This window comes from Antechinus flavipes, chromosome 2 (assembly GCF_016432865.1).
Source record: "Antechinus flavipes isolate AdamAnt ecotype Samford, QLD, Australia chromosome 2, AdamAnt_v2, whole genome shotgun sequence".
NCBI lineage: Eukaryota > Metazoa > Chordata > Mammalia > Dasyuromorphia > Dasyuridae > Antechinus > Antechinus flavipes.
This window is the reverse complement of record NC_067399.1, coordinates 514933989-515055884: the sequence shown is the minus strand read 5'-3', so window position 1 is coordinate 515055884 and position 121896 is coordinate 514933989. Positions and strand designations below refer to the sequence as shown.

Here is a 121896-nt window from a genome sequence, read left to right as displayed (position 1 = left end):
TTTGTCCCTGGGGAAGCTCAGCTGGGTTTCCCCCCTGGAGATAGCTCAGTGAAGAGATCAACCAACCCCTCTGACAGCCTCTCATTACCCTTTCTCTCCTCAAGTTAACCTCCATAGTTAACACTCCTCCTCTCCAACACTGCCTGCTTCCCCTACCCCACAATGAATCCTTAGGACTAGGAGGCAAGAGCAAAGTGAGAGGTAGTAATTTCTCCACAGGTATAGGGTTGGAATAAGAATTGGAAAAGAATCAATTTAGGTGCTAGAGATATAAGGAGGCCCTGAATAGAGCCCACAAGACTAAGAATAAATATATATGGGTTCCTCTCTGATCTTGAGGGATTTTGATCTCTTTTGTCTTATAAATTGCTTCTCTCTTATCCATTCCTGCCCTGCTTCCTACCCTAACATTCTCTCCTCCAGCTTCTAGAAGATGAAATAGTAAGGAGAGGCAGAATGGATAGTAATGGATCACTTTATTAACAGAGACTTGGGAACCTGGGGGACACACAAAAAAGGACTGAGAAGCAATAAAGTAGAGAATTGGAGGATAGAGACCTGAATCTGAGTGGGATGCAGAGCCCCACATCTCACTTGCAGGTCTCCTCGGGCACAGCTGATCCAAAAGGCAGAGGCACTGGTCACTCTAGTCACAGGGGACAGAACAGGCACCTGGAAGGAAATAGGGACAATCACAAACCTCCTTCCTTTTCTATCCTGCATAGCCCATTCTTGGCCCTGGCCTTCCACCCAAGGTCTGATTATTTTGCTCCATTCCCAAGTTCTCTCTTTCAACATCTTGTTTGTAACTCACTGAGAGGTTGAAGGGGGTGTCCAGATTCTCTGGCTTCAGGGTCATGGACTTGGGGTGGTGGCAGGGGTGCAGGACCTTGGTGCCCCAGGAGCAATGCCTTGGCTGGCATAGTATTCAACCACCTGCTTGGGTACCTCAGCCAGGACACATTTAGCTAGAGCTGATGGGGGTGCCTGAGTAGATGGGGTCAAGGAGAAGGAAGAGAAAAGCAAAGTATGGAAAGGTGGTCAGTGGAGGTAAGGTAAAAAAGTGAGGAGGTTAGATACTCTGCACCTAATAATTGATGAATACATGTTGAATCTAAAGAAGAGAGGGGGATATGAGATAGCATAGGGGACTAGGGTGATATCCCATACAATCCCAGTAGGCATTGGAATCCTATGCTAGGAGTAGAATAATCCAGGACAATTCAAGGGTGTTGGGGAGGGGGAAACTGTAGTCTAAGGATTAGAACTGAAATTGTAGGAAAAGAGATCTAGTTCAGAGTGGAATTGGTCCTGGAGAATTTAAGAGGTATTTGGATTGGGATGATAGAATTAGAGCTAAAGCTAGATTTTCTTTTCCAGGAAAGGGCTGTTTTGGAGAAGGTAGGATTCAGGGAGGACAGGGGAAAAGATGATGTTCTTACATCTTTGAAGTCACGGAAGGGCACAAACTGAACAATGTCCCGAGCAGCAGGGACCCCACGAGGGCAGCGGAGAGGTCCATCATCACCATCCAGCATCCTCATATCAGAAAAATCAGCATTGCCCACACCCACAATGATAATGGACATGGGTAGACGGGAGGCTCGGACAATGGCTGTCCTGGTCTCTGCCATGTCAGTGACTACTCCATCTGTCAGCACTAGCAGCACTGAATATTTCTGGGTAGAGAAGGAGTAATGATTTTCAGAACTATTCAGATGATATTCAGAAATACCTTCTTCTTCTATATTAGCTCCTAATGTTTCCTCCCCCAAACCTCCCAGTTCCATAACCTGCAGGATCTATGTCTTATACTTTCCTGACCTTCCCTAAGGGGAAGAGGAGAATAGTTTATCTAACTATTGTCCCCTCCCCAGATATCCATTCCCCTCCTTCTCACAGTGGCCTTTCCGCTGCTTTGCTCCTTTTGGGCTGGACCAGCCACGCGATTAATGATGGGAGCCACATTGGTAGGGCCATACAGCTGGATCTGGGGTAGACATCGGCGGTAGGAAGCAATGACCCCAGAGATTTCTGTGAGTCACATGGACAGGGGAGGGGGAAAAGGGAGAAATAGGATAGAGAAAGAAAGAAGAGTTTTTCGAGAGCAAGGTTTAAGAGGTTGTATTAGAGTCAGAAATTATTAAGTAGTGATAGCAGAGAATGTTTTTCCAGATAGCCAGATAGTATAGGGTTTCCCTTGCCTCAGGTTGGAGCTCTGACATATGGACTGATATTCTTCCATATGGTAAAATAGATTGGAAGTAGGGGAAATTTGGGGCCATTCAGATGTGTAAGCTGAGTGTACTGTGGTATGTGTGAATGTGTGTATGTATGCTAGATTGGGAAGTTCTCAACGACAAACTCAGTCTTACCTTCACACTCAGCATTTTCAGGATCAAAGTTGATGGCAAAATCATGGGATACCTGTTGAAATGGTAGGCAATTAGGATGATGACAGTAATAATAATTATTATTAATAATAGTAATTGATATTTACATAGTAGTTTAACTTTTACAATGTATTTTTTCCCCCAAAATAACCCATTGATTTAGGTGATAAAAATCCCCATTTTATAAGTTTAGATACTGGGACTTGGAAAAGTTAAATAATTTTCTTAAGGTCACAAAGCTGGAGCTGGAATTTGGATCTCTGTCTCCCACTCCAAGCACAGTACTATTTTTCACATGCCATGCCATGCTTTTCTCTAATATCTCCCCCACCTTTCCTCTTTTTTGTGTACTGACCTCAAAGTTTGGGGGGATCCTAGCCCCAAAACCAAATGCTGGGAACCTCTTGTCACTGGAAGATGAGAAGGAGAGAATAGGTGGGGAGAAGTTTCAGTCATCAAGTACTGATCTCCCCCACCTTCCTTGCCCATTCCCTATCCCTATCTTACCTATCATAGTCTTGGCAGATCCCTCCAACAGCCCGAAGGGCCTGAAGGTAGTGGTTGGGCTGTCGAGGGCTAAGGCAATGTAGAGACTGGCTGCTCCTTGGATCTCCATTGGAGGCTGTGAAATCAATAGCCACCTGGGGGAAATCAAGGGAGGGGTAAGTGTTCCTTTTACATTTACCCAATATGCAAGTTTGTATTATACATCTAGATCCTGAAGATGGTTAAGATGTTCCTACCCTCAGGGGACTTACTGTTTAGTTGATCAAGAAGCCAGTCTTGGAATTTCAGAGTCATTTAGTCCAATCCACTACAAAAATTTCCTATATAACATCCCCAAGTTTATCTTAAAGATGTCCAGTAAAGGGTAATTCAAGACTTCTAGAAGTGACCCATTCCACTTTGGCACAACTTTGTTAGGAATTTTTCTCATCTATCTAATAAGAATTTGCTTATCTGCAATTTTTGCCTCATTCAGCTTTCTTTACTGTATCCCAGTAGATGGCTTTAGATTTACAACAGTGGTAGGGGACATTTTTTTTTCTGCCAAGGGCCTTTTGGATATTTATAATATTGTTAGTGAGTTATACAACTTTATCAACTTACAGAATTCAAGCAGTGGGAGGTTGTTCTACCTAACTTTCAGCTAATCATGCAGATGATTTCGTGGACTGGCTATTACCTATCCCTGATTTATAAACTCTCAAGATTTGGAAGAGACCCCAGAGATTATCTAGTCTTATTCTCACCTGAGCATGAGTACTCCTAGTCAGAGGAGAGATATCCCTCTCCCTAGAGCCTATCTCCAGCGGAGACTCTTCCAGGTGATTTTGACTCATTTATTCAGGGATTTTGCATCTTTTGTTATATACTTTTTACTTTACAGCAATTCTAATGCACTCTTTTTTCATTGTTCCTACCTCCTGACATGTTGTCCAAGGTAAGACTCTGAGTGTGCTCAGCCTTCACTACCCTTCCCCAGAATCCTGAACAGTTGACCACTTATTTAGTGTCCCTTAGCTTTGCTTCTTCTAAAATTCCTAAACCCATCTAGTCCCACAATTCCCCTGTCTGGGTCCCCTCACCGTGAAGCTGATTTGGCAGCCACCCATAATGTAGTCCAGGAAAGTGTGCACCTTCTCCACCTAATAGGGCAGAATTAGAGACAACCTCATCAGGAAGGACAGACAGGACTGGTTTGGGCTCATATAGGGTGTGGGGAGAAGGTCTCAGGACAAGAGAAGGGCAGTTGATGCTGGGGCTCAGGGCTTACCGTGCATTGAATCAGTGTCACTGTCCCAGAGTTCTTGTAATTCTTCTTCTTGTCTCTGTACTTGGGATTGATGCACTCCCACTGCATCTGGGATCCCCAAATATCCCAAAGGCAATGTCACAGCCCACTGAAGTTACTAGCCTCCCTCCAGGTAGAATCTCATGGGGTGAGCATGTCCCCTGAGAACGGGACAGCTCACCCCATGAAATTCTAGGATGAGCTGTCCCATTCTTAGTCCAGATCCCAGGGTGAAACCCTTTGGAATGCCCACCCCCTTCTTCCAAATCCTCTTTATGCATAAACCAGTGACCTGTCAATTATAGGGGAGGTTCTCAAGGAGGGTAAATGGAAGGACCTTCGGAGACCTGTGAGGGGATCTCTAGGAAGGGTTGCTGGGGAATGGATTTTCTCACATCACCTCCTGCCCTGGCCCAGCAGTGCCCTCCTGCATCTCATGGAAGGTACTAGTGAATTCTCCGATGAAGTCATGCTTCCCATTTGAATCATAGTCGTAAATCATGAACTGGTGGGAGAGGGACATGAAGGATTAGAGGTCAGTTAGAGCTGATCTTACTTCAGTGTTTGTGTGATAAGATTTCAGGCATTGGGCTGTGAAAAACCTTCCTGAGTGAAAAATATCACCATCCACCTCCCAGCTCAGTAATTCCTGATGGGACTAGACCTATGATTTCATTGGTAGACAGAACTCCCAGGTGAGGAAATTCCCTCTACTGATTCAGGACAGCATCTTCTCTGCCAATTACGATCTCAGGGAGCTGCTTAGAGCACAGAAAGGTTAAATAGCTTGTTTGGAACTACTGATGGTCCTGAGGCAGTATTTGAACCTAGGTGATCCTGGCTCAGAGGCTCCATTTATTGCTCCAACTTGCCAGAAATCCTACAAAAAGAATTTCACACCACAGCACTCCCTCCCCATTAAAATGCAATTGCATGCAACCCTGAAAGCTGTTATTCAAATTTTATCTTGAAAATATTAGTCAATAAGCTTTTTCAGGAGAACTTTGATAAAGGAGAGGGAGAGAGACCATAAAAACTCCAGAGGTCTGTGATCAAGGTCAAAGAAAATGTTCCGATAAGGAAGAGAGGGTATCCAAAGGCATACTTCACCTAATTCACCATTTTGCCTGTGAAAAGCCCTTCTCTTAGGCGTGCACTCTCTGTCTCTCTCTCTCTTTCTTTCTCTCTCTCTCACATTGTCTCTCTTTCTCATTCTCTCTCTCCCCTCCCTCTACACATACGTGCGTGCACACACACACACACACACACACACACACACACACACACACTCTGACAGTGATGGTGGTGGAGGAGGGGTTGCTCTACCCTCTCTACCTGCCCTTACTTTGAGAGGTCGGTGAATATCACAGCTGCACAAAGAATGAAGGGACAGACGGAAGGGTTCCCAACTTGGACTCAGGTTATTCTTCACCACCTGTGGAGTCCAGGCCAGGGAAGTCAGGGTCAGTTTTTGTCTAGACCCCTTTCACCTCCCATCCTTCCCTGTTCTCTCTACAACCTCAGTTCTCCAGACGAGCTGATCACTCTGATCTCCATTGGTTTTGTAGATCTCCATGAAGGGATCTGATTTGCTGAACAAATCCTGGGGAAGCAGAAAAACAAGCTGATTTCCAGAACCCCCATAAGAGCTAATATGGAGGTGGGCAGGAGATTAGTTACAAAAAAAAAAAAAAAAAAAGAGAGAGAGAGAGAGAGAGAGAGAGGGAGAGAATTAGGTGCAGGGTGGGAATCTTGCCTGGGTCTTTGCAAGGAGAAATAAAGATTGGGAGTTAGGCTACCAGTGTCCCGTGGGGCTGGAAGTACTGGGAGTTCTGACCTTGTTGTCCAGTTTCTGGGCTCGGAAGGTGAGTTGCACATAGTCATTGGTGCCAGATACCTCTTCAGCCACAATCTGAGTGTGTGATGATAGAGCTCATCAGAGCATTTCAACCCCTGTGATGGGGCCCTTAACCCCACCACTCCCCATCATGCTTTATCTCTTCCCATCCTTTTTTTGGACATATTCTTGCCCGGTTGTAGAAGCCCCTCCTCTGCTCTGCCCTGGGAAGGTTGCTACAGTTTGGAGCCCTTGTTGGTTTGGAAAGGCACTTTATGGGGTAGGGGATGATGCCTACCGTAATGGTGGATTTTCCAGCATTCTTTCCATTCTTCAACAGTAGTGGCTTGGTGACCTTGGTCTGAGAAACAATCTAGGGAGAGGAGCAAAGACCTTACCTGGGAACTGTTCCCCCTGGGCCCTACTCACTCAAGGTCATGGTCTTAAGGGGATGGAGAGAAGAGCGATCCCAGGAAGAATGAAAGACAGGGAGATGGGAAGGAAGGCACAGGTATGGAGAGAGGATGGGATGAGTAAGAAGGTGGCTGGGGCTCAGAAAATCATGGGTTTTGTGTGTTGGGATTAGAGCTACAGTTGGAGAATTTAGAGCTCATAATAGGTGGGCTGGGACGCGGTAAGGGCTATTTCTTGGGTTAGTGGTGATGGCTCTGACCTGGCCCAGGGTACACTCAGCCGAGCCCAGGAAGGTGTCGTTTGTAGGGCTGGTGGCACCATCTTCAGCATCAAACACATGGAATTGTAGTGGCTGCTTCTCCTCAAAGAAATATTCTAGGGCCAGCACTCGGGAGAAGACTGGGTTGGAGCAAGATCGGATTACTTCTGTGTGTTCCATCTGGAGGTGGGGAAAGGTCAAAGGGACATAGTAGGGAAAAGGACATAGCCCTCTGGCAAATGGCCCCTACACACTGGGGTTGCCCTATCAGAACCTATCCCAGTGTTAGAGATCCTGCCCCACTCTTTATGTTTCCTCCCATTCCTAAAAGGTTTTCTTTTTTCAAGTCTCTCCTCTATCTCTAGCCTATATCTCAAAGTTTAAGGACCACATAGATCTCCCTACCTTTCTCCCCAGCTCTAGAAAGATCATTTGTGTTTATTACATATCTTTATGAATATATTACACATCTTTCCTACTTCCCATATGGTCTCATAGTCCTCCCAGACTTTTAGGGTTATCATATCATCCTGTGGGGTTATCACAAAATTCCTGGGATTATATATAACACAAAATTTCTAGGGGGTGGGGGGAAGTAGGGATTACAATAAAATCCTTTTTAAAAAGATACAACATTTTCTGATGTTATCATATCAGGGTTCTAGAACATTCTGCATAATGTAAATTTTTTTTTAAAAGCCAGTTGGGGCTATTACAAATCTTTCTGAGCTTTCACCAACTTCCCCCAATCCTCAGCTTCTTTAGGGCACACAATGGTTTCTTTTTTTTAAAAAATCATACATTCTCTCAAATCCCAAAGCTCTCTTGGATTAAGGTTCTAAAGAACCCACCTGGATTTCTCACACAGTCCTTTGGGATTGGCATAGAGTTCTAAAAAAATTTCATATGGGTTTACTGAGGTCATCATGTCTACTTCCCCATCCCCAGCCCCTACCTCCCTCTAACCCTTCTGGGTCATCACAAAAGCTTCCATGGTTATTATAGTTTACTTGGGATTATCATGCATATTCTAGAATTCCAGAAAAGCCAAATTATTCAGGGTTATTATATAATTTTTTTGACTATTCCAGTCAGTCTCTCTGAGATTATCATCAATCCTAGCCTTGTATACCTGATTCCTTACCTCCACCCATTGTTCATCAGAGTAGAGCTTGAGCAAAACACAGGGATGTGGCTTGCTGAGGGTGTCACGGTCCAAAAGCCCATGGCAGGACACACGAAGCTCCACTCTGGATGCCCCTAGGGTCATAGCTGGGGGCTCAGGTATCCATTCCAGCTCAGATTCCGACATGGTCCTATGGGGAATGTGATCCAGTCAAATAGACAGGGACAGATATTGGATGGGTCCATCCTTATTTCTTAACAATCCCCTCAAGGGGGGGCTTGAACATTAGTGTATGGTCCTAATATTGCCTGGTACATAAAATCCGTTTGTGTGTCTAGAGTGTATCCCTCATGTTTCCTCTCCCCACTCTCCCCACATAACTCCGAAGTAGCTTGGCTGGTTGCATGTCTGACTGGGAGAAGAGGCACGCTCATCTTCAGGAGAATGGAGTATAGATATCCTGGTTCTCAGCCATGACTGTCCCTCCCTTTTCTGATCTAGGAGAAGGGACATCTCTGCAAAATTCTCGAACCCAATCTCCCACTCTTCCTCACCACCGCTTTCCTAGTATTAAGGAGACATGGAAAACTATCTCCTCATCCCTCCTGCTCCCCAAATTCTTACTCAAGTCAAGTAGCTGAGCCTCTTGCAAAATTGAGGTGCTGACCACAAGCGAGAGAGAGAGAGAGAGAGAGAGAGAGAGTGAGAGAGAGAGAGAGAGAGAGAGAGAGAGAGAGAGAGAGAGGTGGGGGGAGGGAAGGGAGGAGGGAGGGAGGGAGGGAGGGAGGAAAGGAGAGAGAGAAATAAAGAGAGAGAGGGAGGAAAGGAGAGAGGGAGGGAGGGAGGGAGGGGAAGGAAGAGAGAGGGGGGGGGGACAACAGAGGATTTGATAAAAAAACCAAAAAACCAAAAACCCAACCCTTGTTCCCAGTTATCTCCAAGAGCTGAAACCATTTGGGTTTGTCTTCCTCTGGGTCTGGGTTCCCTTGTTGGGGGGAGGGGAATCCTGGCAGCTGTGGTGGATAGTGGGGTCATCGATTTCTCCTTTTTGCTGCCTCAGCACCTTCTGATCATTTCCCGACTTTGAGCCAGTGGCTGCACTCAGCCTTGGCAGGAGTGAACTGGGGTGGGGTGTTCTGGGCTGGAGGCAGTGAATGGGCCACTGAGACTTCTAGAGCTGGGAAAGAAGGGAGGCAGGGGCATCAGGAGAGCTAGAGTCAGATAGCTAGAAAAAGAAGGAAGCTCAGTCTTTGGGTGAAGTTTGGGAAAGTGTCTGGTCAGTGTATGAGTTGGGGAGCTTTTCTCTACCCTTGTACCCCTGGACCTATTTCATCTCATATGGGCTCTTTGAAGGGAATAGGGAGTAGTGAGTTGGGGTCATATCCCCTCCCTATCACACACATTGGGAAAGCTCTCTCTGTATCTTTGGCAGGAGTTCCTACTATGACAAACTCTCTTTCTCCCCCCCCCCCAAGATGTTCTCACACTTCCCAGCAGCCTTGGCACTGTCTCTTAGCGACAAGGTTTTGGGGGAGCCATGGTTCCTCTCCTCCCTGCCCACCAGGATCTGTCTAGCTAGGCTTGGTTATCCAGCACTAATAGATGCCCAGTCTCGGACTCCAGCTCTCTCCCACCTCCCCAGTTCTGGTGCCAAGCCCTTGGGTGGCTGTGGGTAGGTGAATGCTAGGGTCTGAGGAGGGGTGGGATTGGGGACTTAAGAAGTGCATGTTTTTTTGTGTCTGTGTATGTTTGTGCTCAGGATAATGATGTCTGTGACACCCCCACTCCTTTGTGAGTCTCTACTAGAGTATCAGAGTGAGTGTTTTCAAGCTTCTTCTTGTGGGTGCACATGGCTTTGTGACTGCAGGACTATCTGTCCTTTTGGCTGTATGTCTGTCTTCCCTTAGGCATAAATGGTTGTGTACCCCTTTTCTGTTAGCCCTTTCTTCTAGCCCTGTGCCCATCTCCTTGACTGTGTTTCCTTCCCTGGGTGTGTGTGGGAGTGTCTGGGTGTGTTTCTGGGCTAAAGCACAGGGTGACCTGCACTCCCCACCTTCCCTTAGATCTTTGTTCCCCAATCTGTGATTTCTTCTTTCTGAGGGGTCCCCAGACCCAACCTCCAGGTAGGGGACAAGGTGGGGGAGGAATGAGCAAGAGGAAATCAGGGATGGGCAACCTTCCTTTTAAAGGTTGGAAAGTGTTGCCATGGAGACTGGGTTAGGAATAGGGGGGTTTATGGGGGTAGTGCTCACCTGTAGGGGTCTTGGATAATGGGGGGCCTCCCTTTCTCTCTTGCTTTGCTGCTCAGCTCGGCCAGCTCCCTCGCCGCTCCAGCCGCTGGCGCCGGCTGAAGCTCTAGCTCTGGCTCTGCTGCTATTTATGGGGCCTGGATGGGGACGGGTGGGGGGGGCCGCATCACAGACTCCCCCCGCACAGACAGGGAGGGGAGGGGCAGGGCCGCCGCCCAGGGAGCTGCAGTACTTAGGAAGGAGGGTGGGCTGGGGGTTGATGAGAGACCCAGGCTCCCATCGGTACGTTGACATGCATACTCCCCCTTGCAAAAACACACACACACACACACACACACACACACACACACACACACACAGAATCTCAGCTAAACATCTCATCACAGTGACATTTGCAGGGTACACACAGTGACACATACATAAAATGATAGTGAGATAAACACAGTGGCACTCAAGCTTACATATACCCTGACATACACAGTTACCCTCACTTAAACACAATGTAGCACAATGACAGTTATAGTTAAACCTATGGGAAAAGTACATATATACAGTGATATATAGACAAACACGGGAAAAGATGATGACAGATATATTGTTACACAAGGAATCTCACATGTTCACATGGGACCATTTAAATTAATAATAAAGGAGAGATGCTCCAAAACATGAAATGTCTCCAAAATGTTTCTTATGAATCTGTCCATACACAAAAGACAGTAATAATGACTGACATTTATAGAATATTTGAAGGTTTACAAACTGTTTTCCATATTTTATTCCAGTGGCCTACATGTAATTTTGATCGATCACATGCTTTCCCTCAGATGACACATCTGTTCACTTTTATGGATGAATTATGTTCCCCTGATCATTTTTATATGGGGTAACTAACATATACAATTGCTCAAGGACTCATAATGATACAATCTGGAAACCCAGAAAACCAAGGGCCAGGGTCACCCTATGGGAATGAATGAACATCAGAGAACCTGTGAACTAATCTGATATTTTTTTCCATTTCTCTCTTACTTCCACCAAATGGACTATATAGAATATAATTGCAGACATGGGGAAGACTGTAGTCCTAGGAGGTCCACTACTACCTCCATTTCTCAAAGAAACTGTGGAAACATCAATGGACCCTGACACTCAAGAGAACATAGTCAAACCCTTGGTGAATGGAGTCACTTGTTATACTCCATGCAGGATAAAGAAAGCCTTTGGCATATGGAAAAAAAGAATTTGATAAGTTTGGGTTGATTGATTGATAAAGGACAAGCCTTTGCCAGATAAGCCCAACAGCTTTCAATAACAGCGCAGTGTTTGACATATCGAAGTTATCATAATAAATGATTTTCTTTCATTCAGTTACACACAGCCCAGCACACTATACAGAAGAAAATAGCCTTTCCGGGGCCTTCTATACCATTTAGTATCAGAAAAACCTAGGATTAGAACCTAAAGGGATCCTAAAGATTATCAAATCTAACCTACCATTTAACCAAAATGTAAACTGATATATACCCTCCATCAGAACTTATGCCCCAAATTATTGTCTTTTCTGTGGCACAGTGGAAAAGAACCATAGCTTTGGTGTTATAAGATAGAGGTTTAAAATTTAATGATCATCTACTCCCTATGAGACATTGGGGAAGTCTTCATATTTCTGTAAGTCTGTTTCCTCATCAAATGAAGGATGAGATTGGACTAAGAGGGTTCAGTTACTGGCCAAATCTACCACCTTCCCAAAACTTTATTTAAAAATATAAAACGCCTTCTTAGCTCAGGACAAAAACAGGTGGCAGTTGGGAGTGCGATAATAGGTTTGCCAATCCCTGGAGCAGATTACTCTGAATGTCCCATCTAACTCTAAATATATATTCCTCCAATGTTAAATGGTGTGGAGGGCCCCAGGATAGGTCAGCTTTCAACATGGCAACCAATGGATAATATACAGAGCATGAGTGGCCCACTTGAGTGATCCATATCACCCAGGCAAATGCACAAACACAGAGGGTCATGAAAGCACAATTTCCTCCTACCCAGCCCCTCTCTTCCATGCATAGTCACGCCCCGCATCCTTTCCCCACAAAGATGCCACAACTGTGTGCCCAAGACCATACATTAGGCACAGCTTCTGCCCATCTGTCTTCCTTTGAATATGTCACATGCTTCACGGTTCTGGTTGTCATTGAATAGTCCTGCTCCTTCCATTCTACCCCACCTCCATTTTGGGGAGGGCATAGATGCTGCATGATTCCTGCCTCTGTGGCTGGGGTATCACATAATGATACTGATTCTTTTCCATTATCTCAAATTTCCTTCCCATTCTCTCCCTCCCCACCAGAAATTTTCCTCCTCATTTGAGAGGGGCTGTCTGATTTGCCATTTCTATTCCCAGCAGGGAGGTGGGTGATTAGACCTGGGCAGCTGCAGAGCTGGGGGAACTGCTGGGGACTGGAGTGAGTGTGTCTGTGGGGTAGGGGGTAAGACAGCAGGGTAATGGGGGCAGTGGGTGGTAGAGAGATTCAGAGGCAGTTAGTCATTTTGGTTTCTTTATTCTGTACAACTTAAGAGAGATTCCCCTGGGGGGTAGAGGGACAAAGATCCACTCCCCCAACCCCTCCTAAGAGGAGGGAGAAAAAAATTCTCCTGCCCCCCCACCACCAGAGGAGGAGAGACAGAGACAATCCTCCTTACCACTAAGGAGATCTCTTCCCAACTCTCCCCTTTCCTCCCCTGCCCCTAAGGGGTCAGGCAGGAGGAACCAGGAGATGAAGGGGGGAAGGGAGCATCTGAGTCTCTGTTAGGCACATGGCTAGGGGGAGTATGGGGGTGGGGTGGGGAGAAGGTTCACTGAGGGTAGTATCAGTCTGTTCCAAGTTCACTGGTTCCTGCAAGAGAAAAACCACAGACAGGAAAGGTCATTATCTGGGGTGGAAGGAATAGCAAGAAGGAGAAGAAGCTAGTTCAGCTGGCTGAAGAATAGGACCAGATCAGGGTAGAGGGCTAAGGGGCTTGTGAAGTAATGGTGTATTCACATCTCCCACTCACCCCCTCCCCCTGAGCCTGCAGGGTCTGGGGGTCTGCTCCGGTCAGGTTCCAGTTTGTCACAGGACTGTGCTCTTCGAGTCCGCTTAGGCTTCAAGGGGGCTGCTCTTCGCCCCACAGTGGGGAGTCCTGAAATAAAAGTTCAAATCTGAGGGGTACTGGGCTCATTCCCTATACTATTCAAGGCCCATTTGGTCTGATGTCTCCTGCTAGAATCCAGCTGCTTCACAAGATGCTTGTAGATTTGTGGTGTCTGGAGCAAATGGAAAGGACCCTCTGAATCCCCCAAATTGGAGTCAGCTCCCCAGATTTTTAAGATATCCCCTATTCTATCTTATAAACTCTCAATTGTCCCATTTACCTTGGGTCTCAGGTTCCTCTTGGTCTCGGTGAGAACCCAGCCTCTGCCGAGGCTTTGTGGCAGCTGGAATCTCAGCTTCCTCCCTGCCTCCTGCCTCCAGTGGAGGCCTCCGGCCCCGGGGCCCAGCTACTGGCTTAGGGGGCCGAGGAGCTACAAGGAGATCCTGAAAAGATAGAAATACCAGATCATATTAGCCCCATTCATGCCCAGGATCTCCCCACAGGCTTTTGTCCCCCTCTAACCCTGTCCCCCTGCTCTTACCTTGGTGCTTCTAGTTGGAATCTCCCTCTCGGAGAGCAAGACTGCTTCTTGTCCCTCTCTTTCAGCAGGAGCTGGGCTGGGACTCTGTCTGCTGTTGTTGGGGGCACTTTCCTCAGCTGGGGTGTGTGTGGGGGAATAGGAAGCCGGTAGAATCTGTCAGTTCTCCCTCCTCCTTAGCCATCCATTTACTCCTGCTGCTTCCTCAAAGCCCACACTTGTTCCTTCCTATCAGACATTACTCTCCAAACAGAGATGGTCTAAGGAGTTCAGCTTGCCAGCCCCCAGCCCCCAATTCCTTATGTTTCCTCTTAGCATCATCTTGCTACTTGCCCTGCCTCCTAAGTCCCCCAATCCTGGATTTCATCCTGCTTAAGAGTTGTGTGGAATACACCGACTCGGGATGCAGAGGGAAGGAGGAGGCTTGGCCACACGCACACCTTCTCACTAAAGCCACAGACTCTGGAACCTACCAGCATCCAGCCAGGAACCCCGATCCCTAACAGGACAGAGCTAGGGATCCCAGAACCTACCAGGAAAGAATCATGGACCCCAGAACTGCCAAGGAAGAGTCAGATCTAGAAACAACTGGAAGTCCCTTTCAAGACTGGAGAGTACGTGGCTCACGTTAATTCCATAGGGCACTCACCAGGCTGCTGGTTCTAGAACCATGTGAGCCAACCAGTTTAGTTCATTCCTGCTTCTGTGGAATTTATAGCCTTGCTGGCTATAACTGCTCTCCTCTCCCTCCCTTCTCCTCCCCTCCCTTTGTGGTTTTATGCTCCGTGGTAGAGTGGCTTTGGAGGCTGGCTGTAATGGTGGTGGTAGATGCCAGCTTGAAGACAGACAGCCTGTTGTTGTCTGCATCCCCTCCTCTTCAGGCTGGGGAGGGGGGCAGTTTCCTAGAGAGACCTGCCAGCTCTCTCTCAGAGGGTGTTTTCATCCTAAGATTATGTTTAGCTGGCTCCCAGTCTTAAGACAGATGATGTGGGTCAGGGAAGGAAAACAGACTCGGGGGCTTTCAAGAAATATGTTCAGGGGTTTTATTCTAGATGCTTAACTGGAAATGCTTTCAAAGGATCCGAGCCCTGGGATAGAGGCTATTACTCTAGGTGGAGTGCTGGGAATACAGCCCTACCACAGATTTAGAAATAGTTTGGCCTCCTGATCTTGGTCTCTTGTGTTTGTGGGAGAGAAAGAAAAGTAGCTAATAATAGTAATAACAATGATGATGATGATAACTCGATTTTTATAGCTTTATATAGCTTCCAAAGCACTTTTCTTACAACTACTATACATAGGTAGATAAGGCAAAAATTATTATCCTCATTCTACCAATGACATAATTGAGATTTAATAAGATGAAGTCACTTGCCCAGTAACAGAAATACAATATAAAACAAACATGTTCAATGTCCACTGTACTAGGCTCTGGGAAACACAATTTATATTAAGAGTAGCTCTGCCTTCAGGGGATCTCCAGTCTAGCAGAGGAATTGATAATCTCTGTCAGAGATAGGGCTTGAGCACATTTTGATTCAAAGTACATTATTTTTTAGGTCTAGTCTAGGTGATTTCTAGTTTCCAAATCTATATATATGATTCTCTGAGCATCCAGCTCCCAGTATTTAGCCTCTCTGTGTGTCCCTGATAGTGGTACAGTTCATGGGAGGTAGTAATGGTGTAATGGGAAACTCCAGAGAATATTTTGCTGCAATAGATATAAAGCAAATATCTGGTAGTGGTCAGTGGTTTAACCTCCATTGACACTGTCTTCAGGAAGCCTTCGCTGATCTCCTGGAATTGTTTTGACTTTTCCCCTCAAATGGCACATAGCATTTAGTCTTGTCTCATTCTAATGTAACTATCATATACTATTGTGTATTTATTTAGTTTGTATTTGCTCATTTTACTAGATTGTAAGCTCTTTGAGGATAAGCACCATATTTTCCCTAAGCTTTGTATCTCCCTTATATCTAGCACACTATCCTATACACAGTAAGCACTTAATAAATATATGCCATATTGTTTTGGAGTCTCATAGACTTTGTTGCCTCACACATAATAAGCCCTTAAATGTTTGTTGGGTTGGACTGATCCTTCTTTTACTTTGTCTTCCTTCATCATATTCACATATATGATGAAGGAAGACAAAGTAAATATATGTATGATTTAAGAATGTAAAGTAAAAAAAGGATCAATATAAGGAGATATATATATATTTATATCTCTATACACATAAATACTCAATGTATACTATAGGAAAAAAGCTCATTTAGCAAATTTCCTGGGATAGGTGCATCATTTTCTTAGAGTGGAATTCTGTTAAAATGAATATATTTTTGGCAATCATATACTCTAACACATAAGAGCTGAAGGTGAAATATGTTCAATGAAGTTATTAGTTAAATAGATAATAAAAAGAAGCACTTTGAACCTTGAAGGGGAAAGACAGAAGATGCCACCCACCATTCCCTCTTCTCTGACCTTCCTAATTGCTAATGTCCCACCTGCCCTTTTCTTCCCCAAACAGCATAGAATCATTAAACTTTGGAACTGGAAAGCTCATGAGATATCTTCTGTCTCCTCAGATGAGAAACCTAAGGACCAGAGAAGTGGTCAACTGCCAAAGGTTTCACTGTGAGGATCAGGGCCGGCCCTAGGACTACATGTGGACTCCTGATCCAGCCTTCTCTCAGTGTATGTTACCTCTCTTACTGTGCCTACTCTCAGCTCTTGTGAGGTTTGGGGAAAGTGGGCTAATGAAATGTTCTGAAGACAGATCAATGGTGTGTGGGCATTTCTTCACAGGAAGACCAAAGGCTGGACTTTGGCTTTCCTTTCTCCAATTACAACACAAAAATCATCCAATCAGGTGTTTTCTTCATAGAGTGATTATTGCATGGATAAGTATGGAAGAAAATACTTGCTTTATGGGATTGCTTGTTGTACTGAATGCATCATAATATGATTTCCAAAAGCATTATTAGTTTAAGTTACTCACAGGGCAACAGGTTTGTTCTACAAAATAAAGCAATGACTGTTCTACAAAATTCCCCTGGGAAAAAAGATCTTGATATCTTTGTGCATATAGTGTTTTGTATATGATCTAGTCTTTTTAATATGTTTATGCCTCGTCTCTCCAACTGGACTGCAAACTCTTTAAAGACGTGTTTTTTGTTGCCTTCTATATCTGTCCTCCATTCACTCCCCAATCCAGCACAACCAGCGGTGCTGACTGATTTAAGGAAGGTGCTCATACCTATGTGCCATGTAGCCTCTGCCCGACGCATGGCGCTGAAACTCGGCTTGGTGCTCTGGGCAGGTGGAGGGGGCTTCCAGGACCCAGGCCCTGCAGGGGAAGGGGGTGGGGTCAGAAGAGGCTGGTTGGAGTGGAAGAGGAGAAGAAGGGCTGGGAACTGTTCTTTCACCTGCATCGTCAGAAGAGCGCCGTCTCTGCCAAGGTTGGACGCCGGTGTCTAGGTCGGTGTCTGTGCCCTGAAATGAGAGCTGGGAGTCGGAGTAGTAACACGTAGTGGGAGAGCTTGAGGGTGAGCCCTCAGACTCTGTAGGGGGAAGAAAACGGATGACTCCTTCCTCCCAGCTCCTTATACCCCTCAGATTTTCTTACCTCTTGCTTTCCATCAAAACTCCAGCCCTTGGCTCGCCCCATCCCAGGAAGGGCAATTCCATGAACCCTTGTTGACTGCATCACTCCAGATACGGGGACTCCCTCCCCTGGCTCTGCTCCCTCCATGCCCTAGAATAAGACCCCAGCTTCATTACACACAGCTCTGGGTGAGGAAGTTAGACCCTGCTGCCAAAACTAGTTCTGGAGTCAACAACTCCAACTTTCTCTAGAAAAGCTGTCCACGAACTCACTCAAGATCTCTCTCCTCACTTGCCCTTTGCTCAGCCCTCTTTTAGCCAGTACTTGCATCGGGTCCTTAATTTTTACCCTTAAAGAGAGTTATTCATTTGTCCCCTTCCCACTTTTACCCCAGGAATTCTTCCATTATTAACTTCTCAAATGGGCATATGGGGCAGGGGCAGGTTGGACTTTCTATCTTACCTGCTTTCTTCGGAAGGAGGGTCCCCGGCTCCCCCCCAACCCTGGGAGGGGGCCGCTTTCCTCCTCGGGACTCCAGCAGGGGGTAGAATTATCGCCAAGGCTTGGGGGATCTGGGGTGGGAGGGCTCTCCTCAGTTGGGGGTGGGGGAGGAGGTGGGGGCAGAAGGAGCCCAGGAGAGGGGGATCCTGGACCCCGCTCCCCCTTGAAGCTCCGGGGGCGACGGAAATGAAACAGGCCTCGTCGTCTCTTCTTCTGGAGTGGGGGCAGTGGGGCCTCTGCAGGACCTGGGCCTGGGCGAACTGTTCTCAAGGTCCGGGGATAGCTGGAGAGAGTGGACGGGCTATGAGTGGGGAGACTGAATGCCCAAACTCTCCACTATCTACACACCAGGAGCCTTATCTCACAGATGCAACATTCACATGGTACAATTTTTTTTTAAAGTCTGGCTTCTGTCTCCCTGAAAATCCTCATTGTTGGGAAGTTCTTCCTTATATCAACCTCTTTTTAGGTAGTTTAGATCTCTTGTTTCTAGTCACTTAATAGAGATGAACGTCTCTGGATAATAACCTCTTAGAGAACTGAAACCCCCAGAGAAATCTTTGCTTATCTTTAAGTTGATTCTTCTTCATAGGTTTGATTTCCCTCCATTCTAATCTCTAAGATTTTCTTCTCAACTTTCTCCAAGTTTTTAGGCCTTGTCCATGAAGCTGGCCTAGGCCTCTGCTAACGATCTAACCAGTGCTGAAGATAATGGCTGGATGACAGCTTAGCTGGTGATCAAATATCACTGCCCTGCTCAGAAGCCCAGTGCCCCCCGACCCAAACACACGCAAATGTGTTGTTAGAATTATTATTAGGTGCCTGTTGGTACGCTTCACTGTCACACGCATGAGCTTTGGATCTGACTGACTTCCTCATTCTCCCTGTGTCTGGCCAGTCACTGTTAAATGGAATCTTTGTAGAGACTTTTTCTTTTAAGGTTATGAAAGTTTTCTAGGGAATGTGAATAGGGCTCCAGGGAATAAATAATGAAAGTAGGGAGAGGAGGAGAATAGGGCTGAAATATCCCAGAGTTGTGGGCTCTGATGGGGAATAATTCTGAGGGAATTGTATGGAATTGGTCCCCCAAGAACCTAAGGAGGACTTTCTGAGACTCGGTTCCATAGCATTTTTTTTAAAACCAATCCTTAAAACTTCTACTTCCAAAGATCTTTTATTTCTAACCTATACATTTTTAAAATGGCTTCACCCTCCCTGACTCCTTTTCCCATATATCTGTTTCCTTCCTTCTTCTCGGCCCTAGCCCCTGCCAATGAACTTCTGAGAGCTTCTGTGTAGGAGCTGCAGAGAATTCGAATACTTCATTTCTGTATACATAATGAGTTTTGCTTGAGACTATAATTGCTGGAATTCACAGAAAGGTTTTAGAACTTTTAGAAGTCAATCCCAAATGTCCTGGTTACATATGGTAGGGTTTGGATTGTGGGAAGACCCTTAAATGGGGTGAATACGGGGGTCACCTCTGAGGAAGCGGGCAGAGCGGCTGGGGGTGTGAGTCTGGCAGCTTAACCCTTCCCACATGAGTGGCACACCTGGAACTTTCATCCATGACCCTTCGACTAAAGAAATCCTCCAGCCCCTCGTCCAGCCGAGTGGCTGTCCCATTCTCTTGTCGAGTCCCGGGTCCTGGTGCCTGCTGGAAAAGTGACCATCATATTAGCTTGAACCAGAGTTCCTGCCTTCCGGCGCACAAGGGGACTTCCTGATTAGACTCAGGCCATTGTCCTTTCTTGGGCACCTAAAACACCAGGAAGCTTGATCTATGCTCCCCCACCCCCGCCCCCTCTGTGGGACTTAGGACACTAGCACTAAAGCCGTGACCCCGGAGATCACACAGCAGGAAGTAGCTAAGCCAGGATTTGAAGTCAGGGAACCCTGATTCCAAACCCATTGCTCTTTCTACTGTATCAGGTTGCTTGTTGCCTTTTGCCTCAAGTGAGGGAAGCTGCTTTCCTCACTAATTGCTTGCAATAGTTTTCCATCTTTGGGTCTTTCTGACTCATCTCTATCTCTGTTAGGTACAATTAGGATTTTCTGCTCTGGTTATTCACAGGCCTCAAATAAGGAGGCTGGGGGCTTCGGAATTTGGGGCCTTAAAACCAGAACACTTAGGTCTGGAGTTACTGAGTTACTAAAGACTGCCATGTTCCCCTGAAAGGCCCCCAGGGACTCACGCTGGGCCTGCCAGGCCCTGGGGGGGTGGTCCTGGGGGGCCTGGGCCGTCCTTGTGTCTGATGCCTCAGTTTGTAGCCATGGGTGGGCAGTTCTGACAGGCCCTCCCAGGAGCCACTGGGGGTGGGTTGATTGCCCCCTAGGGCTGAGAACCAGCCTGGGGGTACCCCCAGCCCCCCAAGCTGGCCCTCCATGTCCTGCGGACTCCCACCTGTGGGAATAGCTGTGTTAGAAAGGCTAGGGGCTAGGGAGTCGGGTTGGATGGTTAGGTTGAAAGGAAGAAATTGGGACATAATAGAAGAAGGAGATTCAAAGAAAAGGAGGCAGGGAAAGAGGTAATATTGAGAAGAGGGGATGGGTGATGGAAGTGGGAAGGGAAGTAAATCAGGGGTGAGAGTGACTCACTGATGAAGGCAGACACAGGCCGGATCTTGCGGCAACGTTTCTGTTTTTTGATAGCCATGGTATCCTGAGGGGAAGGGCAGGGTTAGAGCACTAAGGTCCTTCAGAATCCTCGTCCAGAGCCCCCCACTCTACCCAGGAACAAAAGCGTGGCCTCATCATTGCTCCTCCCATTATCCCACTCCCTACAGAGCTGAAGAACAGGGGGCAGAAGGATGGGAAATCAGGGGAGGCTTTAGGTAGAAGGCTGGATAAGACAAGGACATGAGATGAAGTTAGAACTGGTGGGATGGAATGGAGAGCAGAATCCAGGGAAGGAGGGGCAGCTACTGAAATGAAATGAGACAAAACTGGTGGGGCTTTAGAGGCTGGGAGAGACAAGTCCACGTCAGGGATACAGAGGGTTCTGTGGGAGCCTCACGATGTTGGTCCCGAGCTCATCATCTGTATTCTCATCATGGTCATGGCCCCGGCCTCGGCCCCGGGCTTGGGAGGACAGCTCTTGCCCTGGGCCTCCTCCACCTGGCTGCTCTGAGAGGGTCCTTAACTGGGCTAGGTGACGGGCCTGAGAAGGATAAAGATAGGGGGCAGAGGGCTGACCCCCTTGTCCAGGGGAAGCTCCTTAGATCCCATTCTTTTCTGAATGTCAATCTCAAGGAACTGGTCCCTAGCCAAGATCCTTGAGGAGAAAATGCTGCCAGGCAGCGAGAAGAGGGGGCCGTAGTCAATGGGACATTGTGAGGGGAGGGACACGGCCAGGGCCAGGCCAGGGCTAGGTTTCAGTCTAGGTCGGCATGCCGAGGTGTCTCCCAGGACACCGATCCTCACCAGACTCTTATGGGAATGGTACAGCTCCTGCAGGATCTCATCCACAATCGAGTTGGTCAAGTAGGTGACGACTGAGAGCTTCACCTCACTGTGGACACACTTGGGGAGATCAGCACAGCCACCCACACCCCCTCCCTTGGGGCCTCACTCCCCCCAGATCCCATGCAGACAAAGGTGGTTGCAGACACCAAGACAGAAATAGGTCCCTGGCTCAACAAACCCGGCACACAAATTTCTAGGCCTGTTTTATTAGAATATATGTTCAGCTCTATGTAGGAACATTAAAATTAGTTAATGATTTATTATTTTAATGGAGATTTTGCTCATTCATTATTCATTGTTGAGAACAGTCCAGGGTCCCCTCTCTCCTAAGTACTCTAGTTTGATTATTCAAGCTGGCCAAGTTTGTCTCTCTTACTCAGCCACCCGTCCTCTCCCCAAGCCCCCAGTGCTGAAGAAGCTTACTCCAGTTTATTCTGAATGTCCTGCCCAGCCTGCTCTAGCAGGGCCCCACGGATGAAGTTCCTGGGCACAGTGACCCGCTCAGCCACGCTGCTCAGCATCTTGTTGTGGCCTTCAGCCACTCGCATTGCCACCGGGCACAGCTCCTGGGTCAGGCTGACCATTGATTCCAGGATCACCTGGGTGGAGACAGCAGGGCCGGAGTCCACACAGTGGAAATGGAGGCTCAGATAGATTACACCTCGTCTATGGGTACACATCTAGTATCTCCAGCAGAGGTGGTCCTTGGTCTTAGAGCTCAGTATTTTCTTTATTACACAATACTGTGATACTAGGCTAGAGAGAAAGTGGGGGATAGAAGGAAGAGAGAGGGAGAGAAAGGGAGTGAAAAGAAAGGGAAAGAGGGAGGGAGGGAGAGGGAGAGGGAGAGAAAGACAGAGAGACAGAACAGATGGAGAAAGAAAGAGGGAGGGAGAAAGGAAGAAGGAGGGGAAGGAAGTGATGAAGACAGAGACAGAGAGATAGAGAGGAAGAATACATTGGAAAAATACATTTGGAATCAAAGTACTCGGATTCAAATCTTGGCTCTATTATTTATTACCCAAGTGACCACAGGCAAATCACTCAATCTCTCTTGGTCTCAGCAACTTTTCTGAGAGATGGGGTGGGACTTCTGAGCTCCCTCCTGACTCTAAATCTATGAACTTACTGTTATCCTCTTTTTTTCCTCCCCTTCACCCACATTAGAAAAGCATGTGAAACTGAAACCCAAAATGGTGTTGGGAGCCTGAGATGCCCAGAAAGAGTCTCAAGTGCTGGGGTACCACATTGTCATTGTTGCTATTGTTATCCCGGTCCTTCTAGTTCAATGATTGTGTCCTCCTGGACCATCTCTCTGTCTCCTTCTCTCTCCCTTTTCTCTCTTTCTCCCTTTTCTCTCTCCCTCCCTTTCCTTCTCTTTCTCTCCCTCCCTTTCCTTCTCTTTCTCTCCCTCCCTTTCTCTCTAGTATGAGTGAGGTGAGCATGACAGTTTGCTCTGAACCAGATTCTTATCTCCTAGGGTTTTGGTCCCTCAATACTTACCTGCAGCTCCTTGTCCACAGCCTTGGACACCTCACTGGCCACTGACTCCAGTCTTTGCCGGACAGGCCCATCGCTGGCTAGCACATGGCCCAACTCGTAAAGGCTTGGGAAGAGCTAGGGTGAGGGGAGTGTGGTTGAGAGGCCCAGCCTGGCTTTGTTCACTCAGCAGAGCTGGGGGCTCGGAGGGGAGCAATATCGATAGGTGCTGTTGGGGGCTGGGTGGAGGGAAGGCCTAGAGCTCCCGGCTGCAGGTGTTTCCCTGGGGTTTGCTTTGTCTCTCCACCTCTGGTAACTGGGCCAGAGGAGTGCTGGTGGGTTGGGAGTCAGGGCTGTGGGGAAGGGGTGCTATCACTTGGGGTTTGCTGGTAGTTGGCGAAGGCCCCATGCGCTGCTCACCGCTCGGGAGTTCTTGGCGTCTTTGATGAGGTCTCTGGCGTAGAGAAGCTCATCTTGTACTGGCTCCAGGGGGCACAAACGCAGGGCCCGGACCTCCTCCTGGACTCGCCCACAGAGCCGCTGTAGCATCTGGGCAGGAGGAGGCAGTGAGCCACGAGTTCCCCCCCGCCCCAGCCCTATGGGAGCTGACCCCCATTTGGGGAGATGACTCAAGAGACTGGAAGCTCCCTTTGTCCTTCCACTTGTAGGACTGTGATATAACTTGAGGGGATTTTTAAATGACTACTCCACAGAGCTCAGGAGAGCCGGAAGGTCTCTGTGTATTTTAACGTAGGCTCCCCTTTTCCTGCCCACTCCCACGTGTGTTTCCCCTCACACTCTGGGCCCCAAATCCTAGAGAGAAGCATTTACTTGCTCAGCGCTGCTGGTGACAAGGCCCTGCTGCAGTCTGAAAGCCTGCTCCTGCGGACAGGTCTGCGAATGGTTATTCCGGACAAGGCACCATTGGATCTAGAGATGCCGGGGTGGGAGGAGGGCCCGAGGGTCAGGGGTGGGCCCCTGGCCCCCCTGCCCCTGCCTCTCCCTGCTCCAGCTCCACCCTCTCGGGCCCTGCCCTGACTTCCACCTGCCCCGGAATCCCGCCCTCCCAGGCCCCACCTTCTGCCAGACATCCTCGGTGCGCTCTGGGGCATTACGGTACGCCTGGGAGATGTCGCTCACAGGGAAGGACATGAAGCGCAGGGTGTGGTTGCTGTGGGAAGAGCCAGGAGGGAAACACTGTATGAGATGTGACTTAGAACCCAATCCTGCTCCAAGTTTCACACTCTGGACCATTTTTCTCTCTGCTCACCTGGTGGGAGGCCTTACTTTTTCCCCATCAAAGTGTCCTGCCTTTATTCCCACCCCCAAACACCCAAGGAGCCGTGCAGAAGGGAGCAGGAAAAAGATGGCTGGAGGAGGGGGCTTGGACCTGGCCAACGTGTGGATCGGGACATGCTCACCTCTCCAGGGCCCTTGCAATGTCAAGAAAGCCCAGGGCTGAAGTATTATTCCGGTCCCATAAGATAGTCCTGGGGTAGGAAATAGGGGGAGGAGGAAGTGGTAAACCAGGTTTGTCATTCCTATTTCTGGGGACCCTGCTTCTGGAGGGTGGTGAGAGATAAGCTGTAGATATTAGAGAATTCACCATTCCTGACTAATAGATTTTCTAAGGGTTGTGGAAAAGGGTTCTTTTGGCTGCCCCAGACATGAGGTCTCTCAGAATTTGGGGTCCTTGGGCTATAAGTTTGTGTGAGGACCGAGCCTTGAAAAGAAGGGTGGCTAAGGTATCAGGGGAATCAAGGAGGAGGGAACTCGGGCCTTCACCGGAGGGAAGAGTTGATCTGCAGGGCCTTGGACAGCATCTTCGCTCCAATGTCCTCCATGCCGTTGCCACTCAGATCCACCTTGGCCAGACAGGTGTTGCTGCCCAGGGCATTGATGAGAATGCTGGTCCGAAGCTTCAGCCTTGAGTCAGCCACTGACAATGACTGCAGGGACTGGGTTTTTTTGGGGAGGGGAGGAGGGAGATTTGGCATCAGATTATTCATTTCTCCCATCTCATTCCACTTCAGTCCTCTCTGCATCAATAGTTTAGGCCCCTGTTACTCACACAATCCTCTTCCTGAATCAGCTGCACAAGTTTGTGAAGGATTTCCTCCAAGGTCCTGGGGAGCAATGAGGGCTCAAATGGTAAAAAGTGGAAGGAGAAAATGCAAAAGGGACAGAAAGGGAAGACATCATGCCCTTTGGGGTGGGATAGAAAGGCAGCAAATCTATAAACATGGGTCGTTACCTCCCCTATCCATATCACAAGGTTGTTGAGAGGAATAAATGAGATTTTATATGTTAATACTTTGCACACTACAAAACACTATGCAAATATATAGCATTATTCTTGTAATACGGTGGCTAAAAGAAGATGAGAAAGTGAAAAGCAGCTTTGGAGATCAAACTGGAATGGGGTAGATCTTTGGGGGAGATGTCTGGGTCTCAGGCTAGAAGCAGGCAGGGGTTTTTGGAGAAATGAAGGGAAGAGAGGAGTTACTTACTTAGCCTTGACATTAAAATTCTTGCCCAAGAATAGGTGCTTGAGGGACTTGTTCTTGCCAAGTGCGGGCACTAACGTTAGGAGATCAGAGTCGAACCCTGGGCCAGAATACAAGGGAAGGTCTGGCTTGCCAGTTCCTGTGGAACTACGGCAGTCTGCCCCCTCTCAGACTTCCCTGTGCCTCTGCCACCTGGCCAGGGCGGGCTCCTGCCCTTTCTCACCGTTGTCAGACAAGTCCAAACTCCCCACAGCGCTGACCGCCCCGAGCTGCTCCTGGAGGACCTGGGCTCCCGCTGACCGAAGCTGCAGGGGAACAAGCAGGGGGATGGAGAAGGCACAGGGACCTGGGCCATGGGACCCTGACTTGCCAGGGGGCTCAGTCCAGCCCTGCTTCACCTGGCACAAGCACCAAGGGCTGCCGGGGAAAGACGGGCCTAAAGCACTCCTACCCCCCAGCCCCCTCCCCAAGGCCTTCTCCTTCCTTCGCCAGGCTCTGAGCTAACACTGGCCTTAGAGTCCCACAGCTGAACACCCCAGACCACGGCCACCTGCCCCCTGGTGGGGAACCTGACACTTCCAGACCTTCAGCTTGAGAGAGAAGAGAAGAGTTAGTAAAGGGTGTAGGAGAAGCCGACAGGTAATGGGTGCAGGCGCGGAAGGCTGTAGTGGGTACAGGGCTAGCCAGGCGGCCATGGACAGGCCAAGTGAAGATGGGGGAAATGGAGCTGAGCACGTGCCTGGATCAATAAATGTGCGCTGCCTGCCTGATAGAAAGTGAGACAGAAGCGGGGCAGGGAGGTGGGCAGTGGAGAGAGCCGCAGCCCTGAAGTCAGCAGGACCCGAGTTCAAATCCTGCCTCAGACACTTAACACTTCCTGGCTGTCTGACCCTGGGCAAGTCCCTTAACTCCCAACTGCCTCAGGGAAAAAAAGAATGAGACAGAAGGAGGGGAATGAAGTCTCCTAAATCACAACATGGGGTCAGACATTTAGAGCTGGAAGAGACCTTAAAATTCAGTCAGTCCCCAGAACCTTTTTTTTTTTTTAAACAGATGGGGAAACTGAGGGACAGAGAAGTCTAGTATTTGTCTGACGTCGCAGAGTAAGTAAGCAATGGAGCCTGTAGGTGAGTCTAGTTGTTCTGGCTTTAAATCCCCAACTGGGATAGATGGGGGTTCTGGGCCAGAGGAAAGGGGGAGGCCAGAGCGGGATTTGGGTCTCTCACCTCACAGCTGCTCAGGTCGAGATGAAGATCACTGAGGTGGCTGTTGAGAGAAAGGCCCTGGAGGAGTGCCCTGTGAGCAAGGAAAGGACTGTCAGGGCGGGCGGGGGTGCAGCTGCCAGCACCCTATTCCCTCCTGCTCCCAGCCACCTGACAACCATCCCCCACCTGAGTGCCTCCAGGGGCAGGCGTGTAGCTGACAGGTTGACGTGGCTCAGTGTGTAAGCGCTGCTGAAAAACTGCTTGAAGGCTGGTGGAGCCTCTCGGCCCTTCCTGCTGGGGAAGGAAAGGAACAAGCATTTATTAAGCCCCTACTACATGCCACGTGCTGCTCTAAGCTCTTTACAAATATCATCTAGTTGGAGCTTCATAATTATCATAAGGTAAGTGCTATTTTGAGGAAACTGAGGCAAGCAGAGGGGATGACAAGAGGACAGACTTAGGAACTGAGGCACAAATGGGGATGTGATCTGGGGTACTTCTCCCCTAAACCCGCATTCTTCCTAGTTTGCTCCCCAAAGAACCATTTCCCTCTATTAGACCCCCGCAACTTGACCCTGCCTTGTTCCCTATGACACCTGTGGGAGCAGCTGTTTCGAGCCAGGTTGAGGTAGGTTAAGTGAGAGCAGCAGCCGTGGAGAAGGGCACCCAGCAGCTATGAGAGAGAGAGAGAGACCCAGAAGCGGGCACAGTATAGAATGGTCCTGGTTTTTGCTTTGAATTTCCCCAACACACCCTCGCCTCTTTTCCCTCAAATCACCATGCCCCTTGACTTCTCCGTTTATCTTGGGAGCACTTGTACCCACTGAAATGAACCTAGCTTTAAACCACTCATTTCACCCTGTTCCCCATTGAATCTACCGGCATCTACACTGCGGGTCCCACTTCAGACGGAAGACAACAGACTTAGACATGGAAAGGACCTTCCAGATCACCTAGTCCCAGTTCCTCAATTTACAGATAAGGAGACTGAGGGTTAGAGAGGTCAAAATGACTTGTCTAAAGTCAGACGGACAGCAGAGCTGGGATCGGGCATCTATATGATAATTTCCACTGCCTTAGTCTTCCAATTGGGCTCTTACAAATTCCAGCCTTCTCCTGCATTTCATTATGACCTGTGCCCCTTTCCCTGCTCCCCAATCCCCTCATTCCAGAAGTAGGGAGGATGAAGACAACACGTCCTGGCCCTGGTCCCTCCTCGGACTGTGTCCCCTTCCCTGACCCATCTTCAGGCTTGGCTCCCCGTCTTTCCCCTGTTCCTTCTTGGCTTGTCCTTCTCACCAAGTCAATGGCGCAGTCAGTCCCAGACAGATCCACGTGGACCAGGGCATTAGGCTGAGCCAGGAAACTGTACAGGACCTGGGGCAAGAGCAGAGGAGAAAAGGTGGCAGAAGTGGGGAACACAGGGTCCCCGTTTCCGAGGGACCGCAGCACGGAGGAGAGTGAGCCTCTGCAGTCTGACCAGATCTCTGGTGGGGATGGAGACATGTTCCTAGAGGGGTCTGGGTCTGGTGAAAAGGCCAGGATTCAGGTTCTAGCTCTGACACTTACTAGTTCTGGGACGCTGAGCAAACTAATTAATTAACCTTGCTGGGCCTGTGTCCTCATCTGTAAAATGGGTGTAATAACTACTTGTACTACCCACCTGACAGGATTGCTGTGAAGTAGGTACTTTCGTAAACCTAAAAAGTGTCATGTCAGTGTGAGTAACTATTGTGAAAATGGAGAAGGCTGTGGGGAGTGCGGCTGGACCTTCACTCACATTGGCTTCGTCAGTGGCGAGCAGCCCTGGGTTCTTGCTCAGGTCCAGGTGGCGCAGGGAACTGGCAAAGGCCGGGTTGGCACCAAAGGTCTGGCCCAGCGCTAGGAGCCCTGGGCACGTGGGACAGTACGCCGGGTCAGTGCCACAGTAGCCCTGAGCTGTCCTCCTTCCCTCCCCGTCCCCTCCCCATTCCTCTCTACGCTTCCCGAGCAGGCATTATCTTCATGCCGTCTCTCTGGCCCTGGCATGGCGATGTGGCCAGGTTTCCCTAACCTTTAAGCAAAGAGCAGGAGTTTAGCACTCCCTAAGGGTGGTTTTGGGGGAGCTGGACTGCCCCCCTTCCCCCTCAGCCCTGTGGAACTCAGGGTCGTACCTCGAGGGGAGATGGCAGTCTTGGACAGGCACAATTTGGTGAGGCCTGTGGGGAAGCAGAGGAGCTGCTGGCTTAGACTGAGAAGACCTAGGAGAGCAGACAAAGGACCATAGAGAAACAGAATGCAGGGTGGAGCTGGGCTCAGCTGGAGTCAGAACTGCAATCTGGGCCAGGCCCGTCCGACTTGGTGATTCTGAAGGAGACCCAGCTGGGGAACTCTCACCTTTGTCCTCAATGGGGTTGTGGGATAGAGTCAGGGCATGTAGCACACAGCTCCCGTTCTCCCCAAACACCCCAGCCAGTTTCTGGGCAAAGTCCCTGTGGGGAAAAAGGGGCGAAGGTTTTGTCCGTGCTGGGACCTCTCGGGGCCCTGCCCGCTCCGTCCCCTTTATGGTCCTGGCTCCTAACCTTCCTGATGACCCTGCTGCCTCTGGGGGCAAACTCAAGCCCTGCTCTTACCCCCTGAGGATGAGGGGTTCCCAGGAGGACCCTGTCTTAGAGAGTCCTGGGAAGGAGCAGGGAGAGCGGAGGCCCCGAAGGCTGCGCTCCAAACCTCACGGACCAATAGAAAACCCAACCAGGAGGTTTTGAGGCTAGGACAGAGCAATCTGGCACAAAGGAACTCTGCTGGGACACAGCCACTCAGCTAGGCATTAATTACATGCAAATCACACGCAAGCAAGCGGCCGGCTGCCAAAGTGTGGGAGGGATAACACTGGATCACAGTCGGATCTGAGTTCCAGGTTAGCTCTGCGGCCACACGTCAGCCTTTTGGGGCTAAGTTTGCTCATCTATTAAATGGGGGCAGGGTAGGGGCACCGCGGCCCCAGGTGAGCTCTAGGACCTTCCAGCTCTAGGGCCTTCCAGCTCTAGGACTTTCCAGCTCTAGGACCTTCCAGCTCTAGGACTATCCAGCTCTAGGACCTTCCAGCTCTAGGGCCTTCCAGCTCTAGGACTTTCCAGCTCTAGGACCTTCCAGCTCTAGGACCTCCCAGCTCTAGGACCTTCCAGCTCTAAGGCCTTCCAGCTCTAGCACTTTCCAGCTCTAGGACCTCCCAGCTCTAGGACCTTCCAGCTCTAGGACTTTCTAGCTCTAGGACCTTCCAGCTCTAAGGCCTTCCAGCTCTAGGACTTTCCAGCTCTAGGACCTTCCAGCTCTAGGGCCTTCCAGCTCTAGGACCTTCCAGCTCTAGGACTTTCTAGCTCTAGGACTTTCCAGCTCTAGGACCTTCCAGCTCTAGGACTTTCCAGCTCTAGGGCCTTCCAGCTCTAGGACTTTCCAGCTCTAGGACCTCCCAGCTCTAGGTCCCGTGATTTCCCAGCAAGAGCTCCAGGACTCACGTCTTGAGGCCAGCATTGTCCAGCACCAGCTCTTCTAGGCTCCCCGACTTGCTCAGGGTGTGTAGCACCTGTTCCAGAACCTCTGAGCCCTGGAAGAGGGAGAAGGGGATGAGGGCCTGTGAATGACCCTGCTTCCCCTTCCTGCCCCACGGGCCGGCCCTCCTGGTGCCTACCAGGCGTAGATCCTTGCAGTGGAGTTTGGTAAACCACTGGTTGTAAGCTAGGGCTGCCACCATCAATGCCAGGTCCCTAGAGGGGAGACGGACAGACAGGCTGGGGAAGGGGGCAGGGGGCTGGCTAGGGAAGGCAGGAGATGCGGAAAGCCCGGATGAGGTGGCAGGCAGGAGGCGGAAATGTTGAGGTCAAGCTGGAATAGGACTCTGAGTTTCTAGGAAGGGGACACATGGGAGAAGTAGCCAAGCTCAAGGAGGAAGGCGGCTGCTGGATGTAGAGATGGGGGCTGGCCATTCTCGCCCCCTGCTGCCCCACCTGCTTACCGGCTCTCCAGGTGGCTGAAGTCCAAAAGATTGAACTCACGGTTGTCCTCTGCATGGTAGATCGTGTCCACATCCTAAGGAAACAAATCCTGACTTTCTCTGGACCCCTATCTCAGCCTCCCTGGCAGGGAACCCCCGATCCCATAGATACCCCAGCCCTCCTTGCATCTGGAAACCAGCACAGTCCCTTACCCACTGCACTTCCTCCCGGCAGTGCAGTCCGTTGTAGTCACACAGAGCGGCGTAGGTCTCAGAGAAGCCCCCTTCATGGAGTGGGGAGGTTTGTTGGATCCAGGAGAGAAGTGAGTGCGGGGATCAGGGTTGAGGAAGGAAGCAATGGGAAGGACAATGAATTTGAAATACCCAGTTCTGAAAACAGACAGCTAGTCTCAAAGTTAGAAAACTCCAGCTGTCAGTTCTGCCTCTGACACATGCTGCTGTAGGGGTTCTGGGTAACCGATGGACTCTAAAGGGGTCAGGTGAGTTCCAATACTCAGCCTACTATCTAGGCAGGAAAATGACTAATCTATTCTACATGTGGGGGTCTCAGTCCTCTCATCTCTAAAATGAGATCATTTCATTAGGTAACTTCTAAGATCCCCTTCAGTTCTAAAATTCTATAAAAGACCGGGACTTTTAGTTCATCGCCTCATATCTCTATGATGACTTGAGCAACTTGTAAATTTTGATAAGCCTCAGTTTGTCATTAATATAATATTTACATCATGTTAAATATCATTATTAAATATTTAAGCATCCCTCACAGGATTCTTGATAATGACAACAGCTGATACTGATGGTTTGCCAAGCACTCTACATATATTATATTATTCTCATGGCAACAAGTTTGCTTTTGTGTAGAACTATGGTTTAATTGGTATAGTTAGTTCTTAGCAGTGATTATTCTGCAACCCCTTTGGGAAGACTGTCTACAATAGGTATGTTTACATTCTTTCTTCCCACTCTCTTCTTAATTCTCTGCTGTCTGGCTTCCGACCTCATCATTCAACCAAAACAACTCTTTCCAAAGTTATCAATAATCTCCTAATTGCCAAAGATTGCATTCTGAGCTATTGCCAATTGTCCTGACATGTCTTGCTATGGATTCTATATGATTCTGGAGGAGAGAGTGAGGCTGATGATGCTCTGCCTCCCTGAAATTCATTTTACTCCTAAGTCAAGACATCCCTCTTATGATGTTACTGGTGCGCTCTGAAAACAAAGAATGGACAACAGCAACAATTGACAAACCAATGGCCTTTTCTCCATCCTCATTCTTCTTGATCTTTGGGTAGCCTCTGACACAGTGACCACCCTTTTCTCCTTAGTACTCTTCTCTCTAGGTTTTCGGGACAACACTCCCTTCTTGGTTCTCCTGCTACCCTTTTGACTACTTCTCAATTTCTCTGCTGGATCCTCAACCAAGTCATGCCCATTAACTGTGAATGTCCCACAGAGCTCTGTACTGAGCCTTCTCTTCTTCCTCTATGCTATTTCAGTTGGTGATCTCATTAGCTCATTCAGATTTATTATCAGTTCTATGTGATCATTTTCAAATCTATCTATCTAGCCCAAACCTCTCTGCTGAACTGTAATCTCTCATTTCCACCCACATATTAAAAATCTGCATGTCCAGCAGAGATCTTAAACTCAACATGTCCAAAACTGAACTAGTTCTCTTTATTTACCTTAATCCCTCCCCTCTTTCCAACTTTACTTGTTACTATTGAAAGCACCATCATCCTCTCAGGTCTCGAGACTGACCTCAATTCCTCACTATTTCTCCCTTTTCCCTCTCCTTTCATATTCAATCTGTTGTCAAGGTCTGCCAATTTTACCTTTGCATCATCTCTCAAATACAGCTCATTCTTTCTTTTGATACTGCATCCATCCTGGTACAGGCTCTTATCACCTCATACCTGAAATAGTGCAATAACCTACTAGTGGGTCATCCTGCCTCAAGCCTCTCCCCATTTCAGTCTACCTTCTATTCAGCTGTCAAAGTGATTTTCCTAAAGAACAGGTCTGCATGTTACTCCAATCTCCCCCAACTGAATAAACTCCAGTGGCTCCCTATCACTTCCAGGATCAAATACAAAATACTGTTTAGCATTCATAACCTGCCCCCATTTCCAGTCTTTCTAGACCTTACACTCCACAATGTACTCTTCAATACAGTGACATTGACCTCCTTGACATTCCTAAAGCAAGAAAGTCCTTCCTTGAGGCATTTTCACTAACTGTCCCCTGTATTCCAAAAGCCTGTTACTCTCTCCCTCTCCATCTCCACTTCCTGGCCTCCCTGATTTCTTTCAAATCCAAATTTCCAAAATCCCACCTTCTATAGAAAACCTTACCAGATCTCTCTTAATTCTAGTACCTTCCTTGTTAATTATTGTCTATTTGTCCTGAATAAAACTTTTTATATGTATTTTTCTCCCTTATAAGACTATGAGCTCCTTGAGGCCAGAAACTGTCTTTTGCCTTTTTTGTGTGTTCCCAATACTTAGTACAGTACTTGGTGCTTAAAAAATGCTTATTAACTGAATGACATATGGTCTTGGAGGCATGTCGTAATATGAGAGACCAGGAGACTTATCCATGATTATATATCCAGTATTTCTCAGAAGCAAGACTTAAACCTAGGTCTTCTTAAAACTAAGAATGACTCTATCCATTTTGTCACAATATCTTTCAAGAAATAGGTACGATACTTATTATGATTCTAATAGTTTAGATGAGAAAATTGAAGTTTATATAGGATGAGTAATTTGCCTAGAGTCTCAAAGCTAATACATGTCAGAGTCAGGAATCTTACCTCCTAAGTCTCATAAGTCCATTACTCTTTTCCATTACATCCATAGAATGTAAGCTCCTTGAGGACAGATACTAACTGATTTTTTGTCTTTCTATCTCCAGTATTTAGAGTAGTGCAAGCATTTAACAAATGTTTGTTAAGTGAGTGGTATAAAAGCCACTTGTAAGAAAATCATTTTGTAAAATCCTCTATAATAATAAGATAAAATTATCAACTGTCAAGCCCTCAAGAGTAGTGATCAGGTCTCCATCTTTTTATGTCTCACATGTAGCAGACTGCATGCTGATGGTGGTATCACCTTGCTGCTTAGGACACGCTGATATGGGTGAGATCAGGGACAAAGTTGGGTTTAGGGTCAGTATTTACTTGTTTAGGGATGGGTGGGAAGGGAAAGTGTGTGTCATTCTCACCACAGACACTGTGGGTGGTAGATGTGGAGGTCTCAGAGTTGGGGGAGGTGTCCCGGGGCCCCTCAGGGGTCTCAGGGTTTCCACGTCGGATCAAACACCTGGAGAAATAATGCGCCCTACTGAATGGGGTGAAGTGAGGTTTCGTTAGTTCTTTACAAACCCCAGCTCCAGAATCCCTATTAGAAAATAGATAGAAACAGTGTCCTAGAAAGGACGAAATTCCCCATTTCCCCCTTCTCCCTGTGATACAAATTCCCCAGCTTTGTCACAAGAGCATGGGGGCCTACTTAAACCTGTGACTCACCCCGGGCCAGGGCAGACCTTGGCTAGTGCTGTGCTCACATGCCTGGTCACCTGCTCCACACTCTCTGGTGAAGGTAATCGCATGCTCACAGTGCCACGTTCTGTCTCCACCAGGATCTGAGGAGGGAGATATGGCCCTCAAATACTACTCCAAACTTGGTCACTCCACTTGTTACCCCAGTATCTTTCAAATCAAACTTAAACTCCAGTTTGGATTTTAAAGCCCTTCATAACCTGGCCAGTCTTTTTCTATCATACTCCCTTTCATATACTATATAAACCTAACATCCCATCTTTTGATTCCTTTTCACCAGCTGATTCCCCACACATGTAATGCTTTCCCTCTTCCCTGGCTGCCTTCAAAGTTCAGTAAGAACTTTCTGTAAGATGATGCTCCCAGTCTGACAGGGCTTTCCCTCTGAGATTACATGCACTTTGTATGCCTATGGTGATTTGTATGTTGTCTCCCCTCCATTAAATTGTGGATTCTTCAAAGAAAGGAACTACATTTTTGCCTTTCTTTGTATTCCCAGTACTTAGTACAGTGCCTGGTACATAAGAGATGTTTAATAAGTGCTTGTTGTCTTTCAGAATACTGAAGATAACCAATACACCCTTATACTTTCACAGCCCCAGGGAGCTTAGTTCTCTGCTTTTACCTGGTTCTGGTTGAGAGTGCTAAAGGTTCGGATCTCAAGGACATTGAAAGAGCTTTCCACCTGGGACAAAGGGGAAGGCCAGATGAAGTTCAGTTCAGTCTAGTCTAGGAGAGCTTTGGAGTTTGACCCTATTCCCCCCAGCTCACTGAACTCACCTTAGCTGGGACTTTTAGAGGGAAGAGATGGAGTCGCCAAGCAGTTAGAGCCTAGGGTGGAGAGAAGAGAGGGTTAATTTATATCTATGTTCTTCCCTGGGTTCTGGTCTCCCTCACTCCTCATGAATTCCCCTCACTTCCATCATTACTATTATTTAAATTAATTTTTTCTTTTAATCTTTGCCCATGAAGTTCAGATAGAAATACTTCTGGGCAAGTTGATATCATGTTGCTATTATTTAATATTTAATGTTCTGTGGAATATTGCACAAATGGATAAAATAACTACTTTTTTGTTACTGAATAAAAGTACTGGAATATAAATTAATCTTCAGTAGGCTTACAGAAAGCATCCTCGAGACAAGTCCTGTAGCAGAGAGGATGATGGAGATTGTTAAATGTAAGTTTAGTTTTCCTGCTCTTAGCCCCTCTTCCTTTCCACCCTGGCCCCTCTTCTGCCAGTCATGTTCTCTCACCAACACCCGGTCTTCATACTTCTTGGGCTTAGTCTCCAGTTTCACCCGATGCTGTTGATGCACGGCCCCTCGGCTCAGGCACCGCCGGATGCTTTCTGTGGTAGTGAGGAGACACAGTCAAATGCTGCTTGGAGTAGCACATCCCTTATCCTATGGAAGCCCCCCCTCTCAGAAAAGAGAAAACCAAGATATCCCAGAGATGTGTATGTGCGTAAGAGAGAGGGAGATAGTGAGGCTATGTCACTGTGTGTGGGTGTGTGTGTCTGTGCACTTCTGAGGGTGTGAAGCTTTTTTCAACCTGTGTTAAACAGCATTCATTGCATACAACAATGAGTCAATGTTACTCTGTGTGTATGAGGGCGTAGTGTGTCCCTCGGACTGGTTTAGTATGAGGATATAGGCATTGCTTCACATTTGTGTTAACACCAGTGTATGTTAACTGAAGGTGTCAGCGTGACTGCCTGACAGTAGGTGGTGGGTATGAATATGTGCTAGGGAAATATTGTGGAGAGATAAAAACCAGGAAATCAGTTTGAGTTATTCCATATAAGAAGACATTGAGTAAGGTAGTGCCCATGTGAGTGTGCATTCAAGTCCCATATCTTTCAATTCTCAAAAATATACAGTGTGTGTGTGTGTGTGTGTGTGTGTGTGTGTTCCTTCGTCTTCCTGTTTGGGTTATTCTTCAATGTTTTGCCAACAGTTATATGTGACCCTGGTTAGATCTCCTAGGATATGTCTTATCCTTGGGCTAGTGATCCAGAGGATTGAAGGATGGGTTTAAAGATTGCTCTTCACTCTGGGTGCAATCTAGGAACGCATATTAACAAGGAAGGGCTTCAGGTTGGGGGAAGGGCCGGGGAACAGGAAATTGGTAGTGGGCACTGTGGGTGCCTAGGAAGTAGAATTTAACTCCAGAACCTCGTTTCTTCTCCGCTTTCCCGTCTACGACCCACTCCACGCCGACATTGCCCCCACCCATCAGGTCCCATGGGCTCTAGCAGAGTCCGGGGTGGGGCAGGAGAAAGGATGCAGAAGCAGACGCAGCAGTCAGGACCAGGGGCAGCTCCCTGAGACTTGTTTGGGCTGACCAGGCCCGGGGCAGCTGAGAAGGGGGAATCGAAAAGCTAGAAAATCCCGGGGATGGACCAAGGGATCGGTCAACAACCAGGAGCTTTGGTTGGGCCCAATAAGGGAACGAAAGGAGCTGCACCTGTCACGGAGGGGCGGGGCGGGGCTGGGCGACCCGGGGACAGGGAGGTACAGACTGGGGTGAAACACCGGTCGGTCGGTCGGGTTGGAGCGAAGATGGGGGGAAGAGCTGGGATGCACTAGACACAGCAATGCACTGGGATTGCAATGCATGGAGTAGCGCGATGCATGAAGCAGTGGGCTGCACCAGAACTGAGATGCATGGAAGAGAGGGATGCACGCGGGAGGGGATGCACCCAGGGATATACTGGGGAGAGAAATGCACCGGAACGGGGATGCTCCAGGACGGGGCTTTTCCTGAGCCCGCAGCGCCCGCCCTCGTACCTTGCAGCTCGCGGGTGAGCTCCGCGCTGGGCTTGGCCATGGCGGCTGCTGCTGCTGCAGAGGAGCCGCCGCTGCCGCTGCCGCTGCCGCCGCCGCCGCCGCCGCCGCCGCCGCCGCCGCCGCTGCCCGGGAGCCGCGGCACATGCTAGACTCGGCTCCGGCAGGGCCCGGCAGCTAGCGCTGCAGCAGCGGCTGAGCCTCGCTCCCAGTCAGGGGCGGCTGCGCGAGCAGAACGATCCTCCTCTCTCCTCCCCGCCTCCCCCGATGCCGGGTCTCCCTCCCAGCCCCACGAGGAGCCGGATGGAGCATGCGCACAGGGTCTTCTCTCAGCTAGCTGCCCCGAGTCCCCGCGCGTGCCTCGCTTCCGCCGGGCTCTTTGATACAATGCCTAGAGCTCGCAGTGCTCGAGGTCGGCTGCAGACCTCCGACCTTGTACAGCCCACCGTCTGCTGCTAGCCTTCAGTCCCTACCCCTCCCTCTTCTGGGCTGCAAGCTCCACACTCTTTTTCTTTTGTTCTTCGGGCCTGGACTGTCTCTATTTCTTCTCAGGTCATTCTCCTTCCTGTGCCCCTCCCCCCAGACTGACGCCACGGGTGGGCCACCCCTCCATCTCAGCCCACGGTGACCCACGTGGGTGCCTTGAGGCCGGGCTAGACTCAGGTTTCTCCTGGAACCTGCAGAGCTCTCTCTTCGCCGAAATTGGGGTGGGGAGTGGAATCTGTGGGAGGGGGTTTGTCTTCCCTTCTTCCTCTCACGTAGGCACATCAGACAGACATATCCTCACCTTTGTGTGCCTGCTAAGAGTAGCGCCCCAGGAAATCCCCGTGGCACCCTCGTTTTCCCTGGCTCTCAGCCTAGCACCTCCACCACCTTAGCATCACACTTGCCTGGGAGGGAGCCCAGAGTACGGAGGTGTAACATACTGCTGGTGGGAGGCTCTCTTGAGTCTCGTATAGCCTTACACTCTGTCCAGGGAGAAAAAAAAGCTGCCATTCTTTCCCTTTATTCTCCAAATGACAAATCAAGCAGATAAAAACTCAACAGTATCATTTGCATATTATTTGCAAGTTAATTTTATTTTTAATGGCACAGAAATCAGAGATTTGTCCCTTCCCCCAATTATCTCCCCAGGCATTTCCCTCCTATAGCCAGTGTTTCTAAATCTCTTTTCACTTCTCTGGCCTGGTCCTACTCTCAATACTCAATCCTCCTTCCTTCTAACTGGATTTAGTTTTGTAAAAAGCCTGGTCCTACTCTCAATACTCAATCCTCCTTCCTTCTAACTGGAATTAGTTTTGTAAAAAGCAGATTTGACGAAGAAAAGTGAATAATTCAGTTCCATCTTCGATGTTAACGTCTGTCCCAGGACAGATTTTCTTAGGGATGGGGTTTATTGCCATACGTGGCAAACAGAAAAATTATTTGCTGCTTATTTATGAGTCGATTTTGTTTTCAAATCCAGGGAAATCAGTGATGGACGAGATTGGAGGAGATGAGTGTCCAATCTTCAGCCTTCTCTTCATTATAGATAGCTGCTAGGGTATTTTTCGTCTGATCAAAGATGGGAAGGGGCTCCTCCAGCCACTACTATTGTTTCTCCCGTGATGTAGCTAGCATCCGGTGAACACAGGAAAGATACGATGCCTGCACATTCATGAGGCTCCCCCAGCCTGGGAAATAATAATGATCATCATCAGAAGAAGAATCATTACAGTTCACATATTAGCATATTTTACAAAATCTTACTGGATCCTCATAATAATCCTTAGAAGAGAATAGGTGAAATGGATACAATCAATTGGCTTGAGTGCCTTGACCCAAATATTTCTAGTCAACTACCCAAAGCAAGTAATATTTGTTTGTTAACAGGTGGCAAATACACTTTTAGGTACCAGCTTCCCCGTCTTCTTTCCCTAATCTGTATCTGAAGGGTTTTGTAACTAAATTGCTTTAAGAGATACAATGTTTCTACTATTTATTGAAGGCAATGTGATATGTATAGACATGTAGTTTGGAAGTTTATGTTCAAAACCAACCTCTGACCTTTAACACTGACTAAAAGATAATCTGTGTTTGCTTCTAGCAACTCCTAGGATTTATATACTAAATTATATGGACAGGTGGCCATCTTCTTTGGTGGAAAGAGGAATATTGATGAAATAACATATATCTTTCATATGTTTATGAAATAATAATAGTTCTACTAAAGTATATTCCTCATCCTGATGACCCTGAGTTCTTTAAAAGGAATACAAACTCCAGGAGGTCTTAACAAACTGGAATAGGATTCAAGTACAGATTAGGTGACAGACGGTACATCTGTCCTCTGAGAACCAGTCTAGCTAAATTCAGACTCATTAACAGATTGGCCCCAAAGTGATGAATATTTTGGTTACAAGAACCCTCAAAGACCACTTCCTATGTCACAAAGGAATTGCAAAAGGCATTACAGGAAGGTAAACCCAGACTGGTAAAATCATAAGCTGTTGAGGAATTATAGGAATAATAACATAAAATGATGTGGATTTTGTTAAGACTCTTAAGGATGGAAATCCCCTCTACTAATGAAGACTAGCATTCTTCATTATAACTCTGTAACTTATAAACACATGGAAAATTGCTTAGCTAATTGAAAGGTTACAGTTCTTGCTCAGAGGCAAGCCAGTCAATATGGTATAGAGATGGCATCTGAACCCATACTTTCGTGACTCTAAGGCTGACATTTTATTTTTATATATCACTGCCTTGCTGTTATAAAATGATGGTGAGGAATTACAAGTATGCCCTGCTTTAAGGAAACAATATTAAAAAAGGCTAAATATTTGTTGTTTAGTCTTTTCTAAGTAATTTCTGACTCATGACCCTATTTGGGATTTTTTTTTAACTTGTCCAGCTCATTTTTACAGATGAGGAAACTGAGGTAAAAAGGGTTAAGTGATTTGCTCAGGGTCACACAGCTAGTAAGCATCTGAGGCCAAATTTGAACTCACTGAAGATGAATCTTCCTGACTCCAAACCCAGCACTCTATCCACTGTGCCACCTACCTGCCCCTGTAAATAAGGGGTGGGGGGTGGTGATAATTATTTTTATAACAAAGACTACTTCCCTTCACTAAAGATCACACCGAAAGCTTCCTTTAAATGATCTCAAAATGTATTTTGATTTACCTCAATTAGTTTATAGGCAGTTTTTTTCAGAAACCCAATTATTGTTTAGAGTCTGACACACCAATAAGCATCATCATTAATGTTTACTCCCCAAATGTTTCATTCCATATTCATTCAACAAACATTTCTTAACTGCTTATTATGCATCAAGTTTTGTAGAAGGCAAGAAAAAAAGCCAAGATACATGAGATATGATTCCTATTTCAAGGATTTTACAATCTAGTGAGAGAGAGAAAGAATAAGCTATACATATGTGTGTGTGTATACACACACAGAACATAGCTAAATATAATAAAATTGGAATAAATCATAACATAATGGAAATAATCATTACAAAGTATGTGTTCAAGATTTACTAAAACACCTACCTACTCTATGTCTGTTTGTAATGGCCTAAAACCTTTTAAATGTTTGTGTATGAGTGACACATTAATGATGTGTTCTGCTGTAGGGGGATGGTATCACCACTTTCTTGATAGGTTGTGATACATCTGGATTATCTGGGTAAATAGCCCCTTGCAATACTTCTCCTTCCTCACCCATCTACTCCCTTACCTGGTTATATTCAGGACATTCTTCGTTTGGGCCTCAGCATCTTTATCTTTCCAGAACTGTTGGGAAAAGGGAGACAGTGACATGACATCGAGGAAAAGGAGTGGTTTTGGTTTTTACCAAACTGATTTAGAATTAGAAACCAGGTGTAATATCATCTCATCCTTTTTCTCTCCTTTCCTACTTATTCCCCTAGGCTTCTTCTGCTTTTTTATTTTACATTCCTCTCTTTTGATCAGTTTCTAGCTGGTCATTCCATTGGAGACAAGAAGAGTTATATGTGTCATCCCTGAAGGGGACATAAAAGAGATGGGACTGGAGACTTTGATCTCTGTTTTCATTATCACAAAAGAGAGGTGGAGGAGGGATGATATAGCAAGGGTGTATCAGGAAGTCCAAGGTATTAGGTAAGATATTAGAGAACTTAAGAAATAGATTTGCTTTCCTGCCCCCATTCTCATAAGAAGATCTCTTTGGAAAGGAGGAAGAACTTCAGTAGGGATTCTAGTGGGTGGTCCCTGAACCCCCTTCCCTTTCTATTTTACCCATCCTTACCAGAGAGCTGAAATTGGTCTTGATGAGACCTGGTGCCAGGCAGTTCACCCTAATGCCCATTGGTTGCAATTCAAAAGCAAAATTCTTGGTGAGTGCCAGCAGGGCTGTTTTGCTGACATTATAGGGACCCAGAGACTAGAAGGATGGAAAGGAAAAATGTGAGTTTTTTTTCCTAGTTTCTATTCATTTCTGAGTTTTTTGAGTGAAGGGGTAGATGAAATACTTAAACCCTCTTTTAACACAATATAAAATCACTGAGACTTACTGGGATAGGATTCATGACTGAAATAAGGTGCTGCTGGATCTTATCTTACCCAAAAGGACCAGGATAGGTAAAAAGGGTAGTGGATATGGTGAAATATTGGACATTAAGAAGTTATAGGAGTGGCATTTTGGGAAACTAGTGGAAGAGGTCAGAAATTTCCAGGCTTTTCAGATTTCCTGCACAGACAGAAAATCACAAAATGAAAAAAAAAATTAATGGAGGAACAGCCAAAACAAAGTGGCAAAACAGTTGTCCTCTGAAGATTACTGTAGAGGACTTCTGAAAAGACAGCACTTCTAGGGGCTGAGATTTGGCTTAAGGGAAGTATAGACACTTCCAGGCCAACTCCATTGAATCAACACACAGCCTGGAGGTAGCTCCATAAGGAATCAGACTAGTTTTTAAGAAATTTCAACTCAACTTTTACCTCACTCATGGCCTCATGGAATTTCACCTAACAAGAAATTAAGGAGGTGATCGCATTTTAGAAAAGTTAGATATGATTGACCTCTAGGGAAAATTGAATGTGAATAGAAAGGAATATGACTTTTTTTTAGTGGAATATGGTATCTACAAAAAATGACTATATATCAGGAAATTAAAAAGCTCACATTCAAAAGCAGAAAGGCAGAAATAGTAGATGCATCCTTTTTTAGATCATAATGTAATAAAAATTACATGTAATAACAGGCTATGGAAAGATAAGATTAAAATGAATATAGATTAATGTATAATCTATATATATTATAGATTTTATATCTCTAAATGCTTATATGATTGAAATTGAGAAAAATGGGCATGGAATTTTAAAAGTTAGAAAAATAATAAATTAAATATCCCCAAATAAACACCAAATTAGAAATTCCAAATATCAAAAGAGTGATTAATAAAACTGAAAATAAGAAAATGATTAAATCAATAAATAAAATTAAGAACTGGTTTTATTGGAAAAAACTCCAAATAAATAAACCTTTGATGAATTTGATTAAAAAAGGAAGAAGAAAACCAAATTACCAGTATCAAAAATGAAAAGAGAAAATTAAGTCACTAATTAGGAGCTATTTTGCCCAATTGCATACCAATAAATTTGAAAATCTAAGTGAAATGAATGAATATTTACAAAAATATTAATTGCCCAGATTTACAAGAGAAAATAGAATACATAAATAACCCCACTTTAGAAAAAGAAAATGAACAAACCATCAAGAAACTCCCTAAGAAAAAGTCTCCAGGACCAGATGGATGTACAAGTGAATTTTAAGAACATTTAAAGAACAATTAATTTCAGTACTATACAAACTATTTGGAAAAATAGGCAAAGGAAGAGTCCTACCACATTCTCTTTAAGACCAAAAAATGATGATGCCTATATCAGAAAGAGCCAAAATGGACAAAGAAAGTTATAGACAAATTTCCCTCACGAATATTGATGTAAAAATTTGAATAAAATATTAGCAAAGAGATTATAACAATTTATTACCAGAATTATACACTATGACCAGGTGGAATTTATACCAGGAATTCAGGACTGGTCCAATATTAGGAAAAATATTAGCATAATTGACCATATCCATAACAAAACTAACAGAAACCATATGATTATCTCAACAGATAGAGAAAAAGCTTTTGACAAAATACAATATTTCTTCCTATTAAAATCACTAGAGAACATAGGAATAAATAGGATTTCCTTTAAAATGATAAATAATATCTATTTAAAACTATCAACAAGCATTATCTGTAATGGGGATAATCTAGAAGCCTTCCTAATGAGAGCAGGGTGAAATTAGGTTGCCCATTATCACCTCTATTATTCAATATTGTACTAGAAAGGTTAGCTTTAGCAGTAAGAGAAGAAAAAAGAAATTGAAGGAATTAGAATAGGCAATGAAGAAACAAAACTATTACTCTTTGCAGATGACATAATGATATACTTTAAAAATCCTAAAGAATCAACTGAAAAACTTCTTGAATTAATTAAGAACTTTAATAAAGTTGCATTATGTAACATAAACCCATAAATCACATAAATCATTAGCATTTTATATATATTTCTATATATTACCAACAAAACCCAGTAGCAATAGATAGAAAGAGAAATTCCATTTAAAATAATTGTAGACAATGTAAAATATTTGGGAGTCAACTTGCTAAGACAAATCTAAGAACTATATGAACCCAATTACAAAACACTTCATACAAATAAAATCAGCTAATATAACAAAAATAACAATTCCACCTACATTAATTTACTTATTAAATGCCATATCAATCAACCTATCAAAATTATTGTATTGAGCTAGAAAAACTAAAAATAAAATTCACCTGAAAAAGCAAAAGGTCAAGAATATGGGAGGAATTAATAAAAAAATGCAAAGGAAGGTGGCCTGGCCATACCAGATCTCAAACTATATTATAAAACGGTAATCATCAAAACCATTTGGTACTGGCTAAGAAATAGCGTAGTAGATCTAGGAATAGATTAGGAATTAAGACATAGTAGTAAAAGTGACTATAGTAATTTACCACTTGATAAATCTAAAAACTCCAACTTCTGGGATAAGAATTCATTTATTTAAAAAATTGCTGGGAAAGCTATAAAATAGTTAGGCAGGAACTAGGAATAAACCAATATCTCACAACATATACCAAGATAAGGCGAAAATAGGTACATGATTTAGACATAAAAGGTGATACCATAAGCATATTAAGAGAGGAAGGAATAGTTATAGAGAACTTATGAAAAGTAAAATGATAGTTTTGATTACTTTAAATTAAATGGTTTAGCACAAGCAAAACCAACGCAATCAAGATTAGAAGGAAAGCAAAGAGATGGAAAACAATTTTTAAAATTTTACAGCAAATGTTTTCAATTCTCAAATATACAGAGAATGGAGTAAAATTTATAAGAATACAAATCATTCTCAACTCATCAATGGTCACAGGATATGAACAGGCAGTTTTCAAAAAAAGAAATCAAAGCTATTTATAATCATTTTAGATTTTTATATGCTCTAAATTGATTAGAGAAATGCAAATTAAAACAACTCTGAGTTAGCACCTCACACCTATTAGGTTGGCTAATATGACAGAAAAGAAAAATGATAAATGTTGGAGAAGATACGGGAAAATTGGGACACTAATTATAAGGCAGTCATTAAGGTTAAACTGTTTCCTTTATATACATAAATATGTATACATATACAAATATGTAAATATATATAAATGAAAATCTTATCAGTATTCTTAAAACTATCATCATTCCTAAGGTAATTTGAAAGAGGGTTTGGGGCTAAGTTGTACGATAAAGTGATTCCATAAAACAAAACTGGATAGGAGGAAGTAAAGAAAAGCAATTATATTATAAAAATGGGGCGTGAAAGAAAGGACTTAAATAGAGAAAGCAAGTGGGGGAGAAGGGAAGGTGATAATGGAACTTATTCTCACTTTGGTTGAAGAAGAAACAATATGTACATCTGGAAGATTGTAGAAGTCTTCTGAACATATATAGAGTGAGAAAATTGGGAGAAAGAGTTGGTGAAGAAACTGGAAAGAAGAAGAAAAAGATGAAGAAGAGATGTGTAAATTGGGATTTGGATGGGGGTGAGAAGAAGGAGGAACTTTTGGAGGAATTGGGGATTGAAATTGGGGGATAGGGGAGAGAAGATGAGGAGACTTAGAAGAATGTGTGACGTGAGAGGTGAGAGTTTGAAGAAGAAGATAAGGTAAAAGAGAAAGAGTAAAAAGAGAAGCTGAAAAAGAAAATGGTAAAAAATAAGATATAGGGAAATTCACATATAGTAATTATAGTTTGAATGTGAATGGGATGTTTATAATAACTTCCTTTGTGGTGGCAAAGAACTGGAAGTTTTAGGGATCTCCATTAATTGAGGAATGTTGTGATAAATGATTATGATGGAATACCATAAGAAATGATGAGCTTAATGTTCTTAGGAAGGCATGGAAAGATTTGTACAAAATAATGAAGAGCAAATTGAGCAGAGTGTTTTATGAATGACTGGATCAATTATGTCATTTTAATTATTATGAATGCACAAATTAAAAATCAAGGGCATATGAAAGTAGACATTATTTGTATCCAGAGAAAAAAATGATAAATAGAAGTATGTATAGAATAATTTTATGTGTACATACATATATATGTACATACATACACACACACACATACACACATACACACATACACCTATTTGTTCTAATGGTAATCATCTTTGGGGAGAGGGGAAGAAAGAAAGAAAAGAAAAAGTAAATTTATATGACAACTTTGTTGTATATTTGTTGTACATGGTAGATTTGCAATTTCATGTGTAATTATCTTTTTTGTTGTGCTGTTATAAAAATGCTTGTTTTGTTCTGTGAATTGAAAATAAGATAAATTTTTAAAAATAAAGATGAAACTGGAAAAAAGAAAGAAGTAAGAAAGAGAAGGAAAAGAAGGAGGAGAAGAAGCAGGAGGAGGAGGAAGAAAAAGAAGAGGAGAAGGAGGAGGAGGAGGAGAAGAAAGATGATGATGATAATAGGCAGCTAGGTGGCATAAAGAGAATGGTTCTTGGAGCCAGGAAGATCCAAATTAAAGTCTTGAATCTAACTCATAATGGCGCTGTGACTGAGTAAGTTACTCTTAGCACTCTAGACAACTTTAAAAGACTAGAAGTTGAAGAGAAAGCAATAATTTGCCTTGATAGAGGGAGTTTTTTCATCTGGGCATTTTCTATAACAAATGAAATTACAGGTCCAGATAAGGAAATCCAAGAAGGGAAGGGAGGGGAGGAGTATTCTGGTGAAAATCAACAGAGGAAGAAACAGAAATGATACTGTTGGCACCTGGACAGAAGAATAAATAGATGAGAAACTTGGGAAACACAACACCAGCTTGACATAGAGGCATGGTATAGTATGGATGATAGATTTCAATTACTTGGGACATCTACCAAGTATTTGGAAGCTCTTTCTCTGCCCAAAGTAGGGAAACTTCTAATTTGGAGGAAGCAATGAATGGAACTGTTATCCTAGAATTTATTTTTGCCAACAAGAAGGAACTAGTTGCTAAGTGATGGGAACTTTGTGAGGAAGTTGCTTCATTTTTATAGTTGTGAAGAAAACTGTAAAAGTTAGGTATTACATGGCATATTTCCTAAACTTTTGAGTAGTAGAGTCTAAAACTGTTCAGGGAATGATTATTAGGATCATATTCTATAGGAGAAGATATATGAGGAAGAATAGAAAATGTAGAAATGAAATTCTGAAGATACAAAAGTAACACAATTTCTCTAAGGAGAAGAGATGGGATAATTGTCTAAGAAGACCAATGTGGATGCACAGGGAATTCCCTGACTAATTTACGTTTTTGAAAAAAGGTATGTAAAGAAAATGAAAGCTAGGAAAGATAATGGAGGATAAATGCAAAAGTAAGGCATATCCTTGTTAAAAGAGTAAAAGAGGCACTTAAAGCATAAAATAAACTTAGTCTGATGAGAAAAACTATGAACAAGGAAAAAGGTGTTTTTTGAAAAAAAAAAAATGCATTGGTGAAAAAAATGACCAAAGAAGGGGGATGATGTTAGCAGTTGGAGAAAAGGTAAAACTGCTCAATTTTTTAATGTATTGTTTGTTTTAATTATGAAGTAGTCTTTGAGTTAAGAAGTACAAAACAGAAATAGCTAATAGGGAATTGAAACCCAAGATAAGTGTGAACAGTGGAAGAAATGTTCAAGTTTTCTTCTCTGAAATCTTTGGTAATTTCAGTCTCCACTTGTTCACATTTTCTGATTATCTCCCCTCTGATTGATTGATTGATTCCTTGATTGATCAGGAGAAAGATTTTCAGATACAAAGGAAAGGAAATTTGAATAGCAAGACCATATTTCACCCACTAGAAAAATCAGGAGGGAACTGAATATATTCCAAACAGTGATGGAGCCCAGGATATAGCCTAGGGTAAACTATCTAATGAATATGAGCTTAATCATAAATGAAAGATGAATATTAAATAATAAAGAGACATTTGAAACATTTTAGAAAGGAAACCAGAACTGAAGGGATTATTTCCTACTTGAATACCTCAGATAACAGAAATTCAGGAGGAATGAATGAATTCAATGGCCAAGAACAGCAACAGCATGATGGCAGAGATTAATGAGAGACTTTTTTCTAAACACAAAGAGCTGGAGTGAAGGAGGGAGCCTGATGGCTATCACAGTGAAGAGGGCATTATGGACAGAACTTAGTGACATCCTATCTACAACTAAATAAAGCATTTTTGTAACAATACAATATGGAAAGATCCATGAAAGGGGAAGAGGGTAACAGGAGGACAGAAAAGATTGTGTGTGCACCTGGGTCAAAATGAAGGCTGGCCATGAAGGAAAGTGACCCTTGGAGTCTCTGTAGATAAGGATCAAAAGGATCCTTTGGTGTGGGAAGAAGTTCTGGGGACAAATGCTTCTATGAATGACTAGAGAGATTCTGTGAAAGGAGACGGGACCTTGTGCTAGGTGTGATCAGGAAGATTTGGTGCTTGAAAAGTCTCGTCCTACTATTTTGAGAAGGAGGCAATTGGAACTCTTGGGGGCAACTGGCACCTATGGGAATGGAAAGGCATGGACCTAACAGGGAGATGTTAAGGCAAATGAGGGAGGGGGGAGGATAAATGGGGAGAGTAGAGATACATGGTGGCTTGCCCTAACATGAGGCAGTATCCTTTCTGATACTTGCAAGAATTGGTATTGTTGAGATTATTGAGGCCAGTTTCAATGATCTTGTGATGAAGACATCCATCTACACCCAGAGAGAGGACTGTGGGAACTGAGTGTGGATCACAACATTCCATTCTCACTCTTTTTGTTGGTGTATATTTGCATTTTGTTTTCTTTCTCATTTTTTCCCCCTTTGATCTGATTTTTCTTGTGTAGCAAAATAATTGTATAAATATGTATACATATATTAGATTTAACATATATATATATATTTTAACATGTTTAACATATATTGGATTACTTGCCATCTAGTGGAGGAGGTGGACAAAAGAGGGAAAAATTTGGAACACAAGGTTTTGCAAGGGTCAATGTTGAAAAATTATCCATGCATATGTTTTGAAAATAAAAAAACTTTAATAATAAAAAAGAATTGGCATTGTTCTGGAGTAAGGCACAATAGCAAAGGAAAATCTAGGGAATAAGCTCTACAAAGCAGTGGCAGAAACTGTCTAGAAGGGAAATCCTAGAATATATACCTTAGATGTTTTGATTTCATGAAGAATGGAGAGAATACAGAAAAACAAGATAATTACTGGGGTCATGAACCAGAGAATGAATATCTAGAGAAGACAATAAGATAAGATAGATAATGAAGAGAGTGGGAGAAATTAATTCTGGAAAGGGGTGCAAAAATAATCTCATGAATAGAATTAATTGAAAGGGAGAAGAAGGGGGAATTGACTAAATGAGAAGAAAGGTAGTGGGAAGAACTATATAACCATATAAAAGCAGTAAATAAAAAGAAACTAATAAGTAAAACCCTAAAGGGAAATAGGTAACAAATAAAAGGAGGGGATCAGGGATGAGAGCTATTTGGAATAGACCCACCTTAAAAAAAGATAAAGGTAAAGTAATTGAAGGAAGATAGTATTATGTTTATAGCAAAAAGAAAAAAGTTAACACTTGAGCCCCTCTATTCTCACAATATTAGAAAGATAGATGGAGTGACTGCAGCTATGAAGAGCCTTCTAGGATTCAGGAATAATAAGAGGAATAAGACTGAACAGCAGGGCTAGAAACACCAAGGCAAAAAGAGATTCCAGGGGAACCCTGAACCAACTCTGGGAACAGAAACAGGTGCTAAGTGGCAACTCTATTGCCCATTACTTAGTTGCAAAATGGAGTAGAGCAATTGCAACCAGAAAGAAAGAATTCAGATACTGAAGAATTGTAGTCCATGTCAGTCACCACTATAAAGAAACTTGGAGCCTGGAATATGATATTCCAGAAGAAAAGGTTCTAGTATTACTGCCAAGAATAACTTATTCAACAAAACTTAGTATACCCCCTAAAGGAGAAAAAGGACATTTAATGAAATAAAAAAGATTTTTAAAGCATTCCTGATAAAAAAAAAAAATTAAACCTGAGAAGAGAAACTGACTTTAAACAGAGGTCTTGAGAAGCACAAAAAAGTAAACATGAGGGAGAAATCATAAAGGAATTAACAAGGTTAAACTGTTTATGTTCTTATAAGACGTTCACAATTTTAGTTATATATAAACCCCACAGGATTTTATCATCACTGTGGATCTTAGGAGTCTAATTACACAGAAGGCCTGGGTGTAATTCTTTTAATTTTGGGATGATCTCAAAAGAATAATAGAAGGATGGGAAAGAGGAATGCATTGGGCGATGAGGGGGAGGAAGAGGAAGAATGGGGAAAATTGCCTAAATTGATTGAGAGATAAAAGAGAATTTATACAGTTCTCATCTGAACTGATTTAAGGAGGGAAAAATAAATATAAGCTCATAGCTGGGAAAGAAAATTCATTTTAGCCTAACAATGGGGAGAGTATAGATGAATGATAGCTTTTAGGGAAAAGAGATTAAGAGTAGGAGGTGAGAAGAAGGGGAAAGTAAATTACTAGAGGAAGTGGTCAGAAGCAAAATAGACTCTTGAGGAGAGGGCAAGGTAAAAAAAAGAGATGGATAAGTATAAGAAAATGGAATAGAGGGAAATACACAGTTATCAATCAACTATAAATTTCAATGGGATAAACTTATCCATAAAATGGAAGAGGACAGCAGAATGGATTAGAAACCAGCACCCAATAATATATTGCTTACAAGAAACACTTGAAATTAAGATACACAGAATTAAAATAAGAGGCTGGGCATAATCCATTATATTTCATATAAAGTAAAATCAAAAGCAAGCATCATATGTAAAGGGATATACTAGAATCTCTCTCAGTCATTACAGGAGTGAAGCAAGAATGCTCACTCTCCCTACTATTTTTTCATATAGTTCCAGAAATGCTAGTATCATAAGATAAAAGAAAGAAATCAGAGCTATTAATTTTGGTAAAGAATAGATACAACTATCCTTATTTTCTGAAGAGATGAAAATATACTTGGAAAACCCTAGGGGATCTGCAAAAAGACTAATTGAGACAATTAATAGCTTCAGCAAAGTTGTGGTGTACAGAACAAATCCCCCAAATCAATAGCATTTCTACAAAATAATGACAAAACTTTAAAAAATAGTAAGAAATACAAATAAACCCTAAGGTTTTACTTCATACCCTGCCAATTAGCAAAAATTATAAAAAATGGCAATACTCAATGGAGGGGTTTTAATATAATGAGAATACTAATACATCATTGGCAGAACTATGAAATGGCACAACCATTTTGCAAAGTAATTTGGAATTATGTAAATAAAATAATGAAAATGTCCATACCCTTTGTACAGAAACTCTATTAACTGGCTTATAAGTAAGGAGATGTGACTTACCTGGAAGGGCATGTAGGCAGCAATGGAGGACACAATCACCACTGAGCCACCTCTGGAATAGGCAATGAGACTATTATTGCATTCTCACATTAGATGCCCCCTACCCTTATTTGCCTTTCCTCTCAAATATTTGAGGGATATCCTTCACTCAGCCCCAGTCCAACTCCCCCACCACACAGGTTCCCTTTGACTCCTTCTGTACCCTCGTTTCTCCATCTCTGGCACCACTATGTTCATTAGCAGGGCTGTGGACTTCAAGTTAACATCCAGAATCTGGAAATAAGGAGAGGAAAATCAATTATTGGGAAGACAGTGTGAAGAAAGAATGAGAAGTCATTGGATTGGAGTGAGGGTCAGCTAAGCAAAGGTATAGCCCTATTCCTCATATCTCCAGAGACAAGGTGAGGGCTGAACTCACCACGAAGGTCTGGGTTTGACTAGAACAGATCCAACCTCTAAGGCTACCATGGAATCTACCTGGTCTCTCTGGGGGCCTTCTAATTGGGGAATGTCATGTAATTAGTAGAATGGAAGCCTCCTGAGGGAAGAGATGGCTTTCCTTGTCTACCCCCAATGCCTATCATGGAGCCTTGTGCATTTTAGAGATGCTTGTGTATAGGTTCTTAGACTTGAAGCTACAAGGGATTCCAGAAGCCATCTAGTCCAGCCCCTTCATTTTAAAGATGGAGAAGAGAGTTTAAACGACTGGCCCAATGTAACCTAGGTAGTAAGTGAAAGACCTGGGACTTGAACTCCAAATTCAGCATTCTTTCTACTGTATCATGCTATAAGAATGAATGGAGGTGAACTCCTTGGGAGCCACTCCATTCAGGAGAACTGAACCTCTCAGCAATGGTCTCATTTGATCTTGTACATGTGTCTGAGGTTTTTCTTGCACCTGTATGTTCTTTGGGAAGGGGAAATGGGATATTCGTGTTTTTCTGGCCCTGTTTTCTGGAAAGTAGGATTATGAGAAACATCATGAAGGGGAATTGGGATAATGAGTCCTAACAAATGTTTCTGTTCTATTAATTTAAAACAAAATATGCAATAGTCAGGATAGTGTTGAAATGATGAATTTGCAATCAAATCTTAACTTTCCCACTTAATATTGGAGTAATCTTGAGGGAACCATTAAAATTTCCCTAGACCTCAGTTTCTTCATCTGTAAAATGAAGGGGTTGGATTAGATGATCTCAAAGTTCCTATCCAGCTCTATGTCTGTGATTGTATGAAACTCTGGCACAACTGCTTAGCTCCCAAATTGATTTCAAAACTATCTTGAACAGGTGTTGCATATTAAATTAGTATCCTTATCTCAAAGAAGATTATAATCAAGTTCATGTTCATGAAAAAAACAAAATTCCATGCTTATGAAACACCAGTGTTTTCTTTTAGCTTACCTCAACTACAGTGTGAGAAAATCACTGAAAGAGCAAGAAGCAAAACTACAGGGAGATTATGAACAATTTAGTATTCCTAATTCTGGTGGGAATGTTAATTCTACTAAACAAACAGAAATATTTTAATTAAGAACCTTGTAATTGCAGAAAAGTAGGCATGTGGAATTTATCACAGAAATATTATTGAAATTATATGCATTAGTATAATATGCAAATATTGCTAGCACAGAGGATTGCACATATATATGTGTGTGTGTTTTCCTTGAATATACTAACCTTCCTAAGCGCAAAAACAGTTTCTTTCCTTTTTTCTTCATTCTATCTATCTATTTATTTTTACAAATGGTATAATTCTAAAGTGATACAAATTGGAACATTTTACCAGACATGATAATTATTTCACAAATTATCAAAAAACATGTTCATTTCTGGCAACTGAAGGGAAGAACTGTGGGTCTCTTTGTTGAATGGCACATTATACATTGTCATTATATTATCCTCTGAATGAGGCATTTGGGGTATTTCATAGTATGTTGGGCTTGGAGCTTGAAGCATCTAGATTCAAATCTACCTTCTTACATTTACTACCTATGTGATTCTGAGCAAATCTCTTAGCCTATCTCTCAGGTAGATTCTTAGAACTTATTTTTTAAGTCAACTCTGCATTTGTAGAAGGTTTACCTACATAGGGAATCTCTACTCTGATGAAATGCACAGTTCTTTTATTTTGTAACATCTCTTATACACGTCTCTGAGAGGTGTGGACCACCTGGGTTGACTACAGAAGGATGTTAAAATCAAATTGGGGTGGTAGGCCCAGAAGAGGGACAGACAAATGAAAAGGGGAGAAATTGAGGAATAATATGAAGGATGAGTATAATACAAGAGTATGGAGAGGTATTGGGGTCTTTCAGGATAATGTTTAGTCTCTTGAGCTTTAGATATCTGTTTCTTCTGAAGAGAACTAAAATTTTCTTCGGTAAAACTGATCATTTCTAAGGCTCACCTCTTTGGTGCTTTAACCCTTTCTTACCTTGTCCCATATCTCCTCACTGACATCCACCAGCCTACCAAAGAAGGGGTTGACAGCAGCATTAGAGACCAGAATATCAATACCTCCATAGCGTTCGATAGCCTGGAAAAAGAAATATGGTCAGAGCAGTGATAAGGGTAGTCAGTGATAATCATTTGGAAACTCCCTTCACCAATGGAAATCAGCTATTCATCATCCAATTATTATTGTATCAATGAATTATCTATGATAACCAGAGATTATGTGACTTTTTCATGGTCATGTAACCAGTATGTGTTAGAGAGAGAACTAAAACACAAGTATTCTTAATTCCATGGCCAGTCCTTTATCCATTGTACTGTAGCGCCTCATTTTTAACACTTTTCTTAGTTTTTATGAAATTACAAAAAAGTAATTAATAATTATCACATTTTTTAGCTTCTCCTTTGCCTCCTTGACATTTTCTGTGTTTCATTTAGCATCTTAGCATTCTGGAGTCCAGAGGATATTTGGTTGTTCAGTGAAGCATTGATTAACCAACAAAAAGTCTTTGGGATTTTAGCCCAGTGGTAGTTGACACAAGACTTTTCTTTGATAAGAACTTAGAGTGACCAAGACTATATGGGAACTGAACTAGAGCATATTCTCTCTAGAGACCAAGGCAGTACATAATAGGTAATTTTACTGGCAGTAGGAAGATCTTAGATCTTAGACACATGAGCTGTGTGACTTCTAGCAAGACAGTTAACATTTCTGTACTTCAGGTTCCTCATTTATAAAATTGAGAAGCTGTATTTGATGGTCTTTGAGGTCCTTTCCATCTCTAAATTTATGATCCCTATTAAATTTAGCTCAGTTAGAAATTATATAGCATTGTAAAATATAGCAATTAAAACTACTATTTTCTGGTTTTGCTAAAAATTTACCTTTTATAGAAAAAAGTATATATTAATGAAAGCATACTGATTTATTCTTAATAAGCCATTCAGATGGGAAATTTAACTCTTTGCACAGTTTGCCACTAGCCACTTGTTGGCAGTTACATAAACATAGTACTCAGAAAACAAAAACCACTGGAGGACTAGCCTTGAGAACACAAATCTATAAATGATAGCAAATGTCAAAAATAATAATTTGCACTGAAGATTTTTCTTTAACTTTCGCTTTGGACAATTACAGCTCTTATAGACCATACCCCAAAATTTAGCACTTAATTATATAATGTAGTTTTTGCAATTATTTTAGAATAGTCTCCTCCATGCAAGTAGGGTCATGTACTCTTCTTTATAGCCTAGTAGTATCTGGGAGGTGGGGAAGGGGGGGAGAGAAGGAAGGAAATATGCATTTATATAGTATCTGCTATGTGCTAGGTAGACACTGTGCTAAGTGCTTTACAAATATTATTTCATTTACAACCACCTTGCAAAGTAGGGGGCATTATTATTTCCATCTTATAGTTCAGGAAACTGAGGCATATACATACAGCTAGTAACTATCTGAGGCCAAAAATGAATTCAGGTCTTCTTGATTCTAAGCCCAGTTCTTTGTCTGTGTGCTGCCTTGCTGCCTGCAACAGTGTCTGGAACAGTGCTAAGTAACAAAAAAGTAAGCAAAAAAGTAAAGCAAACAGTATGCTCAATTTGGAATAAAGATCTTGGTGCAAACTTCTTTTTTGGCAATTATAATTTAGCTCCATGACTATATGGACATCACTGAACTGATCTGAGAGCTTCAGTTTTGCCTGATGTCTAAAATGGATGTAAAAATACCCATTACTAATATATATCTCAGAGTTGTTGCTAAGCTTAAATGATACAATGTATGTATTTGTTTGTGTTTGCAAACTTTATAAAGTGTCATATAAATGTCAATTACTAATATTTATATGTAATTATTATATTATATTGTCAGAATATATCATTGATGGCATATTTTAATACTTATATGCAATATTACTTATTATTATTAGCAGTTAGATGATATGGTAGAGCATTGGACCTAAAGTTAAAAAGATCTGAGTTCAAATTCAGTCTTAAATACATCTTCACCTTTTCCTTCAGTATTTCCGATTTTCTTCAAAATTCTGCTCAAACTCCAACTCATTTTAACCTCTCAAGCTCCATTTCCACTAAAATTACCATTCATGTCCTCCCCACAATATATACTTTTTTAGGGACTTGTATCCCGCATTAGAATGTAAGTTCCTTGAGGGCAGGAATAATTTTTACTTTTTCTTTGTATCCCAAAAATACAGTAAAGTACTGAATAATTGTTTGTTAAATAGTTGGTTGATCTAGGTTAAGACTACAGATAAGGTTAAGATTATCAGGCAGAACCAGATAAGATAGCTTTTGTAGGCAAAGATCATTATGGTGAAAGGAGCAGGCCCTGGGGGATTTTCTTAAATTGTGACAGTAAGTAGTATACAAACTGTAGCCTGTCACCATATATACACAAACCTTTAGTGGCTTCTCAATGTCCTCAGAATCAAATACCAACACTTTTGACATGTGTTTGCAAAAGTGTTCTCTAACTAGTTAAAGCTGGTATCTCCTTTCATTTCATTTTATCCTCTAATCTTTCTACAGCCAAAGTTGACTTTCTTTGGGCTCCACATATTTGGTTCTTCATCTCACACCTTTGCCCAAATAGTTCATATCTGTGACACTTTTTCCATTCTATCAAATTGTATTTCTTTCACTCCTTTAAATAATAATCCAAGTTTCTCCTCCAAGAATCCTATCATTAGTTGTATTGTCTTTCTAATTTGTTGGGTGCTACATTTTACTCTAGGGAAGAAATGTTCTCTGAGAAGAGAGATGAAAGAAGGCATCCTGCCACATGTCCCATATTCTATTCCATAACTGGATGGTTTTCCAACTGTGGTTGGAAATCATGGGTTTTTTCTTCTGTAAACCCCTTTCAACAATAACAACAAAACACATTGTGAATGCCTATGGTATTTTAATATACTTGTATATATTCTGTAATTATTTACTGTTTAAGGTTTTGTTAAATTTTTTTAGCACAAATCACTTAGATCACATTTATGGACTTTTTAGAGTCCCACTAAAGGTGAACCACTTGTCTTGAAATAGCCCAGGCAATAAAATTCAAGACACACCAAATCTGATACTGGCTTAGATACTTTACTCTAGAGACTCAAAGTAGGACAGTATTATAATGGGTCCTGGGGCCTACCCTTTGCTAACATGACGTGTATGGCAGAATGTAAACAGTCAAAGTGCAATAGGCCTTTTCTCCCTTGGAAAATAAATCTATGTTGGGGGTGGAAGGAAGATGTGGGAAAGCTTGCTTTCTAGATTCCCATCCTCTCCTAGTTAATAATGTAAATTGCCCTTTAACTTACAAATCCTGGTCACTTTGAATTCCAATAGAAGATCCCGGACCTGTTCCTAGCCCCACCCGGATCTCAGCCAACTTTGGGGCTACACCCAAAATCCCCTTGAGCTAAGTCTCCTATTATAAAAAGGCCTCGCTGGGACCCCTCTTTGCAGAGATTCCAAACATGGTAGCCATGTGAGGACCCTCTGTCCACTGGACCCTCTGTCCAGTGCCCTCCTTATCTCTACCTTCGCCTATACTTTAACTTTGCTTATCCAATAATAAACCTCTTTTATCAATCTAGCTCTCTGGGCCAATAAATGCTTTTATTGGGAACTCAGGCCGCTACTAGATCCCCTTGCGCCGAATCTGTACCCCAAACCTGCCACTAGACCTTAACCATAATTTCATTTAGGTACCCCAAATCTAGACCTCAACAATTTCTGTGACTAAAGATTCTAATTTATAAGTTGGGAGATTTTTTTTTTGTTCTTTTAAAGATATGTATTTTTATTTTTAATTTATGAAATAAAACAAGCATTTCCATACCACAAAAAAAAGATGATTGCACATGAAACTGCAAGTCTATTATATATACAATTTGCTATTCCTTTTAAATATATAATAAAACAAAAAGTAGGTTGTGTCAATTATATTGAAATAGTTCTCAAAATATTTTTTAAAAAGCCAACACAGAAAATTTGCCTATTTCCTCACCTACCTTTTACCCCACAGGAATCAGGTAACTGCTCCAAAGCAGATCTAAAGTCTGGATTCTCTAGGTTAGGACAAGTCATCCTGAGGATGTTCCCTGCATTTACTACATGGTATACATATACAGTAGGCTAGGGAGCGAGGTGGCTCAGTGGAGGGAGTGCTAGGTCTGGAGTTAGGAACTATAACTATGAGGCCTTTGGATACTTTTTGACTAATTGATGAAAAACAGTATGCAAACAAATATACCTTCACATGAGAGGAAGGCACTTAAGCTAATCATTAGTTCTTATACCTTGTGTCATACATAGGACAGTAATACTTAAGTTGAACTTAAAAGGGATCCTCTCCCTCTCCTGCTGGCCTTGTGTCCCTGCTGCTCACCGTGGCTACCAGTCGTTTGCGATCCTCTGCCTTTGCCACATGGCAGACAGTGCCCGTCACACTCAGTCCCTCCTTCTGGAGCTCTGCCACAGCTCGATCCACATTATGCTGCTTTCGGCTGCTTACGATAACATGGGCCCCATCTCGGGCCAGACGCTGGGCGATAGCAAAACCAATCCTGGGGTAGAGATGGGAAGATGCTATTGTAATTCCAACCCAACCTAACCAAGTTTCTTGGCTTTGTCTCAACACGAGCTTGAGATAAGAACTAGAAGTATATTTCATTGGATCCTTCATAGAGACTGGACTTATAGCCTATAGGAGGCTAGAAGGATTAAGTTGAGGGTAGAGCATTGCCTAATGATGAGATTTTTAGTGTGATTTGATGAAATGACACATAGACCTCCTTTCCTCCAAATATTTTCTGAGCCAATCTGAAGTGTTACTCATTTTTTTGGAGTTAAGTCCTGCCCTTCAGGAATCCCTTTCTTTCTACATCAGAGATTCTTAAACAGGGGTCCAAGGACTGTCTTAAGTCATCCATGAATAGATTACAGGAAATCTGTGAACCTTATGGGGACAAAAAGGGTAAAAAAGGAAAAAGTACACCTTTATTTCTAACCTAGAAATAAAATTGAGCATTTCTCTTAATTATTTGAAAAATATAATTTTGAGAAGGGGTCCATGGGTTTTGCCAGACTGCCAAAGGATCCATGACACAAAAATTGCTAAGAATCCCTATTCTATACAGAATACAGACTTTATATATCATTTTTCTATTTCTGCTGAAAGGTACTTGTATGGGGATGGAGAATGGAGGACTGAGCTCAGTAGCTGAAGATGTGGTACACAGTTTTCAGGCTAAATCTGTGACATCTATCATCACCATCTAGATTACTTTTTAGATGGTCTCTGAGCATGCTTAGGATTTGTGGAAGATTCACACAGATATTCAGAAAACATCCCATCCACAAAGGATCCTAAGTCTCTCTCACAGTGGTTTTGTAGCATAAACAACAGACAAGTCATTACTTATGGGAACTCCACTTCGCATTTCATGATCTGATGTGCTGATCAACAAATAGCATCAAAGGTTGGCCAATTAGACAGATGTATGTATATCTTCACTTTTCTCAGACTCCTCTCAATAACCTCATAGTACTTACTTTATTCATTAAATCCCCAATTGTAAATGTAGTCAGCTTTCAACTAAACTCTGATGTTGATGTGAGAGAGCAGATTTGCTAGATAAGAATTACTAGGGGACTGGACTAGTTTTTCAAAGGAAAGCGCTTCATTGTTGTAAAAGCAGAATAGTACCAAGCACCATCAGCGAACTGGTTGACTGAAGGAGGTAAATTGGGATGGATACTTATAGGAAAAGACAAGGGCTATGCCCTTCTAGAAGAATGTTGACTCTTTAGCCACTGCTTAGACTCTCTAAAGGGGGGTGTTTACGCTTTAATCATTGGTCAGAATTTGTCAAAAACAAAAAATGGAAAAATATAACATGACCCAAACTCTCCACATCCTCTTTACCAGGACTCAAGCTCCCAGTACCTGAATGAGTGGGTAATCTCATCCTGTTTTATCACAACCAAAGCCACCTGCATTTGTCCTGCTGGACAACAGCATCTTGTTTTACTGCCTCCTGCAATTAGCTACTGACAAGGGCCCTGCTAGGGCCTATTCCAGTGTTATCCACAGCCCTAGGAGAATAGAAGTTGCATTTGATAATTTGGGAACATAAAGTGCTAAAGGGAGGAGAGCAGCCCTCTCCCTAAATTGGAGCTTAACAATGGGGGAACTCCGGTCACTAAGACAGGAAGAGGTAGGGGAGAGTAGGGTAAGTATCCTACACCTGGATTAGGCAAAGTAGGTGACTTTTGATGTTACAGTGTGGGACTGTTTTAAATATTAATTAATACCAATTAATAAGTTATATTAACATCAACAAAACATTAGATTGAGATCAATAAAATACAAAATGTAATTAATAAATGTATATTAGTAATACTATATATGCACATATTTTAAATTTGTTATTAGAGAAAAGGCTTGTTGTTTCTGGGGGATAGTACCATGCAGGTTGTACAATTTTCAAACCTTGCCTAGGGTATTTGAATTTCTTGACTTGACTCTTTCAGAGTAACACAGAAGTCCGGTATTGGCACTAGTTAGTTATTTTAAGGAGATAAATTATTTACTTATCCTAGGGGTGGTAAGAAAGGGCAGATGTGGAGGGGCTATAATAATAAAATAGTAATTAGCATTTTATAGAGCATCTTAAGGTTTGCAATAATTCTATATCTTATTACTTCACAACAGTCTTGTGAGATAGGTATTATTACCCATTTTACAAATAGGAAAAATGAGGATGACAGAAATTAAATACCTTACCCAGAGTCACACACTTAGTACTTTGGGCAGTTTTTGAATTCAGATTTTGCTGATTTCAATTCCAACACTACTATATCACCTAGCTACCTAGAACTCTGAGCTATCAAGAGATTGTAATGGAAAGAGGCAGCATGAAAAAATCGAGTCTAGGGCTAGAATTTGGTTCACAGAGTTTGCAGTAGGTTATATGTATGGGACAGGCTAATTATCAACATTCCAAAAACATTTGTTAAGTCCCTACCAAATGTAGTAAATCCCTACACAGCGCTAGGTGGTCAAGATACCAAGAGGAAAGTGAGACAGACTTACTCTCACCGAGTAGAAGCAAAAGATGTGTGAAAACAGGAGAAGTCTTTGGCAGAAGATTGAAGGTCCAAGAAGTTGAGTGACAGTTAATTAGGTAAAGGGGCAAAAGAGGAGGAGGGGAAGGCTCAGAATCACTATCCCCAGACAGGTGGACGGGGCATAGCGGAACCAGGACCAGATCCAGACTCAGGCGAGCCCTGAATTCCAGTCCTACTACATTCATTTAATAACATTGTTACTACTTTCATTTAATAACATTCCCCCTCCAGTCTGGTTAATTGCGCCCTTCTATAAACCACAGTTTAAAGATCACTCTCTGCAGACTATCTCGTGTAAGGAGGATGTAGCTCTTCCGGTCTTGGGTTTCCGGGGACTTGCTGGGCAGACACTCACCCATCGGTAGAGGCCGTCACCAGGGCTACTTTGTCCTGAAACAGCCGTTGATTGCTTCTGGAAGTTGCAGCAGCCGTGTAGCTCATATTGACAGATTTCAAGTTCTGAAAGCAGGTAGTCTGCAAGAGAGTTCTGAGCATGTCTCACCAAGCAAAGGTTTAAAAACCCTAGCTGGGCTGGCCTACTTTTGTTTTGGGTCCCACCCCCACTTCCCAGGCTTCAAAGTTAAAGTGTCAGAGTAGGTGCAGGGGGGCGGGGAAGGGGAAAGGGGAGCCAGCACTTACCCGGAAGGGCGTGGAAATGGTGTGGGCCGTGGGCTCCCTCTGCTGGCACACTGCGAACCTAGTTGGATCCTTGCTACCTCTTGGCTGGAGGGAAAGTCTTTGGATCCCACCCCATCCTGCCTGCAGATTCACTCTGTTCACAGCTCTGCTCTGGAATGGGCGTTTCTCCATTCATTCCAATCCAATCCAATCAATTTCGTTTTGTAAAAGCATTTAATAGGAGCCTACTAAGTATCAGGTGTTGAGGATAGAAAGGAAAAAAAAAGATATAATTTATACCCTCAAGGAGTTTACCTTCACTCCACTGGGGGTGGGGTGGAGTTAGTGATGGAGGTAAGGGAGAGAGAAGACAAAATTCTTTAGGAATATGTGGAGATGGGAGAGGAATATGTTGAAACAGGGAAAAAGGATCAGGGAAGATGTTACACTGAGGAGAAGGATTCTGACCTGAGCCCTAAGAGAAGATTAGGAAGGAGTGAATTACGAAGCACAAAAGACTGTCCCAAAGCAGATTTACTTAATTATGTACTCTCATGCCTTTCTGAGAAAAGCTCTGAGGAAAGGGAGGGGCTCACAAGCCTTCACAGCATGAATGTCAAAGTTCCCAGGGAATGTGAGTGGCTGCCACCTTGGGCTGAGGGGGACAAAGACGAGGATTTTATTTTGTTGCTTTGGATGGCAAGATGATGGTTTTAGTTAGATATAGGCGTTTGACATTGATTTATTTCAAATAACATGTGTCTGTATCAATCAAATCAAAAGTGGGGACATGGGCAAATTTCCTTAGATGGCTTTCAGAGGTGAGGCCTGGGAGCTACCACAGGTCACAGATTGGGGTGGAAGGACCCCTGGAGACAACAGCATTTGAAGTAGCAGATTGTGTTGAAGTCTGCAACGTCCTGTTTCCCTGACTTCTTTGCTCCTTTGCTCATGTCTCCACTTATCCTCACGGGCAGCTGGAGGGAGGGGGAATGTAGTCCTGTTGCCATGGTAACTGGAGCACAAGAATGAAAGTACTGAATCATAAGCCCTTATTTCTCTCTAGCATCTGCCCTCAGAGGCTTGACCAAGACCTCCTGTACTTTCACAGCACATCATTCACCCACATACGTGCATAGGCTAAGGGTTGGGTGCACCTGAATATACCTCGAAATGAACTTTACACTGGCACTTTCCCATGTTGCAAAAGTGCCCTTGGACAGGTCAACTGCTTTGAAGCTTTTTTTATTTATAAAATGAGAGAATTGAATGACATGATCCCTAAAGCCAATTGAGGGATGACCCAATGACAATGTTTGCCCTGGCTGGCACACTTGAGACACACTTAGTGTATACTTATGTATTTACATCCTCCCCTTTTGATAGAAGGAAAATAGACTCCAGAACCAGGAACCAGGTTGAACCCCAGTATCTGGGAATCCTAATGATTCTTTCAATTCATTATTCATTTCAATTCAATTCAATGATCATTATTAAGTGCCTACTATGTGCCAGGCATTATACTAGGGCCTGGGCTTAGAAAACCCTAAATGAAATGATTTTTGCCCTCAAAGAGCTTACATTCTATTGGGGGTATATGCAAAATAATCTGAGAGCAAAGGGAGCATTAACAGTGGGGTGTGAGGTCAAAGGGTAGGGGAAGGAGGAAAGGAAAAAACTTTATGTAGAAGGTGGCAAAGGCCTAGAAGGGAGCTTGAGGATCCAAAAAGTAGAGGCAAAGAGAGCTGTTGTTTGACAATTTCTTATCCTGACTCACCCAGAAACTGATCCTTGGATACTTTTCTCATCTATAAAATTACCTTCTGTATTCTGCTCAGTTGTAAATTCTATGATAGGATTGGAATCTGCCTTTTCATAAAGTGGAGCTGAGATTCGCTCCCTATTGGATGTTGAGAGAATTATATGCTTATGTTATCCTAGTGAAAATTCATTGATCAATAACAAACCATCTTAATAAGTTTAACTGATAGTCGTCATCTTCCCTAATACACAAGAGCTAAAAAAGAACTCAGGAGGATCTTTTGGGAACCTGAAGATAGCAAATGATATATTAAAATAGTATAAAATGAATGTCTGTTCTTCCCTAGTTCTGCAGTTACAGCTACTCTCCAACTTTGATCTTGGATACTTACCTATTTACCCCACCCCACCCCTTTTTTTCTTTTCTTTTCATAAAGGAAATCCCATAGGTTTTGTTAATTTAAGACTGTTGGAGAGGGATGGCTAAGAAAGAACAGCTCAATTATCTATTACTGGGGATACTTGAGCAAAGCAGTGAATTCATGAAATGGCTTAGTGTATGTAGGAGCTTGGGAACCTAAGCCTTCAGACCCTAGATCTGGAAGAGAACCCTAGTCTTGACTCTGGCTCTGTTACATCTTAGCTATGTGTCATTAGGAGGTTACTTTATCTCTCAGTTTCCCCATTTATAAAAATTCAAATATATGGTCTTTCTAAAAGGTCCTTTTCAGACTTGTTATTTCAGGGTCTAAAATCCTTTCCATTTCTAAGTCCTTTTGATTACCTTTCAATATAGACGAATCCAGACTAGAGATGGGGCTAGGAAGCCTGGGGCTAGGAAGCCTGGGTCCAGAGGTCCTTACTTGGGAAAGCAGAATGCCTGAGAACAGCCTTTGGTGGGGGGGGAGGCCAACTGGGTAGATCAGAAGAATCATGGTTCCTTTGTAGGGTATGGGAATGTAGTTTCAATCTACCTATCCCTGGAGGGCAGGCCTGGGGACAAATCGGACTGGGTAATCTTCCTGGGGGGTGGGGAAACCTTGTTAGGGCTTCTTTTTCTGCTTCTTCCTCATTTCATTTAGGATCCAATTCTGGTAATGGCACTGGCATAAACACTGGGAAACCTGACTAGGACACAATGTTCCATACCCCAAGATCCGAGGCCCTGCAGGGCTCCATTGTACACCAACATGTCTCTACAGTCACCCTGGCAGGAATCCTTCCTATATTTCTTGTCCTCAGGACAGATCATACCTGGAGTGATGATAGCTCTTCAGTAAATCTTTGCATTTTTCCTCAGATGTGATACCAATCACACATGGGAGTGCTGGGATATTTGACAAAATGAATGGAAATGGTATCCCAGCCAGATACCAGGCAGGTTGTCCCAGCCTTGTATAGTAAATTTAATTATGATTAAATAAGAAAATTGAGATGCCTTTCAGTCTGGGATTACTTAGAATTATTTTTACAATTATTTGTCTATTGAATGAGGTGGACTTTGGGGGTCAGATTTGCTGGCTTCTCCAGGCAGAGCATTGTGAGCTCATGGTTGTGAGTTTTGGAATTGTGCTTTGTATTTCATCCTGACTAATTGCTACAAGGGTTCTGGTGCTGAAGATTGTTTCCACAAGATCACTCAAAGGTTCCAGTGGGGTTAGGGAGCTATTATGAGGATCCACTGATTGGACCACCGCATATAGTGGAAAATTTTGATAAATGAACAGTTTAGTTTGCCAGGACTGGGAGTGGAGAATACTAATGATCTTTTCTTCATTTCTCCTGATGCCAGCTGGGACGGTAACTCACAGAAGAAGCAGTGTTAAAATCAGGGGTAACATGACTGAAGGGATGTTGGGGGTGGTATGGAGGTCAGAGGCAGAGATGGTACCCCAAACAGAAGCCATGGTCTGGATCCTGGAGGGAGGGACAAGGAGGTAGGACTAGCAGGCTATAGGCTGGGAGCCAAATGTCCCCTGAGAGAGGGGTGCTTCCTAGAGAAGAGCTTATCCAAGAAGGGGTCTTTTCCAAGAAGGGGTCTTTTCCTCTTGTGTCTCTCTGAGAAGTTCCCGGGGGTTTTTAATCTCAGGTGGAGGCAGCCCTGGCCCCTATGACCAGAGAATGCTTTCATTGTCCAGTCCCCGAGTTAATCCCCTAGCCGTATGGCAGAAGAGTAGGGGTGACTTCTCTCATGTCACAGGAAAGCTGACTCTCAGACTAGGGCTCCTTAGGAGAAGGCTCATGAATTATTCATAAAGAAGGCCTGGGTGGAGCCTCAGGTCCAGAGCTAATGTATAATTGGGAACATCTCCCAGTCTTTCCTATCCTAATGAGGGGGGGGGGGGGAAGGGAAAAATAAGAGCTGTCCCAGGAGGTATGTGGGGAGGGGACTTGGCTCAGTGGAGAAAAGATACTGCTGGTATTTCCTTTCTCCCAATATTTCCCACTTTTTCCACTCCAATATCACCTTCAGAAATATACTGTCAGACTCAGAAGCAAGAGATGGTTGGAACTTGTGGAGATAGGAGAATGAGGAGATGGGGTGCTAGAGGAAGACAAGAAGTTCGCTGGGAAGATTAAGGGCCAAACTTGGACTTTGGGAATCTCTTTGGCTTCTTTGTATACCTACCTGAATAGAATCCCAATTTGTGACAAGGGAACTTACTTGTCTCTCTCAGGGGGAAGTTTGGTGCTCTGCCATCCTGGCATCTCATTTGCTTTTTACTACACATTTCCAGTTGTTGCCTCTTTTGCCTTGAGTAAATTGGGGACTCAGTCCTAGCACTCATTCTCTTTTTTCCCTTCTACTTCCTCTCCACACACTCCAGACCACAAGAGTGTATTTTAAGGAGCTATTCACAACCCCTTAAAGAGAACATACAAATTCATGAGTGATATGGCAGACTAAGGTTATTAGGAATCTGTGTAAGATAATTCTAACTAATCCCAGACTGAAAGCATGTCAATTTTCTTATTTAATCATAATTCTTAATTAGAGTTCCCCAGGGCTAGACTGGAAAGTATGTGCACATCCTTAGAGGAAGAATGCTAGCTTCTTTCTCAGAATATTCTCATGCCTGGTTTTTAAATCCAACCACCTGGGTTCTCTGGTACATTCTTACACAGTTTTTGGTTATTTCACTTCCTCTTCTTCTCTGTTACCAAGGGGAGAAGAAGGAAATGCAAAATAGATTAATTAACCTCATCACTTCAAAAAAAATCAGGGTTCAAATCAACTCACATATCCTGTCAGCGTACACAATATATATGTCCCCCTCTTTAGCTATACTAAAGTAGCAAAGGCTTCTGGGAAAAACTGGCAGAGAGCCTAACCAACATCAGATGGCCCCACAATGTCTGAGCAGGGTTGATATTTGCCTTCCATCACTATTTTTCTTGGGAACCTCCAGGGAGTTATTTTAGAAGCACAAATGAGTAATTGGGAGAGGGGAGAATGGGAGACTCCCTTCTTGCCTTTATTCCTTTATAAATTGGTTTCCTCTTTTAATTACCTGGATGGATTATTTCTTTGGGGGATTATTGTGATGATTTTTTTTTTTATCCCAGGCAGTTTCCTTTCTATTGTCTAACATTTGCCTATAATGTTTTCCCAGGCTATTTGCAGCTGCTAAGTTTCTTACTAAAAGATCTGTGATTTGGTTTTTGATGGGAATTTCCTGGCAGTATTCTGATCTGTGACTTAGTGGAGTAATCCAAGAAAAGTTACTCGAGGTCCACAGATGTTGTGACTTGTCTGGATTCAAACAGGTAAGTGTCCAAGACAAGATTTGACTTGATTTTCTGGGTTCAAAATCCAGCCAGGTTATCTTCAGGGGATAATAACAGCAACAGCCACTTTCAATTAGGGATTGTTTCTGGGAGGTACAAAAAAACTGAGTAAAAAAACTGAGTCAAGAAAATCTGAGTTCAAATCCTGCCTCAAATACTTACTAATTGTGTGACTTTGGGCAAAATACCATTGTTTCCTCATTTTTCTCAACTGTAAAATGAACTGGAGAAGGAAATGGCAAACCACTTCACTATCTATGCCAAGAAATCCCCAAAGATCCATCACAAAGAGATGGACACGACTGAACAACTATTACAATTTATAATTTTATTAATTTATAAAACATTTAATAACTGCCTACTATGTGCACAGTACTATGGTAAGCACTGACAATGGTACGATATTGAAACAAGAGATCTTATTCTCATGGCTCTTACACTTTAGTAGAGAAAAGATACAAACAGATAATTTTAAGGCATAAATTAACAAATGTATAAAACACATTTTATTTGGGAATATACCAAAGTAGTTGTCATTTTTTAAAAAGTGAACATTTTTCTTATACTTAATCATAAAGGATATTATTTTGATTCATCAAATTAAGAAAATTAATCCTTAATGAAACAACTTTTTAAAATTCACAATTAAATTTTACTCAGAAAATACAAATTATGAGAAGGGCTTCTTTAAGAATAATTATTTTTACATGTATACTAATATTGTATTTAATTTTTACTTTAACATGTTTAACATGTATTGGGGAAGGGGGTGGAGGGAAGGAGAGGAAAAATTGGAACAAAAGGTTTGGCAATTGTCAATACTGTAAAATTACCCATGCACATAACTTGTAAATAAAAAACTATAATAAAAAAAGAACAGTCCTTTTTATTTACTATTATATCTACATAATCAAATTTTGGCTTCAAATTCTTTCCCTTTCCCCACTCACTGAGAAGGTAAGACATATGATACCCATTATATGTATGAGATTATGTAGAAATTTCTACATTAGCTATATTAAAAAAACAAAGAAACAAGAAAAAATTAAGAGGGAAAATGCTTCTATTTGCATTGAGAGTTCATCAATTCTCTCGCTGGATATGGGCAGTATTTTTCATCATGTGTCCTTTGAAATTGTATTAACCAGAATAGTGTCTTGATAGTTGATTTTTGTTATAATATTGTGGTTACTGTGCTCTACATATTCCTACTTGTACTGATTACACTTTCCATCAGCTCATCTATGTCTTCCCAGGTGTTTTTGAAATTATCTCCCTCATTCTTTTTTATAGCCCAATAATATTTCATCATAATCCCATCCCACAACTTGTCCAGCCATTCCTCCATTGATGTGCCTTTCTCCTAGTTTTTAATTTTTTGCCACCATAAAATATTTTTGTGCATGTAGGTTTTTTTCCATTTCCTTTGATCTCTTTGGCACACAGACCTAGTAGTGCTTTGCTGGGTTAGAGAGTATATCATGTGGTCAGAGTTCCATATTGTTCTCCAGAATGGTTGGGTTAGTTCACAATTCCAGCAACAGTGCTTTAGTAATCCTGTTTTTCCACATTCTATCCACTGTTTTTCATTTTCCTTTTATGTCATGTTAGCCAATTTGCAGAGTAGCCTTTTCAGTCTTATCTTCTTGGTTAAAAAAGCAACTTCCCAGGAAGTAGCTAGGTGGCACAGTGGATAGAGCACGGGACTAGGAGTCAGGAGGACCTGAGATCAGATTTAACCTCTGACACTTACTAGTGTGACCCTAAGCAAAGTCATATCCAATTGCCTTATGAAAATAGACAAACAAAAAAAAAAACTTCCCAAATGAGACTTGTTTCCTTAGCCTTGAATTTTGATATGAAAGATTGGGAATATAGTTTAAGAACTGGTGATTAGGCCTTTTAAAATTTAAACATTTTTTGTTTTCCTCACTAATATCAATCAGAGCTCCAAATGCATGTATCACCTGCAGATTCAGAGAAACACCAAGTGGACAGAGAAATGAAAGGTGAAAAAAAGTAGCTAATTTTTCCTTAGCTGACTTAGTTGATTTCAACTTTCTGGAGTTTCCAGGAAGGAGTGAACAGGTTCTGAATGGGACTCTTGGGAGCAGTAAGCAGGAAGGCAGACAGACTGCCTGACCCTAAAAGGAACTGGATTCCATTGAGCAGAAAGGATAAAGGGAAATATATGGAAGAGTATTTGTACAAGTCCTGGATTGCCTAGACTAACCCACTAACTAAAGAGATATCCTTTTCTAATACCAGAGTCTTTTAAAAAAATTTATATTTCTTTTAGTTTTTTTATTCTTTTGAATTTGTTTGATTGATTACTGATATCTCATAACGCATTAGCTTCTACTTGCTCAACTTTTAACTTAACTTTTAAGCAATTGTTTTCCTTAATTATATTTTGTACTTCCTTTCCCACTTGGCCAATTTTACTTTTTTTTTTAATTAAAGCTTTTTATTTTCAAAATATATGCATGGATAACTCTTAACATTCACCATTGCAAAACCTTATGTTTCAAATTTTTTCCCCTCTGTTCCTTCCATCCCTTCCCCCAACGGCAAGTAATCCAACATATGTTAAATATGTGCAATTCTTCTATATATTTTCACAATTATCATGCTGCACAAGAATAATCAGATCAAAAGGGGAAAAAATGAGAAAGAAAACGAAATGTAAGCAAACAAAACGGAAAGAGTGAAAATATTATGTTGTGATACATACTTAGTTCCTACGGTCCTCTCTTTGAGTGAAGATGGCTTTCTTCATCACAAGACAATTGGAACTGGCCTGAATCTTCTCATTGTTGAAAAAAGCCATGTCTATGAGAATTGATCATAGTATAATCTTGCTGTTGCCATGTATAATGACCTCCTGGTTCTGGTCATTTCACTTAGCATCAGTTTATGTAAGTCTCTCCAGACCTCTCTGAAATCATCCTGTTGGTCATTTCTTACAGAACAATAATATTCTATAATATTCATATATCATAACTTATTCAGCTATTTTCTGACTGATGGATGTCTACAGAGTTTCTCGTTTCTTGTTACTACAAAGAGGGCTGCCACAAGCATTTCTGCACATGTGGGTCCTTTTCCCTTCTCTAAGATCTCTTTGGGCTATAAATCCAGGTTAAACACTGCTAGATCAAAGGGTATGCACAGTTTGAATGCCCTTTGGGTACAGTTCCAAATTGCTCTCTAGAATGATTGAATTAGTTCACAATCCCACCAACAATATATCTGAGAAATGTGTACCTCAGAGCTGTCTTAATCTTCATTTCTCTAAGAGATTAAAGGAATTAGAGTAGGCAATGAGGAAACCAAACTATCACTCTTTGCAGATGATATGATGGTATACCTAGAAAACCCCAGAGATTCTACTAAAAAGCTATTAGAAATAATTCATAATTTTAGCAAAGTAGCAGGATACAAAATAAATCCCCATAAATCCTCAGCATTCTTATACACCACCAACAAAATCCAAGAGCAAGAGATACAAAGAGAAATTCCATTCAAAATAACTGTTGATAGCATAAAATATTTGGGAATCTACCTACCAAAGGAAAGTCAGGAATTATATGAGCAAAATTACAAAAAAGTTTTCACACAAATAAAGTCAGACTTAAATAATTGGAAAAATATTAAGTGTTCTTGGATAGGCCGAGCGAATATAATAAAGATGACAATACTCCCTAAACTAATCTATTTATTTAGTGCTATACCAATCAGACTTCCAAGAAAATATTTTAATGATTTAGAAAAAATAACAACAAAATTCATATGGAACAATAAAAAGTCGAGAATCTCAAGGGAATTAATGAAAAAAAAATCAAATGAAGGTGGTCTAGCTGTACCTGATCTAAAATTATATTATAAAGCAGCAGTCACCAAAACCATTTGGTATTGGCTTAGAAATAGATTAGTTGATCAGTGGAAAAGGTTAGGTTCACAAGACAGAATAGTCAACTATACCAATCTAGTGTTTGACAAACCCAAAGATTCTAAATTTTGGGATAAGATTTCATTATTTGATAAAAACTGCTGGGATAACTGGAAATTAGTATGGCAGAAATTAGGCAAGGACCCACACTTAACACCACATACCAAGATAAGATCAAAATGGGTCCATGACCTAGGCATAAAGAATGAGATTATAAATAAATTAGAGGAACATAGGATAGTTTATCTCTCAGACTTGTGGAGGAGAAAGAAATTTGTGACCAAAGATGAACTAGAGACCATTACCAATCACAAAATAGAAAATTTTGATTATATCAAATTAAAAAGCCTTTGTACAAACAGAACGAATGCAAACAAGATTAGTAGGGAAGCAACAAACTGGGAAAACATCTTTACAATTAAAGGTTCTGATAAAGGCCTCATTTCCAAAATATATAGAGAACTGACTCAAATTTATAAAAAATCAAGCCATTCTCCAATTGATAAATGGTCAAAGGATATGAACAGACAATTTTCAGATAAAGAAATTGAAACTATTACCACTCACATGAAAGAGTGTTCCAAATCATATTGATCAGAGAAATGCAAATTAAGACAACTCTGAGATATCACTACACACCTGTCAGATTGGCTAAGATGACAGGAAAAAATAATGATGAATGTTGGAGGGGATGCGGGAAAACGGGGACACTGATGCATTGTTGGTGGACTTGTGAACGAATCCAGCCATTCTGGAGAGCAATCTGGAATTATGCCCAAAAAGTTATCAAACTGTGCATACCCTTTGATCCAGCAGTGTTTCTATTGGGCTTATACCCCAAAGAGATACTAAAAAAGGGAAAGGGACCTGTATGTGCCAAAATGTTTGTAGCAGCCCTGTTTGTAGTGGCTAAAAACTGGAAAATGAATGGATGCCCATCAATTGGAGAATGGCTGGGTAAATTGTGGTATATGAATGTTATGGAATATTATTGCTCTGTAAGGAATGACCAGCAGGATGAATACAGAGAGGCTTGGAGAGACCTACATGGACTGATGCTAAGTGAGATGAGCAGAACCAGGAGATCATTATACACTTCGACAACGATATTGTATGAGGATGTATTCTGATGGAAGTGGATTTCTCTGACAAAGAGACTTAACTGAGTTTCATTGGATAAATGATGGACAGAAACAGCTACACCCAAAGAAGGAATACTGGGAAATGAATGTGAACTATTTGATTTTTGATTTTCTTCCCGAGTTATTTTTACCTTCTGAATCCAATTCTCCCTGTGCAGCGGGAGAACTGTTCGGTTCTGCAAATATGTATTGTATCTAGGATATACTGCAACATATTTAACATATATAGGACTGCTTGCCATCTTGGGGGGGGGGAGGAAGGAGGGAGGGGAAAAAAACGAAACATAAGTGATTGCAAGGGATAATGTTGTGTAAAAATTATCCTGGCATGGATTCTGTCAATACAAAGTTATTATTAAATAAAATTAATTTTAAAAAATCTTCATTTCTCTGATCAATAATAATTTAGAGCACCTTTTACTTATGGCTAGAATTGGTTTCAATTTCTTCATCTGAATATTGTCTGTTCATATCCTCTGACCATTTATCAATTGGAGAATGTTTTGAATTCTTACAAATTTGAGTCAATTATCTATATATTTTAGAAATGAGGCCTTTATCAGAACCCTTGAATGTAAAATTTTCTTCCCAGTTTATTGCTTCCTTTTTAATCTTGTCTGCATTTATTTTGTTTGTACAAAACCTTTTTAACTTAATATAATCAAAATTATCCATTTTATATTTATCAGAGCCTTTTTAGAAGTCACAGAGGGAGAGTGAACGGGAAGGAGGTAGGAATAGTAGTAACTAGCATGAATCTCCGGAGAAGGGGAGAGTTGCCCCTGGCCATGGCAGCCCATATCTCAGGGAGCCCAAGAGGATACTAGAACTGCAGGCACAGTAATGTTTGCCTTGGCTTATCCATATCCTAGAGAGAGGCCAGAGAAGTGTAAAACAAAATGTTACATGAATTCTGAGGGGAAAAGTTGTTGCCAAGAAGAGGTAGTATGAGTGGATTGAGAAGTTTTCATGGAGGAAGTTACATTTTGATTTTACTTGTAAAATATGGGTAGAAATTCGGTAAGTGAAGAGAAAAGAAGGGCATTTTTGATAAAAATAATAGTATGGAGCATTCTGGATTGAATGGGCAGGGAGTAGTTCATTTTGTCTAAAGAAGTGTGTATATGATAATAATATAAAATAAGGTGGGAAAGGGACTGTACCAGATTATAGAGTCTTCAATGCCAACCAAAGAAATTTGGATTTTTCTTGGTTGGCAATATGGAACAACAGAAGATTTTGGAGCAGAGGAGTGATATGACAATTACTAAGATATTTTTCTGGTGGCCTTAAAAATAATGGTGGGGGGATAAGTAATTAGGGATGGGAATGGGGAAACTTATTAGAAGACAGATGGCAATAGATACTTTTATTGCCAGTGTGGTATGCAGGGGTGCTCTCTGTTTCTGACTTTCTATCTCTCTGTTTCTCTCTGATTTTCTCCCTTTCCTTCCCTCTCTCCTTCCCCCCCCCCCCCTCTCTCTCTCTGTCTTTCTGTCTCTGTCTCTGTCTCTCTCTTTCTGGCTATCTTTCCCTTGCTGTCTCTCACTCTCTGTCTCTGTCTCTGTCTATCTCTTTCTCTGTATGTGTCTCTTTGTCTTTGTCTCTATCTCTTTTAGTCTCTCTGTCTTTCCATCTCTGTTATAAAATTACAGATGCTGAGCTGATTTTGTAAGGGATTTAAAAATTTCTTGCCCATGGGATAATATAGTTCTGGGCATCTAGTTCCCTGAATAATATTGCTTTGGTGAAAATAGATTCAAACAGAAACTATCTCAGAGTTCATTAGTTAGTCAATGATATCTTTTGTACTTGGTTTATCTGGGGAGAAAGAATTTTCTCCCTATTGTAGCATGCAAATGGTCTGGGCCAAGGCCATTAGATCTCTGAAAGCTTGCTTCTCTGATCCTTCCCACTGAGGAGTTGCAATTACTGGACAGAACAATCAGAACTGTGAGATATCAGAAAGACAACATGAGTCAAGAGTGAAGGTTGATGAGATAAGTAAGCAATAGGACAGGTCATCTTCCTTTCTTCCTGCATACATTCTAGGTGAAGAAACAATTACCCATTACTGCTCAATTCACCTGAGTCGTGTTCCCATTCCTCCTTTCCAAGAAGGGGGGCGGGGTGGCAAGTTAAAATGAGAAGTTGGCTGCATAAGCAATGTTCTTCTTCCTATCCAATGAATGGTTCCCTCCTTTTTATTGTTTCTAATATCTCATCAACTATCACTCTTAGCTCTCAACAGTTTCTCTGCATTTCCATTTGCTCTGTTTAGTAACAGCAGCCCACCAAAATCTTAGAAGGAGGACTCAGGGCAGGAGGTTTATAGATACCATTTGCAGCACTTGACCCTGCACACTCATGTGACAAAAGGTGAAAAACAAGCATTTTTCTGATTTCTCTTTCTCATAATTCTCCAAAAGTATAGTCCTGGAGAGGCAATTTTAAAAGATACCATCAACCATCTGCTTTAGTCTTTTATCTCCATAGCAGTGCTATATGCATTGGGAGTCCAGGAAACCATGGCTACAACTATGATAATGTAAATGAAAACAATACTAAAATGGATTTAGTTTTAATGACTAATCCAGGTTACCTGAGGATAGAGCATGAGACCCTTCCATCTTGGTAAAGGAGTAGGGAACGATGGAGATGGGAATGTCACATGTGCAATATCCACTAGTTTGTCTTAATTATTTTTCTTGGTTACAAGAGGAGGTTCAATGAAAGGATTAGAATTAGGAAATGATTATGGCATAAAAGCAAAAGTCATAAAAAAAACCCCTCAAAAACCAACCAAGCAACCACCACCCAAACCCACAAATTGAATGACTATGAGTTTGGAGGCTGTTGCTTCTAATTTTACCCTACCACCTTTTCTCATTAACAGTCTCTTCCTCTGCACCTAGTTCTCCTTGCACAACATGGCCATTAGAATAATTCTGCCTTTGGAATAGATCTATATCTGTTTTTAGCTTTGAAAATGTAGTCTAAAATACAATTCTTCTTGCTATATTACTTATAGTTTATGCTGAATACAAGAGTCCTGGGGTAACTTCACTTTCTTTCTTTCTCACTCAGATGAAATAATATTTGAAATAAAATAGCACAGTATTTGGCACCTAACAGGTACTATATAAATACTTATTCCTTTTTTCCTTCTCCTCTATCAGAAATCTCCTACTTTTTAGAGAATACAGCAATGAGGAGCTAATTCCTAGTAATAAATAGAACCATGGCCCCTAAGACTAAGGGAGAGCTCATTAGCTGCATATCCTTGTAATGAATGTGTTCCAGAAACTTTCTAGTCTCAGGGCTAAGAAAAAATATGGGTTTTTTAAAAAAAAAGCATTGGAATGATATTAGCTTGTGTTTATATAGGCTTTACAGACTAATTTCTGAATGTGGTAGCAGCTATCCCATGAAGTATTCTGAATTACCAATCCTGATTCTAGTCAGCCATGGGATGTATTTTTAGCCATGTATAATTCAGGGCTAAATGGCTTGTATTTTGAGTGAATGGCACATAAGGATATATTTTATTTAGTCAAGCCCAAACTTGAGTTTAAACTACCCTTTTTGTATGTTATTTTTCTGATCTTAGACAGATACTTGTCATGAGATAGACATATCAAGATTTATGAGTTTGTGAGAAGCTGGGGTTCACACTGGTAAGAGCGAAATGTCAGTGAGGGAGAAATCCTCTGAAACTATTAAGTACCAATTCTAGTAATTTTTTTGGATCTCACCTCCAATTTAGTTTGTATAAATATTATAAATGAATAGTTGTTTTCAGGTTGTCTTCTCCATTTGAATGTGAGCTCTTTGAGGCAAGGGATTTTTTTTCCCCTTACTTTGTATCTCTGTGTATAGGGCTTTGTATCTCTCTTTGTATTTCTGTGTATAGGGCTAGCATATAGCTTAGCACAGAGTAAGTGCTTAATAAATGTTTGTTGACTTGACTACTACAATGGAATTAGAGAGCATGGCTACCAATAAGTGAATTGGGCCCCAGTTGACAGAAGACATATACTAGGAACTGTTTGGACAGCGGAAAGTTGAGGTGAAATATAGTAGCAATCTTGCAAGTTGCTTTATGTTTTGATAAGGTCTATGTATCATCCACCTAGAAGATTGTAACAGTAGTTATAAATTAAGGTACTTAATCCTGTTTAAGTTGTTTTGCTAATATAGTAAATCTTTCATATTGAGCATTTCTTTCATGTATAGACCTGAATTACTTCTCCTATACTTGATTCATACTATAGATTGAGTACTTCTTTAATCCCTCTTTTTTGGAGAAACCCTAAATATAAGCCGTGACCTAAGCTATAAGTAAGATTGTCCCCAAGTTGCTAAGCTGGCTGTTAATGAACTGAAAAATGTAGAAAAGGGAATTCTTACCCTTCTCAGTACAAGCAGACTCCTCAGGATTGATCTATGTTCAAACTACAGGTTAGATATAAAACAGAAAGTGAATTCTTATCCCAGATCCTTTCAGGCCCAGGACAGGCTGGTCCTATGTTGGAACCAGGTGCTGAGAGCTGATTCTTAAATTTTCACTGTGAGCATTTATATCTCAACAATTAGCAAATGAGGCAAATCAGGGCTTTATTTATTGTTTTGTTGTTTAAACTTAAAAGAAATGATGGAAAAAATGCAGATAAAGGTAAAACTGGGTGTTCAATTTTTGCTTTTTGTTCTTCAGTGACCCAGCAGTTAAATATTTTTTTGTTTGTTTATTTATCAGCACACCCCTTTGTCCAGGACCAATTGCTCGAAGCAAATTATAGGCATAGGGCATAGAGTATTGCACTTGGAGTCAGAAAGATTTAAATTAGTTTGCTAGCCTCAGTTTCCTTATCTATGAAATGGGGATAATAATATCTGTGGTAGTGACCACCAATGAACCACTGGTTTGACTGGTACATCCCTGGTCACAGCCCTCTCCCCCATTTAAGTTAGTTTCTGGAAATGGTACTTCTGGGGTTGTTTTCTGCTTCCCTGTTCCTCATTTTTATCTCCCTGTTCCATATTCTTCTTTCATTAGATAATTCATAAAGTCTTCATTTTACTGGTCCTATAGACAATAGAGTAGTCTTTCATTAATATATTGTTTCTCTGTCTCAAATGATATACAAAGATGAGTTCTGAGGGACTCTGGACTTCTGCTTGGAGCATGATTACAACCCCACAACATCTCCACCTGTGCTCTTCCCACATTGAGAGCATGGCCACACACTGAGACTGTCCATGCTAGACATTTTTCCTTGCAACTAGCTATAAAGTTTGTTAAAACTATCCTAGTTTTGCTCTTCACTCGAACTTCTCTGAACTATAATTACCTATTCCATAGAGTTGTTGTGAGTCCAAGTGAAAGAGTATGTAAAACACTTTGCAAATTTTATATGAAATACTGGAAGCCGTATGGGGTAATGAATAAAATGTTGACTTTTGAATCTAACATTTACTAGTTTAATACATATTTGTAGATTGATAGTTTATGTGAGTCTAAACAGATACCTTATCATTTATATTCCTTAGCCAACTTCCTAGACTCAAGCTATCCTTTGATGGAGGATGATCCCTCCCGAACTCCAAAGATCTCATTGATGCTATTATCTCTTCAAACAATACTGATCAGATATATTCTTTAAGTGTTTAACAAAAATGTACTTTTAGTTTAATCAAATTATGAATATTTCCTCCATTGCTTTTCTTTTTTTTTGTCTTTTTTTTCTATTTTTTTTATTTGATGATTACTTTATATTGACAACATTATCCCTTGCACTCGTTTCTTTTCCGATTTTTTTCCCCTCCCTCCCTCCACCCCCTCCCCTAGATGGCAAGCAGTCCTTTATATGTTGGATATGTTGCAGTATATCCTAGATACAATATATGTTTGCAGAACTGAACAGTTCTCTTGTTGCATAGGGAGAATTGGATTCAGAAGGTATAAATAACCCGGGAAGAAAAACAAAAATGCAGATAGTTCACATTTGTTTCCCAGTGTTCGTTCTTTGGGTGTAGCTGCTTTTGTCCGTCATTTATCAATTGAAACTTAGTTAGTCTCTTTGTCAAAGAAATCCACTTCCATCAAAATATGTCCTCATACAATATCGTTGTCGAAGTGTATAATGATCTCCTGGTTCTGCTCATTTCACTTAGCATCAGTTCATGTAAGTCTCGCCAGTCCTCTCTGTATTCATCCTGCTGGTCATTTCTTACAGAACAATAATATTCCATAACATTCATATACCATAATTTACCCAGCCATTCTCCAATTGATGGGCATCCATTCATTTTCCAGTTTCTAGCCACTACAAATAGGGCTGCTACAAACATTTTGGCACATACAGGTCCCTTTCCCTTCTTTAGTATTTCTTTGGGATATAAGCCCAATAGAAACACTGCTGGATCAAAGGGTATGCACAATTTGATAATTTTTTGGGCATAATTCCAGATTGCTCTCCAGAATGGTTGGATTTGTTCACAACTCCACCAACAATGCATTAGTGTCCCCATTTTCCCGCATCCCCTCCAACATTCATTATTATTTTTTCCTGTCATCTTAGCCAATCTGACAGGTGTGTAGTGGTATCTCAGAGTTGTCTTAATTTGCATTTCTCTGATCAATAATGATTTGGAACACTCTTTCATATGAGTGGTAATAGTTTCAATTTCATCCTCTGAAAATTGTCTGTTCATATCCTTTGACCATTTATCAATTGGAGAATGGCTTGATTTCTTATAAATTTGAGTCAGTTCTCTATATATTTTAGAAATGAGGCCTTTATCAGAACCTTTAACTGTGAAGATGTTTTCCCAGTTTGTTGCTTCCCTTCTAATATTGTTTGCATTAGTTTTGTTTGTACAAAGGCTTTTTAATTTGATGTAATCAAAATTTTCTATTTTGTGATCAGTAATGGTCTCTAGTTCATCTTTGGTCACAAATTTCTTTCTCCTCCACAAGTCTGAGAGATAAACTATTCTATGTTCCTCTAATTTATTTATAATCTCATTCTTTATGCCTAGGTCATGGACCCATTTTGATCTTATCTTGGTATATTCCATTGCTTTTCTAACTTTAGATAACCAACAAGTCATAAATCATACTCTAATTTTTTTTGTATTTTCCATTTCTGAGGTCTAAACATTCACCTTGAATATATAATAATTGGCTTTTCTGAGTTGGTTTAAGCGGACTATAACACAACTTTGTCAAGACTCATCTGTATCTACCTCTCTTGTAAAATGTTTTCTCATAAATCTAGTCCTCTATGCTGCAGAAATCCTAGGATTTGAGGGTTGGAAGGTAGTTCAGGGGTCATTTAGTCCAACCTATACATAAAGGGAATCTGTCAACTGTCTTTCTGAAGTCCCTCAAGGAAGCATCATTTAATGAGGTAGCTTGTTTCATTTTTGACCAGCTGCAATTGTTGGGAAGTTTTCCCTTACTTCAAGCCTTATTTACCTCTTTGTAACTTCATCTATTTTTCCTGGTTTCTGCTGAGATCTGAAATCTGATACCAATTCTGCCCGACTTCCCTTCAAATCCTTGAAGACAGCTATCATTTCCTCCTTGACCCATATCTTTTCTCTCTCTACCTCCCATATTTTTTTTCTCTGGGCAAGACATTCCCAGTTCCTTCAACTAATCCTTATATGATATGATCCCAAGATCCTTCACTATCCTGGTTTTCTTTTTCTGAATGGTCTTTAGCTTATCAAAATCTTTCTTAAACTGGGGTGCCTAAGAAGAACTGAACACAGTCCTTTAGATGATGTCCGATGAGGGAAGAATACAATAGAACTAATATTTCTCACATGGTGGAACCTATCACCTTCTTAATGTAGCCTAATACCCCATTAATATTTTTGGTTGCTATATCACACTGCTAACTCATATTGACCATGTAGTCTGCTAAGTCCCTCAATTTAGTATGTAAATGCCAGTTATCATCAGTAGCTCCATTTAATAGATGAGAAAACAGAAGTCTGGGTTCACTGGGCACCAAGATGTCTTTCTCATTCCCATGTTGCCCCTTTATGCAGATTCAGCAAGAATCTCAGTTGAAGAAGGAGGATATTTTTAGTTAGGAGGATCAGTAATGAAGCTTTTACCTTTATTCTTTTGAAGGGAAATTTTAGAGACATTATTCTGGGAGAATTCTCTTCAGCCTCAATAGGAAAACAAGTCACAGGCTCCTAGAACAGAAATATACATACATAGATCACATGTTCTGGCCCCCATAGAGGCTGCACTTATTTTTTCCATTCTCACCAAAATCATCTCTGAGTTGGGCCTATAATTAAGTTCTGACATGTATAACATTTCTTTTCCTGCCTCTGTGTGTTTTGTAAGTTTTCCCATTCCTGGAATGCTCTCTTTCTTATCTGTCTACTTTTTATAATCTCTAATTTCCTTCAAACTATAGTTTAAGTTGTGCTGCAATTTACAGGAGGCTTTTCCTGAATCATCCATTGTTAATGTCCTATCCAGTTATTCTGTATATTTAGACATTTATCTGTGTATATGTTGTTTTTTCCTAGTTTTTGTCTTAACATTTCTGGTACTGAGGCCTGATACATAAGCACTCTAAAATGTTTGTTAAATTGTATTGAATTTTTTGCTGGTAAAAATTGAGTTGTACTTAATTTGCCAAATGTTAATGAAGCATCCTGACTGTGACTGGAAGTGAGGGAGATTCAGGCTCTCCCTACTTTCATAAATCTTACAGTCTTGCTGGGCATGTAAAACATGGAACAATTATGAAGTGGTTGAATCTCACCATGTGGAACCTTGACTCTAAGGCCAGAAGAAATTCAGGGAAGTGAAATCAGTTCAGTTTGGAATAAATGAAGAAAGTGTCATTGTGAGAAAGTAAAGGCTTTGACTGGGTCTTATGTTGGGGAAGGGTTGTTAGAGAAACACCTGGAACAATGATAAAGTGTGATCTATAGCTTCCAGTGGTCTCAGGACATATGATAGTGCTTAATATACAGGAGTCATTTATTAAATACTTAGGAATAAGAGCTGGAATGGACCTTTGAAACGTCCTAGTCCAATCTCTTCCTTTTATAGATGAGAAAACCAAGATCCAAGGAGGTTGTTTCCTAACCAAGATCCAAGGAAGCTGTTTCCTAATACTGAGCCAGTATTCCTTTTACTGCACTAGGTTGTCTCCATACATTGATGAAACAATTAATCAAAATAGTTGAATTTCTCTCAGCCACTGGATAGGAATGCCCTATTGAACTTTTGCTGGTTTGAATGAACAAGAGGGCAGGAAAAAATCCTGGGTGTTTTATTATGTCCATTATAAAATTCAGCTTCCTCTGGGAAGGCTGTTGTTCAGTAGTAAAAGTTAAACCCTATTGGATCTGAAATGAAATGATCTATATTTTAATATCCAGCTAGCCCAATTTTTAGCTCTGTGACTCTGGGCAAGTCACTTCATCTTTTATGGTACTCAATTTGGAGCCAGAGGACCTGAGATTGATCCTGACTCTGCTCTTCAGGGATGCTGGCTCTTTGGAGCTCACCTATAAGATAATGGAGTTGGACTATGAGATGACTTCAAGGCTGTTTCCTAATTCCAAATTACAGTCCCTCTTGAATGTCATTGCTCTCATCTGTAAAATGTGGATAATAATACAATACTTTCTCCTATTATTATTCTAGAAATCCAGATCAGTCAGTTTGACAGGGACAGGAACTTTCTCCTAGCACAGGGGTTTTTAATCTTTTTTGTTTTATGGATTCCTCCTCAGAATAATGTTTTAAAATATATAAAATTAAATAGATGGGATTACATGGAAACCAAATATATTGAAATAAAGATTTAATTTTTCTTCATTCAAGTTCAAGGATCTCCTAGAATCTTTTCACACAGATCCCTTGTGAATCTGTAGATCCCAGGTTAAGAACCCTCTGATGGTCCAAAGTATTTTCAACCTTGATGTATCATATATTAGATTGGTAAAAGATCTAGAATGAGCATTTAGTTAGGCCTATTCTCTCACAGTGGTCCCCACGGATCAACTGTCTAACTTTGCTTAGTGACAAAATGTACTTTCTAATGTGCTTAGCATGTAATGATAATTGGAGCTAAGTGTACAGGTGTCTTATCTCTCTACTAGACTGTTAGTTTCATGAAGGCAGAGACTGTGATTTGTCTAAATTCTTCTAGTGCTCTTCACAGTGGTATGCCCATAAAAGATATTTAACAAATGATTATTGAATGAATGAATGCTGAGCCTCCTTGCTGTTTGTTACAAATATGAGTCTTTCCTTCCCTTGGCTGGGTGTGGAGTGGGATGTCATGACACCATATGGCCACCAGAGGGGGCAGGGGCTAATATCAAGGTCTCTATATTTCCGAGGGCTGGTGGCAACTTGATGTTGCCATGGGGACAAGCTGACCATAGCATCTCCTTTCATGTCCTATTCCTCAGACCCCTCTTGCATCAGAGTCGGTGGAATAGCTATCTTTGCTGTTCTTAGGAAGGCTGGGAGAAAAAGATCCATCTGTCGAATATCTGGGATATACTTGGAGGATATTGTTTCCCATTTCCCATTTACTCCCTTATTATCATGTTAACTGGTCCTTTTGATTTTAGTTTAACTGGGTTGAACCATTTACATGGTGAATATACTAAAAGGTTGTGAATTGACAGCTTTTCTGATGGCCTAGCTCTGGACACATAGTAGTAATAACAATGAGAAGAAAATTATTTTAACTTCAGTTTTTCAAGCACTTGTAATTTCATAGATTCAGGTAGACCTCTACAATGCTACGATGGTCTGGAAGATAGCCCTGGCTTAAAGATTCATCAATTTGTGACTAAGCTGAGGATGAATTTTTCTGAATTGAGGTAGTTGGGTTCTCAGATGGCACTCACACAATCCATTGCATATCTGGTGTTTGAAGCTTTTGCATCTTCATGGGTCATGGTTTTGCCCTCCAACTGCAAGGATAACAATAACAGCAGCAGCAAGAAGAAACATTTATTACAGAGACAGGTGGTGAAGTGGATAGAGCACTGTACCTAAGGCAGGAAGTCCTGAGTTCAAATCTAACCTCAGAAACTTGCTAGTGATTCTGAGCAAATCACTTTTAGTTTCCTCAACTTTAAAATAATAGTACCTATTTTTCAGAGCTGTTGTGAGGATAAAGTGAGATAACATTGGCAAAGTACTTAATACAATGCTTGGCTCATTGTAGGTGCTTAATAAATGTTATTTTCTTCCCTTCCTCTTCTTAGAAAAGATGGCCAATTGGAAAGAGGTCTGACTTTGTCAGAAGACATGAACCTAGGAGGAATTGTTTAGACAGTACAGAGTTGAGGTGAAGGTAAAAGATCAATACAGTATTGTTAAGGGACAGGTCAATTCTACAAGAGCCTCCACAGCTGTGGATCATAGCATCTGAAGGAGTTGCAAGGCAGCCTTTGCTGACAAAGCAATCATGGATGACAATATTTGCATAATCCCATGCCCATATTTTCTCACCTCTCTACAAGCAGAGAGGGGATATGTTTCTGTCTTTTTGCCTCTGGGATCAAAGTTTGTGATTCAAATTTATGTGTTCAGATGCATTTTGGGGTTGTTTTTGTTTACATTGTTGAGGTCTGCATAGTGTTCTTCTGTATAGTATTCTTTTTATTTTACTTTCTTCACTCTGCATTGTTTCTTTATAATCCTTGGTATTTCTCTGAATTCCTCATATTTTCAATTTCTTGAAAACACTTATTATAATGAAAATCTTTAGAAACATTTTGTTTTATATATATATCTCAATTTGCTTAGCTATTATCCAATTGATGAACACTTCTTAGATTTCCAGTTTTGGGATTTTTTTTTCTTTTTGTTACCATAAGGAATACTTTTATCAATATTTTGTTATATGTCAAGTCTTTTTTATGCCATTGAAATATTATAAATATATAAATATTATAGTTGGATCAAAGGATATGAGAAGTTCAAAAACTTTTGCCTAATTCCAAATGATTTTCCAGTAAGGTTGGATTTATTTTCTTTCTCCACTAACAATGTACAGTTATTTCAGCATTGTTTTCAGATTTTGTCATCTTTGTCAATTTTTTGGATATGGTATAAAACATCAGATTTATTTTAATTCTTCTTAATTTAATTGTTAGATATATCTAGGATATTCTTTCATATACTTGTTTATAGTTTGTTTTTCTGATTTGGAGAATTTTTTGTTCATATCTTTTGACTATACATTAAAGAATGACTCTTGGTCTCATGTACTTTTAAAATCTTTAGTGTTCTTTAAGTAAACTATCCTATCATTTGTCCAAAGTGATAATTTCTTTAGCTAGCTAGCATTCTGATACTACATCAAATAAAAGTGATAATAATGTAATCCTTGATTTATCTTTGCTTACTGAAAAGGTTGCTAGTATTGTAATGCTGAAGAAACTGAGGCAAGATAGAAATTAGAGAGTTCTTAATATTTTATTTGAGAGGGAGAGATTGTGCTGGAAGCATGTTGCCCCCAGGGCTGATGTCTCAAAGCATCCAGCAGGGAATGTGAGTTTCCCATGAAATACATATACATGTGGCTCTTAAACTATCAGGGTAGAAAGTCAGGGGTGGAGTCTGAGCACTGAGAGTGGATACGGATCATCAATATGGTTCTAACAGGGTGAGGGTAGGATCATAAAGTCTGATAAATTGAGATTAAGAAGAACAATGACAGAATTGGGGGAGGCACCAGACATTTTGATAAACTGGGAAGATGTAGAGTCATGATGTCTAAGATAGAAGGTCTTTCTTCTTATCTGGATTAAATTTAAGAGGGAGGAGTGGTGTTGCAACCTGGGGCAATGAGGCAGAACTGAGGCAGAACAATTCAGGGAAACTGAGGCAGGATAATTAAAAAGGAACCGTGGCACAACAGCATCACCCTCTCTTGTAGATAAGACTGTCTTTTAGCATTTGAATAGTTACTATGTATCATTTTAAGGAGAGGTTCATTTATTTGTATTTTTAGTGTTTTTTTAATAGATTATATTTTATTAATAGCTTTTTCTGCACTATTGATATAATAACATAATTTTTTTATTGTTTTTATTATAACTATGGTTAATTATGCTTCTTAATATTGAACCAACCTTGAATTCCTATCATAAATCATATCTGGTTATAGTGTATAAGCTTTTTGCCATATTATGTCTCTTGTCCAATTTAGTCAATATTTTTATATATATATTCATATAGATATTGGCATATGGTTTTATTTTTCTGCTTTCTTTTCCCATGGTTTGGGTATCAAGACAGTATTTGGCTTACAGAAGGAATTTGATAGGATCCTTTTTTTCCTCTTTCTTTCCTCCAACAAACAACTTATGTAATATTAGAGTTAATCTTTCAATGTTTGATAGAATTCACTTGTAAATCTAACAGGCCTTGGGGATTTTTTTGGGTTCACTTATACTTTTAAAATTTTACTGTTAAAGACTGAGTTAATCAATTGTCTTTTTTCATTCTGTTAATCTGGGTATTTTGCAAATTAGCAAATAGTCATCAATTTCATTTATTAGTTTTATTGGCATGTAATTGAGCAGAATAATATCAAATACTTATTTTAAATTCCTTTTTACCTTTGTGAATTTAATTTTTTCATTGCTTTTTGGGAGGGGGTAAAAGTGTTTATTGATTTTATATATATAAATATCAATATATCATTATCTATGATGCAGAATGTAGTTTTTTTGTTTATATCTTTAAATATCTATTTTTATTCTTGCCTGAGATCATGATTGACACTTGGCTGATTTGGTTTCACCTGAGCTATGATAAATCTTTCTTCAATCTTTAATTTTACCTTTGTGTTTCTTAATGTTTCAAGTATTTCTTGTAAATGCAAATTGTTTGATTCTGCTTTTTAAACCATTCTGGTACTCTTTTCTATTTTATGGTTAAGTTCATATCATTTACATTCATGATTATGATTGTTATTTGTTGTTCTCTTTATCATAACTTCATAATTTTTCCTCCTTACACTTTCTGTTTTTCTTCTTTGTGAAGAAAAATGTGGAGAAGGAAAAGGGATAACCATTAGAAATAATGATAGTAGCTAACATTTACACAGCATTTAAATTTTGCAAAGTGCCTTACGTATATTATCTCATTCAATCTGTGTTTTAAGTAATCTGATCCCATTCTTCTCTTTGTTCTCTTTTTACCCAGCCCAGACCTTAATCAATGTTACATATTTTTATATCCTATATATCTTGGATAGAAGACTTTTAGCAAAGATTTTGTCCCCAGGCAATTTCTCTTATTCTCTATAAGATTAATTTTAAATTTCGTAAAATCAAAATTACCTATTTTAAAATAATAATCTCTAGGCCTTATTAATGAATAGCTACAGTTGTGAAAACAGGCTAGTTAGGAGATTAAATAAGGAGAAAAACTTGGCCAAGGTATTTTTTGAGTTTTAATCCCATTAAATACATATAGTTATCATGCCTTTGAAAATTCCGGTTAGTGAAGAGCCAAATGCTTTGGCTTTTCCTATTGTTAGCATTTGCTTCTTCCAAAGAAATATCACAGAATATTTCCTGATCAGCTGTCATATCTAATTAGATTGTCACTGTTTTACCTTGCATTGTAATTGACAAAGAACTTATACTAGATGATTCAAAAGCATGGGTTTTGTTATTTCCTTGTTTGCTTGTACTCAGATTATTATTATTCTCAATCTTCAGTTTCTTTGCAGGAATCATTTTAAGCTACTTATCCATTTTGTGAGAATTAGTTTAGTTAATACTGTATAATATCCTCTCTAAGTCCATTTAACCAGAAACAAGCATACTTCAACTATAATATTTTTTAATATGTTAAACACTAACAAACAAGTGAGGATATCACAGTCTACTCCTCTTGTTTCTTTCTGTACTCCAATATATTGTATTGAGTAGAAGCATTCCACTTTTGGGGACCACCACTTTGGGGACTACAGAATAATAGTTAGACTTCCAGTCTGGCCATCTAAGCACTTCTGATTCTATTAGTAGATTCTTTTGTAGGCCAGTTTTAGGGACTTTGAAACTCCCTGAGGAGGATGTGGACATGCACCTTAGCACCTTGTTGAAATATAAGACATTTGAAGAATTTTCAGTGCCTGAAATTTAGGCCAAGGTGATTTGATTGGTTAAGTCACTCTTTGGAGGATGAGTTTTATTGTTGGGAGCTTCTCCCAAATTGAATTGATGGTTCTAAAAAGATGGATTCTGTCAGATAGAAGCACCCTTTGTGCCTTAGGAATTTATCCTTTCTTTCCCCTCATTACCTTTTTCTTCCTGAAAGATCCTAAGGATACAGAAGAGGCTAGATGGTTTCTCTAGTAAATCCAAATTTCAGAATGCTGTAGTCATTGTGGAGAAGAAGGTTTTCCTGGGCAGTACTGACCTTGGAGTTGGCCTTGTAAGTAACCTCAAATACCATAATTGTGAGACTCAAGCTTTTCTCTAGAGAAGGAAAAATCTCTGAATACTGCAACTCTTAGTAGGAGAAGAGGATTCCAAAGAGGATCTCATTGGTGAAAGAAGCAGTGAGAAGAGACTAAAGTCACAATATTAAGAAGCATATTTTTTGTTTAAATAACTTTTTTTGTTTAAATTACTTAATAATAGCCTTTTATTTTCAAAGCACATGCAAAGATAGTTTTCAACATTCACCCTTACAAAAACCTGTGTTCCATATTTTTCTCTCTCCTTTCCCTCCACCCCTTCTCTCAGACAGCAAGTAATCCAATATAGGTTAAATGTGTGCGATTCTTCTAAACATATTTCTGTATTCATCATACTACACAAGAAAAATCAGATCAAAAAGGAAAAAAAGTGAGAAAGAAAACAAAATACAAGCAAACAACAAAAAGAGTGAAAATGCTATGTTGTGATCCACACTCAGTTCCCACAGTCCTCTCTGGGTGCAGATGGCTCTCTCCATCACAAATCTATTGGAATTGACCTGAATCTAAACCACATCCATCAGAATCAATCATCACATAATTTTGTTGTTACTGTGTACAGTGTTCTCTTGGTCCTACTCACTTCACTTAGAATAAGTTCATGTAAGTCTCTCTAGGACTTCCTGAAATAATCTTAAAAAAATTTTTTTTATTATAGCTTTTTATTTACAAGATATATGCATGGGTAATTTTTCAGCATTGACAATTGCAAAATCTTTTGTTCCAATTTTTCCCCTTCTTCTCCCCATCCCATATGGCAGGTAGATTAGTACATGTTAAATATGTTAAAGTATATGTTAAATACAATATATGTATACATGTCCATACAGTTATTTTGTTGCACAAGAAGAATCGGACTTTGAAATAATGTACTATTAACCTGTGAAGGAAATAAAAAATGCAAATGGACAAAAACAGAGGGATTAGAAATGTTATATAGTGGTTCACACTCATTTCCCAGAATTCCCTCACTTGAAATCATCTTGCTAATAATTTCTTATAAAACAATAATATTCTATAATATTCATCTACCATAACTTGTTCAGCCATTCCCCAACTGATGGGCATCCATTCAGTTTCCAGTTTCTTGCCATTACAAAAAGGGCTGCTACAAACATTTTTGCACATGTGGGATCCTTTCCCTCCTTTATGATTTCTTTGAGATACAGCCCCAATAGAGATACTGCTGGATCAAAGAGCATGCACAATTTGATAACCCCATGGGCATAGTTCTGAATTGCTCTCCAGAATGGTTGGATCAGTTCACAACTCTAACAACAATATATTAGTGTCCCAGTTTTTCCACATCCCCTCCAATAATTATTATCTTTTCCTGTCATTTTAACCAATCTGAGAGGTACATAATAGTACCTCAGAGTTGTCTTAATTTTCATTTCTCTAATCAATAGTAATTTAGAGCATTTTTTCATATGACTAGAAATGGCTTTAATTAAGCAAAGAATTTTCATTTCATATTCACATATTGCAGTAATTTAAAGGTAGTGTGGGTTCAAGAGGAAGGTGGTTTGCCTCAACTACCAGTTAATTTATTTTCTCTGGAATCCATGTCGTCAGTAAGCTGAATTTTTTTTGGGGGGGTCTCTAAGGGATATAACAAAAGACTCAATAACATTGAGATTTTAGTTTTCCAGCACCCTCAAGTTCAATTTTCTTCTGAGGTGAGTCTAAAAACCACAGGACTTAAGTATGATAGATTTCAGGACTCCATAGAATAGTAGGATGCACCAACAAGAAAGAATTTTATCAATTATTATTGATAAATTATTGAGTTTATTGAGTTATTTCAGTCCTTGATGTGTTTTCTGAAATTTTTATGGGCTCCTGTGAATCCTTCAAGTCTTCTGCATCTGTAGAATGAAATAAAACTATTTTGCAGTAGATAAATCCATTTATTAATTTGAATGTTTGCATGGGAAATGGAATTTTTACCTGCACCTGTGGAAATCTAGATATGACATATTCTGAGATAGCAGAAACTAAACTATGGAAGAAATCAGATTTAGTGATATGTTAGGATCAGTCCCCACTATTAGATCCAAGAGTTCTAGGTAATGGATTATATACATTTGCAAAAAGAAAGGAAAACTGTATGTTTGAACTTCAGAAATGTAACGATATTCCCATCGTATTTTGCCTGAGTTTTAATGCTATTTAATGTCTTTATTAAGATAGTATGCTCATCCTGTGTTTTTAGAACTCCTGCCTTCTCATCATTCATTGTGTTGTGAAGTATTTACTGTATTATAGTAGTTTCCCTCATTTTTATGCATGGAAAAGGATGGCTCATTTTACATGCAGCCCAGCCTAGGTCACATGGTTATGTTTTATTCCTTTTCCAGAGATAGAAGTCAGCAAGGATTTTTTTCACTTGGTTACACTCAAGGGAAATAAACCTATCAGGCATGCTCCAACTCAAGCCAGCTGACCGAATTAAAAGGCAGTGGGACATGGGAACTGAGAAGGGATGAAGGCAGGGAGGGGGTAATGCTGCACAGACATATTGACAAGAAGGATAAAAATGACTAGAAATTATCTATGGTCAACTTGTTTTCCTCTGTTTCACTTTGTAGGCACAAGCAGGGGAAAGGAAAAGACCATGAGGCACCATGAGAGCACATTTCAGATTTGCATGATTGATAGAGTCACCTTAGAAAAGCTGACTTTGTGGGAAATGGCTTCTCAAGTTTCAGGTTATGACATTTTCAGTAGGATTTCTATGCCATATGACTAAAGGAGCTAATGAGAATATAGGAAAACTAGCTAACCGTGCAGACTTAATGAGAAAAAGGCTCTTTGGGGGCAAAAAAGTATCTTGTTCCAACCCTGTGTTATTGCCAAGTTAATGAAGCAAAGGTTTATGGTCATGTGAAGTACCCTAACTCCTCCTCTCAAGCTGTCCAGTACTGTCGGATGACTGGGTCCACTATAAGTTCATGTATTCTCCATCAGCTGGGTGCCAGCCTTTTGATTTACCACCTTTTGACTTCCTAACACATACTTCACAATCACTCTTCCAAATCTTTTCTTCTTAAGACCCTAACCCTATTCTGACTCTCCTCACTCTCAGCTGTGTTCTGTCTCCTAGTTAACTGAAAAGATTAAGGACATCAAATCCCAATTCCTTCAATTTTATTCCTTTGCTCCTCTCAACCTCTCATTGTCTGCCCATCCTTCTCTCTAGTTCCTGTTTTAGAGGAAAGATAACCTTTCTCCTTGTGAAAACAAAAATGAAACTTATCTCTTCCACCAATGCCCTATCCTCCCCCTCTTCTCTATCTCATGACCTTGTTCTGTCAATCAGTAGTCTCTTTTCCATGCATCATCAATCTCTCTCTTTACTGGCTTCTTACTCCAAACCACAAACATGCTCAGAGCTCTCATACCCTAAAAACCTTTCCTTTATCTTGCCTTCCTTTCAGATGATCTGTGCTTACTTTCATCACCAAATTTCTTAGAATAGGAATACTTTTTCCTCAAGCAGAATAAAAGATTAAAACATTTTTAATATATAAATTTTTACTTCCAATGGAGACATATATATAATCCTTGTTTGGAAACAGTTTGGATTTTCTTCTCCGTAGATTCTTGGTTTTTTAGGTACCAGAAAAGGACAGGAAATTTGGTAATGTGATGAGAGGTTGGGGTGAGGTGGACATAAGGAGAGAATTGAATGATATGAAATTTAAAAAATATATTCTAAACTTAAATATAAAACAGTTATGTTCATATACACAGTAGAAGAAATATACATGATATAGGATATTATATATAGCTTGCTTTTCTTTTTTTTAAAGTATATGACAAATTCATGATGTTGCTTTTAAGTTGTCATACTTTTTTATAATTCTTTTTGGTATTCCTTTTGTTTATTTTGAAAAAGATACTACAATGAACCTTTTTTTTTTCTTTCTTTCTTTCTTTTTTTTTTTTTTTTTTTTTTTTTTGCTACCCTAATCCTATCCCTGCTCCTCTTCCACTTCAGCAAATTGGAATAAAAAAAATTGTGTGTTGAAATTGTATCTTGTTCTGGTCTCCCTAATCTCTAGTCAGTATAGTCAGTTTATTTCGTTATTATTGTTGTTCAATTGTGTCCAACTTTTTGTGACCCCATTTGGTGTTTTCTTGGCAAAGATACAGGCATAGTTTGTCATTTTCTTCTCCAGCTTATTTTACAGAAGAAGAAACTGACGCAAATAAGATTAAGTGACTTCTCCAGTGTCATACAGCTAGTAACTATCTGAGCCCATATTTGAACTCAGGAAGATGAGGCTTTCTGACTCTAGGCCCAGCTCTCTAACCATTGTACCACCTAGCTGAAGTAAATTTATAGGTAATCAGCATAAAGGAAGTAAGATGCAAAGGGGAACCTGGAATCATATACAAACCATCTCAAAGGTCAAAGGAACATAATTTACAAATTGTATCATGTGTTAACCAAAATTTGTATCCTAGTAATATGTAATACCATCTAAGTATTGCTTATCAAGATTCTGATTCTGTGATTTATAAATTCCACACAAAATCCAGACCTCCACAGCTCTGTTTTCCCAAAAAACCCTATGAAAACAAAAGTTTAAGCACCTGATCTCCAACTCCTCTCCCCATATCCATGGAGTCCATCCATGCTGCTGAGTGTTCCCAACTCTAATCCATGGTTTTGTGAATGATATTCTCTGCCTTCCCCCACCCCTGTCTTCTTCCTCTTTACTGTCTCCTTTTATTACCCCCCTTTTTTTTATTACCTTATACTATGTATTTTTATTACCATGTCACTATCTATCTCTGTATTACTTTTTTGACTGGTCTTTACTTTATGAGCTTTTTTGCCCCCATCCCTGTCTTTAAAGTATGATTGCCCCATTCCCACTGCTAATCATGGGTTTTTCCAGTACTCAGTGGGTAAGTAAAGTCTCCATTTTATAAATTATTAACTCTCTTTGTAACAAACATGCATAGTGAAGACAAATGTCCACATGGACCTTTAAAAAAAATACTCACACACATATGCTTATATGCACACATACATATTATGAAACATGTTACAGAATTACTGAAAGGATGGTAGAATGAAGATGTAGAATGAAAAATAAATATATAATCTATATATATGTGTCTTCATATAGATTTCATTTGATACTTTCACTTACACATAGACATACACAGACATACATGTATATTTCTTCTGGAATCATGACTAGTCATTTCACTGATCAGAAAGTCTTTCAAAGTTGTTTTTCTTTGTATCATTGTTATTATAAAAATTATTTAGAAAATTATTCTCCTGATTCTGTTCACTGTGATAGGTAATCAATTGGATCCCTATTTTATTCCAATAAATATTAATCAGTTTGATATGATTCCATAAAAGTAGTGACTGTAAGTTCTGTATATTAGGCCATAAAGGACCTGCAGCTTGTAAGTTTACTTGATTAATCATAGGAAGATAACAAGAGCAATTCCACCCTTGTTTTTTCCTTGTTATGTCGACCAAACCCGGAGTGGCAGAGGTAACTCAATGACATGGAAAGTCCCCCAGCTGTTTTTGTTGCCCCTCTGTCCCTTGTCAGGGGACCCAATGAAGAGGAATGGCCATGAGTGCTTGAGCAACAAGTGGCCCTGGTTGCTGGTCTGTGTCCTGCCAGGCTGCCAGCACATCAGCCCATGTAGATATTTTGACATGTTTATCAGTCCAGTCCATGAGTCTGCTCATTGGCTCAGCAAAAGCAGTAAGAAACATGTGGACCTAGAATCCTCTAGACAAATGAGTTTAGCAGATTTGACAGAGCTTGAAAAAGCAAAAACTGATATTTAAGATGAAGTCTTGAGGATTTCTCAACACCAAAGGAAACCAGAGAAAAAAAATCATGTGCAAGGGAAGATACTGGGGAAGAGCAGTGTTTCCTTCAGAAGTGTAGGGATCCAGAAAGAGGGAGTAATTAGTTTTACCAGCACAATAGCACTTTCTGCATATAATTTTAACATAGAAATTTCCCAAGAGTTTCACATGGGATGGGAGTATTAATCAAAGGAAAAACATTGCCTCTTTGGGTCAGGCCTCTAGCATCAGTCCATGTATGCCTAGAATCCTCTGGAGGAAAGAGCCCTCGGTCACATGTGACATTAATTAGTGGTAATCCTCATTTTTTTTTTTTGGTCTAGGATATTTATATGTTCCTGTATTATTCCTTGTTTTTGTTATGAAGTTTCTGGCAACAAATCTATTAGAGGGTATCATTTCTCTTCAATTGAACATGTAGTAAGCATCTATTATGTGCAGAGCATTGTGATAGATACTGAAGGTGCAAATTTTTAAAAAATCCCTTCTTCCTACCAGAAGTACATCAGAATAGTTGACACAAATGGAGGTTCTGAACCAATCCTATTAGCAAGTGTAGGAAACAAATAGACTTTTTGGTGACATGTATTTTTCTAGACAGAAACAACATAATCCTTGCATATCTCTTGCTGTCTACACTGGATTGAAAAAAGGGGTATTCATTTTAATTAAATCTTTATTAAGCACAAGATATTGTAGCTACAAAGATAAAAACTTACAGCCCCCTTTCTAAAGGTGCTTAACGTCTACTAAACATCTCCTGGAATTTAATCCCATTCCCTTTGTAGTAAAGGTTAGATTGGTAGGTTTGGAGGAGTTGGACCTCACAAGAATGCTATCCTTTTGTTAGGTCAATTTTTTTTCTACTGATTACATTTTATTTAATTTTTTTTGAAGATATATAAAGATGGCATACTGTTAGCAAAACTCTTCATATGGGCATATGGTTCTTTTACACAAATTCTATAAGTCTCATGAACTTGGGCTCTATTGTTTTGGCAATAGGGAATCTGGCAGATTGTACTCAATGACTCACATTTTTACAGGTTTTTTTGAAAGTGGAAATTCAAACTTATATAGCATACAGAATTAAAATATACATTGGTCATATTAGGGAAGTTTTAGTTCAAAAAGAAGACTGCAAAATTAATTTTCATCAAAATCAGAATTAGGTAAAAAAATAACTACTCTGCATTAAGAATTCACTTAAAATTCTAAGTGAATTAACTAACTAGTTAAACTAACAATAGTAAAATACATACCGTTGTCAGGTACAGAAGACATATAGGGAGAAAGTAGACATTCAAGAAAAAGATTAGAGTGAAAAGACATGCAAATATACAGAAATCTAGTAATAGAAGTGGAATAACTTTCATCTCCAGGAAAATAATATAGAGAAATATATCTTCCCCCGATGGAGGATATAACAGACTTCCTCTACACCCAGAAACAGTAAGTACTGATCTAAAAGTAAGTGAGAGGTTGAGGAAGGAGAAAGGTGAGATGGTGAAAGAGTTTCTCATTCCTTGACCACATCTTGGCTGATCCATAAAAGAGTGATTGAAGTTAACAGCAGTCTGGGCTAGGCAAAGGACAAGCTGAGACCAGCAAAGTACCTAGTCGCAGGACTGTACTAAATTCTAAGTTTTCTTTTCTAGTTACTGATCCCATAGCTATTATGCACTTTTCCTACTTCTATGTCCCTGCTAACACTGCTTCTTATGTCTGAAACCCCACACCCCTCTTCTCTGTCGAATCCCTCTCCATCCTTTGGAATCACTTGCCACATCTTCCAAGAAAAATTCCTTGAGTCCTTTGTTCATTCTTATATAGTTATTTGTGCTTATATTTTATCTTCCAATCAGAGGTTAAATTCCAGGAAGACAGGGACTGTTTATGTATGCTTTATTCTTGTCCTACCATCCAATATATGTTCTGTCCTTGATAGACAATTAAATAATTTGTCTCTGGATTTGAACTGATTATTCAAGTTTGTTTCATTGCTCTTATGGTTTGAACACTTTGGATTTGTGGTTCTAAATCCTCACAGGTTGGGTTGCCATGGTGTCTTAATGGGTCAATTCATGATTGGGCAGAAAGATGGATTGTCTCCATGGCAACAGAATAATAATCTATTGAGAAGCATGTTTGACCTTGTAAGTGGACTATTTTTACCTCTCTCTCTCTTTCTCTCTCTCTCTCTCTCTTTCTCTCTCTCTCTCTCTTTCTCTCTCTCTCTCTCCTCTCTCTCTCTCTCTCTCTCTCTCTCTCTCTCTCTCCTCTCTTTTTTTCCCTCTCTCTCTCCGTGTCTCTCTCTTTTTTTCCCTCTCTCTCCTCTCTTTTCTCCTTTTCTTTCATTGGTTTCTTTCTTTTTAGACAGGAGAGTTTCCTTTACAGGGAGATTGCTTTTCTTTCAGTGGGTGCATTGGTTTTACAGAATCCAAATTTCCTCTGAGTGATCATTTAATTTTCAATTTTGATTCTTCAGAGATAACAGTATTTCATGAATTGTAACATATACAACTATGCTAATAGAAAATTTGTATTAAAAAGATGGGCCTTTGTTTTAAGGAGAAGTTTGGAGGCCATTAAATGAGCTCAGTAATATTCCATAAGTTTTCTAGCCTAGTTTTCTCTGCCTATTTAATTATAGACTCAACTTATTGTTCATTTGCAGTAGTTGTCCAAATATATACATGTGTAAATAGATACATACATAATGTATACACTTTATATATTGTTCATTTATATCTCTCAGTCTAGACAATAATCTCCCCCACTCCCCCACCCGGGGCAATTGGGGTTAAATGACTTGCCCAGGGTCACACAGCTAGGAAGTGCTAAGTGTCTAAGGTCAAATTTGAACTCAGGTCCTCCTGACTTCAGGGCTGGTTCTCTAACCACTGTGCCATCTCCCCTGCCCCGACAATAAAAAATTTTCATCAACTGGACATTTTCTGTGTGGAGGGTTAGGCCAAATCCTTTTTAATGGTTAAGAATCTTCAGCTGTTCTGTTCTGATATTTGATGCAATCAGCACAATAGCATCTGCAAAAAGAAGTCTATAGAGAAACCTGGGGTCCACATACCTCAAGGTTCCTTAGATAGATGAGAAAAATCCATTTTTATTTTTACTAACCTTAAATGAAATTTAGCATTTCCCTCAATTATTTAAAAACATTATTATAAGAAAAAGGGATTACTAGGCTTCACCAGTGTGCCAATGATATCTGACATGAAAAAACATTTAAGAATTTTTGATCAATAAAGAATCCCTCTTCAATTTAGACTCTGTGCTGCATCTCTTTGAGAGACATGAATACCTTTGCTAAGAATTATCTCTTTTTTCATACTTACCCTGAAACCTAAAACCTACATTTATTGTCTCCCCTATTAAGATGTTGAAAGCAGGGACTATCTTGCCTTTTTATTTGTATCCCCAGCAACTATGTGCTATGTACATAGTAAACACTTCATGTTTTTTCATTAACTTAAAAATTAACATAATTGGATAAAGAATCTTTAATGATTTTGTTTTTTGCTTTCAAGTACATTACCCCTTTAGGGATCATCAAAGTGAGGAAATCCAGGCCTGGCTGATCTCAGTTTCTTCATGGAACAAAAAATGTAGCCAGGGTCCAGTCCTGTGTTCCTTTCTCTTCGAAGTTGAAGTACCAATCCCAGCCATCCAGCTTGTCTCTTTCTCAAGGAAGTAAAGTTGGTCTAAGAAGGCCACTTTTGCTACAAGATGTTCCCCAAACAAAACCAAATAAAGCAAAACACTGAAAGGAGGTCACTTCAGATTGATTTCTCCCATAGGTGCACACAACAAAGGGGAGGAAGAAGAGATCTATTCAGTCAAAGGAATCCCAGAGGGGAAAGGTCCTAGGTCCTTTTGTCTGACAGCCATGAAGAGGGGACTTGGGTTTGGGGAAGAGTTTGTATACAAGTATTAAGCCTCTTAGAGGGCAAATTGTAGAAAATAATACATTATTGGAAGAGAGCCTTTAAGATGCTGCTTTGCTCTACTACATTAGAGACTTTTTATAGTCGAAAAACAATAAGCATAATGGGAGCCTGTAATCTCTGCATATTTCAGTCAATTCTATTTTTGAAAGAAAAAATCTTCATGAGGGCTTCACCCTAAATAAATTGGGCAGACTCAGGAAAAATGTGGTAAAGGGAATTTATTGCTACATACATGGTATAAGAATTGCATGCCTCCTTCTCTCCCCTATGCCTACTCACTGTTCCCATCCCCAGGCAATTCAATATAGGTTAAACATGTGCACTTCTTCTAAACATATTTCCATATTTATTATGCTGTACAAGAAAAATCAGATCAAAAGATGAAAGAAAAAAACCACGAGAACAAAAAAACCAAGCAAACAACAACAAAAACTGAAAATATTATTCTTTGATCCATATTTGATCTCCCTAGTTCTCTTTCTGAATGTGAATGGCTCTTTCCATCACAAGTCTGTTTGAATTTCTAAGGGGGATCAAAGAACATATGGCTGTTATGCTTATCTTGTATGTAGGGCAGTTTCCCTAAGAGAAAGTTATCACATTTACTCATACAGCCCTCTGTCACATACCCAACCTGTGGTATGAGCAGGCTGTCACATACATATGGAATGGAAATCATGAATATAATCAGATTTATGTGGTGGTGGAGGATAAATTCTTCGATAACATTATTGAGCTCATTAAATGAACATCCCATTGTTCCCATAGTATCCCATTGTTCTCAGTCCTGCTCATTAGACCTAAAAACACACCTTCAGAAGGTCATCCCCACCCTCTCCTTCCCCTTTTCCTCACCACCTCTGTCCAGAGAACTATGGGCATTCCACATGCACACAAAGTCAGAACTGGACCACTCCTCAGCTCTACCTTTAAGGGATAAAATTAGCATATCAGTGATTCAAGACACCTGTTTTTTCTAAATTTTCCCTATAAATTTATCTTCTTGCTCCTGATTCTTTGTTAACTTCTTTGGAATTTAGCCTACTTTAATTGGCATTACAATTATAATAAACTTTGCCCCTTGCCTTGGAGATGAGTCTGAGCCAGCAAATTCTCTTGAGATACCTCATGACAGTGGTCTGGTACCCCAACATTTTGGGGGTCCCTTGAACCCCAACACTATGAAATCATTATCCTGTACTATTTCTAAATGTTTCTGAGATTAAAGACATTCATAAAGTAATGAGAAATGAAATTATCTTATAATGTAGCTTTAATAGTATCCTTAATCAGTCCATTATGAGCATTGAATGCAGTGCTGAATTTTCTGGCTGCATATGCAACCCGATAAATATATTTTCTCTCATATGATAAGACATTATTGTGAATAATACATTTCTTCATGCAAAATTTAAAAATAGATTTTGTTTGAATAAATCATAGAAATCCATATGATTTTTCTAACTGAATCTTCTGCAATGCATAATCCTTTAATACATTGAAAAAAACATAAAAATATGATAGTTGATGAGGTTTTCAATGTTAGGTCAAGTTAGCAGAGGAATTGATTCCTAAGGCAGACAGGGAGAAGGCACTGATAAAGATCAGTTTAATTCCATGGTCTCATCCTTTGAGGACATGGTCCAGTCTGAAATCTAAGTTATATCAAACCTCTGAAATCCACCCTCTATAGAGGTCTTGAGCAGTCTCATCTTGCCATGCCCTGTAAGAAATTCCAGAAAACCCAGTTCCTGAGGTTAAATTTTCCCTATAAAATTTCTGGGCCATTCCATGGCTGCTGCCTTCTTTTGGGTGAACCCACCATGGCACTCTGCCTTGTGGTGTCTTTTTTTTTTAAATAACTTTTTGACAGAACCCATGCCAGGGTAATTTTTTATAGCATTATCCCTTGCACTCGATTCTGTTCTGATTTTTTCCCCTCCCTCCCTCCACCCCCTCCCCCAGAGGGCAAGCAGTCCTTTACATGTTGAATAGGTTACAGTATATCCTAGATACAATATATGTGTGCAGAACCGAACAGTTTTCTTGTTGCACAGGGAGAATTGGATTCAGAAGGTAAAAATAACATGGGAAGAAAAACAAAAATGTAAACAGTTTACTCTCATTTCCCAGTGTTCCTTCTCTGGGTGTAGTTGATTCTGTCCATCATTGGTCAATTACTACCATTTTAAATTCAAATTTTATTGTCATTTAAAATTGTCTTCAAAGCAGCTGGGTGGTACAATCCATAGAGTGCTGAGCCTGGAATCAGAAAGAACCATCTTCCTAAGTTCAAATATGGCCTCAGACACTTATTAACTATTACCTGGGCATGTCATTTAATCAATGTTTGCCTCAGTTTTTTTATCTTTAAAATGAGTTGGAGAAGGAAATGGCAAACCACTCAGTATTTTTACCAACAAAACCCAAATGGGGTCATGAAGAATTGGATATGACCAAACAATGACAACAAAAAGTTGTCTCATTACATAGTTGTATTTATTGAATATGATGTTCTTTTGGTTCTGCTTTAATCATTTTGCATAGAAGTTTTCCCATATTTCTTGGAATTCTTCATGTTCATAATACCATCAATATTTAGTTAATATACCATATATCACAATTTATTCAACTATTTCCCAAATGTTGGGTACAATTTGTTTTTTAATTTTAAAAATTGCTACTATTAATATTTTCATTTATATAGATTTCTTTTTTGTGAATAACTTCCTTGGTGTATGAAGCTAATACTGTGATCACTAGGCCAAAGTGTGTGAGTGATTTTGTAACTTTTCTTACACAATTCCAAATCACTTTCAAAAATAAGTGCCTGTTTTCCAACCTGCCAAAGATGAATTTTTCTAGCTTTACCAAGTTGATGGGCCTGAAGTGATATCTTGGATTTGTTTTAATTTCTTGGAGTTTATTTTGGTCATTCCCCATTTCTCCCCCATTTTGTATGTATCTCATACTTTTTTTTTTTTTTTTTTTTTTACTGAGGCAATTGGGGTTAAGTATCTTGTCCAGGATCACACAGCCAGGAAATGTTAAATGTCTGAGGTCAGATTTGAACTCAGATCCTCCTGACTTCAGGGCTGGTGCTCTATCCACTGCACCACCTAGCTGCCCCTCATACTTATTTTGTATGTTGCATTCTCCCGGTGGAATGTGATTATTCTCCTTGAGTGAAGGAACTATTCTCACTTCTATATTTGTATTCCCAGGGTCTACCTAGCATCATACCTGGGACACACACTGGATGCTTTGTTGATTGACTATCAACATTTTTATACGTTTAAATTTTTAAGTCTTCCTATGGTTGCCAAATTTCAATTATGTGCTCTCTTTGAAAAGTATCTATGGTATTTCAAGGTGTATTATTTTGTACACAATGCCATAGGTAGCACCTGTTCTCTCGTTAGCACATAACTTCAATTATTGCAGATTGGTGTTGGTATTTGTTGTTTTTTTATGCAAGGGACACAGAGAGTTTATTTTATGTTCCACTTACCCTGGGCAACCAAAAGCCAGATTATGAAATTTGTTTTAAATCTATTGATGTGACATAAATCCTATTTGGGACATTCTAGTTCTTATATTTTAGTACAGCTATGTTGAATCATTTGAGTGCTTTTGAGGAACTAGACCCATAGCATTAACTGAAGGAAACATGTGGAATTTAATAGCCTCCAGTAGTTTATTTAGGAAAGGATACTAGATTTTTGCTAAGTTTCTGAGTCACTTGGTGATGAAATAGTCTAGTAAAATTAGTGTAAACAGGACCTTGACACATTTTTTAAAACTATGAAATATTTAATTAATTCCAAAATTTAAAAAAAAATTAAAATTCCTGGTATTCAGACATTCTTTTTCCAGTCTTCCAGTGAGGCACAGAATATCTATGCTTGAGAGTTTCTAGTTTTCTTATGTATTAATATTAATAGTAACTATATATGTATAGTTGACTATTGATATTAATACATATATATATAGCCCATTCTTCTGAACAATCAACACAAAGAAGATACATAGAGGCCAGAGGAATTTTTACTAGGGATAGGATTCTGCCTCAATCATTGGTTTACTTTTATTTTCCATATTTTCCATATTTTCTTGATTTTCTGTTTTCTCCTTGTCATATTTTGCTTTTTTCCTTGTTGCACTAGACAAACTTGGGACATTTCTTTCCTTTTCTCTTCACTTATAGTAAGTTCCTCTGTTTTTTAAAAAATACTTAAGGCAAGCAGTTTTCCCTTCCCTGTTCCCAATTGCTAGCGCCACTGAAGGGGGGGAGCAGGGAAAGAGAGAGAGAGAAAGAGAGGGAGAGAGAGAAAGAGAGAAAGAGACAGAGAGAGACAGAGACAGAGAGAGACAGAGACAGAGACAGAGAGAGACAGAGACAGAGAGAGACAGAGAGAGAGACAGAGACAGAGAGAGGCAGAAAGAGGCAGAGAGAGACAGAAAGGAGAGAGACAGAGACAGAGAGAGAGAGAGAGAGAGAGAGAGAGAAGGAGAGAGAGACAGAGAGAGATAGAGAGAGGCAGAGAGAGACAGAAAGGAGAGAGACAGAGAGACAGAGACAGAGAGAGACAGAAAGGAGAGAGACAGAGAGACAGAGACAGAGAGAGAGAGACAGAGACAGAGAGAGAGAGAGAGAGAGAGAGAGAGAGGAGAGAGAGAGAGACAGAGAGAGATAGAGAGAGGCAGAGAGAGACAGAAAGGAGAGAGACAGAGACAGAGAGAGGCAGAGAGAGGCAGAAAGGAGAGAGACAGAGAGACAGAGGCAGAGAGAGACAGAAAGGAGAGAGACAGAGAGACAGAGGCAGAGAGAGAGAGACAGAGACAGAGAGAGAGAGAGAGAGGAGGAGAGAGAGAGGGAGAGAGAGAGAGGAGAGAGAGAAAGGAGAGGGGAGGGAAGAGAGAGGGAGGGAAGGAGGAGGAAGGGGGAAAGAAGGGAGAGGGAGAAGAGTACAAGCTTCACTTTACACCCCTGGCTAAGAGCTTCACATTTTATTTCCATGTTAATTGTTACTCTTTTTTTTTTTTTTTTTTTTTTTTTTTTGCAGATCTAGCAAATATCTCAAGGTCTTTGGCAAAAATTTCACACTGTTGAAAGATGACCTCTGAAGTGACTATCATGGTTTGTTTGCTGAACTCTATCTCTTTGTCAGATGCAGCTTCCTGGCAAACAGAGCCAGTAAGTAGTTTTGTGGACTGCTGCTTTTAGACTCTGGGTCAGTGAAAATTTCTGCTGATTCTTATCTCCTCCTCTTCCTCCTCCTTCATCCTCTTCCTTTTCCTCCCTCTTCATCCTCTTCCTCCTTCTCTTCCTCCTTCTCCTTTTCTTTCTTCTCCTCTTCTTCCTCTTCTTCTTCCTTCTCTTCTTTTCCCTCCTCTTCCTCCTCCTTCTCTTCCTCCTCTTCCTCTTCTTCATTTTCTTCTCTTCTTTTCCTTCTCCTTCTCTTCTTCTTCCTCCTCTCCTCCTCCTCCTCTTTCTCCTTCTTCTGCTTCTTTTTCTTTTTCTTCTTCTTCTCCTGTCTCAATCTGTCTCTCTCCTCCCTCTGCCTCTCCTTGTCTCTCTCCCACCCTCCTTCCCCCTTCCTCTTTCTTCCCTCTCTCTCTTCCCCATTTCCTTCTTTCACCCTCCCTTCTTCCCTCCCTTCCTCTTCCTCCTCCTCTTCTTCCTCCTCCTCCTCTTCCTCCTTCTCCTTCTTCTTCTCTCTGTCTGTCTGTCTTTCTGTCTGTCTCTGTCTCTCTTTGTCTCTCTCTCTTCCCTCCCCACCCCCAGTGGTGCCAGAAGTTGGGGAAGGGGAAATTGTTTGCCTTAAGTTGTTTTTTAAAAAGTAGAAGGACAGAATTTCAGGGGCCTGAGGAAGCAGTAGTTGGAATAAAGAAAACAAGGCCACACTCAGCATCTTATGGCAGAAAAGCATTAGAGAGTCAGATCATACCTGAAATATTAGATGCTTAATTGATTCAGTGCCCTGTACATACATCTTTCCTTTGGGTAAGAACATCTTGAAAAACTGCATTTTAAAAATGATTATGAAAGCAGTATTTTGCTTTGTGAGTGTTGTATTATGAATAAATTCTAAGGCTGATTTCCATAAGTGATATAGGAAAACAAACCTTTTATTTTATAATGAGGCATGTATGCGGAATTGGATAAAATGCTGGATTTAGAGTCAAGAAGGCATAGTTTAAAATCTCTCCTCAGATACTTACTAATTCTGTGTCTGTGAGCAAGACATTTGATCTTTCTTTGCCTTAGTTTCCTTACCTGTAAGAAGACTTGGACTCAGTTATACTCTAAGGTCCCTTCTAGCTTGAAATACGTCATCCTATGATTCTATAATTATTCTGGATCAATAGTGGTTCTTCATGGTCAGATATGTTACTAAGAACATAGTAATAATGACATCAATGCACCTATTGATGTCAATTAGGATCAGTTTTGCTTATCCTAGGACTAAAGTCCAAGTAAACTAAAATTTAGCCATTTGTAAACAGAGGAACTGGATTAGATGATCTTTAAAGCCTCTAAAATATAGATTTGGGGGCTACAAACCTAATCAACTAAATTCTGGCAAGTGGCTTCAAACATTGGAGATATATAGGGTTTTAGGGGAGAACTAGCACCTCTGGTGTGAGGGCTTACAGAGGTTTTTTCAAGGCTGCTCATTTACCTTTGGTGTCCAGTTTTACTCAACTTACACCTGTGGCTCCAAGAAGCTATGTATATCCTGTGCTGTGGCCACACCTTGGTACAACTTTCAGAGCAGATAACTGACAGGCTTCAGACCATTGGTGAGTTAGGGGGATGTCCACTCCTTGCATGCGCAGATACCCCTTCTCCCCAGGCCACTTGTGGAATGAAAGCACGAGAACAATTTGTTACAATGGACATGGAGGTGGCTAAAGTAGGTGCTGTGGAGTACTTCAGGTTTGGGTATTCCTTGAAGGCAAAGTCATTCCCTATAAGTAGGGCCACCACCAGGGATCCTGGACTTCATTAACTCGAGAAGAGAGAGTGAAGCTCACAACTTTGTGCAATTGTGCCTCACTTAAATCCAGTTCACTAGTAAGTGAAGACATCCCCCTTATGATGTGATTGGTTCTCTTTGAAACAAAGTAGTTTACCTGTAAGAAGAATTGGACTCAATTATGCTCTATTTAAGGATAGTAAATTTACTATCATCATTAGTCAATAAGTCAATCAAAAAGCATTTATTAATCACCCACTATGTATTGAGTACTATGTTAAATATTGGAGATGTAGAAACAGAAATGGAACATTTTATTATTAATAAGCTTATTGAGTATCTGCTATATAGAGAGCAATGGCTACAAAGACATATGGTTCAAAAGTTCCTGACTTCAAGGAGATGTGGGGAAAGTAATCCATAGACAAATATAAAGAACACAAAGTAGAGAGTGAGACACAGATGATACAGTGGATAGAACATTAGCCCTGGAGTCAGAAGGAAATGAATTCAAATTCAGCCTCAGACACTTAGCTGTGTGACTCTGGACAAGTCACTTAACCCCAATTGCCTCACCAAAAAATAAAACAAAAGAAATTGCAAAAAACAAAGTAGATAGTGAAAAAATGAATGTTCACATTGAGTTTATTTCAGAGGGTAGGGCAGTCATGAGACTTTTTGCATTCATGAAGAGGCAGATGTTAAATTAAGTAATTTTTAAACTCTTAAGTAATATATTGGGTAATGCCTTGAACTAGTAATGATGAGAGAGCCCTGGCTCTGGAGTGGAAGATCTGAGTTCACATCCCATCACTGATCATAATTGCCTACATGGCCATTGACAAGTCACATATATTTTTCTGGGGCCTGAGCTTCCTCATCTATAAAATTCAGGGTTTGGAGAGAAAGGTGTTTTAATTCTGTCCCAGCTCTAGAATCTTGATCCTGCCTACTGTTATGGATGACTGTTGATAAATTGTGTTTCATTTTTTGATAACTACGAGCACAGAACTCTACATGGCTTGGAGGTTACTAAGAAATGGTCTATTTGACTTTTGACTCTGAAATTCAAGTTTCCATTCCTGTTTCACAAAAGGTCAGATGCCATTGTCACTGGGGAATTGAACAGGGCATGTTGAAAGGGGGCCTTTCTAATTCTGGTCAACCTTAAGTTTTAGCTCAGAGCTTGGGTGCTTTAGAGAGGATAAAGGCTGCTGCTTCTGATCATTGTATGACTCAGTGCTGAAAGGGACCTGGCACTTTGAGGATGATAAAGCAATCCTGTATGGACTCTTGACTCTGAAAAATTGATGACTCAGTGGGCTTTTTAAAAAGTAAGGTCTCTGACCCTGACTTTGTCTTCTAGTCTCCTCTTTCTAGCTGTGAATTTTGTTAGGGCTGTTTCAAACTATTCTTGCAGAGGGTAAAAAAAAGGAAAGCTCTCTTTCCTTATCCCATTGGACATATGGTCATGAACATATAGAAGCTAAAGCTCATGCTCTAAGTGAGCCTGACCCTGAATTTTGGGATTTTTTTTTGGTATCTGTTATCTTCTGATCTCATGGGAATGAATATTGATCTCAAGATAGATGTGTCCAGGCTGGAAGGTCATAGCTTGTGGGTATTTGGGTGCTGATTAGGAGAGGGGTCTTCAGCAATGACTCCAGCACTTTTAGAGAAAGACAAACATGACTCTGGATCTGAGGTGAATTGTAAAATGATTAACCAGCAACCTCACAAGTTGTAGGATTGTGTTTCAATCATCAGAATTGGCTGGTTGTTGCTAACTTTGTATTTGGGAAAATAGTTACCAGACTACAAAGTAGAGAATCTGTTTTTTTCCTCTTTTGCTCCAATAGGGCAGAAACTGACTTGAAAGCTTATTTTATGTTATACAAGTTTCCTTTCTAATTTCTGTTTATTAAATTTTCTTTTGGTGGCTATAAAAATTCATTTGCTTTCACTGCTATTGATTTATGCATTGTCTTATTTGCTAAAAGGGTAGGGTTTCATGAGAGAAGAACAATATTTACATGTTGGTATGTGGAGATACAGAAAAGACTAAGGTTTGAATTCTGTTCCAAAAGTTGTCAGGTTTTCTCCTGACTAGGGACTGATCCAAAGTGAGAGGCAGAATTCTATGATTTTAATATATTTCTGAATAAACTTTCCAAAAGGCAGAATTAAAAAGAAAAGCCTTCTCCCCCTTATGCCTTAAGCTAAAAATGAGTCAGACCATTGTTCTGCTATTTAGAATAAGGTTGGGCTATTTGGACACATCTTTCTCAATCTTCCCACATGTGACATGTGAACAGAGAAATCTCTCTTAGGAGTGGAGTCCAGGTTAAGGATTAAGGGATTATTAAGGAATTAAGGAATAGGGACTGCCCAATGGGAAGGGAAAAGATGTGGCTTGAGAAAATTAAATTGATTCTGTATCATTTTGTATTAACCCTATTTACAATTAATCGATTTTGTCCTTTAACTGCCTAAGTCATATTTCTTTGTCTCTTACTATAATTCAGAAATTCAGCTGGCTTGTTAAGTTTAGAAATCCATTTCTTCTTCTAATCACTGATTCTATTCTTGTTTCAAAGAAATCTGCTCCCCTTGAGGCATACAGGTAGACACCAAGAAATCTGGTCCACTGTCTCTTATCTTGCAGGTGGACTTAAACAATGAACATTTCTTAGTCAACTTACCCTCCAAGTTAGTTGAAAAAAAACTTATCTCTTCTAACTTTAGCTTCTGAAAAACTCAGTGACATGTTCGATACCAGTGAAGACCCACTGACCTGGTACATTTCCATAAGATATAATATCTACTCTTGCCTATCCTTACCCAACTAAAGGAGATCTTATCTCTTTCCTAGGAGCAGCCAGAGCATCTGGCTTGGTCTACTATCAACAGCTTCAGGATGCATATGGATTCCATATATCAGTTAAGTGTCTTTCTAAGACAGAGAAGGGTGTTTGCTGGGTTCTCATGAGTGTTAGACCATTTTTCTTGATGTTATCATTCATATTGTTCTTAGACCCATGATGCTGCCAACTTTATAACCAACTGTATTATTTTCCTCACCTACCCTGTTCTGTTCATTGTCCTATTCCTATAAAAAGGAGCAGCACCTTCTCCTCTGGGTCTTTTAGCCTAACTGAGGTAGCTATTTGACCTAATTTATTAACAGGTTTGTGCCCTTCTACTAAACTGATAAAAACTCAAAAGTCTGTGTTCTCAGTTTATCTTTATAAAATTCTATTGAAACAGATTGGTCCTGGCCAACAATGCCCACGTTTTAAAGGTGAGTGCCAGAGAAAGGAGAGGTCCTGGCCAACAATGCCCACGTTTTAAAGGTGAGTGCCAGAGAAAGGAGGACTTTTTTCCCTTTTGGATTCAGTTTCTACCTCAAATCTATACCTAGACAGGTATACCTAGCTACACAAATGTGCTACATAGAGTGAAGAAGGTAAAAATGTGCTGAACTAGACAACATTCTGCTGTTCTCTTCAGCTTGTCAATGACTGTTAACTCAGTTGGAAGGATAACATTCAATAAAGTAGGTAGTATTCTCTCTTCTGAAAACAAATAACAGATTGATAGAAAAACTGATTAGAGCCTATTTATTTAAGTTGCCTAAGCCCTTCTAGTTTTCTGCCTCAAAAGCAATGTAGCAATGTTTCTCATTCTAATGAACTTTCCCAGAATTCTTCAGGTGAACAACTCCTAGCTTACCCATACTTATACTCTCAAGAGCCTAGAATCACAACAACAATAATGTAGTAAGCCCAGGATTTAGTAGGTTGAAAGTCTTGAATCCTCATCTTTTACTTGAGGTCTTCAAAGGAAAGGTAGGCAACTATCTGCCGGGAGTGTTGTGCAGAAGATTTCTGTATAGGTGGGAGGCAGCTCCTCCCTGCTTCTGAGTGATTATATATTGCATTTCCCTACCATCAGGATGGAAACAGTCTCTTTCCATTGGCTGCTTAACTTGAACTGATCATGTCTTATATAAAACTACCAAATTGGACAGTCTCACTTTATGGTAGTATCCAGAGAGAACAAGGTTTTGTACACTTGAAACAAGGGCACCATGAATTGAGGTGTGTAGGGATGGACTTCCTCCCTCTCTTTTGGATTCTTTGGCCCCAAGAATTAGGTTTAAGGTTTTATTTGTAATGTTCAATTAAAGGCACAAATAGTGGAATCCCTGTACCCTAGAGCTTCAACCAAGGCAACCTAAAAAGGTACTTGGAAAGGTAAGATTCCAAGCTGGATGTTGCTGCCAGCCCATCGGAGAATTTTTAAAACGTCAGGGTACTAGAATACAAACCCAGGGATACTTCAAATTTGCTGGTCCATGTCCACCAGTTTTATAGGAACTGAGTTAAGTTATGAATCCAATGTCCATTCTGCAGCCAGAGACTGAGATGGTATAAGAGAAGATTATATTTTCCTTGGTATGGGGTGGGAAGAGAAAAGTATATACTTTTTTCTTTTTTTATACTTTAAAAATAAATGTTCCTTTGTAAAAATTGATCTGATTGTTAAATGGGGACTTTTAAAATTAGGGGACACAATCAGTGAGGGCTTGAGCCTGTGTCAGTCTCAACCACCTTAAGAGTATAGGAGAACCTGAGGGAAGGGTGAAATGGGCCAGAGTAGTCACTGTTACGGAGGTTTGGGCTTTCTTGTGTCATTCTACTCTAAAGTATACTTACATTTCAGAAGGATGAATAGGCGATTGGAAGCATTTCTCTAGAAAATCTGTTCCTGTCCCCACTCAGGTATAAGACAATTAAAAATTTCCATGCTGTGAATGAAGCCCCAAACTCCACTTTTAAGAATCATGTCCATGGTTGTGTGAATGATGAGTTGGGGAGGTTACTATGGTAACCGTCACTGTGCCGAGCTCCCAGATGAGAAAGATGAATCAGCAGAGGACAAAAAGGTTGAGATCTCATCGAATTCCTACCACTTTTGAGGAGCTGAGGTGATGGTTGTTGTCATTTGTTCTCCAAGAGGACCAAAATGACATCACTTGTTAGAGTCAAGTCTGACTGTGGCTGATCAGACCAATGTGACCTCATAATGCTTCAGCAGGTCAGGCACAAACAATCTAAGCGAACATTGGAGAGACTTCTCTTAACTCTGCACATCTCATGTTTCTTCTGAGCTAATTCAATTCTGCTTTGTTCATAGAACACAGCACCCTCCCTCTGATGAGGGCACACCATGCTGGGCAATCCTGTCAGTGTCTCCCATGTCACACCATCAGTTATAAAGTTAGGGTGTCCTGGTATCACCTTTTCTGATCACCTTGTGAGCACTACATAAAATACTCTGTTTGGTATATTTGGATTAAAGTTGTTTTCAATGAACTCAGGTGAGAAAGCTAGGTGGTGCAGTAGATAGAGCCCTGGACCTGAGGCAAGAAAATGTGAATTCAAATATGGCCTTAAGATATTTCCTACTTGCCTCTGGACAAGTCACTTAATCTCTGTCTGCTTCAGTTTTCTTATCTGTAAAAGGAGATATCAATAGCACCTGCTTCCCAGAATTGATGTGAGGGTCAAATGAGAACATTTGTAGTACACTTAGCAAGTGGTTGGCATGTAGTAGACCTTTAAAAAATGCTTGTTCCCTTCCCTTCCCACAGAGTATGTCATGCCTTTGGTCTTGGTCTATAGATGGAGTCTTAGTGAAAGCCCTGAAAAACTTTATTTAACTGTCAGTGTCTAGATTAGGAGTTCTTAACTCATCAGCCACGAATGTTAAAAAAAATTTTTTTTGATAACTATATTTCGATAGAATTGGTTTCCTTTGTAATTCATTGTATTTTAGTCGATGAATTTAAAAACTTTATTCTGACAAGGGGTCAATATGTCACTAGACCACCAGAAGGGTCTATAAGATAAAAAAGAATAAGAAATTCTCACCTAGATCTCTGACCAACAGAGATAAGGAAACATAAGTGTGTGTATAAGTGTGAAGCTTGGTAATGAAAAACATCATCTTTTACTTTAACAAAATTATCATATAAAAATTGTAAAATATTTTATCAATAAATGAATATGCTGTATTTTATTGTATGTTTAAGATTTTTATATTATAAAATTATAATTCTTAATTTTTATTTGAATAATATAAAAAGATATATACATTTATGTGGGAGTTGAGCTCAAAGACAGTAATTTTGACAGTTGCTTTGTATCTCTCCACAGGGGTGCATAACACAGTTTTGAAAATTCTGGATTAAAGGGACAATCTAAAATTTCATGGTTGAAAGTCAAAGAAACCTACAAGATTGATGAAGGAGGTGATTAAACAGTTTTGTCCTTGAAAAGAATTGATGGAAGGAAAAATAGTTAATCAAATCAATCAATAAATCAATCTGTGGCTAGACTTTGGTTATGTTAGGAGAAGAAATTATAAGTTTTATGCTTTAATGTTTTGTTACTCTTAGTTTTCTAGTAAAATTTGCTCTTAAACTTGTCTCAAATATATTGTGAAGAAAAAGGGTGGTCTGCTCCTCTATCAGTACAAAGAAAGGAATTCAGGGAAGCATATGCTCATATATGTTTAACATTGACTCTCCACCACACACAAAAATGTACCAACAATCCATGTTTAAATTAATCTATATTATTAATACTTTCTCCATCACTTTGTTAATAGATAATAATTAAAAAAACAAAAATAAAACTCAATAAATCAAGTCCTGATCTGTAGACTTTCTGGATTTCCAAGATATATGTATATGTGTGTGTATGAATCTGATACATTTCAAAATGTATATATACGTATCTATATATATTATATTCTGATATATTTATATTTCCTTATGTGTGTATATATACATGTATATAAAGCTTCACTGAAAAGTTCATAATCAGTACTTCCAAGAGGTTAGATATGTCTCCAGCACACCCCTGCATCTAGGTATTCTGGGAAACCAGTTGTGGCAGCAGCAATAGCTTCCCACTGCCAGTTCTTAGGATAAAGCTGTGCTATATTTGACTCCTAAGAAACCTGATAACACCACAAGGAGAACTTGGGATTGGGAAGTGAGTTTAGCTAGAATTGCTTATTTTTTTCTTAACGTGGTTTCCTTATGGGAATGCACCTTCCAACTCCTCTTCATTTTCTAAGCTCTTATCCTAAGTCCCATCTATCTGAAATATTCCCTCTTCCTATTTTCTTCCATCTCCTTTTGTGATTTGTGTGGGACAAACCAAATTTCACTAAGAGATTTGGTTATTATGCAATTATCTAAAATCTGAGATAGGAACAGAGAAGAGAATTGTGTTGCAGACTTTCAGACTTGAAAGAGACCTTAGTGTCCATCTAGTTCAACTCATTTCTGAAAAGAATTTATACCTTAGTCAACAAATAATCATTTAGCCTTTGCTTGAAGGACGCTGAGAGGGATGAACCTACAATCTGTTGAGGTAACCCAATCCACTTTTGATTACTCTAATTTTTAGAAATTTTTTCCTAACTATACAATTTCAGCCTTAATTTTTATCTTTGCTTTTAGTTTTGTCCTGCGAAACCACATAAAGAAAGCTTAATCTGTCTTCCACTTGGTATTCTTGGTTAGGAAAATACTAGAAAACTTTTATCATGTCCTATTGAAATATTATACATCTCCAGTTCTTTTAACTGATCTTCAAAAAGCAAGAACTTAATGTCAGACAACATTCTAATTTCTCTCCTCTGAGTTACCTTCTATTTACAAATGTCCTTTCCAAAATGTGATGGCCAGAGCTGAATGTTATTTCAGATGTTGTCTAAACAGGTCAGAGTACAAGGGGATTTTCATTTTCTTATTGGTTGAAGTTAGGCTTCTCTGTCTTTTTTTAAATTAAAATTTATTTTAAAAAATCAATTAAAATCCACCTTCTTTGTTTATTTTTCATTTCCTACTCTATCACTTCTCCCACATCGAGAAGGAAAGGAAAACAGACCTGATACAAACATGCACAGTCCATCAAAACGTTCCTGATTCGGCCAAATCCAAAAAATATTTGTCTCAATCTATACCCTAAGTCCATCATCTTTGTGTCAGTGTGTTAAGAGGTGGGTAGATATTATGCTTCTCACTAGAGCATAACGTTGGCTTAGATTTCTTTGATGCAATTGGCTTAGATGCACTGCTTCCAAGCCATGTTTCCCATATTTGATACTTGAGAAGTTGATTTTTTGAACCTAAGAATAGGGTTTTACATTTATCTTTATTAAGATTCTTCTAATTTGATTTGTCCCAGGTTTCTGCCTGTCAACATTGTTTGAAAACCTAAATCTGTCATCCAGTGTTAGCTTTTCCTGGGGGTTTATGGGATGTTCTGTGAGAACTAGCTCCTCTGATGTGAGGGCTTGCAGAGCTCTTTTCAGGGATGCTCATATATCTTCATATCTCATCTGAAGCTCTGGAGCACACACAGTGACCCAACCCCAATAAAACCATCCCAGACAGATGGGCTACAGCAACCTGTCTGTGATTGGGGCGGAGGGGGGGTGTCTATTCCAAGCATGTGAAGACTTCCCCAGGTGGAATAAATTGATGAGAGCAATTTGTTGCAATGTTCATGAAAGCACCGTGGGGTAGATACTGTGGAATGCTTAGAGCTTGCTCAGTCGGACATGGTGGATGCCAATCATCCATTGCATTCCAGGTCATTACTATACTAGTCAGTCATCTTCATTTTTATCTTTTTTTTAATGTACAGAAGAGGGAAAACACAAGGTATGCACATATTTAGGTGGGCTTATGCCTGTTTACAAATGTTAACTTTTTTGTATCACATAACAAATTAGGTTCACAGTAAACCACAATGCTTGATTTTAGATTACAAATGGTGGTAGAGTTACAGTGAGTTACATCAAATAACTATCTGCCATATTTAGACTAAGACCATGTGACTCATTTAGGTTTCATAACCTGTAATAAAAATCCCAGATAAAAGTTATCTAATATTCTCCTATTATTGCTTGCTTTTGATGGACATTTTGGGACTTTTTTTCCCTATGTAGCTCTTAATATTAGTAGCATTAGTACACTTGCTCACTGGGCTTACCTCACTTATTCCAATCTCACCTCTAACTGCCATGTCAATAGTTCCCAGAGAAAGATTAAAGTGTAATCCTGTTAAAGGAGGGATACACTATTCTTACTTGCCAATGAAGTTTATGAACTCCTACCAATATATTTCCCATCTTTATCAAATCTGCCAGAAACAATGATGACATCATTGATTTTTTTTAAAACTGGGTATCCTTTTTTTCACCCAGGTTGGAAGAATAAGAGCTACCCATGGGCCACATCCCACTTTGATAAGTGCAGAAGTTTTGGTCTGCTGTATTTCTGACTTGAGCTCAATTATTTCTCCTAGAAACATTATAATTAAAAGGATAGTAAATATTAAATAAGGAAAAAGCTAGATAATCAAAACTCCACAGTTACCCAAAATAAAGCAAAAGTAGGCATGATCAATACTTCTTTATACAAAAGAAACCTTTATCAAATGTTCCCACCAATGTACGTTGTTTTTGTGTGAGAAAGTGGGCACATACTTAAAGAAATCTAACATATAAATCTTAATTTTTATTGCCACTAGATTTTGATGATTCTGAAAAAAAGAGTGAGACTGAGAATTTTGTACAACTCTGCTTCACTTAAACCTAATTCACACGGGTCAAGACTTCACCCCATTGATTACACTGGTCCTCTTGAAAAAGTGAAAAAGCTCTCCCTGACAGCTTTGTGTCAGTAGGTCTTTACTGCTTTGATTTGTCCCATGTCTCTTAGTTCAGAAGTGTCCAAACATTCCTCTTACTGGATATATTCAACAACACTCTCAAGTGGGACCAGAACCAGATTAAAATATAATTGGGGAATACTTTAACAAAATAAAATGATAATATTCAATTTTCTAAGTCAATAAAAAGCCCACAAGGATCCTTATCTATGGTTTAGTGGTCCCTATTTCTATTTGAGTTTGACACTACAATTTTATAACACATTGAAGAAGTGATTATTTGCAGAATCCCTCAACTCACTATTGGAAGTCATCTCTCATACAAGGAAAAAGTATGAATATTATCTCTCAGACTTCTACTAGGGCTCCTTTCTCTTCTTCCAGAAGAGCATCTTATTATTTGTAGCACACAAAACTTTGGCTAACATTTAGTATATTCACATACACAACTCTGCCTTTGTTTTAACAATCAAAGCCTTTTCATACTTTCCATGCTGTTCTCCCCTTTTCTTCTCCCCCGTCCCTGGTTATGAAATATTTGTCAAGAAAGTATGTACATCATTGTTGGTGGAATTGTGAATACATTCAGCCATTCTGGAGAGCAATTTGGAACTATGCTCAAAAAGTTATCAAACTGTGCATACCCTTTGATCCAGCAGTGTTTCTACTGGGCTTATACCCCAAAGAGATACTAAAGAAGGGAAAGGGACCTGTATGTGCCAAAATGTTTGTGGCAGCCCTGTTTGTAGTGGCTAGAAGCTGGAAAATGAATGGATGCCCATCAATTGGAGAATGATTGAGTAAATTGTGGTATATAAACGTTATGGAATATTACTGTTCTGTAAGGAATGACCAGCAGGATGAATACAGAGAGGACTGGCGAGACTTACATGAACTGATGCTAAGTGAAATGAGCAGAACCAGGAGATCATTATATACCTCAACAGCGATACTGTTTGAGGATGTATTCTGATGGAAGTGGATCTCTTCGATAAAGAGAGCTAATTCAGTTTCAATGGATCAAGGATGGACAGAAGCAGCTATACCCAAAGAAAGAACACTGGGAAATGAATATAAACTGCTTGCATTTTTGTTTTTCTTCCCGGGCTATTTATGTCTCCTAAATTCAATTCTCCCTGTGCAACAAGAGAACTGTTCAGTTCTGCAAACATATATTGTATCCAGGATATACTGTAACCTATTCAACATGTAAAGGATTGCTTGCCATCTGGGGGAGGGGGTGGAGGGAGGGAGGGGAAAAATCGGAACAGAAGTGAATGCAAGGGATAATGTTGTAAAAAATTACCCTGGCATGAGTTCTATCAATAAAAAGTTATTAAAAAAAAGAAAGTATGTACGTGGAATGCATTCCTTTCTTTAATTAAAAATATTAGCAATTAGTTCTGAAGATCCTTTGCAAAGTGAAGTGTGAATATCAAATTCTGAACCACTTTAAAAGTGCAGGAGAAGCCAGTCACAGAGATAGACTTCCTAATGATGTAGCTGGAATCTGGAGAACTCAGGAAGAAGATCATCTCTGCACATTCTTCTGGCTCCCCATATTTAGGCTGAGAAGCTTAAGATAGCAGAACTTCTCCTGTGAAGAGAAGGAAAATTGAGTGAGAAGAATCACCTTCTAGAATTTGTAAATAGAAGATGATGATGAAGGAGTAAGAGGGAATGGAACTGGGGGAACTAATTATCATGACTGTTCTTGGATTCTAATCAACCATTACAGTGCACTTGCTTTCACTCTCCATAGAGTGGTCACTGGTCTAGCAGATCATATCCCTTTCTGCTAGAGAAAGTTTCTAGAGTTAGCAGGGGATAATCACATTTGAAGATAATTATGTCCACTGACATCTATGTTTTCAGCTTCCACTTAAATCTTTGCCAGAAATGGGCTTCAGCTCTCAGCTCTGTCTTCTGCAAGAATCTACTAGTAGATTCCTAAATAACTAGTCTAATTTAGTTATCTTAGGTATTAACCACTTAGGTAAACTACTTAGTTACTCCTTATTTATTTTCTTCTCTTTCTTCTCCTCTCTTTAAATGTAGGTATGAACAAGGTTTTGTCCTTAAACTTACCTCTTTTTATTACTTCTCTAGCTATAGTGATCTTATCCATGAAAACATTCACCATTCTTCCCATTGTATCCTCATGAAGAAAAAGGAGGTCCATTTGTATCCTACAAATAAAAGGGAATAAGTTAGATTACACTGTGATTTAGCTACTCCTGTTTTTACGTAAGTGATCCTGAATCTTTAGCTATGCAACTTTCTTCACAAACTCCAGATCACATTTCCAGCTGTCTATGCACATCTTTAACCAGCAGTACCTCAAACTTAATACTTTCAAAAACAAACTCATCACCTTTAACCTCCAAACCTCTTTTTCTTTTTTGTCTTCCTTTTATTGATTTTTTTCTCTGAATAGTACTGTCTTCACAACAATGAAAGCATCTTCAGTTTCTCTTTCATTCTCCCCATTCACTGACTGCTGCTCCCCCTTCATTGTCACTATTGACGACTAATATTGTGAAGTTCTCTGGCCTTAAGGATGGATATTCTGTTCAAAGCTTCTTATATCTCTGTCTTTTTTTTTCTATTTCCACTTCAAGGTTTATGGGAGATCCCCATTATCTTTTTCTAGACTATTGCAAAACTCTACTGATTATTCTTCCTGATTTCTACTCCAATGCTTTTATATACTATTGCCAGATCAATTTTAAAAGAGAAGACTAAGTTTCTTGAGATAACCTATAGTATAGAATGTAGTATAAAAGCAGAGTACTAGTAATGGGGGATTGAACATAGTTTAGATAATCAGACTTGAAGACCTAGTTTTTAATACTACTTCTGACACATATTAGCTATATAAGTGTAAGCAAATTACATTAAATTCTCTGGTCTCTTTTTTTCACAATCTGTATAAAGGGTCTAACAATACTTATAGTATCTATTTGACAAGTTTATTGGGCAAAAATGACATAATTATGTAATGCTTTATAAATATTAATATTACATATAATATGTAAGTAAATGTTACATATACTTATATATAGCATAGTAAATATAAATACTACATAGTTATATATGGAATGATACCTAATATATAATGTTATATAGTGTATGGTAACTCCATATCAATATTATTTAATAATTATATATGATATGAGGTATCTAGGTGGCACAGTGGAGAGAGTGCTGACCCTAGAGTCAAGAAGATATAAGTTGAAATCTAGTCTTAATTATTAGCTGTGTGACCCTGGGTAAGTCACTTAACTCTGTTTGTCTCAGTTTCCTCTTCTGTAAAATGAACTGGAGAAAATGAAACCAAACCCAAACAAGATCAAAAAGAATTGGACATGACTAATTGACTAGACAATAATAAAAATATAATATATAACATATAATTATATATAGTATAATATAGTACTATATAATAATAATAATAATGATAATGTTCATGGCTTTTGAATGCATGAATGTTAATAGCAGAGAGACAGCAGGGAGATCTCCCAGGAGAATCTTTCATAGAACAACATAAAGATGTTCTGGCTAAAGCTGAAGAATTAATTTGAATATTATATGTTTGAATGATGTCAGGAACTCTGAAGGGAAGCTATAATTATAGGAGATGAACATATTAAACAGTCTCTGACATGAGGAATGGTTAGCATGGGACCCATGGAACACTAAATCCCAAAGGGGTAGTTCTAAGTTAGCCAGGTGACATAATGGATAGTATGCTGGTATTGGGGTCAGGAAGGGTTGAGTTCAAAATTGGCCTCAGATACTTCTTGGTTTTGTTAACAGGACAAGTGATTTGCCCAAGATCACATAGCTTTTCAAGGTCTGAGGGCCAAAGAGCTGATTTCAAGTCTTGCCCCAGACATTTACTAGCTGTACACAGGTTACTTGACTTCTCTCACATTCAGTTTTTTCAAAGGGTTGTTTTGAGAATCAAATGAAGTTATATATTTAAAGCCCTTTATGAACTTTAAAATGCTATAAAAATGTTGGTTATTTTTTTGACTCAATAATTTTCTATATATTTATAAGCCATAACTTGTTTGGCCATTGCCCAGTAGATAGGTACTGCCTAAATTTCCAATTCGTTGCCAATCCACAATAGATACTATAAATATTTTTGTATATGTGGGTACTTTTCTTTCATCTCTTTGGGGCTTAGTCCTAGTAGTATCATGACTAGGTCATAGGACTTTTAGTGACTTTTGGGAAATAATTTCAAGTTGTTTTCCAGAATAATTGGACCAATTTACCTCAATGCGTTAGTATGTGTCCTTTTCTCTAGATGCTCAATAATTGTCCATTTTCTTTTTTTCATCTTTTCCAATCAGATTGGTATTATTTGGAATCTCAGAATTGCTTCAATGTATATTTCTATAATTATTAGTGATTTGTAGCATTTCTTTTGCTCTTTTCACTTGTAATGTGGTAGTCATTTTGTTTATTGTTCTCCAACTTGCATTTTTTTCAAACTGCATCAGTTCTTAAGACTTCCCATATTTCTCTGTATTCATCAAATTTGTTGTTTCTTGTAGTCTGGTAGCATTCCATAATCATATTTGTACACCTCAGCTTTTTTAGGGGAGCAGAAACATTTCATAGACAGTGATATGCAGTTGGATGAAAAATAATAATTCCCAGAATTTGTCTGAGAAGAGAAGTAGGGGTAGAGGTGTGATAAAACAGCCTCAGTCACTGATAGATGGGACTTTCTCCCCCTTGATTTCAGCCAGAGAGGATGAAGCATGAAATAGTGACCAGCTCAGGAGTTCAAAACCAGAGTAGCTTCATATATGGGGGGGGGGGACTGGAAAGAGTTTCCTCAAGTTGATTTGGAAAGAAATTTAGATCTTGAGTCTCAGAATCTACTATTTCACTTGTAGTGACCATTCTTCCCTTTTTCTGAGTGCAAAGGCATTCCTGAGCCACCAAAATTCTGCTGTGATGGAAGGAGTTATCATCCTGCTTTTCCTCTTCCTATTCAAACCAGCCCCTTCCACTTTAGTACATGAAAGGTCCCTTGTAATCTTCCATGTCATAATCCTTCCATTGTTCCTGGTTTTATAGGCCCTAGAGTCAACACTTATGCCCCAAGTTCCTCAAGTCTCATGGAATCTCTCAACCCCACTCCATGCACTTTCTTTTCCACATGGACAATAGCTAGAAGGACTGATAACTTTATATTGATATCCAGGATCTTAAATAAGAATAAAGATGGAGAAGAAAAGATATATTATTTCTAACTCTGTAATTTAGTCACAAATTGATGTCTGCTTGAGCATTATTTTAGTTTCAAGGATGTTTGCTTGAACTCTGCTCTTAGGTGCCAGGGTCCTGAGAAGAAATGAAAGAAGTTGACTTGCAACAGTCCAACTAAGAGAGAGCCCTAGAGGCTCTTTATTGTGGAATAGGCAGGGAACTGAAGGGGAGAAAATATGGCAGACACCTAGAAGATCTTTTGTGTACTGACCAGGCATGGCTCATTTCATGATTATAAAAAGAGTAAAATATGCTAATTAGCTTAAATATGTTGATCCAGAAGAATCTTCCCCCCAAAATTGATAACACTCCTTTTGAGGAAAAAGAGGTGTTAGCAGGTGACAACTCCAGAAATAGGAATCGTGGTTTGAAAAAGCAAGAAATGACTTCTTTGATGGCAATGAGAAATGGCAAGAATAGAACTAGAGTGAACAGCACTTGAAATCAGATGGAACTAACTGGTTGTTAAGAGAGGAAACCTGGAAGAAGCTTCATCACAAGGCTAAGAGTGTGATTTATCTGGAGTGTTCCTTCTCCCATTTGCATGGCAATCTGTAGGAGGTTGGACCCAATTGTGTTTGGGGGATGGTGGAAAAGGAAACTCCTATTTGATCTTGCCTTTGGGACTTGCTACTTGTATGACTTTGGACAAGTTGCTTAGTGCCTCTAAGACCTCAGTTTACTCATCGGTAAAATGAGGGGATTGTCCTACATGACCTTGGAGGTCTTATCTAGCTTTATACCTGTGATCTTACAATTTTTCTTTATGATCTATTTTGCTATTCAGTCAGAATAAAATGAACTGTTATTTGGTTCCTTGACAATCAGAGTACATTGGATAGGGACTCAAACTTGATTCATATAATTATGTTTACCCCCCACATTTCACACTGAAACTGGTAGCGAGGGAATTCAGAATCATGTAGGATGTGTGGTCTCTTTATGGGCCTTAGACTTGAGTGAATTTCTTCCAACTCCCATTATGCCCTAACAACCAGGGCCTGGGCCATATAGTCTAGTTTGGAGCTTTGATAAGTGTCAAGGAGACACTGAGCAGAAGGACAAAGAGCTGATGACTTTTGTCTCAGTTCCCTGTTACTATGGCAAATGTCTCTGTCCCCTTCATATAGATAATGTGAAAGTTTCATTTGCCATGACACATAGGCATATTGATTTTGTGGTGAAACCATAAACACATGTGCCATACCCAAAACACCAAGCCTTTAATGGAGAGTAACTTAAAGGATGCAATTTAATTCCAAGGAACCACAATTTTTCTAGATTATATAAATAATTATGCTAGTAGTAATGGTTCACATTTACATAGTACCTCACAGCTTTTTCATGGCCTTTCATCTATAGATCTGTTTTGATTCTTGGTACTATTCTTCTAAGGCAAGTATGATCTCTTTTTTCCAGTTGTGGTCATTGAAGCTAGATGAAGTTGCTCAAATTCATCTGAATATGAAATGGCAAAGCAGGGATTATAATCCAGATCTTCTGTCTCCAAATCTAGAGCTCCTTTCACAAATCCTACATACTTCTCACATTCTATTATTGTTCTTTGCACTGTGTGATAATGACTATGTTCCCTGGACTATCTCAATTTCAATAAAATAAAGTGTGCTATTAAGAAAAATTATCTATTAATTTTTGTTTCAGAAAATTTTGTTTGAGAATATTTATTTAATTGCAAGCTCCTGAAGAGTAAATACTATATTTTAATCATTATTGTGTCCCTAGAACGTACTGCAATGTTTTGCATATGGTAAAACACATATCAAATGTGTGTTTAATAGAATTTGACTGGATTTCATTGTATTGGATTAATTAGGTCAATTTGATTCAGTTAAAAAAAAGTATTTATTGAGATTTGCTGAGTTCTGTGCTAAATATCTTAGGGATGCTGAAGAAGTATATGATAAAGCCTTTTCTTGAATGGAGCCAGTAGCTTAATTGTGGAGATAAGATATGCATGAAACAATTAATTATCCAAATAAAACATTGAGTGATTAGATGCTAAAATATGAGGATAGATAATAGGGAGAGAGAAAGATAGAAATGAGGACTGGAATATTGAAGAAATTATTCAGAGTGGTACTTAGGAAAGGACCTAAAGAACAGATAGGATTTCAATAGCCAGAGACCAGAGCATGAAGACCTTTAAGTTTAAGGAAAAGAAACAGTTACGTGGAATTTGACATATATTTATGGTTTGCAGAATAGTGAAAGACCAGTCTTAACTGATACTATTCCTCAGTTGCATTAATTACCTTTTTGGTTCTGCTCATGTTTTCAATTTCTCTACTAAAAACAGCTGGCAAAGAATCCTCTTTTTGCTATTTATTTTGAACTTTTCTTGGTTCTATAATTTCTGGAGTTATTGTCACTCCTGTTCCTCAGTGTAGGACAAGGTATGGTACAGGTAGCACTGGGGGTGGGATGAGTTCTGCAGGTAGCCACATCAAAACTACAGGACTTGACCTGGAAAAGAGTATCTAGTAAGTCTAAATCACAATGGCTTCTTGGCTCTGTCTCTGCCAGAGTCTTGCCTGGGATATGGAGGCAGAAGCATGTGGCAGTTGATCTGGGTATCTGTGTACCTCCTCCTCGTATGACTAGGTGGGGTAGTGGGGCTGGGTTTTGGGGGAAGGGGAAGGAACTGGATTATTCTCCCTATATTGAATAGTGCTCTGTCAGATCCAGATGCTGTTCATCCCCCTTGTACAGCCTTAGATGGAGAAGTTG

At 40.2% G+C, this 121896-nt stretch overlaps 3 protein-coding genes across 7 annotated transcripts; all 3 read right to left on the bottom strand.

The window, feature by feature from the left end:
- Positions 1–457: 457 nt before the first annotated feature.
- CPNE6 (copine 6) lies at positions 458–10203 on the bottom strand. The gene is made up of 17 exons (XM_051980507.1): positions 10077–10203; positions 7843–8014; positions 6699–6878; positions 6324–6398; positions 6026–6100; positions 5708–5791; positions 5534–5623; positions 4589–4693; positions 4171–4257; positions 3983–4042; positions 2901–3034; positions 2749–2803; positions 2376–2427; positions 1901–2034; positions 1443–1679; positions 815–987; positions 458–672 (listed from the first exon to the last, which is right to left on the bottom strand). The coding sequence occupies exons 2-16, from the start codon at positions 8008–8010 to the stop codon at positions 856–858; spliced, it is 1668 nt and encodes a 555-aa protein (XP_051836467.1). The 5' UTR covers positions 8011–8014; positions 10077–10203; the 3' UTR covers positions 458–672; positions 815–855.
- Positions 10204–12614: 2411 nt separating this feature from the next.
- Positions 12615–36941, bottom strand: CARMIL3 (capping protein regulator and myosin 1 linker 3). Of its 4 annotated transcripts, none has more exons than XM_051980503.1 (40): positions 36862–36941; positions 35326–35420; positions 34850–34900; positions 34695–34754; positions 34037–34152; positions 33733–33830; positions 30697–30767; positions 30505–30578; positions 30181–30256; positions 30008–30096; positions 28890–28984; positions 28667–28753; positions 28294–28403; positions 27813–27890; positions 27110–27186; positions 26700–26807; positions 26535–26604; positions 25532–25613; positions 25312–25408; positions 24873–24927; positions 24587–24759; positions 24223–24291; positions 23879–23972; positions 23633–23731; positions 23222–23350; positions 22826–22939; positions 21746–21921; positions 21281–21368; positions 20874–21017; positions 20456–20519; positions 20053–20261; positions 19411–19514; positions 17819–18140; positions 17378–17506; positions 17178–17256; positions 17009–17098; positions 13750–13865; positions 13489–13651; positions 13131–13256; positions 12615–12970 (listed from the first exon to the last, which is right to left on the bottom strand). In XM_051980503.1, the coding sequence occupies exons 1-40, from the start codon at positions 36899–36901 to the stop codon at positions 12945–12947; spliced, it is 4143 nt and encodes a 1380-aa protein (XP_051836463.1). In that variant the 5' UTR covers positions 36902–36941; the 3' UTR covers positions 12615–12944. The 4 variants fall into 4 exon arrangements, with proteins under 4 accessions (XP_051836463.1, XP_051836465.1, XP_051836464.1 ...); XM_051980505.1 differs by having other exon boundaries at positions 17178–17244; XM_051980504.1 differs by having other exon boundaries at positions 26700–26804.
- Positions 36942–37918: 977 nt separating this feature from the next.
- On the bottom strand, positions 37919–61099 carry LOC127551069 (dehydrogenase/reductase SDR family member 4-like). Of its 2 annotated transcripts, XM_051980501.1 has the most exons (9): positions 60872–61099; positions 57773–57950; positions 53351–53452; positions 51117–51187; positions 50915–50966; positions 42735–42767; positions 41137–41271; positions 40585–40640; positions 37919–38531 (listed from the first exon to the last, which is right to left on the bottom strand). In XM_051980501.1, exons 1-9 carry the CDS (start codon positions 61009–61011, stop codon positions 38417–38419), a joined length of 882 nt encoding a protein of 293 aa, XP_051836461.1. In that variant the 5' UTR covers positions 61012–61099; the 3' UTR covers positions 37919–38416. The 2 variants fall into 2 exon arrangements, with proteins under 2 accessions (XP_051836461.1, XP_051836462.1); XM_051980502.1 differs by lacking the exon at positions 42735–42767 and having other exon boundaries at positions 60872–61098.
- Between the last annotated feature and the right edge of the window lie 60797 nt (positions 61100–121896).

Coding starts and splice junctions, on each gene's coding strand:
- CPNE6 (XM_051980507.1), bottom strand. CDS start 8,010: ATGTCGGAATCTGAGCTGGAATGGATACCTGAGCCCCCAGCTATGACC. Junction 6,399..6,698: donor CTGAGTGTACCCTGGGCCAG/GTCAGAGCCATC, acceptor TCCTCTCCCTAG/ATTGTTTCTCAGACCAAGGT. Junction 4,694..5,533: donor ATATTCACCGACCTCTCAAA/GTAAGGGCAGGT, acceptor CTCTCCCACCAG/TTCATGATTTACGACTATGA.
- CARMIL3 (XM_051980503.1), bottom strand. CDS start 36,901: ATGGCCAAGCCCAGCGCGGAGCTCACCCGCGAGCTGCAAG. Junction 24,760..24,872: donor TGATTCAGGAAGAGGATTGT/GTGAGTAACAGG, acceptor AAAAAAACCCAG/TCCCTGCAGTCATTGTCAGT. Junction 12,971..13,130: donor TGCAGGCTCAGGGGGAGGGG/GTGAGTGGGAGA, acceptor TTTCTCTTGCAG/GAACCAGTGAACTTGGAACA.
- LOC127551069 (XM_051980501.1), bottom strand. CDS start 61,011: ATGCTCAGAACTCTCTTGCAGACTACCTGCTTTCAGAACTTGAAATCT. Junction 53,453..57,772: donor GCAAACGACTGGTAGCCACG/GTGAGCAGCAGG, acceptor TTCTTTTTCCAG/GCTATCGAACGCTATGGAGG. Junction 40,641..41,136: donor AGACCAATTTCAGCTCTCTG/GTAAGGATGGGT, acceptor TTTTCCCAACAG/TTCTGGAAAGATAAAGATGC.